This window comes from Pongo abelii, chromosome 1, assembly GCF_028885655.2.
Source record: "Pongo abelii isolate AG06213 chromosome 1, NHGRI_mPonAbe1-v2.0_pri, whole genome shotgun sequence".
Taxonomy (NCBI): domain Eukaryota; kingdom Metazoa; phylum Chordata; class Mammalia; order Primates; family Hominidae; genus Pongo; species Pongo abelii.
The window spans coordinates 195935900-196076157 of NC_071985.2; the positions used below are offsets into that span (position 1 = coordinate 195935900).

At 46.3% G+C, this 140258-nt stretch overlaps 7 protein-coding genes and 1 pseudogene across 13 annotated transcripts in view; 4 read left to right on the forward strand and 4 right to left on the reverse strand.

The window, feature by feature from the left end:
* Nucleotides 1-209: 209 nt before the first annotated feature.
* Nucleotides 210-29247, forward strand: GNL2 (G protein nucleolar 2). Its single transcript, NM_001159788.4, is given in 16 exon segments — nt 210-386; nt 2282-2366; nt 3320-3414; nt 5281-5420; nt 8645-8829; nt 12246-12312; nt 13242-13400; nt 13842-13955; nt 19663-19791; nt 20519-20623; nt 21396-21554; nt 21763-21876; nt 26773-27221; nt 27710-27792; nt 28301-28392; nt 29057-29247. Coding segments are annotated over 16 exon segments (2193 nt in total). The 5' UTR covers nt 210-322; the 3' UTR covers nt 29210-29247.
* Nucleotides 29248-30909: 1662 nt separating this feature from the next.
* DNALI1 (dynein axonemal light intermediate chain 1) lies at nt 30910-39615 on the reverse strand. Its single transcript, XM_002811031.5, has 6 exons — nt 39069-39615; nt 38387-38532; nt 36635-36804; nt 34368-34546; nt 33856-34020; nt 30910-31044 (listed from the first exon to the last, which is right to left on the reverse strand). The coding sequence occupies exons 1-6, from the start codon at nt 39213-39215 to the stop codon at nt 31009-31011; spliced, it is 843 nt and encodes a 280-aa protein (XP_002811077.1). The 5' UTR covers nt 39216-39615; the 3' UTR covers nt 30910-31008.
* On the reverse strand, nt 39588-39934 carry LOC112128754 (small ribosomal subunit protein eS27-like). The gene has a single exon (XM_024231582.3). The coding sequence runs from the start codon at nt 39892-39894 to the stop codon at nt 39640-39642; it is 255 nt and encodes an 84-aa protein (XP_024087350.1). The 5' UTR covers nt 39895-39934; the 3' UTR covers nt 39588-39639.
* A 1870-nt stretch (nt 39935-41804) lies between these two features.
* On the forward strand, nt 41805-61655 carry SNIP1 (Smad nuclear interacting protein 1). The gene is made up of 4 exons (XM_002811033.4): nt 41805-42119; nt 43350-43452; nt 55269-55867; nt 58013-61655. The coding sequence occupies exons 1-4, from the start codon at nt 41896-41898 to the stop codon at nt 58275-58277; spliced, it is 1191 nt and encodes a 396-aa protein (XP_002811079.1). The 5' UTR covers nt 41805-41895; the 3' UTR covers nt 58278-61655.
* LOC112128746 (ferritin heavy chain-like) lies at nt 50717-53763 on the reverse strand (annotated as a pseudogene).
* A 21883-nt stretch (nt 61656-83538) lies between the features above and the next one.
* MEAF6 (MYST/Esa1 associated factor 6) lies at nt 83539-106370 on the forward strand. Of its 5 annotated transcripts, XR_008525029.2 has the most exons (9): nt 83539-84431; nt 85555-85670; nt 89535-89622; nt 89749-89794; nt 97055-97247; nt 102300-102329; nt 102435-102492; nt 103121-103154; nt 104844-106370. XR_008525029.2 is itself a non-coding variant. In XM_054555167.2 (8 exons), the coding sequence occupies exons 1-8, from the start codon at nt 84342-84344 to the stop codon at nt 104850-104852; spliced, it is 606 nt and encodes a 201-aa protein (XP_054411142.1). In that variant the 5' UTR covers nt 83539-84341; the 3' UTR covers nt 104853-106370. The 5 variants fall into 5 exon arrangements, 3 of the variants coding, with proteins under 3 accessions (XP_054411142.1, XP_002811082.1, XP_054411148.1); XR_657131.4 differs by lacking the exon at nt 102300-102329; XM_054555167.2 differs by lacking the exon at nt 102435-102492.
* Nucleotides 106371-114537: 8167 nt separating this feature from the next.
* Nucleotides 114538-124399, reverse strand: ZC3H12A (zinc finger CCCH-type containing 12A). Of its 3 annotated transcripts, none has more exons than XM_009252400.4 (6): nt 124277-124399; nt 122992-123469; nt 118469-118608; nt 117058-117292; nt 116358-116464; nt 114538-116178 (listed from the first exon to the last, which is right to left on the reverse strand). In XM_009252400.4, exons 2-6 carry the CDS (start codon nt 123432-123434, stop codon nt 115304-115306), a joined length of 1800 nt encoding a protein of 599 aa, XP_009250675.3. In that variant the 5' UTR covers nt 123435-123469; nt 124277-124399; the 3' UTR covers nt 114538-115303. The 3 variants fall into 3 exon arrangements, with proteins under 3 accessions (XP_009250675.3, XP_002811080.3, XP_054411138.1); XM_002811034.6 differs by having other exon boundaries at nt 122992-123472; XM_054555163.2 differs by lacking the exon at nt 124277-124399 and having other exon boundaries at nt 122992-124236.
* LOC129058006 (uncharacterized) overlaps nt 123818-140258 on the forward strand; it is a 24781-nt gene continuing 8340 nt past the window's right edge. Inside the window, exons 1-2 of the mRNA XM_054549402.2 lie at nt 123818-124378; nt 124445-124755. Of these exons, the coding sequence (XP_054405377.1) occupies nt 123818-124378; nt 124445-124755 (872 nt within the window). The remainder of the gene's footprint in view (nt 124379-124444; nt 124756-140258) is intronic.

A 140258-nucleotide genomic window follows, 5' to 3' on the forward strand; every position in this document is an offset into this window, starting at 1 on the left:
TGGGCCGCGCGTTCAGGGTAACTAGGCGGTTGCTATGGAAGGGCAGCTTGGCGGTTGCTAGGGCTGGAGCGGGTTGGGGCTCCACGCAGGGCGACGCCTAGGCGGCTGGGGCGGGGGCGGAGCCAGGAGGGTGATGGCGCGCGCCGCGCGTTCACAGGAAGTCGCTCTGGGGCAGAGAGGGACGCGAGCGGAAGTGACGTACATCGTGCACACGTGGTCCGGCGTGGTTCACGCGGGTCACTTCGGCCGGGCTTGGGAACATATAAGTTTGTTTCCCCACGTAAGCCGGACCTCGCACTCCGGTCCCGGTCTCGTCGCCAAGATGGTGAAGCCCAAGTACAAAGGACGGAGCACCATCAACCCGTCCAAGGCCAGCACAAACCCAGGTATGGGCGGCAGGGCTGATCGAGGGTGGAGCTTGGAGGAAGTATAGGGAAGGGCTCCGAGGATCACTGGAGGGGAAGGAGGGTTACTCGGGTGGCATTGCTTAGAATGACTACGAGCGGGGTGGCTGTTGGGGATGAAAAGGGAAAAAGGAAAGCAATATTTGTGGTGGTTTCTTCTCAGGGGGGGAACTGAGGAGGGCTCAGTGCACGCCTGGCAGGCCAAAGTGTAGTCAACTGGTCTGAAGTCAAGGAAAGTGAACACTCAGGCTGACAGCCTTGGGTCCTCTCCAGTTGAGAGATGCAGAGAAAGTCAGATTAAAAATGGTGTAGGTTGACCCATCGGGCCTTTTACACGTGATCATACTTGCCTGCCACCTTAGCTTTGACCTTTAAAATGAGAAAGGGATTGTAGTTTTGGCCCTTGGAATTATTCTATCTGGTAAAGTGCTTAGAGAACCCTACAAAGAAGTCAGTATGATCATTGCAGTAAGGCTGTTTAGGAGATGTGTGTAAGTTTTGGTGAGGTTCCACCTGTAAGATTAACAAGACATCCTATGGGAGAGTTCCTTCCATTCAGGTTTAATTAATAAAACTTTGTTTTAAAATATGGTTTAGAATTTTTGGCAGTTTTGATGCATGTAGAATGTTTATTCCGGATTGATAATAAATTATTTACTTTGCACAAACTGGAATCTCAGAATGTTAGACCCCAAAAGGCCCTTAGAGATTATGATTTTACAGGTGAAGAGACTGAATCAAAATACAGGAAGTGGCTTGTCATAATTGCAACAGTTGGTGAGTAGTAGTAGAGCCGCCAGTTTCTGCTGTTAGGAGAGCCAATGGGCTGTGGTTTCAGCCTGTCTTCTACTGCATCACTTCAGGACCAGACAGGTGATTTAAGGGGCTCCTGGCCAGGCGTGGTGGCTCACGCCTGTAATCCCAGCACTTTGGGAGGCCGAGGCGGGCGGATCACCTGAGGTCAGGAGTTCAAGACCAGCCTGACCAACATGGTGAAACCCCCTCTCTACGAAAATACAAAAATTAGCCGGGCATGATGGCGGATGCCCGTAATCCCAGCTACTCGGGAGGCTGAGGCGGAAGAATTGCATGAACCGGGGAGGTGGAGGTTGTAGTGGGCTGAGATCGCCACACTGCACTCCAGCCTGGGTGACAGAGCAAGACTCCGTCTCAAAAAAAAGATAATAATAAATAAATAAATAAATAAATAAAGGGCTCCCAAAATGAGAAGCTAGGCTAGTATTACCCTGTTCGTTTGTCCTTCTCTTTCTCTTTGAGATGTAAGGCAAGAATTGCTGTGTTGATTAAACAAAAATCAAACATTAAGAAAGTAAGAACACATATATCAAAATTATAGTCTCCATAGTGCCTTGCGTGGAGCAGGCCTCAATATTTGTTAAACTGAGACACAGAGGTAGGTGTCTTCGTGATTAAGACCATAGATGGTGATCAAATGCTCGTGTTCAAATTCTGGCTCTGCCATTTAGTAACGGTTTGACCTTGGGCAAGGTGTCTGACCACTGTGCCTCAGTTTCTAACTCCGCAGCATGGGGATAATATATCTATAGGATTATTGTATGGATTAAATGGGATGATGCCTATAATTTGGATAACACAGTGCCATCATAAGTGCTCAAAAATATTAGCTGTTCTTCTCAAATACAATCCTATCGAACATCAAAGATTGGGTCAGCTTTGTCATACCATGTAGCTTCAAGTAATAATTATTGGAGCAACATATGGAGAAAGTAGAGATTTTTGTGGTTGGTGGCTTCTTACCTAATTTGGGTGAACTACTTGTTGCATTTTAAGCAATGACTTGTTGGTTATACTGGTTGGTTATCAAATAGTGCACTGTGTACTTCTGCCTTTTGTAGATCGAGTGCAGGGAGCAGGAGGACAAAACATGAGGGACCGGGCCACCATCCGGCGCCTGAATATGTATAGGCAAAAGGAGCGCAGGTGAGCACTGGGTGCTGTCATCCTTTCTCTTTTCCTTCATGCCCTTGACGGCTAGCTGAGACTGATGAAGCCTTTGCTGTTCTCACCCCCACTTCCTCCAAATAGGAGTTATATATTCTCAAATATAATTGTATGTGAGTGTTGTTAGGATAATGTGTTAATTTTTGGTTAAGGGCATGGGTAGCTGGCGGTGAAACAGTGATGGTTTCACAATACTCAAAAGTAGAGGTCTTGTTTCTCACAGCCCTGACCTCCACAAATGGCGCATTAAATCTCAGAGTTAAATATGGCCAGATATAACAAAACCTACAGGACTGTAGTTAGGAAAGCCACCAGAAGATGTGTTTTTTAATGCCAAAATGTAGATCACGACATTGTGGCACTTGGACATTCATCAAAACTCCGAGTTCTGCTGAGGTGGCCTCTACCACAGGGATTTGCTGAGTGTGGCATTCCGCTAACTGGTCTTAATTTGTTTGGTAATTAGATTCTCCATCTCCGTCTGTCCTAAAAGATGTGACTAAAATACAAATGTCAAAGAACTTAATATGCGTAGTCATCTACTTTGCAGTTTGTTTTAGAATTTGGAATTCCAGCGTAAATCACCCTCTACTTGAAAAATTCATTTAAACCAGCCTTTGAATAATTACCCAAAAAACTCAAGTATGTGTTTTTTTTTTTTAAAGTAAACAGTAACCAGATTTTTTAGAACGTCACCATTAGTTGTTATTCATCTAGCAGAAATCATTACGTGCTCTGTTGCAAGAGGTTAAATGGCTTTTGGGCAATCTGTTTCAAATGTAGAAGTACTTTGTGTTTACTGGAATTGGTATTTCATGATCATTTAAAACCAAAGTAAGAAGTCCTTTTGATGGAAAATATATTCTGTAAATCAAACTTCGCTGTTGCCATTCTTCTGTTGTCAACCAATATCTGTTCTTTCCTCAATTTAGGAACAGTCGTGGTAAAATAATTAAACCCCTGCAATATCAATCAACGGTGGCTTCTGGCACAGTGGCAAGAGTAGAGCCAAATATTAAATGGTTTGGTGAGTATTATCCCCTGTTACTTTGCTCTACAAAATGTATGCTGAGTGGAAACGGCTAGGATGTTTAAATGTCTAAACAGCAGGAGTTTTTGGTGAGTGAAACTGGCAAGGATTATCTGAGAAAGGGATAAGAAAAATTACTGGGAAAAGTAGTGGTGGTCGATTTAATAAATAACTTCTTTTTGAAGAGCGCTCACCATTAGTAATTGTAATTGAACCCTCTTAAGCAGATAAGACCATCCTTAATGACTAGCATTCACAGACCTTAGAATGCTCATCTTAATCTTTTCTGCTTTCCTGGAGAGATACTGTTTGAGAGGTGGCCTTGTAGGTGTTTGTGCATATATCCTTCAGGGTAAGTGCGTTAGCCCGAAGTTCTTGTGAAACACTTCTTAATGGGGTTTTTATTTGAACTTGGGTGACAAAGGGTCTCACTGTTGAACCTTCCAACAGTGAATAGAGTATCTTCAGTCTCAGGGTGATCACAGCTTCTTCCTTGGGAAACTCCCTGTGCCATTTCAGTCTGGGCTTTTAACTTTGCCCTTAGCCACTGGTAAATGTATGGGCAGTTTAGATGATCAGACCCCAGTGTTTGCTTGGTGTTTGACCTCTGTCCTTGGGGTCAGATGGCAGCTAGCTTTGAGTCTCTTATACTTTCGGTGGGATACTTCCTAAGAACTGCAACACAGAAAGGTGTCAAAGAAAACTCTGCAGAGAAGCATTTAGCATGGCTGCCGGGTACTGTGACTCCGGATTAGACTGCCTGGGTTTGAATTCTAGTTCTGTCATTTATGTGCCAGTGGGCAAGTTATTAAGTCTGTCTGTTCATCAGTTTTCTCATCCCTAACATGAGAATAAGATGAAACCTATCTCATAAGACTGTCATGGTAATCAAATGAGTAAATACAGGCAGGGCGCAGTGGCTCACGCCTGTAATCCCAGCACTTTGGGAGGCCAAGGCTGGTGGATCACTTGAGGTCAGGCGTTTGAGACCAGCATGGCCAACACAGTGAAACCCCCATCTCTACTAAATATACAAAAATTAGCCAGGCATTGTGGTGGGCACCTGTAATCCCAGCTACTTGGGAGGCTGGGGCAGGAGAATCCCTTGAGCCCGGGAGGCAGGAGGTTGCAGTAAGCTGAGATTGTGCCACTGCACTCCAGCCTGGGTGACAGAGTGAGACTCCGTCTCAAAAAAAAAAAAAAAAAAAAGAGTAAATACATATAAAGTGCTTAGAATAGTGCCTAGCAAATAGTGAATATAATATAAGCATTACTTGCTACTGTCATTACCACCTTGCTGTTTTGCATTTATGCTGCAGCATGCTGTTTAATTGAATACTTTTCAGGGTCTCCCTCACAAGATGTTTTCCAGGTGGTGGTGCAGGGCTCTATCTTGTTCCCTTGCATGGACTCATTGGTTAATAGTCCCTTTGAATCCTCATAACCCTAAAAGTGGTAACTATGACTCAAATTTCAGTGTTTCAAGATTCTCTGTCTATACTGACTGATCAGCTGTGATTGGCTCCAAGTTTCTCTGCCAGATCTAGCAGGTAGTAGGACATTTGACAGATCTCTGTTCCATTCCACGCTATTTATTTCTCAGTTTCATTTAGTCAGGAAACTGGGCTTGGAAAACTATTGAAACCCTTTGTGGGTCTGGGTTTGTGGAATAATTCATAGTGTGCAAGTGCAGGAGAGGCAGTTTTTTGGTTTTTTCCTCTTTTAAGTTTGAAAACAGCTCCAAGGGATGGATGGATCAGGTGCTTGGGTAAGTGAGGGTAATTTAAAATCTTGCCTTTCACCTTGTCAGTGGAAGATGGATGTGCAAATATTAAGTGGCAACATTCTTTATTTGTAAAACAGGAAACACACGTGTGATTAAGCAGTCATCATTACAAAAATTTCAAGAGGAAATGGATACAGTTATGAAGGATCCATACAAAGTTGTCATGAAGCAAAGCAAGTTACCAATGTCTCTTCTCCATGATCGAATCCGGCCTCATGTAAGAAGTAGGATATCCCTGGTGATGGAATTTCCTGGGCAAACTCCATGCAGATCCCTCTCTAACATATTTGTCTTTTGTTTTTCCTTAGAAAATAATGACTTTAATGTAGCAATGATGAACTTTCTAAGACCTCTCTTTTCACCTTTTCATGTTTAGTATGAGGTGCAGTAGTGTAGTGAATCAAAGCACAGGTTTTGGAGTTGAGACCTGAATTTTAATCCTTGCTCTGTCCCTTCCTGTGCCCTTAGTTGGGTTTCTCCATGAACTTTAACTTCTTTGCCTTGAAAGTATAGATAGGTCAGACGCAGTGGCTCACGCCTGTAATCCCAGCACTTGGGAGGCCCAGGCGGGCGGATCACCTGAGGTCAGGAGTTTGAGACCAGCCTGACCAACAAGAAGAAACCCTGTCTCTACTAAAAATACAAAATTAGCCAGGCGTGGTGGTGCATACCTGTAATCTCAGCTACTCAGGAGAGGCTGAGGCAGGAGAATCGCTTGAACCTGGGAGGCAGAGATTGCGATGAGCCAAGATCGTGCCATTGCACTCCAGCCTGGGCAACAGGAGCGAAACTCCGTCTAAAAAAAAAATAAAGTATAGATAACCCACCTCCTTGGGTTATTGGCTACAGATGAAGCATCTGTAAAGCACTTGGCCTATAGTGAGCACATAGCACACCACCTAATAAGAGCTAAATTGATAACAGCTATTAGTAATATTATTTATTTTGGTAGGCAAACTTGTTTTAAGTGGTAATTCCATCAAACTTTGGGACAGCGTAGAATTAGGATTGAGTTGGTAGAACTTTGGTGTTGCGTACGTTCAACTTTTGTGAGATCCTTGAGATTTTTTTCTCAGCTGAAGGAGGGGGTGCTGGTCACATTGGTTGTCAATTGCTAAAATTTGAAGTACAGTAAAGATTCAATCTGGGTTGAGTGGAATGAGTTTCACACAGAACAAAGAAAGAATCTGATGTTTGTCTGCTTATTTTTACTTGCCTTGAATAATAAATTCCCAGAAATGCAGCCAGTACGTAAGCTTCAGTTCCAATATGAGGAGGAGAGAAAAACATTGACATGCATACGTGGGTTAAATAGTTCAGGCCAGGCGCGGTGGCTCACGCCTGAATCCCAGCACTTTGGGAAGCCAAGGCGGGCGGATCACAAGGTCAGGAGATCGAGACCATCCTGGCTAACATGTGAAACCCCATCTCTACTAAAAATACAAAAAAAAAATTAGCCGGGCGTGGTGGTGGGCACCTGTAGTCCCAGCTACTCAGGAGGCTGAGGCAGGAGAATGGTATGAACCCGGGAGGCGGAGCTTGCAGTGAGCCAAGATTGCACCACTGCACGCCAGCCCGGGTGACAGAGCAAGACTCTGTCTCAAAAAAAAATAAAAAAAATAAATAAATAATAAAAATAAAATAGTTCAAAGAAAAGTGTTTACTTGCAGAACAAAATAAAAACCAAGGCCTGGTTATTGCCTCAGGTTTTGTCAGTTATGTTTTGTTTCATGATGCACTAGAAGAATGGCACCTATTAGTGGAATGACTGTTTTCTTTCAGGGGAACACATGAGTGTAATTCATGAACCACAGACAAGTTGCTCATTTCCCTTGTTCTCTTTGTCTGTTCTCCCTAAAGCTATCTTTTAAGCAGCTATTGAATCCTGTTTATGAGAAGAACAGAGAGGTTCTATGATGGATTTATTGCTTCGTTGCCTGTTCTTGTTGTTAGTGCTTCTAAAATTCAGTGTTTAAATATCTGGTATGTAGAATGAAGGGTCTGCAGTTGCACCAGTCAGCTTCTTTGTTGATGCAGAAAGCTGCTCAGAGTAATTGATGAGTTTTCTGCTTTGGCCTTGAAAAACGTTAACTATTTTATTTTAGTGTGATATCTATTAGTTATAAAATCTAATTCTGAGATTATTTTGCACAGTGGAGTTAGATCAGATACGCATATTCATCTATATGTGTTTTAGAACTACAGTATTTCTGTAGCAATACAGTAAGAGTACTATAACTTTGCATATGTGCTTTATATACTGTATATTACTGTGTTATACTTACTAATGTGTAGGTTTGTAGACATAAAGCCTTGTGTACTGTAACTTATAGGTTAAGAGATTTTGAAGGATAATTTTGGTCATACTTGATTTTACCCAGTGACATTAGACCCTATTTCCCATGTAAAATGAGCTGCTTCTGTTTGGGGATGCTCCCGAGTGGAACGTAGTGACTAAAACTAAACTGAGTTGTGGGTTAGGGCATCTGAGAAAATGATAATAGTTTAAGGATCTTTAGGAGTTGGAAGAGGGGATCTGTTAAAGTTCAGAAACCATGGGGGCTGCTGCATCATCCTCACAGCTTTTGGTAGTGGTGGTTACAGAGGAGCTTGTACTAGGGGGAAAAGGGTGATTTTTTTTTTTTTTTAATTGTCTGCAGGCTGTTAACATTCTGTTATGTGATAGATCCCAACTCAAACTTTGACTTTTATCTTGCTTCAGAAATTCCTATGCCTGTAACTCCTTTACAGGCACATGAAGTTCTAGTTAGTATCAGGTTCCTTTTATCACATCTAAACTATTATTTTGGACTTTTGTTAGATGTTTTTCATCTGAAGACTTGCCATGTGCATTTAATAAAAACGTTACCTAAATTAGGGAAAATGTTATCTGAAACTAAAATGCATCTTACGAAACAAGCAATTCCTTTTAGCCATGAAAGAAATTAACTTCCAAGAAAAAGTTGGCATTTACATTTGGTTTAAAAAAAACCCACAGATTTGAGTATGATTGTCCTTGACAAAATCTATGAATTTGGCGAATTTTATGCACTTGTTTGAAAGCTATAAAAAATGGTGGAAAAGATTAATTTTCACCACTGTAGCCTTAATTACATTTGACTGAAGTTTATGATAAGTTAAATAAAGCAAAGTTTTTGGCAAGTTTTTGTACAACTATTCATATTTACTTTGATTATTTGTATTACTTTTGTATTTCTCCAAGGAAGCTTACAGAACTTCAGAATAAGGGAACCAGTGTTTGTGCCATTTCAACAAGTATTTCTGATTTGAAACCAGACTGAAACCATGTTCTTACAGATTTGGGTATGGGTTGAACCTTGGAAAAATAAAATCAGAAAGTCTTTCCTAGGTGGGTGTTTAGCTTTTTGCTTTTCCTCAGTGCTTTTCTTAGTTTTACCTGTTATTCTCCTTTCTCTTCAGAACTTGAAGGTGCACATTCTTGATACTGAAAGTTTTGAAACTACATTTGGCCCTAAGTCACAGAGGAAACGACCAAACTTATTTGCAAGTGATATGCAGTCTCTTATCGAAAATGCTGAAATGTCCACTGAGAGCTATGACCAGGGCAAGGATCGTGATTTGGTAACTGAAGACACTGGTGTGAGGTACAGTTTTTTTTTTGTTTCTTTGTTTTTTTTTTTTTTTTAAGATGGAGTCTCGCTTTGTCGCCCAGGCTGGAATGCAGTGGTGCGATCTTGGCCCACTGCAACCTCCGCTTCCCAGGTTCAAGCAATTCTCCTGCCTCAGCCTTTTGAGTAACTGGGACTACAGGTGGATGCCTCCATGCCCGGCTAATTTTTTGTATTTTAGTAGAGACAAGGTTTCACTGTGTTGCCCAGGCTAGTCTTGAACTCGTGAGCGCAGGCAATGCACACTCCTTGGCCTCCCAAAGTGCTAGGATTACAGGTGTGAGCCACCGCACCCGGCCGAGATACAGTTTTGAAGTTCATGTAAATCTCATCATTTGCTCTTCTGCAACAAAACATTTTCTTTCAACTTATTTTGCCTGTGTGAAGCTCAGTGCTTTAACTCATATATGAAGTTATCTTCTTCCCTCAGACTGGAGACATTGGTGAAATTGGGGCTAGACTGAAGATGTCTAAGGTGGCTTGATTGACAAAGGTCTCTCCTCATCCCCAAAATAAATGACATTTTTTCATTTATAATAGTAATACACCAGTCATAGACAAATTAGGAAATATAGTTAAGTTGGAAAATGCAACAAAAAGAACATAACTCATGATCCCATTGCAGATATTAAGCGTTGTTAATGCCTCTGTGAATATCGGGGCTTCCTTAACTGGAGGTCTCTGAGTTCATGGATGGCCTGTAAGGTTTCTTTGACTCTTTGAAGAAAATGTGGAAAATTTGTGAGCGTACATAAAGGCAGTAGAGTTTTGTGTTTTTTGTTTTTGTTTTGGGGAGGAGAAGGAGAGGAAGTATCTATAACTTTAATCATATTCTCGTAGGGATCCATACTCAAAAGGAGAATCAGTCACTGGCTGGCTGCAGTGGCTCACCTGTAATACTAGTTTTTTGGGAGGCCGAGGCAGGAAGATCGCTTGAGCACGGGAGTTTGAGACCAGCCTGGGCAACATAGCGAGACCTTGTCTCTACAAAAAATAAAAAATTGACTGGGCATAGTGATGTTCACCTGTAGTCCCAGCTACTCAGAAGGCTGAGGTGGGAGGATCACTGGAGCCCAGGAATTTGAGGCTGCAGTAAGCTGTGATTATTAGGAATATATTTCTATGTTAGTACATAATCAACAATAATATAATATTTATTGTCAGAGTAGTATTTTGTTTGTTATGGCCAGTCTCATTTTTGGACATTTATACTGTGTATAGTTTTTCCTTATGGTGAACAACACAAGGATGAAGCATCAGTGTGATCGCATCTTTTTCATCCTTAATTATTCCCCAAAGATAAATTCTTACGGAGCAAAGCATGATATCAAAAGGTATGCATGCTTTTTGATAGGCAGCTGCCACATTGCTCTTGAGAAAAGGTTTAATTTCATTTCCCTTGGGCAGTGCTAGAAAGCTCTCATTCTCCGTCCATCTCATGTCTCTTAAATGAAGTGGAGGTTTTGCTGTCTTAGTGAAGAGGCATTGTCCTTTGACTGCGTCAGTGTTATTACCTCATTGCTATTGTCAGCCCATCTTCAAGCATTGGGCCACCTAGAGATAAAATGTCAAGCCATTTAAGGCCAAGGAAAAAGAGGCAGTGAGTTCATTTATTTATTCTTAGAATTATTTGAACTTTCGTTGGCTTTGTATTCTGCCGATTTGAATTTTTCCTCCCGCAACAGTTATAGTAGGTAATGCAGTAAAGACAAAACTATTTTTGTTTACCTTGGGTAAATGTCCTAGAGACTAGTAAGTAAACAGATTCTAAACCTTATCAGAAAAATACTGCTTTATATGGGAGCTATGGAGTATAGGTTGTGATTCAGGTCCTGCCAATTCCATTTTTTTTTTTTTTTGCCAGTTCCATTTTATAATTCTCTGTGACATACTGCCTAATTCAGTCATGCTTTTTTTTAGTTTAATGTTTTATTGTGGTAAAACATATGTAACAAAAAATGTGGCCAGATGCAGTGGCTCACACCTGTAATGCTAGCACTTCGGGAGGCTGAGGCGGGTGGATCACCTGAGGTCAGTAGTTTGAGACCAGCCTGACCAACATGGTGAAACCCAGTCCCTACTAAAAATACAAAAATTAGCTGGAAGCAGGGGTGCACACCTGCAGTACCAGCTACTCGGGAGGCTGAGACTGGGGAATTGCTTGAACCTGGGAGGTGGAGGTTGCAGTGACCCGAGATTGCACCACTGCATTCCAGCCTGGGCGACAGAGCGAGACTCCGTCTCAAAAAAAAAAAAAAAAAAAAAGTACTCTTCTAACCTTTTGATGTGATCTCGGCTCACTGCAATCTCTGCCTCCTGGGTTCAAGCGATTCTCCAGCCTCAGCCTCCCGAGTAGCTGGGATTACAGGCGCCCGCCACCGCGTCTGGCTAATTTTTTTGTATTTTTAGTAGAGACAGGGTTTCACCATGTTGGTCAGGCTGGTCTCGAACTCCTGGCTTTATGATCCACTGCCTCAGCCTCCCAAAGTGCTGGGATTACAAGTGTGAGCCACTGCGCCCAGCTTTTCTAACCATTTTCAAGTGTACAGTTTAGTGATACTAAGTTCATTTGCATTGTTGTACAATCATTGCAGCTATCCATCTCCAGAACTTTTTCATCATCCCAAACTGAAACCCTGTACCCATTTAACACTAACGGTCCGTTTCCCCTCTCCCCCCAGCCCCTGGTAACAACATTCTACTTTCTCTCTCATGAATTTGACTGGTTTAGGTGCCTAATATAAGTGGAATCATACAGTATTTGTCCTTTTGTGTCTGGCTTATTTCACTTAGCATAATGTCTTCAAGGTTCGTTCATGTTGTAGCATGTGTCAGAATTTTCTTCTTCTTTTTTTTTTTTTTTTTTAATTAATTATTTTTTGAGACAGGGTCTTGCTCTGTCACCCAGGCTGGAGCAGTAGCCTGCTCACGGCTCACTGCAGCCTCAACCTCCTGGGCTCAAGGAGTTCTCCCACCCGTCTCCCCAGTAGCTGGGACTACAGGCGTGTACCACTATGCCCAGCTAATTTTTGTATTTTTTGTGGAGATGGGGTTTTGCCATGTTGCCCAGGCTGGTCTCGAACTCCTGGGCTCAAGCAGTCTGCCCTCCTTGGCCTCCCAAAGTGCTTGAATTACAGGTGTGAGCCACTGAGCCAGCTGGAATTTCCTTCTTTTTTAAAGTTGAATGCTATCTTGTGTATATATGTGCCACATTGTGTTTGTCCATTTATTTGTTGACAGACATTTGGGCACACTTTTTAAATTCAGTTTGTTTCTGGTCCATCTCCAACTGGGTTTGATACTGTTTCTTTTGGTACATTGACTTTACCCTAAAGCATCCTTTAAGTCTTGATGGTGCTTCAGTTGCTCATTTGGGGTGCTTTCTTATTTAGAAATGAAGCTCAAGAAGAGATCTATAAAAAGGGACAGTCCAAAAGAATATGGGGTGAGCTCTACAAGGTAGGACTCCTAAATTCTCTCCCATTGAGTGGTTCCTTGGGTTTTCATGATTTTGTAGAAGAAAACTAATTTTGATATATTGAAGCTCTGTTGCCCAGAGTACAGGCACCACTGCCTGTTCCGTCCTCTTCCTCCTACAAAGAAACTCGGAAGACGTACTACCATTGATCTAGGTAACTGCATTTTTTAAAGTACTCGTATAAGAGTAACAGCTATCTTTTATTATATACTCATATATTTATTACCTGTCAGTATTTTTTAAGATTTCCTGCCAAATTTATCATGCCTAGTTAAAGTCACGTGCAACATTTTAAGTTATTTAGTCCACCCCCTCCTTTTATCGATGAGGACTCGTGTCTAGAAACGTTTAATGCTGTGCCTAGCTCGACTAGCTTGTTAGTGAAGGAGGCTTTGTATATCTTGATTTCTGATCCAGTGATCTTTAACTGTCAGAGGTTTATGTCCATGCACTAATAATAACCTTCAGAAGAAAAATTTTCAAGTATAATCACGTAATTAAATAGTAACGTGATAGGAAACTAGTACCGTGAAGGCAAGCTAAACTTTGTAGTTTTTTGTGAAATACACAAAACCTATAATATTACAAACTTGAAGATAATATTACAAACTTAAAGGAGTCTAAGAAGTAAATGATTTAGTTCAATAATCCATAGTAGTTAGGAAATAAGTTGAGTTTCATCTAAGCTAGTTTTCCTGTTTTAAATTCAAGAGGTTTCAAAAGCCACAGGATGAAAAACCTTTTGAATTCTGATCACTGGGCCTTGAGATTAGCTACAACCAACTCTGCTCAGAGACTGTTTTGAAGTTTTCTCTAAATATTATTATTTTATTTTTCCCAGACTCCCTTAAATGTCATCCCTCTTTTATTTGTACTGTAGCAAACCATTTTTGCCTCTCTGAATTTTCAGGTGATAGATTCATCAGATGTTGTAGTTCAAGTTCTTGATGCTAGAGATCCAATGGGTACTCGTTCCCTTCACATTGAAACTTACCTGAAGAAGGAAAAACCTTGGAAACACCTCATTTTTGTACTTAACAAATGTGACCTTGTTCCAACCTGGGCAACAGTAAGTACAACTACTAAACCAGAATAGACTATTAAGACATGTGTTAATAAGTCAGTTGTAGGGCTTTTAGGCTAAAGTGTTGTCCTGCTGAGATTGTAGTAATGGGAGTGCTCTTGTTGGGAACACGAAAGTGTGCTCATTGATGGTGGGTGGAGGCACCAGGAGACGGCTGCTGAGGCCACTGCCTGCTTCACATTATGCTCCGTTAATTGCATTTAGTAACAGTGAAGACATTTTTTGGAATATTGTTTTGTATTTATAAGACAGAAGAACAAAGCATTAACCATTATACTTGGAAAAAACATTTCAAAGAATTCTAGCTAACATTTTCCTTAGACAACAGTATATTTGAAACAGTTCTGTAATTCAAGCTCTGATTCTTCCACATAATGTAAATAAATGAACTGCAGTTTACCAAAATGTTTTCATCTCTCCTTCTAGAAACGGTGGGTTGCTGTCCTCTCCCAGGATTATCCAACACTTGCTTTCCATGCAAGCCTTACTAACCCATTTGGCAAGGGAGCATTCATTCAGCTTCTGCGGCAGTTTGGAAAGGTATTGAGCCCTGATCTGTTTCTCCTGGAGTTGTGTAGCTGTGAGTTGGTGTAAGAATCTGTCTTGCCATGGCATAGCAGAAAGTTACCAACTTCTTAGCCGGATGTGGTTGCGCAGGTCTGTAGTCCTAGCTACTCAGGACGCTGAGGCAGGAGGATTGCTGGAGCCCAGGAGATCAAGGCTACAGTGAGCTATGATGGCACCACTGCACTCCAGCCTGGGTAACAGAGCAAAACCCTGCCTCTAAAAAAAAGGAAGATGTGGCCGGGCACAGTGGCTCACGCCTATAATCCCAGCACTTTGGGAGGCCGAGGCAGGCACATCACAAGGTCTGTGATCGTGAGACCAGCCTGGCCAATATAGTGAAACCCCGTCTCTACTAAAAATACAAAAATTGGCCAGGCATGGTGGCACGCGCCTGTAGTCCCAGCTACTCGGGAGGCTGAGGCAGGAGAATCGCTTGAACCTGGGAGGCGGAGCTTGCAGTGAGCCGAGATTGCGCCACTGCACCCCAGCCTGGGCGACAGAGCGAGACTTCTCAAAAAAAGAAGAAAAAGAAGATGTAAAAACTCACAGAGCATCAGGATTATAAGAGATTCTGAAGTGTTTTCTTGCTCAGCCTTTGCCCCCATCCGTGACCAGTGTTGCTTCCATTTCTGCCACAGCCCTGGCACCTGGCGTTCCATGCTCTGCTGGGCTTTCCATGCTCTGCTGGGCTTTCCAGGCCTGCTGTGCCTCCTCTGCCCATGAAGCCCATGCAGCTTCTATCCCCTCTGGTTGGAGAGGGCCCTGCCAAAATTCAAGCTTCAGATCCCTGGTCAGACGTCAGCTCCTGAGGGAAGCCCTAGAACCAGACTACCCTATCAAATATTCTTAAAGCTTCATGCTCTGTACCTGTCATTTTGAATTTGTATATTTAGTTAATTCTACATGGCTTCTAACAAAAGACACATGTCTGCTGTCCCACCCTTCCCCGCTTTACAGAAGCAAATGCTTCCAATAGCCATTAGTTCTGTTACTTTCCTCCATATTTTTAGTACATGCTTATGATTTTATTTTCTTGGTCTGTGCCCACCCCTCACCCCCAGTTTAAGATGCTTGTTAATTTCTTACTATGGAAAATGAGAATTTGCTATCTTATAGCCATCCTCTCTCCGTATGTAATTCCCCCTGTATTGTTAGATGCCAATGTTGGTTGGGTTACAGTATTATTCATTCAGTGTTGGTTGGTTGGTGTTGTTTTAATTTGGAAAGGAGAGCTTTATTTCTCATAAAGGGTTGCAGCCTGCAGGGTGGCCACTCTCACAGGCTGGGAAGAGTAGCCTTGGCCATTCAGTCTTTACATTGTCATGACTGTAAAATATTAGTCACAGCTGATCCACATGGTGTGTGCTATGAGTATAATTCCTTTCTGATCGAAGCTTTTATTTTCGCTAGTGTTACTTTGCTGTGTTCTATTTGTATCTGTCACTATCATACTACCAAATTCTCTGATACAGTGGGAACTGTCAGAGCTTCCAGGCAGCACAGGTAGTTTCCTTCGGTGGCCAGCACTCCGTCCTCCGCAGGGCTGGCCACTCTCCAGGCTGCTGCAGCGTCGTCTTTCTGGGATTTCCTTTCACTGTCATCCAGAGAATTCCCATGGCTGTTTTCCTGTATGGGACCTCTTATTTATAGGACCTCTTTTCTTCTTTTCTGGTTTACTCCTTTCTTTTATGGGACATATTTTCCAAAAGTTTCCTGAGAAGGAATACTTGGAAAAAACATTTTTTTGAGATACGCCTTGCATTCTGAAAATGTCTTTATTAACATCTTTATTCTACCCTTTATGCCATTTTTCCTCAGAATACTGAAGTTACCACTGCACTGTCTTCTGACTTCTGAGGAATCTGAGGCCATTCTGACCCCTCATACTTTGTGTGGCTGTGATTTCTTATTTTGAGACAGGGTCTTGCTTTGTCACCCAGGCTGGAGTGCGGTGACGCAACCATAGCTCACTGTAACCTCAAACTCCTAGGCCCGAGCGATCCTCCTGCCTCGTTTTGGCCTCCTGAAGTGCTGGGATTACAGGTGTGTGCCACCACACCCAGCCGATCTTTTCTTATTCTAAAATTTAAAATTTCTCTTGTTCTAAAATTTCACAGTGATGTGTCTGGAAGTGGGCCTTTTATTGCTCAGTGAGCTTGGCGTTTGATGAGACTTTAGTCTGATATTGTCTTACATTATTTCTTTGAAATTTTCTTTCCTCCCTCAGTTGTCTGTATTCTTGTTCAGAAATTTGCTTTTACCTCTTGGTTTAATTCTTGATTTATATTTTCTTTCTTTTTTTTTTTTTTTTTTTTGAGACAGTGTCTCACTCTGTTGCCAGGCTGGAGTGCAGTGGTGTGATCTCGGCTCACTGCAACCTCCGCCTCCCGGGTTTAAGCGATTCTCCTGCCTCAGCCTCCTGAGTAGCTGGGACTACAGGCACACACCACGACGCCCAGCTAATTTTTGTATTTTTAGTAGAGACAGGCTTTCACCATGTTAGCCAGGATGGTCTTGATCTCTTGACCTCGTGATCCGCCCGCCTCAGCCTCCCAAAGTGTTGGGATTACAGGCATGAGCCACCGCACCTGGCCTATATTTTTTTAATTTTGGTACATATATGACATTTTCCTCTATTTTCTGGGTACTTTTTTTTTTTTGAGACAGAGTTTCGCTCTTGTTGCCCAGGCTAGAGTGCAATAGCGCGATCTCAGCTCACTGCAACCTCCTCCTCCCAGGTTCAAGCAATTCTCCTGCCTCAACCTCCCGAGTAGCTGGGATTACAGGCATGTGCCACCACACTTGGCTAATTTTGTATCTTTAGTAGAGACGGGGCTTCTCTGTGTTGGTCAAGCCGGTCTTAAACTCCGGACCTCAGGTGATCCGCCCACCTCGACCTCCCAAAGTGCTGGGATTACAGACGTGAGCCACCGCTCCCGGCCACTTTCCTTGTTTTGATCATCCAGCTGCCCAGTCACAAAATTTATTTTGCCAATTGCTTTTAATTTTTAATTTCTGAGAGCTCTTGTTGAATTCTGATTTGCTCTGCCTCCTTTTACATCTTATTTCAGTCACAGTATCTTCTCCCTCTCTAAGAACATTAATGACGTTTTGAAATTTTCCTGTCTACATTGATTCTGTTACCTCCAAATTTTTGTGTTTTTTTTTGTCTTTTCTGCTAGAGTCACGCTTAAAAACTTTTTCTTTTACTTTAAAAATATTTTTGAGACAGGGTCTTGTTCTGTCAACCCAGGCTGAAGTGCAGTGGTGCGATCATGGCTCACTGCAGCCTCGACCCCCAAGTAGAGTCAACTTAAATGTTTATTCTTGGTTCTCTATTTATATTTAAGAGTAAGGCATTAGGTCAGGTAGAGTGGCTCATGCCTGTAATCCCACCGCTTTGGGAGGATGAGACAGGCAGATCGCTTGAGCTCAGGAGTTCTAGACCAGCCTGGGCAATATGGCAAAACTCCATCTCTACAAAAAATAGAAAAAAATTAGCAAGGCATAGTGGTGCACACTTATGGTTCCAGCTACCCAGGGGGCTGAGGCAGGAGGATTGCTTGAGCCCAGGAGACAGAGGCCACAGAGAGCTGTGATTGTGTCACTGTACTTCAGCCTGGTTGACAAGGGAAGACCCTGTTTCAAAAAAAAAAAAAAAGTAAGGCATTAAAAAGCTGATAGGTTCTTTTTTTTCTCCGTGGAGTGGCCTTGTTGACTGATAGACTTCATTGTAGGTTGATTAAATAGGGACTCTAATTTAATTTAATTTTTTTTTTTTTTTTTTTTTTTTTTTTGAGACGGAGTCTTGATCTATTGCCCAGGTTGGAGTGGAGTGGCCTGATTTCGGCTCACTGCAATCTCCGCCTCCTGGATTCAAGCAATTCTCCTGCTTCAGCCTCCCAAGTAGCTGGGACTACAGGCAAGCACCACCAGACCTGGTTAATTTTTGTATTTTGAGTAGACTCGGGGTTTCGCCATGTTGGCCAGGCTGGTCTCAAACTCCTGACCTCAAGTGATCTGCCCACCTCAGCCTCCCAAAGTTCTGGGATTACAGGCATGAGCCACTGTGCCTGACTGGGACCCAAATTTTTTGTTGGGAGGACATCCTGTAGATACCAGTGTCTGTAGGTCTTTTTTCTTGGGCTTGTGAGTTTCCCCAGAAGAGAATCTTTCAATCTCTAGCTCTAGGGGTATAGAATCCTGGCTGCTAGAGTTCTGGGAACTCAGTGGGAATAGTAGACTGGGCATCTCACTATTTAATACTTAGATTTTCAATTAATCATTCTGGGAATACTGTTATTATCTCTAAATCCAGGATCCCTTTCAAGTCTGAAGATTACAGATACTTTCAAACATGTGACATTTCAAAAAATCCAAAAGCCACTTTCATAGGCCCTGGATTTCTTTGAGAGTAGAGAAGTTGTGTGCCCACCCTGAATGAGGGAGGGGATGGAGAAGTGTGGCTGCTTTGGCTATCTGCCGGTCCTTGTTTTCAGCCCTATCTTAAGAGGGATCTACCACCAATTCCCAGTGAATCTCTGTGATTCATTGTCATTATTATTGCTGGATCTTTAGTTTTTCTATCTTTACAACCACTTAGCTTTTATATTTTGTAATGGGCCAAGTTTGATACTACTTTTAAGCATCTAGTATTTTGTTTAACATCACTTTAGTTTTTGTTGTCTCATCTCCATCTTATTCTCTGGTTCAGTATGTTTGGTTCTGTTGGTTTAAAAGTGTTAATGTCCACTGCTGTCATTCTAGTGGAGTTGGTGAGGGAACGGGGTTAGCATGTATGTTCAGTCCACCATCTTTAATCAGAAGCCTCCATTCATTTGTAGGCCCTCTTCTTGATAGCAAGCTCTGCCTTCTTGAGACTCTCACTCGGTAGTCGTAACTTTCAAGGTTGCTTTTTTTTCTTTTGTTATTTATTTTTGGCAGTGGAAATGCAGATATATTATGCAAAGAAAAGGAGGGGTGAGTTGTGGGATTGTCCAGTTGATAAATCTGTTCATATTCTTTTTCCCGAAGATATTTTATCAGTAGATGGCATTGTTCTAAATCAGTGACTAACAAGCTGTTTTTCTTCTGTTTCTTTCTTTTTTTTTTTTTTTTTTTTTTTTTTTTTGAGACTGGAGTCTCTGTCACCCAGGCTATAGTGCAGTGCATGATCTTGGCTCCCTGCAACTTCAGCCTCCCAGGTTCAAGCGATTCTCCTGCCTCAGCCTCCCAAGTAGCTGGGATTACAGGCATGTGCCACCATGCCTGGCTAATTTTTGTATTTTTAGTAGAGACAGGGTTTCATCATGTTAGCCAGGCTGGTCGAACCCCTGACCTCAGGTGATCCGCCCTCCTTGGCCTCCCAAAGTGCTGGGATTACAGGCGTGAGCCACTGTGCCGAGCCTTCTTTTGTTTCTTGACCTATATACTTTTAACCTTAACACATACAAGGATAATTTCACTTGCATGACTGAGGAAATGACTCACCTCTGATTTATTAATAAGCATACGTATCCAGCTCACTCAGATTATGTAGGTGGTGTGTATCTAGGCTTCAGATCAGGTTGTATCAACAGTTTCGCACTGTATTCTTGATATTAACAAAGTAATACAACCTACTTGTCCAAAGGGATATATATGACTGCATGTATGTGCTGTGTATTCTCTCTTTGAACAGTTGCACACTGACAAGAAACAGATCAGTGTTGGGTTCATTGGCTATCCAAATGTTGGCAAGAGCTCTGTGATAAATACATTGCGTTCTAAGAAAGTTTGCAACGTGGCTCCCATTGCTGGTGAAACAAAGGTACGTTGGGCGCAGGGTGACCTTACTTCTGCATATTTTCTTTTCATAGAGGGTGATTGTTTAGGATTTGTTGATTTCTCTCTGCTTCTCTTGAATTCAGACCACCATTAGGAGTTTAGCTCACCATATAATAGTTTGGAGCGTATCAGAGTTGTTTCTGCCCACTTTGATAAGACTGAGAGTACTTTATATGCCACCGTGTGGCTTTGGCGTGTGTTAGTTAATGTGATTCATATTTAGATCTGTTTTAAATTGTCACTCCAGCCTTTTATTTTGATAAACAAAACTAACCCAAGAATATTTGATGCCTGGGTTAAGAAGCCTCAACCTTAAGGTAGGTTCTGAAAGTTGGGGGTCATATCCTAGAACACATAGTGGGGAACAGCATGGTTTTGCTTAAAGGCAATGAGGTCAAGCAGTACTAAGCTCTCAGGAGTACTTCTAAAACTCAGGAAAGGTTCATTGGGTATAATTGCACAATACTAGATGGAACTCCTGGCTCTGTGTTGTTTTTAGACTCTTAGCTGATAGAAACTATAGTTTACACTTAGTGGAAGTATCTTGTGCACGGCACAGATGAGAGAGTTAGTAGCTTAATTACTTAGCGTGTTGCTTTCCTTTGACTCACCCTTCCTCCTTTCCAGCTTCATACATGAGCATCAGGGGTTTGTGAAATTAGACTCTTAGTGTTTGATACAGGACATCTCTGACTTTTTTCTGACTTCAGGTCTGGCAGTATATTACTTTGATGCGTCGGATATTCCTGATTGACTGTCCAGGTGTGGTTTACCCCTCTGAGGACTCCGAGACAGACATTGTGCTAAAAGGAGTTGTGAGTATTTGGTCCTGATAGGCTGTTTGTGTTTGCGGGGGAGTGTTCTGTAGGGAACCCTGGATACCTTTCCTTTTTACTTATTAAGAAGGCAGTTTGGGGTCAGCCTGTCTGACCAAACTTTAGGAACATGATGCTGAACAGGCAGCCTCTCAGCATAAGCTGTTTGAGGAATTAGTGGAACCATCGGCATATCTGGTCAATATCATCCCACAAAAGAGTTTGTAGTTTACACACAGGATCCAAAGGGAAGCAGGGCCTGTTTATGCTTAGCTATAATTCGTCTTCGTGGGTTTATGGGTTGAGTCATTTTGGAACCCAGTCATTTCCTCACTTGTTTTTGAATACGACTGAAAAACTGTAAATGGTTCCACTTAACCTTGACCATGCTTCTGGCTATACATCCTGTGCACATTCCTCCTCTCCTTTCTTAAACTATTCCATTATTTTTGTGTCCTGGGATGGGCAAGCTTTTAACTATTTCTGCAAGTGAGTAACATGAAGCATTCCAAGTTTAAACTGTGGCAGCCACACAGTTAGTTTGTGGTGAGTGGGGATTAAAGCTGAGTTCTGGGCTCCATGGCTATGGTCAGCTTTCAGCAGTGCTCCTTGCAGCCGACCATGTCTAGCCACCTCAGAGACAGGCTCTTGCCAATCTCTACTAGCTTTGTGATGTTGAAGTCTATTTTCAAATAGTGCTGCAAAGGACACTGGGAACTTCACTGCTTCCACAAGAAAGTTTGTAAGTGGGAGATTTCCTATTAACATTTAGGTTCAAGTAGAAAAAATTAAGAGTCCTGAAGACCACATTGGTGCTGTACTTGAACGAGCAAAGCCAGAATATATCAGCAAAACATACAAGATTGATTCTTGGGAGAATGCTGAGGACTTTCTTGAGAAGCTTGCTTTCCGGACTGGGAAGTTACTGAAGGTGAGCCGGCGTTTGTGAGAATTTAGACTGATACTTGTCGCAGGCATGTATGTATATGATGTGGGCCTTTTTTTGGTATGCATGTATGAGCAGTGTGAAACTTGTCACTTAAGTGATGATGAACCCCTGGGACAACTGAAATACCCCCAAAGTGGTAGGTGGTTTTGATCCTTTGAATTTAATTGGGAATCTCTTCGTGACCTTTCAGGGTGGAGAGCCCGACTTGCAGACTGTGGGTAAGATGGTCCTCAATGACTGGCAGAGGGGCCGGATTCCTTTCTTTGTCAAGCCACCCAATGCAGAGCCACTTGTGGCCCCCCAGGTAAGAGCAGGGTGGGCCCATCTCTGGGGAGCATGGGTCCTGACCTAGATTTGGTGTAGCTTGTGATTGCCTCTCTTCATAGAGCATGTTTTCATTCAGCTGCAGTGTCTCTCATTTTATTATTTTTTTAAACATATAAAAATATTTTTGGGGCCGGGCATGAGTGGCTCACACCTGTAATCCCAGCACTTTGGGAGGCCGAGGTAGGTGGATCACAAGGTCAGGAGTTCAAGACCAGCCTGACCAATATGGTGAAACCCCGTCTCTACTAAAAATACAAAAATTAACCTAGCATGATGGTGCGCTCCTGTAGTCCCAGTTACTCAGGAGGCTGAGGCAGAAGAATTGCTTGAACCCAGGAGACAGAAGTTGCAGTGAGCCGAGATCGTGCCATTGCACTCTAGCCTGGGCAACAGAGGGAGACTCCATCTCAAAAAAATAAATTTTTTTTGAGGGTGAAGCACTGTTGGGAGCCACTGCTGGCCCCTGGATATAAGTGATCTTCTGGTACCTGTATCTTTTCTTATGCTTAAGAAACAGAATCATTGCTAAGATAACATTTGTTTAACAAACATTTATTAGCATCGACTATGTGCCAGGCACAGGGAATATAGGAACGAAAAACAGGCCTGGCCCTCAAAAAACCTGTGATCCAGTGGGAAAGGAGAGTGGTACTACTGATAGTCGGAGAAAGAAGACTGAAGGCTGGGGCCAGAAGCTCTTCTACTATCCCCATTTCCCTCACCCTGGCAGTGGACCGCCACAAGGCTCAACATTAACATTTTGCCTTTCTGGTTCTAGGACCTTTTTCAGAACCCAGCCAAGTCTCTTGAAATGGTGGCTTCAAATTTTGCATCTATGCTTGCTAGTGTCGTTGGGTCCGTACAGTTCTGGTTTCCTCTCACCTGACCCCATTCCAAGTTGCAGTTGCAGCTAGGTATTTTCAGTTGAATGTATTCTGCAGCATTTGAAAGTTAGCCTGAAACTGATGTTAATTGACATTCTCCCTTCTCCCTGCCCAAACCATCAAACAATCAAACAAAAATTTCTCTCCCTCTTCATGTGTATTGCATCATTCATTCATTAATTCACTGATACATCCACTCAGCAATCCCATATTGAGTGTCCCCTATTGGCCACAGACTCTTCTGGGTACTGGTGGTGCTGTGGTGAGAAATTGACAAGCTGCTGCTCTCCTGCACATATATTCCAGCAGGGGAGTATGTGGTTTCTTCTGACACCAAATACATATTTTTTTTCCATATCAGTTCTGCAGTTCTCAGATACCAGCTGAGTGTCCCAACAATTTAATTCAGTTGTGACACTAACTCCCGGAGTTAGCACAGACCCCACAAGTTAAGGACTAGGTCTCCTGCTTCAGATGGCAGCTGCAGGCTGTCCACACTTATGCCCGGCTAACTACAAATTCAGGGGTTCTGGGGTTTGGTAATTTGCCAGGACTCCCAGAACCCAGGAAAGTGCTGTGTTTACAATTAACGGTTTATGATAAAGGATGAAACTCAGTCACAGCCAATGGAAGAGGTGCACAGGGTAAGGCATGGGGAAGAGGCACAGAGCTTCCATGCCCTCCCCGCACATTGATGTGTTCAGCAACCCAAAGCTTTCCAAACCCCATCATGTAGGGGTTTTTATGGAGGTTTCATTACATAGACATGACTGATTAAACCTGTGGCAGTTGGTGATAGGCTCAATTTCCGGTCTCCTTTCTCTCCTCTGAGTGGCTGAAAGCACCAATCATGTGGTCAAGTGCTTTGTCTTTCTGGTGACCAGCGCATCCCCCATCCTGAAGCTATCTAGGGGTCTACCATGAGTCACCACATTAGCATAAACTCAGGTGTGGTGGAAAGGGGCTTGTAACCAATAACAAAAGATACCCATCGCTTGGGAAATTTCAAGGGTCTTAGGAGCTCTGTGCCAGGAAGTGTGATATTTATATCACAGGGAGACAGTAAGCAGATAAATATATACTGTCAGGAAGTCTGGCATGCTGTGAGGAAAACTAAACCAGGCTAAGGGGTTTGGGGGAGACGAGGAGTACTTTGTGTGGGGTGGTCAGGGAAGGCCTCTGAGGCAGTGGCACTTCAGCAGAGCCCTTAATATGAGACAGGAGCCATGCTAGTATCTAGGGAGAATATTCCAGGCAAGGGGAACAGCACATTCAGAGCAGCTGGGGCAGGAGTGTGCTCTGTGTGTCCTGATGCTGAAAGGAGGTCACTGTGGCTGGAATGTCGTGGGCCAGGAGAGGGTGTCATGGTGGGAAGCCACTGGAGGGTTTTGAGTTAGCAGCTGGATTCTAGGGTCATTCTGGATGTCCGTATCACTGCTCTCTTGGGACCCTGTGTGGAAACACTGGCATTGTCTTCAGCCCTTCCTCTGTATGTAGTCAGTAAGTGTAAATAAGTAGTTCAGATAATTCTTAACTATTGTAACCGTAATAGATTTGTTGCCCAATGCACACAGCAAGTCAATATGCTGAGACACCACCAGGTTGCAGCAGAGAAAGAGGTTTAATTGTAGGGTCACCAAAGGAGGAGATGGGAGGAATCCTGAAATCATCTCCACGGGAAGTTTGGGGTTAGGGTTTTAAGGGTTTTGGAGTGGGCTGGAGTGAGGGTCATTGGTTGGGTGAAGAGTGCAGGGTGAAGTCATGGGACAGGGAGATGAAGAAGCTGTGTTCTCATGCAGATCCCGTTTCTCTGGGGATCTTCAAACAGGTTGCTGGAATTAGGTATCTGAAAAAACATTTTAAGCAATCCTTAAACAAAAACCTTATGATTCTAATGTGAGAGATCTTGCCTATAGGGACAATGGGGGTGCACATCAATTCTTACATAGTCTTATGACCCAAATGTCAGAAATCCTATCTGTAGGGACAGTGGGGATGCAAATGGTCAGTACCTAGTGCTCAGGGACTTTTAGCAACAAGGATATGGGCCAAAGTGCCCCCTAATTAGTGCTTAATTATAATTGTATTTCTGTCCAGAACTTGGCAGGTACTTCTTGTCAACCCTTTGGAGGCAGTTTCACTATCATATGCCTTACTCTGTGATTCTGTTTTTCTTTTTTGGTTGAGGGCAGAAACCCCTTCAGAAACTGAAAGCTAAAAATTGCCCTTCCTAGAAAAATGTATGTATAAATTTTGTGTGTGGTTTCCTGAATTTTATAGTTCTATACTTATTTAGTGATTTGCCTGGCCACTCTTGACTTTAGAACATCACTTTTAAGTTCTCTGAGTTTTTGTTGCAAGGATAAAATGATATTATACATGTGAAACACCAGTAGAAAGCTTGGCACATACTTATCTTTGCAGTTACCTAAAACAGGCCAGTCATTTCAGGGTCCCCAGACTTAGTGCTCTAATGAACTCTCTTCACTCACAGAATTCCCCCTCCTTACCTTATACTCTTGCTTCAAGATGCCTCCTATCTTAGTCTGTTTTGTGATGCTGTAACAGAATACTACAGACTGGGTAATTATAATGAACAGAAATTGTTTTGGCTCATGGTTCTGGAGGCTGGGAAGTCCAGTATCAAGGCACCAGCACCTGACAAGGGTCATCCCATGGTGGAAAGTGGGAGGACAAGAGCAAGCAAGAGAGGGTCAAACTTGCTTTTATAACAAACTCACTCTTTTTTTTTTTTTTTTTTTTTTTGAGACGGAGTCTTGCGCTGTTGCCCAGGCTGGAGTGCAGTGGCACGATCTCGGCTCACTGCAATCTCTGCCTCCTGGGTTCAAGTGATTCTCAGCCTCCTAAGTAGCTGGGACTACAGGCATATGCCACCATGCCCAGCTAATTTTTGTATTTTTAGTAGAGATGGGGTTTCACCATATTGGCCAAACTGGTCTTGAACTCCTGACCTTGTGATCCGCCCACCTTGGCCTCCCAAAGTGCTGGCATTACAGGCGTGAGCCACCACATCCGGCCAACAGACTCACTCTTAAAATAACGAACCCATCCCCGAGATCACATTAGTCCATTCATGGGGATGGAGCCCTCATGATCTAATTACCTCTTATTAGGCCTCACCTCCCAACACTTGCTGCATTGGGGATTAAGTTTCTGTATCAGTCCATTTTCATACTGCTATGAAGAAATACATGAGACTGGTTAGTTTATGAAGAAAAAGAGGTTTAATGGACTCACAGTTCCACATGGCTGGGGAGGTTTCACAATCATGGCGGAAGGTGAAGGAGGAACAAAGGCATGTCTTACATGGCATCAGGCAAGAGTGTGTGTGCAGGGAAACTGCCCTTTATAAAACCATCAGCTCTCGTGGGACTTAATTCATCACAGAAGCGGCATGGGAAAGACCCGCCCCCATAATTCAGTTACCTCCCACCCAGTCCTTCCCACAACACATGCGGATTATGGGAGCTACAAATCAAGATGAGATTTGGACACAGCCAAACCATACCAGTTTCCAACATATGAATTTTGGGGGACACATTTAAATCAGAGGACCTCCTCAAATACCTCTCTCAGTACTGTTCTAATCTGTAACATCCAGCCTGGCCTTCATTTTTATGTAGTTGTGTGTGCTGATTTTGCATGTGCTTATAACAGCAGCCCCCTACAGAAGGTCTAGGGAGCGTTGCTTGTCTATGATAAATCATTGGTTGGTTTTAATGGTTTAAATAGTCTTAGTTGGTTCATCCTATGGAACTACACATGTATTCCTTTGATCCTAGTACTGGTCTCTGGGCTTAATGTACATTGGCTTAAAAATAGATTAATGAAATGACTCAAATTTGGGCGTTTTCAATACCTTCCCTTAGTCCTGAGAAGAGGACTGTTTAAGAGCAAGGTATGAGTTCAGAAATTCCATTTTTCATTTTCTGATTCTATTTATCTCCCCCATTTCCACCCCTTAATAGCTTCCACCCTCCTCATCTTTGGAAGTTGTCCCAGAAGCAGCCCAGAACAATCCAGGGGAGGAAGTCACAGAAACTGCAGGTGAAGGGTCAGAATCCGTCATTAAGGAAGAAACAGAAGAGAACAGGCACTGTGATGCTAACACAGAGATGCAGCAGATTCTCACACGGGTTCGGCAGAACTTTGGTAAAATCAACGTGGTGCCTCAGTTTTCTGGGGATGACCTGGTTCCTGTGGAGGTGTCAGATCTTGAGGAAGAGCTTGAGAGCTTTTCTGATGAAGAGGAGGAACAGGAGCAACAAAGAGATGATGCGGAAGAGTCTTCCTCGGAGCCTGAGGAGGAACATGTGGGAAACAACACCAAAGCCGTTATTAAAGCACTGGATGAGAAGATTGCCAAATATCAGAAGTTTCTAGACAAAGCCAAAGCCAAAAAGTTTTCAGCAGTCAGGTAATATTTTCATCTTCTCACAAATTGCAGATTGTTCATTCCTTTCCCAAAAATTTGCCATGAGTACTGGAGCCATATTTTTACATGGGGTTATTGCCATTTGTTTGTTCGGTTGGGTTTTTTGTTTGTTTTTTGAGACGGGGTCTCGCTATGTTGCCTAGACTGGCCTCACTCTCCTGGGTTCAAGCAGTGCTCTCATCTCAGCCTCTTAAGTAGCTGTGACTACAGGTGTGCACCACCACACTTGGCTGTTATTGCCATTTTAAAAAAGTGAACTGTAAATTTTGTAAAATTCAGCTGCCTGCAGTATGAGAAGCTTTAGAAACACCCAGGGAGGTACAAACATGTTGGATGTTGACTTCTTCCACTGGTGATAACTACTTGGATAGGAGTGGGGTTTCTTTAGTCTGAGTTTGTCGCAGGTCTCCAGTTCAGCATGTGATTCGGGCGAGTGAGAGGAGGAATGTTACTTTGCTTTTCTGTTTCAGAATATCCAAGGGACTGAGTGAAAAGATATTTGCAAAACCTGAAGAACAAAGAAAAACACTGGAAGAAGATGTAGATGACAGAGGTGAAGTTAAATTATTTCAATCATTTAGATGTAATTTGCATATTTAGAGTTTTGAGAAACCTAAGTTCAGTCTCCAAATTATCTCAGTCATCCACATAAATGTTTGTCATATCTGGCAGATTACTTTAAATGTACATACTGTTACGCAAATTGAATTATCTGCTTTTCATTCTGCATATTTTTTAGGATTAAATTGGCAATTCCGGAAACTTCCTAGAAAGGGTTCATTATTAACCTAGAATCCAAGGGTGGGTCCACAGACAAAGAGGGGGATGTGTTTCCTGCATTTATCCATTCCTCCATTTGACCATCAGCTTTCACATTGAGAGCATGGCTCGGGGCATCCTTACCTGGCAGCCTCCTCTTGGCCTGCTTTACTCACCACTCTGCTCACTCGCTCTGTCCACATTGGGTGTCCTCCTCCTGATACATCAAGCTTGTTCCCACCGTTGGGTTTATAGACAAATTTTCAATAGAAAATTCCTGTTTGTTTATTGTTTTTATCCAGCACCTTCCAAAAAGGGAAAGAAGCGGAAGGCACAAAGGGAAGAGGAAGAGGAACATTCAAATAAAGCTCCCAGGGTGCTTACATCAAAAGAAGTAAGTGTCATAGGTCTTAAGTATGGCCCAGGTAGAGTAACTAGAACTCCAGTTGTCAAGACCCACTGAAACAAATGGTCCAGAGCTGAATCCCAAGAACCCCAGTCCTCGTTGACCTAGTTGAGGTCAGATAAATAGAGTCGGGGCTGGCCCACTAGATGCAGGTCCTTGAGTCCATGTCATATGTTTTAGGAGTTTCTAATCAACATCTCCACATGAGTGGACTATCCTCTAGAGGAGTCAGTTTCTAGTCCCAAGGGAAATGACCCAATGAGCAGATCTGCTTTGGGCAGATCACTGACCTCTGTGAAGGACAGCTTTGGAGCTGAGCTGTTCAGAGCTAGAGTGGGCCCTCTGGGGAGGGGAGTGGTTAGCAGCACTCAGCCTTGCTGCAGGGGACTTGTCAGGAGTGATGTAGAACAGATTCTTGCACTGGGTAAGGGTTGGATTACATGTGAATTTGTAACTTGGAGTTTCATAAGTCACAATGGAAGAGTAACCTTAGGTCTACGGGGGAGCCCTCCCTCATTAGCACTGCTTCCAGTAGCTGTGGAAGCAGCATGGGAAGTAGAACACAGAGATGAGAAGCAGAGACTCCTGTTTTGTGAATGACTTTCAGGGTTTTGTTGTTTTTTTCTTCATCTTTTCTTGCCATTTTTTACAGCGGAGGCGAGCAGTACGACAGCAACGGCCGAAAAAAGTTGGTGTGCGCTACTATGAAACACACAACGTGAAAAATAGGAACAGGAACAAAAAGAAGACCAATGACGCAGAGGGACAGAAACACAAACGCAAAAAATTCCGACAAAAGCAGTAATGTTTAAAAGGTTTTTATTAAATTATACAAAAACATGCAGTTAGAAATTGTGTTTTCTTCCTGCCCCGTTGGCATTTCTAAGGCCATAATGCATTTGTTCTGAAGTTTGACAGTTGAAGCCCTTCACCAGTGCTAGGGAAATAAAGCCTCCTCAACCTTAAGGATTTCAGTGATAAAGAGTCTGAAAGTCTAGCACTTCAGGTAGACTGTGGATGAACTAAGAGGTTCCGCAGTCACCCTGTCATATAAATCTCTGACAGAAATAGGGGATGAGGTCTATAAAATGGAAAGGGTGGTATTTCTTTTTTATTGGTAATGAATGATTTGAAATAGAAGCATACAGAACTGCAAATTTCAAGGACGTTAGTGTACATGGCCTGGGCTTTGAAATACAAGGAGAAGGTTGGGCACGGAAGAAATAGGAGAAAACTACAGTAATTTCTGCCTCATTGAGTCTGTGAAGTGGACCCACTTATGGCACATACATTCCTGTTTTAGAGGCCTGGAACTAGCAGATCTCGTGGAAAGAGTTCTTTCCCATGGAAATGACAACACAGGCAGGTCATTTGAGTGGAGCCTTAAAATTCCTCAGGATACTGGATCAGGGTAAAAGCTGCTCCTTAGATTCCAGATGAGAATGTGTATGGTGTGTTCAGCATGGGAAACACAGCATGGAGAACATGCGGAAATGACAGTGCTTCCATTGTGAGCCTTGAAGCTCACTGAACCCAAGACGGATGGCAGGTGGAAGCTCTGCTAAGGAGAGTCCCTTCTCACACCTCTTTCTGGGGAATGTGAGCATGTTAGTGCCTTTCAGGTAATGTTACTTGTGCAGCCTGACTGGAGGATGAAGTCCTCCAGCTTACCACCCTAGCCCACCCTGGCTTGCCCTGAACTAAAGATTTATGTCACTTATTCAAACTTCTGGGTCTACAAAACCAGGAGAGTGGAAGAGAAATACTAAAATGCAGTTGTCTAGCAGCCGTACTCCAATCATTAGCCATTAGACCTGCATGTGAGATTTGGTTACCTCTTCAGTTGTTAATTAACATCACTACTTAGGGGAGTGCAGAGTCAGGGCTTGATTTTCTGCAGGATAAGGGGAACAGATCTGTGCTCGGGGAAGAGCTGAGTTGCAGACAACTCACAAAGGCCACTGTGACTAGTATTCCTTTCTGGCAAACATTTACTTTCCAAAGCCATGGGTTTGACTCTGCCATTGTTTCCTAACGTAGGCAGTCTGAAACCGAGGAGGAAGGGGTCCAGTTGACTGGCAAGTGGGGATAATACATTAGAAAACCAAAGCTCCAAAGTGAGTTAGAAATGCATTAGAGTAGGGAAAAGAAGACATTAAGTAAGGAAGGCCAGAGGCCCAAGAAGCCCAAGTTAAGGTAGAAGATGAATTGTAGACTAAAAGTTTGAGGGGCAGAAAGGCAGATTCATTTGGCCAGAAATAAGTATTGGTATAGAGTGATGATGAGAAAGCAGTGGCTTTCTTAGAATTTGAGTTGGCAGTTCCCAAGGCTGGCTAGTAAGCCACACACTGAGACTAACAGGGCCACACCATCTTCCATTGCCCAGCCAGGAGCCTGGCTGGCAGACCTTAGGTGTTTGATGACACTGGAGTAATAGTGTGACTTCTGACAAATACCTAGGTGGTGTTTAGGGGAGGTTATGGCTTGTTCGCTCAGGAAACTAGCTTTTTATTACAAAGGGCTTATGATGATTTTATTGGCTACCAGAGGAACACAGTAAATAACTCCCAAGTGTCTTGTTGGAAATTAATCATGTGGAAATTATCACTTCTTTGGTGCAATAATGCCTTCCAGTTGGGCCTGAAAAACAAAAACAAACTCCATTAATACTTGAAACTTGCAGCCTGATACAAATAGCTGAGAGGTGATCAAAGTCTCTGGGAAGAAGAATCCAAATGCTGTCACTCCAAGGGTTCTTTTTCCCCTTGATCCCCAAATCCATATTTTCTAGATTAGCTAGCTTCTGGCTTGGCGTACAGTCTTAGTATATGAGGAGAAGCCAGAGCTGTCCTGGTTTCCACACAATAATGGCTCCGGGTATGATATAAAGCATTGAAAAGGATATTGAATGCATTGTTGTAAGGGCTTTTCATGGCTCAGATTTCAGGCCAGAATATGTCTGCTAAGTTAAACATTTGGCTCTCTGGCTGGGCGCAGTGGCTCATGCCTGTAATCCCAGCACTTTGGGAGGCTGAGGTGGGCGGATCACGAGGTCAGGAGACTGAGACCATCCTGGATAACACGGTGAAACCCCATCTCTACTAAAAATATAAAAATTAGTCGGGCGTGGTGGCAGGTGTTTAGTCCCAGCTACTCCAGAGGCTGAGGCAGGAGAATAGCATGAACCTGGGAAGCGGGGCTTGCAGTGAGCCAAGATCGTGCCACTGCACTCCAGCCTGGGTGACAGAGGGAGACTCTGTCTCAAAAAAAAAAAAAAAAAAAAAAAAAAAAAAAAAAAAAAAATTGGCTCTCTGGTTTAGGATCCTGGGAGTTCTGCTGGGACCAGAGGTTTGGGAAACAGCAAATTTTCAGCCACTAAGACAACTTGGCACACAATTAGAGAAATGCTGCCAGTGAATACAGAGCTGTCCCTCTTTGTTGGGGGGTGGGGGTGGAGAACGGAGTTTTGCTCTTGTCACCCAGGCTGGAGTGTGATGGTGTGATATCGGTTCACTGCAACCTCTGCCTCCAGGGTTCAAGTGATTCTACTGCCTCAGCCTCCTGAGTAGCTTGGATTACAGGTGCACATCACCACGCCCAGCTACTTTTTCTATTTTTAGTAGAAATGGGTTTCACCATGTTGGCCAGGCTGGTCTCAAACTCCTGACCTCAGGTGATCCACCTGCCTCGGCCTCCCAAAGTGCTGGGATTACAGGTGTGAGCTACCACACCCAGCCGAGAGCTGTCCCTCTTTATGTAAAGCTTAAGACACTTGGGAGTTATTTACTGTGTTCCTCTGGTAGCCAATAAAATAATACTGGACAGATCTTTAGGTAGGTCTGTCCTGGGGACAGCAAAGCTGCATTATTTGCAATGCAGTTTTGAGCCAATAAAAATAGCTCACTTCCTGTATTACAAGCCTGTAATTCCAGCACTTTGGAAGGCCAAGGTGGGCAGATCATGTGAGGTCAGGAGTTCATGACCAGCCTGGCCAACATGGTGAAACCCCATCTCTATTCAAAATACAGAAATTTGCCGGGCGTGCTGGCACATGCCTGTAATCCCAGCTACTTAGGAGGCTGAGGCAGGAGAATCGCTTCAACCCGGAAGGTAGAGGTTGCAGTGAGTCGAGATGGTGCCATTGCACTCCAGCCTGGGCAACAAGAGCAAAACTCCGTCTCAAAAGAAAAAAAAATTTAAAAATGCCAACTTCTAAAGAATCTTTCACCCTGGAGATTACAAGATTGCTTTTAAATGTTAGAAACATGCTAAGGTATTTGGTTTGCTCTTGTTGCTAATCCAGGAAGAACTGAGGAACTCAGGCTTATGAAAAAGGAATATGGCAGTTAAGGAAAGCAGCCTCAGAGGCTGCTAAGGAAACAGATTCATTTTTGGCTGTGAAAGTTTCTTGCTTTTCTTTGTGCAACAAGAAAAGTTCCAGTAGTGGTTAACAGAAAGCCTTCTTTATCGCAAATGGCCAGTCCTGCTGGTGTGTAGACCTAACAAGCCTGCAATGTCAAGACTGTAAGGTTTCTATCTGAGCCTAGGGAGGACAGGGAGATCCATCCAGGGTCCTTTGGCCAGGGCCATGGGAGAAAGCCACTAAATGTCGGTAGGCCATCTTTCCAGAACAGTGATGCTCAAACTTCTGCAAACATTAGAATCACCTGAGACCTTGTTAAAGCACATTGCTGGACCCCAACCCCGAATTTTCTGATTTGGTAGATCTGGGGTGGGCCCAATAATTTGTCTTGCTTTGCCAGGTGAGGATGATGTTGGTCTGGGGGCTACCTTTTGAGAACCTTTGGACCAAACAGCTGGGAGTTGCAGTGCCTGTAGCATGGCCTCCTGCCCAGCTTTGTCCACCAGCCCCCTCCCTCCTATCACCTCAGCTGAATAAAAGACCACTGCTGGCATCGGACTTCGAGGAAGAGCACCTGTGCCTGGGTTCCCCGACCACATTCGTGGGGAAGGTTTCTGATTTGAAATGGTTCTTCCTCTCAAAGGGCCCTGCTGCCCACTGGTTCTGACTTCTTCCCCGGTTATGCCCTGAAACAGTGCCTCAGAGGAGACAGCCATGGGATAGCACTACCACGCAAGCCACCTGGAGCCCAGCCCCCTCCAGGAAGGCTCCAACATACCAGCTTCCAGGGGAATGGAGTTCCACTTTTTGCCATATCCACCTCTTCCTTGAGGATGGGCAACTTTTTTCCAGGGAGAAGAATCCTTCACTGGAGAGCCAGGCTGAGGCGCCTCAGAGATTTGGAGTTGAGAGTAGAGACCCCCTCTGGAGCCCTCCCCTTCTCCCACCACCGAAGTCAGCTTCCTTTATCCTTTGGCAGTGCATGTGGACAAACATTTAAAAGCCATGGAAAAGGAACCGAATGCCTGGCCTGTGGGGCTGGGTCTCGGGGCAGGGGGCACCTCCACCACAGCCTGCGCGTTGATTACCTTCAGCTGCTGATTTGTTCGCTTTAGGAACTGAATCTCCTCATTGTGCTTCTTCTCCTCCACCTGCCGCCTCTCGCTCTCCCGCTTCTCAGTGGCTTCACATTTTGCCTTCTGCTCGTTCACTTGCCTCTCCAGGTCTCTCTTTTCCGTCTCCAATTCTGCAATCTGAGGAGAGAATGCCCAGTCATTCTGGGATGTCGCCAGGTGAATGGAATGGTGTGAGCCTGGGTGGAAGGGACATGGGACATGACATTGCCAGGGTATATACTGCCACCCAGTGGGAGGTCAGTGCCTGGCATGGAGCGTCCACAGCGGAGACAACTCTGCCAAGACCACCAGGCTGGCCGACATACTCAACCAGGGGTCCCTCACTGGGATGATGCAGGTCCAGGTGTCGTGACTGTCAGGAGAGCACCTTAGGAGGTCAGAATGTAGTGCTGGAATGACAAGCACGTGGCCCTGAGGTTTACAGAAGAGACAGGGGGCCAAGGGTCACGGTAAACCCCACTCACTTTCCTCTCCATGTCTGACTTCCCCTGCTCAGCCTGCAGTGCCTTCCTCATGCCAAACGCCACACTGCTCTCGTACAGGGTCTGGTAGGCAGCGATGGTCATGCGGATCTCGTCCCGGACTCGCAGCAGCAGCAGCCCCCTCTCCGCACAGTTGATGGTGACCTCCCGGATCAACTCATCTTCCAATGCACACACACCATGAGATCAGACAAGGCGTGGGGAGGGGGCTTGCAGTATGTCTACTGCAAACACCCTTCCTCTTGGGAAGGACATTAGGGTGTTCTCGCTTGGAGACAAAGTACAAGGCCTCAGAGAAGGGCCTCAGGGAGGGTGCCTTCAGTGGCCCAAAGAGCCTTGCCATGCAGTCAGTCCTCTGAACTTGGCACTTGTGAGCAGCACAGAGTCAGCAAGCCTGGGTCGGCCAGAGCAAAGGAGACAAGAGGCTCTGGTTTGTTTACAGCACTGGGTCCCCTCCCTTCCGGCATTAGGTAAAAACTGGTTACTACTCGAAAAAACCTGACTTTTTCTGTTTAAAGATGGCAGCTGTTTTAAAGCAGCTGGGACATCCTGTGTGCCCCCTTGGCTGCACTGGTTTGACGGAAACAGCAGGGTCTAGAGTTTGCCCATCTATCTCCCCATAAATGCTGACCTGGAGGGCAAACCATAATAACACACGGATAGGGAAGCCTGCTAGACCCTGCAGCTGCCTGAGGGTTTGCAGGTGGTTTGCAGATCGGCGTCCATAAGAGCCAATGAGACTGGGCTGGGTGACAGCCATTTGACACCAGCACTCAAGGAGGTGCATCTTAAATCTCTCATGTCTGTGGGTTAACAACAAATCACAATATTTTTCTGCACCAAGGGCCAAATATTGATAGATGGATGGATGGATGTAAATACTGAACACTAATCTTTCTGACTAAAAAATTAGCACATGCTTATTATAGAAAATCTTTGAAAAAACAGATGGAAGTTCTCATTTTACTCCAAACATCTGCTAAGGGGTGAGGAACTCAAGTTGCCAAGAATACAGTGGCTGGCAGCTGGAGGACTTGTAGAAGAGGCGGGGCTGGTGTAGGGAAAAGAAAGAGAGATCAGACTGTTACTGTGTCTATGTTGAAAAGAAAGACACAAGAAACTCCATTTTGACCTGTACCCTGAACAATTGCTTTGCCCTAAGATGCTGTTAATCTGTAACTTTGCCCCAACCTTGAGCTCACAGAAACATGTGATGTATGGAATCAAGGTTTAAGGGATCTAGGGTTGTGCAGGATGTGCCTTGTTAACAAAATGTTTACAGGCAGTATGCTTGGTAAAAGTCATCGCCATTCTCCATTCTCAATAAACCAGGGGCACAATGCACTGCGGAAAGCTGCAGGGATCTCTGCCCTGGAAAGTCAGGTATTGTCCAAGGTTTCTCCCCACGTGATAGCCTGAAATATGGCCTCGTGTGATGGGAAAGACCTGACCGTCCCTCAGCCCGACACCCGTGAAGGGTCTGTGCTGAGGAGGATTAGTAAAAGAGAAAGGCCCCTTGCCGTTGAGATAAGAGAAAGGCCTCTGTCTCCTGCCTGCCCCTGGGAATTGAATGTCTCAGTATAAAGCCCGATTGTACATTTGTTCTATTCTGAGAGGAGAAAAAACGCCCTGTGGCGGGAAGTGAAACATGTTGGCAGCAATGCTGCTCTGTTACTCGTTACTCCACTGAGATGTTTGGGTGGAGAGAAGCATAAATCTGGACTAGGTGCACATCCAGGCATAGTACCTTCCCTTGAACTTATTTGTGACACAGATTCCTTTGCTCACGTTTTCTTGCTGACCTTCTCCCCACTATCACCCTGCTCTCCTGCCGCATTCCTCTTGCTGAGATAGTGAAAATAGTAATCTGTATTACTATTTAGATAGAAAATAATAAATACTGGGGAAACTCAAGAGACCGGTGCCAGTGCGGGTCCTCCGTATGCTGAGCGCCGGTCCCCTGGGCCCACTTTTCTTTCTCTATACTTCGTCTGTGTCTTATTTCTTTTCTTAGTTTCTCGTCCTGCCTGAGGAGAAATACCCACAGGTGTGGAGGGGCTGGCCCCCTTCAGCTGGGAAGGGGAACGGGGCAGTTAGCTGTTGCTGGGTTGGTCAGGCAGGGGGAGAAGAGGGGATTCCAGCATGAGATGGGCTCCGGCTCCAAGGTGCTCAGGCTTGGATCCGTGCTGAAGGTGAAGGGAAGGGAGTAGCAGGGTGTGTAGTGCCCACCCCTCACCTGGCTCACTCACCAAAACACTGTGAGTAGAGTTCCCTGCGGACAGGGCAGATGCCTGTTTCCCTGGCCTGCCGCTGCTGCAGCTTTAAGTCTAACTGCTCCTGGAGGTGCACCACGTCCATCCTGGTGCTAGGGGTGCTGGACACCTGCTGGATCCATAGCTGCTTGTCTTCCACCCACTCCCTGTGGCAGACACAGCGGGGCTGAGCAAAACCCATTGACTTGAAGGTCCCTAGCACATGAGCAGAGAGGGCCCTTTGAGCCCTCTGCCTGAGTAGTGGTGAGAGGCAGCTTTGCCACCAACCCACCAGAATCCTCCATCCCTTGGGGTGTGAGGCTCCAAAGCCACACCCACTATACTGCCTCCACAGGGATCTTGGGAATGGGTGGGTGGTGGACAATTTCCACCGCAGCAACGGGCCTCTGTGAAATCATTCCCCACTGTTCCAGATCATACCCTCCTAACATGTTGAAGACCGATTTATGGTTGTTGCTTGATGTGAACAGCAGGAACTACCCACCAACTTATGCGGTGGGAAACACGGGACATCATGAACCTTGTGCGAGCCAGAAAGAGGCAGATGTGTGTATCGGGGTGGAGAGGTTCATGAAGGTGTGTGCCTGCGTAGGCCCCCATTTCCCTTTTCCTCATAGCCTTACAAACTGTGCTGTCAACTTATTACATAAAAATAGATGAAAAGGCATGTCCATTATCAATGTGGCTGCAGAAGAAAAAAGCAAGAAAAGGAGATCATGTTGGGCAGAGGTGCTCTGCTATAGCGAATTCTCAAGGAAGGCCTGGAAGAAATGAAAGGAACCAGGAGAATAGCAAGGGAAGAACATCTTTGGCAGTGAAAACACCAGCTGTCAGGGCCCTGTGGTAGGAGAGTGAATGAGGCATTTCAGAAATAGCAAGTGAGGCCCCTGTGGATTCAGCACAGTGAACAAGAAACAGAATAACAGGAGATAAGGTCAGGGATACATCATCATAGGCCAGATCATGCCACACCTTCCAGGCCATTGTAAGGACTTTTGATTTTAGTCTGAGATGGGAAGCCACGAAAGAGTTTCTGGCAGAGACTGGCATGATCTGACTTATGACTTAGGGGCTGTATGGAGGATAGATTCTAGGAGCAGAGTGGAAGCAGTGTTTTCAGATAGGAGGCCACTGCAGCAGTGCGAGTGGCCACCAGTGACTAGGAGCAAGATGGTGGAAGCAGAAGTGGTGAAAAGTGGTTGGATTTGGGAAAGAATTTGAAGGTGGAGCCAAAAGAATGTGACGAAGGATAGGACACATGCTGTGAGAGTGATCAAAAGGAATGAAAGGTGGTTTGAGTCCCCAGTAAAAAGGAGAATACGGGGGATGAACAGATTGGGGAAGGAAGAAATTGCAACTTAGTTTGGACATATTGAGTTTGAGATGTCTGTTAGATATCTTCATGAAGATGATGAGGAAGTAGAAGACTATATGGTCCTGGAGTTTAGTGGAGAAGACAGGGCTGGAAATACACATTTGGGAACCATCAGCACATAGGTGGTATCTAAAGCCATGAGATTGGGTGACAGCATGCAGGAAATGAGGGTAGATTGAGAAGAGGTCTCCCACCACCCTGCGAGGATCCAGCCATATGTAAGTTCTAGGAGCTCTGTGATACTGGGAGGAATCCCCAGCCAGGAACAGAGGCAGAGTGCCTCCTCCCACACTCCCAAAATCCACGATGCAAAAGTTTAGGCCTTCTCCCAGCCACTGCTCCTACTTTCTTACCTTGGGGGTAGTATGGCATTCAAGATTTCTTCTGCCTGCTTTGTAGGATCTGGGACACAGGGAGTTGAGGGGAGCTTGGTCTTGGGTAGCTGTGGGGCTGAACCTGAAGGTCCAGGCTGCTGGGGGCTGACTTTCAGTAGCCGAGCCTGAGATGAAGGCACAGGTGAGGGCAGGAAATGGTTCAGGAGCTCAGCTCCACACATCCCCAACCTGTAGATTGCTCCAGGTCTTCTGCACAGCCCTCCCCTCTTCCTAGCCTACTTTGGGTCGGTCTTCTCAGCAGAAATTATGTCACAGAGCTGAAGGAGGCCATGAAGTCTGGCGCCAACTCAATGCTTGAACAGGTGTTTCTGGCACACGTGCTCAGGCATGTGCTTTCACACCTCTGGTGATGGGGAAATCACTACCTCATCTATTCTTGGACCCGCGTACTATGAAGAAGAGTGAGCCCCATCCATCTCCCTGGGACCTCCTTCCCCACCCTAAATCTGCCCTCTGGGGTCACACCCAACATCTGGGCTTCCTATACAATCCTCTCACCCTCCTTCTCCGACTTCCCAATTCCCTTTACTCCCAGTCGCTGCAATCCCTGTCCCCTGAGATTCCTGACCCTCAATGCGGGAATGTGTCTTTCCCTATCGGAGTTTCGAGGCTCCTTTGTCCCCCGAGCCCCCGTCCTTACCTTAGGGCTCCGTTTCTCCGTGTTCCGGCTCACCAGCACCGGGGTGTCGTACTTGAGCAAAGAGTCTGCGGGGGGAATCATGGCGGCGGCGAGAGTAGCAGCCCAGCAGCTGCCCTGTCCAGTGTGGGCCTTGTTTGCCGTCACCATGGAAACCGCTCCCTCACTCCCGCCCCCGCGCTTCTTGGCCTGCGCGGAGCTTCGAAGTGGGGCGGGGCCAACAGCCGGCGAGTTTCATTCTGCGCTCCCTGGGCAGAAATCTCTCGTGCCTGGCTTCTTAGGCCTTCTGCTCACCGGTTCGCCCCTGTACTCTTGAAGGCGAGGAAAACGGCGGTTCGAGTCCCTATACTCCCTAGCTCGCGATTTGAAGTGGGCAGATCACCTTTGCCGTGCTCCAATTTTGCCACCTGAAAAACAGGAGTCATCTCCTAACTCCTCATGAGGGGTTAAGGGACAATTCCCAAAGGAAGTCATCTGGAGTTCCTCGGTTTTTTGAAGTTTTTTTTGTTGTTCTAGTTGTTCCCAAAATGTGTTTATTGAGATTGTTTCCCACTCATCTTGATTCAGAGTGCTTTTAGTGCTGCTTCCTCCTGAAGGAACATCCTTCTGTAAGCCTTACTTTTCCTCCTGTAGGCTGGCAGAGGACAGTGGAGCAGCCAACACACAAAACTGCCGTTTGTGCATGGCTAAAGACTGTGGTTATTTTATAGCATCCTGGGCATTTATCATCCATGAAGTAGGAATTGGGGCTCTGCACCAGGCCTTTCTTCTTGTGTTTCCTCTTCTCCTCTTCTGGGGAGGGATGAAGGAGATCCTTTGCGAGAGGCATGTTCTCGTGGGTAGGTCGTCACCGCAAGAAAGGGCTTGTTTTGTTTTTTAAATTGAGACGGAGTCTCGCTCTGTTGCCCAGGCTGAAGTGCAGTGGCGTGATCTCGGCTCACGGCAACCTCCGCCTCCCGGATTAAAATGAGTCTCCTGCTTCAGACTTCCGAGTAGCTGGGACTACAGGCGCGTACCCCCATGACCGGCTAAATTTTGTATTTTTAGTAGAGACGGGGTTTCGCCACGTTGGCCAGGCTGGTCTCGAACTCCTGACCTCGTGGTCCGCCTACCTCGGCCTCCCAAAGTGCTGGGATTACAGCCTTGAGCCACCGCGCCCGGCCTGAAGTATTTTTCTAATTAAATGGCGAAATGACAAAGTAGGAGCCAATGGGAAACCTCCCCTTTGCCCCCTGAAGTTTCGCTCAAAAATCAATTCACAAAAGGCAGATTAATTGGAGAAAAGGCATACAAATGTATTTAAAATGTATACACAGGGAGAATCACAGCATGATTACCCACTCCGAAAATGGTTCCGAAGCTTATATACCCTCCTGGTAAAACAGGTTTATGAGGGTGGGAGAAGAAGGAATTCTGTTCAGCAATTACTAGGCAGAATGAATAAATAAGGGAACAGAGATAAATTTGTAAATAGTTTTTTGTTGTTTTTTTTTGTTTTGGTTTGGTTTTTTTGAAGACAGGGTCTCACTCTGTAGCCCTGGCCGGAGTGCAGTGGTGCCATCACGGCTCACTGCAGCCTCCAACTCCTGGGCTCAAGCGATCCTCCTGTCTCTGCTGGGACCACAGGCACGAGCCACCAGCCCCTGCCAAATTTAATTTTTTGTACAGACAGAGTCTTGCTATGTTGGGCAGTTTGGTCTCGAACTCCTGGCTTCAGGCAATTTTCCTGCTTTGGCCTCCCAAAGCACCGGAATTACAGGCTGCAGCCACTGTGCTCGGCTGTAAATAGCTACTTTTGACAGTATAAGGGTCTCTGGTCAGGTGTGATTACATTCTTGGGAGGAGAAGAAAGAAACAATTATTCCTTTTGGTAGTCTGGATCTTAGGCCGATAAAGCCCTGTGCTTTGGGAGAGATGGTGGGCACCGGAAAGGAACATTGAGGCTTCTTCAGTTCAGCTTGTCAGTGCGCCATATTTTGGGGTTTCGGTTTCTGAGCCCCAACAGCATTGCAGAAAGTTCAGGAAATAGAAGAGGAAAAGCTAATGATTTGCCCATGGGTTATCATCTCTGCGTTTCCATTTCTTCCTCCCTTCTATTTCCAAATGTAAATGTAATTATAGTTTGCGCACAATTTTGTATCCTGCTTTATCGTTAACAAGTCAGGGTTTTTAAAGTTTGTAAATGGTTTACTAATGGCCACATAACACCCATTAATTTGGCTAACTTCCCTACTGCTTGTATTTACATTGTTTCCACGTTTTGTAATTACTAATAATGAGGCAACAAACAGCCTTGAGAGGTTTGCTTTTTCCCAGTTTTTGTTGTTGTTGTTTGTTTTTGAGACACCTCGCTCTGTCGCCCAGGCTGGAATGCAGTGGTGCGATTCCTGCTCACTGCAACCTGCGCCTCCAGGTTCAAGTGATTCATTTGCCTCAGCCTCCCGAGTAGCTGGGATTACAGGTGCGCGCCACCACACCCGGCTAATTTTTGTATTTTTAGTAGAGACGGGGTTTTGCCATGTTGGCCAGGCTGTTCTCTAACTCCTGACCTCAGTGATCCGCCAGCCTCGGCCTCCGAAAGTTCTGGGATTACAGGCGTGAGCCACCACGCCCAGCCAGAAGTTTGTTTTTGAAACTTGAAACTCCCGCCACTCAAGCCTGTCGCTGTGGCCACGCTCACTAGGGAGTAGTCACGTGTTTAATCTCTGCCGCGACGATTTCTGGGAGCCTGGTCACCCCGGAAGCGGAAGTCCAGGAGTCAAACTCGTCATTTCCTTCAGCTAGAGGAGCTCAACGGATCTGTTTTCTTTCGCTCAGCCAAAATCACAGAATGAAGGCGGTGAAGAGCGAACGGGAGCGAGGGAGCCGGCGAAGACACCGGGACGGGGACGTGGTGCTGCCGGCGGGGGTGGTGGTGAAGCAGGAGCGTCTCAGCCCAGAAATCGCACCTCCCGCCCACCGCCGTCCGGACCACTCTGGCGGTAGCCCGTCTCCGCCGACCAGCGAGCCGGCCCGCCCGGGCCACCGCGGGAACCGAGCCCGAGGAGTTAGCCGGTAAGTGGGGGAGCAGCCCAGGATGGACGTTGGGTTGGGCTCATTCAGAAAGGCGGGCAGGGCTAGCGTCCGAAACAGGTTTTGAATGGTGGGCGCAGCAGCCCGGACTTAATCCTGAGGGGCTGTTGAGAGTGATCCAGTCGTGCTTGTGTTATGCTTGCTCTGTCACTTGCATTATAGCTCGGTGTTCAACGCCTAATGACTAACCGGCAGGATCCCACTCCTTTATTCTTGTGTCCCTAGCACTTCGAAGAGTGTGGCCCAACAGATAGCACTGATAGATAATCTGTTAAATTGGATTGAGATTTTCCCCATCCCGCCCACAAATGGAGTGTGGGCGTTGTCTTTCCGGTTACCTGCCAGAAAGATTTTCACATCGAGGTCTAGGCGAGCTACCTGACAGAAACTGGAAAAAAAAAAAAAAAGTTACTTCTTGCTAGACTCATTTATTTATGCATTCATTCACCATAGTTTTACTGAGTGCCTATGCAGTGTTAAAGACTGCCCTAGGTATTGGGGCTGCAAGGGTGATTCAGTTAGATAATCTTCACCGGTGCCAAATTGGCTATGCTCTAATCCTGAGACATGATAAAAAAATAAACAAAATAGTTTCAGTTAGTAACAAGTATTATTGATAGATTAAAACAGTAATGTGATAGTGAGAGATTGGAGAGAAGAGGGAGGAGGCCTCTCTAAAGAGGTGCCATTTGAGCCCAGACCTGACTGTTAAGAATGATCCAACCTCTTAAAGATCCAGGCAGAGGAAACAACATCTGCAAAGAACCTGAAGTAGAATGAATTATGATTGAAATGGGAAAAAGCCAGTGTCAGTGGATTATGGTGGTCAAGAAGGTGGGTGGTAGGAAGTAGAACCACAGGGTGGAGGGATTGTTATTGATGGTAGGGGTGTTGGTAGTGAAGGAGAAAGAGTCAAGGGTGACTTCTGGATGGTGATGCCAATTAGTGAGATGGCAAGGAGTAGGAGAGGAAAGGTTTTTGAAGGGTTGGGAATTTTAAGTGAGAAGGTACAGTAGACAGTTGTCTATGTGAGTATGGAATGCAAGGGAGATGTTAGGGCTAGGAAAGTGAACCTCGTGACTCCTTTAATGTAACCGGCAGAGACCTTCACAAATGTGGTGTTTGTGTTACTAGGTAAGTCTCATACTGGAAGCTAATTTTTATGGGGGAAGGGAAATTGCGAAAAAATCCTGTGTACCATGCTCTGTATAGGTCCCCACCCAAAAAGAAAAACAAGTCCTCAGGGAGAAGAAGCAAGTCTCCTCGCAGTAAGAGAAACCGAAGTCCTCACCACTCAACAGTCAAAGTGAAGCAGGTAAGTGGATTGGGGTGTTTTGATGGGTCCAAATTGACAGCCTTTTCCTATCACAGCTAAAGAGGGCTGTGTGTGTGTGTTGTGTGTGTGTGCACGTGTGCACGCACGCTCGCCTACATCTCTACCTGTACCTTCAATGGGCTTTTCTGAAAACTGGCTGTATTTATTTTTTCTGCTTGTTTGCTTAAATTAAACTTTTTATTTTGAGATTATTATTGGTTCACATGCAGTTGTCAGAAATAATTCAGGGAGATATACTCTCCCTGGTTTCTCCCAGTGGTAACATCTATTCATAACAGAACTGTGGTACAATATCATCATCAGAATATTGACATCGATATAGTCAAGATAACATTTCCTTCACCGCAAGGAATACCTCGTGTTGTCCTTTTGTAGCCAAACCCACTTATCTCCCACTTTTATCCTTCCTTAACTTCTGTCAGCTTCTAATCTGTTCTTCATTTCTATAATTTTGTCATTTCAAGAATGTTATGTAAATGGAATCATACAGTATGTAACCTTTAGGATTGTCTTTTCTCACTCAGCAGAATCCTTTGGAGATTGATTCAGGTTGCATCTCTCAGTAGTTTGTTCCATTTCATTGCTGAGTGGTATCCAAATGGCATGGATTTAGCCACTTACTCATGAAAGAACATCTGGGTTGTTTCCAGTTTTTGGCTGTTACACATAAAGCTGCTATATAGACGTTTGTGTACACGTTTTTATGTGAACATAAGAGTTCATTTCTCTGGGATAAATGCTCAGGAGTACAATTGCTGGATTGTACGGTAGTTGCAGGTTTAATTCTTTTAAGAAATTGCCAGACTGTTTTCCAGAGTGGCCGTATTAGTTTACCTAGGGCCACCATAATGAAATACCATAGAGTAGGTGGCTTAAACAACAGAAATTCATTTTCTTGTAGTTCTGGGGCTAAAAGTCAAAAATTAGGGTGTTAGCAGGTTTGGAATCTCCTGAAAAAAATCCTCTGTCCTTGGATTGCAGATGGCTACCTCTTTGCTATATCCTCAAATGATCTTTCTTCTGTCCTGGTATCTTTTCTCAGCCATATTGGATTAGGGCCCTACCCTCATTTTAACTTAATCAGCTCTTTAAAGACCTCATCTCCAAAATGTTATTAATAAATTCTGAGGTACTTGGGTTTGGTTCTTTAACATGTTAATTTTGGAGGGTACAATTTAGTCCGTAACAGTGGCTGTACCATTTTATATTCCCACCAGCAATGTATGAATGATCCGGTTTCCCTGTATCTTTATCAGCATTTCAAGTTATTACTTTATTTTAGCCATTCTGATAGGTGTGTAGTGGTATTTCATTGTGATTTTGATTTGCGTTTTCCTTTTTTTTTTTGAGACAGAGTCTGGCTCAGTCGCCCAGGCCGGAGTGCAGTGGCACGATCTCAGCTCACTGCAACCTCCGCCTTCTGAGTTCAAACGATTCTCCTGCCTCAGCTTCCCGTAATTTGCATTTTCCTAATGGCTTATGATATTGGACATCTTTTCTTTGTGTGTGTGTGTGTGTGTGTCACCCGGGCTGGAGTGCAATGGCGTGATCTTGGCTTACTGCAATCTCCCCTTCCCAGGTTCAAGTGATTCTCCTGCCTCAGTCTCCTGAGTAGCTGGGATTACAGATGCCCACCACCATGCCCAGCTAATTTTTTGTATTTTTAGTACAGATAGGGTTTCACTATGTTGGCCAGGCTGGTCTCGAACTTCTGACCTTGTGATCTGCCTGCCTCGGCCTCCCGAAGTGCTGGGATTACAAGCGTCAGCCACTGCACCTGGCCTTGGACGTCTTTTCATGTGTTTATTTGCCATCTGTATGTATCTTCTCAGGTGCAATGTCTCATGTCTTTTGCCTGTTTTCTTTTTTCTTTTTTATTTTTTGAGATGGAGTTTCACTCTTGTTGCCTAGGCTGGAGTGTAATGGCGCGATCTCAGCTCATTGCAACCTCAGCCTCCCAGGTTCAAGGGATTCTCCTGCCTCAGCCTCCCAAGTAGCTGAGATTACAGGCTCGTGCCACCATGCCGGGCTAATTTTTGTATTTTTAGCAGAGATGGGGTTTTGTCATGTTGACCAGGCTGGTCTTGAACTCCTGACCTCAGGTGATCCACCTGCCTCAGCCTCCCAAAGTGCTGGGATTACAGCAAAGTGAGCCACCGCTCCCGGCTGTCTTTTGCCTGTTTTCTAATACTATTATTTGCTTTTTTACTGTTTAGTTTTTTGGAATTCTTTTTATATTGTGGATACTAGTCCTTTGGGGATATATGGTTTACAAATATTTTTTCCCAGTCTGTAGCTGTCTTCATTTTCTTAACAGGGTTTATCTCAGAGCAAAAGTTTTTAATTTCAATGAAGTCCAGCTTATCTGTTTTTCCTTTTATGGATTGTGCTTTTTATGTCATGGCTAAGAACTTTTTGCCTAGCCCTAGATCTGTGAAATTTTCTCCTAAATTTTTTTTCTTAAAAGTCCATGATCTGCTTTCAGTTTCTTTTCAGGGTTTCAGGGTTGGGTTGTTTTTTTTTTTTTGTTTTTTTTTTTGCCTATGAATGTCCACTTGCATCAACACCATTTGTTGAAAAGACCATCTTTCCTCCAATGAATTACTTTTGCTCTTTTGTCAAAAATCAGTTGGGCATATTTGTGTGGGTCTGTTTCTGGGATCTCTGTTCTGTTCCATTTGTCAGTGTCTGTCATTCTGCCAATACCACACAGTCTTGATTACTATAGCTATGTAAGTCTTGAAATGGTATGGATGATTTCTCCTATTGTATTCTTCTTTATAAAAATTGCTTTAGCTATTCGACTTCTTTTCTCTTCCATGTAGGTTTTAGAACAATCTTGTCGCTATTTTTAAAAAGTCTGGGCCGGTCACAGTGACTCATGCCTGTAATCCCAACACTTTGGGAGGCTCAGGTGGGCAGATCACTTGAGCTCAGGAGCTCCAGACCAGCCTGGGCAACATGGTGAAACCCACCTGTACAAAAAATATAAAAATTAGTTGGGTGTGGTGGCATGCCTGTAGTCCCAGCTACTCAGGAGGCTGAGGTGGGAGGTTTACTTGAGCCTAGGAAGTTGAGGCTGCAGTGAACAGTGATCACACCACTGCACTCCAGCGTGGACGACAGAGCGAGATCCGAAAGAAAAGTCTTGCTAGGATTTTGATAGGATTTGTGTTAAACTGGTGTTTGGGGGCAATAATTGACTTTTTACTATGTTAAATCTTCTAATCCATGAACATTGTGTATCTCCCCTTTTATTTAGATCATCTTTGATATCTTTTATCAGTGGTTGTAGTTTTCAGCATATAAATCTTATACATATTTCTTTGTGGAATGATTATAAAGGGTATTTTAAATGGGTGTCCACATGTTCATTGTTACTATATAGAAATATAATTCATTTTTGTGTGTTTATCTTCATCCTATATCCTTGCTGAACTAATGTATTCTAGTTTGTGGGTTTTTTTTTTAGATTACTTGGGATTTTCTACATAGACAATCATATCTACAAATAGGGACAGTTTTATTTCTTCCTTTACAATCTGAATGCATTTTATTTCCTTTTGTTGTTTGCATTAGTCCGTTTTCATGCTGTTGATAAAGACATACCCGAGACCCAGCGATTTACAAAAGAAAGAGGTTTAATGGACTTACAGTTCCACATGGCTGGAGAGGCCTCACAATCATGGCGGGAAGCAAGGAGGAGCAAATCACACAGGGATGGCGTCAGGCAAAGAGATAAAAGAGTAATGAGAGCAGACACTCTTGCCTTATTCTCAATTTTGAGGGATGAGAATTCAGTCGTCTTTTTTTTTTTGAGATGGAGTCTCGTTCTGTTGCCCAGGCTGGAGTGGTGCATTCTCTGCTCACTGCAGCCTCCGCCTCCTGGGTTCAAGGGATTCTCCTGCCTCAGCCTCCCAAGTAACTGGGATTAGAGTCTGGGCCAATCACAGTGGCTCATGCCTGTAATCCCAGCACTTTGGGAGGCTGAGGCGGGTGGATCACCTGAGGTCAGGAGACCAGCCTGGCCAACATGGTGAAACCTCGTCTCTACTAAAAATACTAAAATTAGCTGGGTGTGGTGGTGGGCGCGTGTAATCCCAGCTACTTGGGAGGCTGAGGCAGGAGAATCACTTGAACCTGGGAGGCGGGGATTACAGTGAGCCAAGATTGTACCACTGCACTCCAGCCTGGGTGACAGAGCAAGACTCTGTTTAAAAAAAAAACCAAATTTTAAAAGACAAATAAAAAACAGTATAACAACTATTTATATAGCATTTACATTGTATTAGGTATTATAAATAACCTAGTGATGATTTAAGTATACAGGAGGATATTCACAGATTTTTATATAAGGAACTTGAGCATCCTGAGATATCTTTTTTTTTTTTTTTTTGATATGGAGTCTTGCTGTGTCGCCCAGGCTGGAGTGCAGTGGTGCGATCTCGGCTCACTGCAAGCTCTGCCTCCCGGGGTTCACGCCATTCTCCTGCCTCAGCTTCCTGAGTAGCTGGGACTACAGGCGCCCGCCACCATGCCCGGCTAATTTTTTTGTTTTTTTTTTTTAGTAGAGACAGGGTTTCACTATGTTAGCCAGGATGGTCTCCATCTCCTGACCTTGTAATCCACCTGCCTCGGCCTCCCAAAGTGCTGGGATTACAGGCATGAGTCACTGCACCTGGCCCTGAGATAATCTTTTTTATCCACTGGGGATCCTGGAACCAGTCTCCTGAGGATACCAAATGATTACTTTATTCTTTTCTCAACCTCTGAACCATCATTTTATGTTTTTTGTTGTTGTTGTTGATTTTTGTTTGTTTGGTGAAGTGTTGCTCTGTTGCCCAGGCTGGAGTGCAGTAGTGTGATCTTGGCTCACTGCAGTCTCTGCCTCCTGGGTTCAAGCGATTCTTGTGCCTCAACCTCCCCAGTAGCTAGGATTACAGGCACGTGCCACCATGCCCGGCTAATTTTTGTATTTTTAGTAGAGACAGGGTTTCACCATGTTGGCCAGGCTGGTCTCAAACTCCTGACCTCAAGTGATCCACCTGCCTCAGCCTCCCAAAGTGCTGGGATTACAGATATGAACCACCGTGCCCAACTGAACCACCATTTTCGAAACAAATGTATTGATTACATGCTCATTGTAATAATACAGAGGTATGTAAAATATAAAATGAGAGTATGGTTTACTTCTCTCATCCCCAAAATTGCACCACCTCCTCAACTAAAAAACCTCTACCTCACTTGCCAGAGGTAATCACTATGATATAGACTCTCTGTCCATCATCACATGGCCTTCTCCCATGAATCTCTCTATCTCTTCTCTTCCAAGGTCATCAGTCACGTGGGATTAATGACCTACATTACTCCAGTATGACCTTAATTTATTACATCTGCAGTGACCCTCTTTCTAAATGAGGGGGAGATAAACATTTGAGAGTAATCTGCATATAGGTGTATGTAAAGTATTAGGATTAGATGAAATTACTAAGGAAGTGACTGTAGATAGAAGAACAACCAACAAAGGTCTGAATCCAGGGGTGATCCAGTGTGAAGAAATTGCAGTGACATCAGCAAAGAAGACTGGAAAGAAAGAGAAGCAAGAGAATTTGGTAACTTGAAGCCATTAGAAGGAAGTATGTTGAGGATAGAGTGATTAACTCTGTTAGATGCTGCTGATAGTTAAGTGAAATGAAGACTGAGAATTAGCCACTGGATTTAGCAACGTGGAGGTCATTGGTGATCTTGACCAGCAATTTTAGTGGAGTAATAAGGGTGAGACCTGATTGGAGGGGTTCAAGGGAAGACAGAGGAGAGGAATTGGGAACTGAATTTTTAAAAACAATACTTTTTCTTTCTTTCTGTTTTTTTTTTTTGAGACAGAGTCTCACTCTGTCACCCAGGCTGGAGTGCAGTGGTGCAGTCTCGGCTCACTGCAACCTCCACCTCTGAGGTTCAAGTGATTCTTCTGCTCCAGCCTCCCGAGTAGCTGGGACTATAGGCACGTGTCACCACATCCAGCTAATTTTTGTATTTTTAGTAGAGATGGGATTTCACCATGTTGGCCAGGCTGGTCTTGAACCCCTGACCTCAAGTGATCCACCCACCTCAGCCTCCCAAAGTGCTAGAATTACAGACATAAGCCACCACACCCGGCCGTTATGTCTTATTATAATGACTCTTAATAAGGGATAAAGGACATGATGAGGTTAGTCCTGGTGAACTCAAGGCAGATAGCGGTGGCAAGCTTGTAAATGTTTTGGAGTAGGAAGGGTGGTTGTCTGAGGCTCTTTCTTGATGCATGTCTGTGCTAGGCTAGGAAGTCTAGAAAAACTGAGTCCCACTCTAAGCAAGCAGGCCCTCACTTGAGCCCTGCGTATGGCAGGGAGCCGGGGAGGGGGTCTTAGTCCCAGTGCTTCCACTTTTGGGGTATTGTGAATAATGCTGCAATGAACATGGGTGCTCAAGTATCTAATTGAGACCCTGCTTTCATTTGTTTGGGATATCCAGAAATGGGATTGCTGGATCATATGGCGATTCTATTTTTTAATTTTTTATGGAACCACTGTACTGTTTTCCACACTAACTATACCATTTTACATTCCCACCAGCAGTGTACAAGGGTTCTGATTTTTCCACATCTTTGCCAATACTTGTTATTTTCAGTTTTTTGATAGTAGCCATCCTAATGGGTGTGAAGTCACCTAAATTTTTGTTTTTTAATTTTATTTTTATTATTATTTTTAGAGAGGGCGGGGGGGGTCTCACTAGGTTACCCAGGCTGGTCTCGAACTCGTGGACTCAAGTGATCCACCCACCTTGGCCTTCCAAAGCACTGGGATTACAGGTGGGAGCCACCACGTCCTGCGTGCCTGATCATTTTTATTATTATTATGTATTTTTTAAAATAGGGGCCATGCTAATTTTTGTATCATTCTAATTTTCTGCCTAATCATTTTGAAAGTCTCTTACTACTCTCTGTTTTAAAATTTTTAACCTTAATTATCTGTAAACATTTTTGTACCTTACCTAGTCCATAACAAGAAGTTTTTTTCTTTGTTTTTTTTTTTTTTTTTTTGCGGGGGCGGGGGGGTACCACATTTCTTTATTTGAAGGAATGGTACAAATCAACTTAAGTGGATGTTTTGGTACAACTTATGGAAAAGGTAAAGGAGACCCCAACATGCATGCACTGCCTTGGTGACCAGGGAAGTCACCCCATGGCTATGGGGAAATTAATTAGCCTAAGGCTTAGCTTTCATTATCACTGTCTCCCGGGGTGTGCTTGTCAGAGAGAAATTCTGCCAAGCCAGATTCGGGTGCCCTCATCTTGCGCAAGTTGGTCACATGGTCACCCAATTCTTTGATGGATTTCACCTGCTCATTCAGGTAATGTGTTTCAATGAAGTCACACAAATGGGGGTAATTTTGTCGGTGGCCAGTTTGTGCAGTTCCAGTAGTGACTGATTCCTAAGTTTTTCCAAATGTAATGCACGCTCCATCGCATTCGGCTTGCTCTCCCAGTCATCATGGTCTGGTTTCTTGACATCCCGAAGGAAGATTCAGCCACCTCATTGGTTCTGCAGCTTCATCAGTTTCTTGGCATGTTCCCTCTCCTCATGAGATTGGTGAAGAAAGTATTTGGCAAAGTTCTTCAAAGCCACATCATCGCGGTCAAAGTAGTAAGACGTGGACAGGTAGATGTAGGAGGCGTAGAGCTCCACGTTGATCTGGCGTTTGATGGCGGTTGATGGTGGTAGTTCTGGCGCACCTGCGAGGGGGACACGTGGTCGTCATGGTGGTGGCCGCGGTGGCTGCATGGCGGTGGCTGCACGGCGCTGGAGTGGCGGCGGGGGCCTTGGGACAGTCAGAGGGCCCAGTGAAGAGGTAACAGAGGGCTAGCTATGGGCGGCCAGCCAGGGTGGAGTACGAGTGCCCGGTTCCGTCCAAGCACTGTTGAATCAGGAAACTCTGGGGACTTTCCGCAAAGAATGTCTCATTTTTTTCTTTTTGAAACAAAAATACACAACAACATTTTTGTACATGAATGAAGTCCTTGGGGATCTACATCTATAAGACTTCTTTCTTTCTTTCTTTTTTTTTTTTTTTTTTTTTTTTGAGACGGAGTCTCATTCTGTCACCCAGGCTGGAGTGCAGTGGCGTGATCTCGGCTCATTGCAACCTCCGCCTTCCGAGTTCAAGTGATTCTCCTGCCTCAGCCTCCCAAGTAGCTGGGATTACAGGCGCCTGCCACCGCGCCCGGCTAATTTTTTGTATTTTTAGTAGAGACAGGGTTTCAGCATCTTGGCCAGGCTGGTCTTGAACTCCGGACCTCGTGATCCACCCACCTCGGCCTCCCAAAGTGCTGGGATTACAGGCGTGAGCCACTTCACCTGGCCTCTTGTTTCTTTTTTTTTTGGGACGGAGTCTCTCTTTGTCATTCAGGCTACAATGCAGTGGCGCCATCTCTGTTCACTGCAACTTCCACTTCTGGGTTCAAGCGATTCTCCTGCCTCAGCCTCCCGAGTAGCTGGGATTACAGGCATGTGCTACCACACCTGGCTAATTTTTGTATTTTTAGTAGAGACAGTTTCACCATGTTGACCAGGCTGGTCTTGAACTCCTGACCGACCTCAAGTGACCCACCCCCCCTTGCCCTCCCAAAGTGCTGAGATTACAGGCGTGAGCCACCATGCCCAGCCTGTAAGACTTGTTTCTGCTGCCTCTCATGCTCAGTGGCTTGTTTCCGTTTCCTTGTGCGTGTCTAGTATTCTTTAGTATTTGAGCTCATGCTTAGGGCTCAAATATTTTTTTTTTTTACCCCCCTTTGGAGATTTTTTTCTCATTGGAGATTTTGCCTTGCTTATTGTGAGCCCAACAATGCATTAAAAATTTAATAAGTATCTAGTTAAATTATAGTGGGAACATCTCTCAAGTAGCTCATCTGCCAAGTCTATATATAGAAATATCTGGTCTTATTGTGAAACTTGCCCCTTCTCTTTTTTTCCCTCCCATTTAACAATATATTAGATATCTTTCTATGTCGTTATCTCATTCTTTTTCATGGCTGTGAAGTGTTCCTTTGTATGAATAGATAATAATTTAACCATTCTACCATTGCAGGACATTAGGTTGTTTCCAGTTTTTTTTTTAATTACGAAATTACAGTAAACACATTCATATGTATGTCTTTGTGCGTTTCTGCTAGTGTTTCTGTAGGATTGATTTCTATAAGTGGCATTAGTGGTTGATGAGATTTTGATTAAATACTGTCAAATTGACCTAAATAGGCTATGCTAGTTTATACCTGTACCAGCAGTGGCTGAAAATACCCATTTTCCTGTACCTTCTTTTTTGACTCTAGATATTATTGATATTTTTAATTTTACTAATCAAGGAGAGAAAATTCATATTTCTTTTAGAATTTGATGCTTTGGTTATTAGGGTAAGCATATCTTCATGTATTTATTGGATATATAATTCTTTTTTTTTTTTTTTCAAGACAGGGTCTCTGTTGCCCAGGCTGGACTGCAGTGGTATGATCATAGCTCACTTCAGCCTCGACCTCCTGGGCTCAAGTGATCATCCCACCTCAAATTCCGAAATAGCTGAGATTACAGGTGCACGCTGTCATGCCTGGCTAATTTTTGTATTTTTTGTAGAAATGGGGTTTTGCCATGTTGCCCTGAGCTTAAGCAGTTCTCCTGCCTTGGCTTCCCAAAGTGCTGGGATTACAGGTGTGACCCACTGTGCCCGGCCCTTGGACATTTATTTCTTCTGAAAATTGTTCATTTTTCTTTTCTTTTTGTATTTTTGAGACAGAGTCTTGCTCTGTCATCCAGGCTGGAGTGCAGTGGTGGAATCTTGGCTCACTGCAATCTCTGCCTCCCAGGCTCAAGCGATCCTCCCACCTCAGCTTTCCGAGTAGCTGGGACTACAGGCATGCACCACTGTGCCCAGCTAATTTTTGTATTTTTAGTAGAGACAGGGTTTTGCCATGTTGCCCAGGCTGGTCTCAAATTCCTGGGCTCAAGCGATCCATCGCCTTGGCCTCCCAAAGTGCTGGGATTACAAGTGTGAGCCACTGGCACCTGGCCATTTATCAGTTTCTCTGTTGAATTGTTTCTTATTGATATATTAATATGCAGTTATCTCCCCTTATCTGTGGTTTCACTTTCTGCATCTGAAAATATTAAATATAAAACTCCAGAAAAAAACAACTCATAAAATTTAAATTGGTCACTATCCTGAGTCACTTGGTGTAAACTTCTGCTGTCCCACCAGGAACATGAATCCTTCCTTTGTCTGGTGTATCTGTGCTGTATGCGCTACCTGCCTGTCCATCACTTAGTAGCCATCCTGATTTTCAGAGAACTGTTGCAGTTTGCAGTGCTTGGATTCAAGTAACCTTTATTTTATTTAGTTGTGGCCCCAAAGTGCAATAGTAGTGATTTTGGCAATTAGGAATGCTAAAGAGAAGCTGTAAAGTGCTTCCTTTAAACGAAAAGTTGAAAGTTCTCAACTTAAAGAAATTAAAAAAAAACTTTTCAAATCATATATTGAAGTTGCTAAGATCGATAGTAAGAATGAATCTTCTATTGTGAAATTGTGGAGAAGGAAAAAGAAATTCATGCTAGTTTTGCTGTTGTACCTCATACTGTAAAAGTTATAGCCACAGTTCACAAGTGCTTAGTTAAGATGGAAAAGGCATTACATTTATGGGTGGAAGATGTGAACAGAAATGTGTTGCGTTTGATGGCAGTCAGGTTCGGTACTATCCGTGGTTTCAGCCATCCACCATACTTAAGATGTATCCCCCTGGGACTACTGTATGGTTTGTGCTGCAAACATTTTCTACCAGGCTGATTTTTTTTTTTTTTTTCTGAGAAGGAGTTTCACTCTTGTTGCCCAGGCTGGAGTGTAATGGTGCAATCTCGGCTCACTGCAACCTCTGCCTCCCAGGTTCAAGCGATTCTCCTGCCTCATCCTCCTGAGTAGCTAGGATTACAGGCATGTGCCACCACACCTGGCTAATTTTGTATTTTTAGTAGAGACAGGGTTTCACCATGTTGGTCAGGCTGGTCTGGAACTCCTGACCTCAGGTGATCCACCCGCCTCGGCCTCCCAAAGTGCTGGGATTACAGGCTTGAGCCACCATGCCTGACCTAGGCTGATTTTCAATGCTGTCTTTTTCAAGAAATCATGGTATGTTTCTCCATTTCTTCAGATCTTTAAAAAACATCTATTTTAATGAATTTTTACAGTTTTCTTCTTATACGTCTTTCATGTTTCTTAAGTTTATTCCTAGGTATTTAATTTTTTTTTTTTAACTGTGGAAGTAGGATTTAAAAACTTACTATTATATTTTCACTTTTGGCATGAGAGAAAGCTAGTTTCTTTCTTTACATATCTTGTACCTGACTACTTAACTCTTAGTTCTATTTTCTGTATATTCTTCCCTGTAAGTTTGCCCATAGTTACCTTTGTTCTGAAAAGGAGGGAATTATTTTTCCTTCTCCTTTCTGGACTAAATAGTCTCTTGTTTTTAGGGCTCTGGACCTGGACTTGTGCTATTAGGGCTATAGTTGAATAGCAGCAAGGGATATCATCTTTGTGGCCTTGCAAGGGAACATAACCAGCAGACATAATCTTATTTCTGTGGGAAATGTTGTTCTAAATGCCAAAGTCCAAATTACAAAAGACTTTTTGAATGCACTTCGTTCAAAAAGAACAACATTTGGGCTGCTTTTAGATTGTGCACTGCGTTTAAATTACGGAATCTGTTTGAATTTCAGGAGCGTGAGGATCATCCCCGGAGAGGACGGGAGGATCGGCAGCACAGGGAACCATTGGAACAGGAACACAGGAGAGCTAGGAACAGTGACCGGGACAGACACCGGGGCCATTCCCACCAAAGGAGAACGTCTAACGAGAGGCCTGGGAGTGGGCAGGGTCAGGGACGGGATCGAGACACTCAGAACCTGCAGGCTCAGGAAGAAGAGCGGGAGTTTTATAATGCCAGGCGACGGGAGCATCGCCAGAGGAATGACGTTGGTGGTGGTGGCAGTGAGTCTCAGGAGTTGGTTCCTCGGCCTGGTGGCAACAACAAAGAAAAAGAGGTGCCCACTAAAGAAAAACCAAGCTTTGAACTTTCTGGGGCACTTCTTGAGGACACCAACACTTTCCGGGGTGTAGTCATTAAATATAGTGAGCCCCCAGAAGCACGTATCCCCAAAAAACGGTGGCGTCTCTATCCATTTAAAAATGATGAGGTGCTTCCAGTCATGTACATACATCGACAGAGTGCGTACCTACTGGGTCGACACCGCCGCATTGCAGACATTCCAATCGATCACCCATCTTGTTCAAAGCAGCATGCAGTATTTCAATATCGGTAAGTAACATTTAGGAAGAAACTGTAATGTGAGCAGAAACAATTGCTCAGTTAGTTAGGATTACTAAGATTTTTGTTCATGTTTATGCAGAAGAATCCCATACCCCTCATATCTTATCTAAAGAGTATTGTTAATCTAACTGCCCTTTAAATAACTGCTTACATATTTATAAGAACATTAAACTTTTAATCTATTTTTTATTTTTTTGTGACAAGGTCTCACTCTGTCACCCAGTCTAGAGTGCAGTGGAGCAAACACAGCTCACTCCAGCGGCAACCTCCTGGGCTCAAATGATTGTCTCCTTCCTCGGCCTCCTGAGTAACTGGGACCACAGGCATGTGCCTCTGTGTCCAGCTGATTTTGAAACTGGATCTTGATAGCTTGTATGGGACGTCTGTGATGATTCTCACAACAATCCTGTGAGAAGGATAGGACAGATTTTTTGTTTTTTGAAACGGAGTCTCGTTCTGTGCCCAGGCTGGAGTGCAGTGGCGCGATCTCAACTCACTGCAACCTCTGCATCCCGGGTTCAAGTGATTCCCCTGCCTCAGCCTCCTAAGCAGCTGAGAGTACAGGTGCACACCAGCACACCCAGCTAATTTTTGTATTTTTAGTAGAGACGGGGTTTCATTGTATTGGCCAGGCTGGTCTCGAACTCCTGCCCTCATGATCCGCCTGCCTTGGCCTTCCAAAGTGCTGAGATTACAGGTGTGAGCCACTGCGGCTGACCCGTTTTTTTTTGTTTGTTTGTTTTTTAACATAGTCTCCTGACTTTGAATGGACAAGTATTTATATCCCCATTTGACAGATGAGAAGACTGAAGCCCATCAAAACCAAGTGACTTGCCTAACAAATGATCACTATAGTACAGTGGTCCCCAACCTTTTTGGCACCAAGGACCGGTTTCATGGAAGACAGTTTTTCCATGGAACCAGGGGAATTCGGGATGATTCAAGTGCATTACATTTATTGTGCACTTTATTTTCTCATACTATCACGTAATATATAATGTAATAATTATACAACTCACCATAATCTAGAATCAGTGGAAGCCCTGAGCTTGTTTTCCTGCAACTCGATGGTCCCATCTAGGGGTGATGGGAGACAGTGACAGATCAGGCATTAGATTCTCGTAAGGAGTGCGCAACCTAGATCCCACCTGTGCACAGTTCACAATAGGGTTCATGCTCCTACGAGACTCGAATACCACCACTGATCTGACAGGAGGCGGAGCTCAGGCAATAATAATTCGAGTGATGGAGCAGCTGAAAATACAGATGAAGTTTGGCTTGCTTGCCTGCCTGCTCGCTGCTCACCTTTTGCTGTGCGGCCCAGTTCCTAACAGGCCACGGACTGGTACCAGTCCATGGCCCAGGAGCTGGGGACCCCTGCCATAGTAGAACTCTGGCTCAAATATAGCTCCCTTGACTCTGAAGTCCAAGTCCACTGTTTTTTCCCATTTGGACAGAAACTAAAATATATTGAAATATAAGTTAAAGAAACATTATATTGATTATAAACAACAGAAAAAAATGTATTTTCTTAACCACAGCAAGAGACATTGGATTCTTCATTTCCACCTTTTGATTTACCATGGATTCTCCCCACCCTCCAGCAACTCATTCTCACCTTTTTTTTTTTTTTTTAAATGGAGTCTCGCTCTGTCACCCAGGCTGGAGTGCAGTGGCGTGATCTCGGCTCACTGCAACCTCCGCCTCCTGGGTTCACGCCATTCTCCTGCCTCAACCTTCCGAGTAGCTGGGTCCACAGGTGCCCGCCACCATACTTGGCTAATTTTTTTGTATTTTTAGTAGAGACAGGGTTTCACCATGTTAGCCAGGATGGTCTCCATCTCCTGACCTTGTGATCCGCCCGCCTTGGCCTCCCAAAGTGCTGGGATTACAGGCGTGAGCCACCGTGCCCAGTCCATTCTTACCTTTTCTACTAAGTATATTTAAACTTCCAATTTTCCTTCCCAGGGCCATGTTTTCCCCTTTATTTCTTTGATTCCCTAGAATTTTAACTTGAATTGTGCTCAAGCCAGGTTATTTACATCATCTAGGCTATCTTAGCAAAGAGCTTTAGAGAAGCTGGATGATCTGAGGCAGAAGTTTGCTCACAGGTTTCTCCTTTTTCTCTGCTAGGCTTGTGGAATATACCCGTGCTGATGGCACGGTTGGCCGAAGAGTGAAGCCCTACATCATTGACCTTGGCTCAGGCAATGGAACCTTCTTAAACAACAAACGTATTGAGCCACAGAGATACTATGAACTAAAAGAAAAGGATGTACTCAAATTTGGATTCAGTAGCAGAGAATACGTCTTGCTCCATGAGTCGTCGGACACTTCTGAAATAGACAGGAAAGACGACGAGGATGAGGAGGAGGAGGAAGAAGTGTCTGACAGCTAGCAAACTAAGAACCCAAACTATTGAGACACGTTTTCCTTCTTGGAAGGCTTTGATTGACTCAGAGAGCACTATGGTGGTGGGTCCGGCACTATGGTGCTCTCTGTAATGCCTCTTATTGCCTTAAGTCTTTCCTCTGTTGCTGACCAGATTGTGTTACCATTTGAATACACTGACTAATGTTTGTTAAACTTTTTCTGTGGCACCTTGGTCACATGCCTGCAGGCATTTGTTTTCAGAACAGTCTCACCAATTACATCACACCGTGTTTTAGTAGAAGTGTTGTGGTTTTAGTTGGTGCTTTCAGAACTGCTGCCTAGGAAACTATAAACCCTTGGTTAAGGGGAAATCATGGCTTGTTCTCTTTGTATAGTTCCTTTATTTATATAGGTGTTAAGCTTTGTGGACCAGGTGTTTTTCTTTTGGGGCAAACCCCTGAGCAGAGAATCTTACTAGGCTTTGGTTATCACCAAAACAACCTCCAGTATATACCAAAGCTTTGACCTGGTTGAGCTCTTGAGCTTAGAAGTTGATTTTGCACTTATTTTTTGGGGGGCTGCAGTCAGTAAACATTGACTGTTTAACTTAAACAGATGCTTTATGGCACCTGCTCAAGCCCGTGACTGTACAGAAGGATCCTGGTTGCTACCAGTGGGTGCTGATTCAGCATCACAAGTGACTGAAATTGGCCGTGGATCTGTTCTTTGCGAAAGAATTCCTGATTTCTCCATGGAGCATGTACACAACAATTTTGATCATATTAACTGCACTTCAGTTTTGCATTTTAATTCAAATGTTATCTCTTTTTTTCTTTGAGAAATAAACTGTCACTGATGTGACAGCATTCTTACTTTATTCTAATAACATGTATATGTCTAAAGCAGGTTGTGTTGTTTACATGTTTCTACACATTTCATCCTTTAAAAAATTGTTGAGAGAGGTTGTATTTACCTTCCCAAGGTTGGAAAGCAGGGGAATTTCCCAGTGTCCTAGTTTTCCACCAGAGGAATATGTGTAAGTAGCAAAGTATTTGCTGCTTACATATAGTGTATATGTATGTATATATGTAAATTGTGTGTTAAAGAGCTGATACTGAATTTCATATGACAATGTTAGGCAAAGGCCTCCCTGCATTTGAAGAGCAGGTTTTCATTTATATGTATTTTTGGGATAAAAAAATAAAATTTGTAAATATAGCCCCATTTCAAAGAGTAATGCTTTCCTAGCGTAGAGGACCTTGTGTTCATAGGTGTATTTGCTGCTAATGGAGCCTTCTGTCAGTACTTTTGACATAAAAGTAGGTAGCTGTTTTAGAGTGTTGTGGGGCAGGTTATATCGTTGGCCTCCAAGTCAGTGGAATAGCAGATGGTGACATGGAGGTGGATTGTGGGGAAAGGTGGTGAAGCAGCTCAATCAGTGTTACTACTAATTGTTCCTCTTGGGTTGAGACTTAGGATACTATTAAATTTGATTGTTTTCCATTGTTTTTATACCCATGTGTGCTCAGGGCTAAAGTTGGCTAGTGGGAGGAGCAGCTGACTAATGTTCATTCAGAAGAAGTTAAAAGATTCTTTGAAAAGTGAACACTTAATAAGGTCATTAGATGAAACGTAAGTTGGGCCAGGCATGGGCACAGTGGCTCATGCCTGTAATCCCAACACTTTCGGAGGCTGAGGTGGGCAGATAATCTGAGGTCAGAGGAGTTCAAGACCAGCCTGGCCAACATGGTGAAACCCCATCTCTATTAAAAATACAAAAATTAGCTGGGTGTGGTGGCGCATGCCTGTTTTAATCCCAGCTACTCGGGAGGCTGAGGCAGGAGAATCGCTTGAACCCAGGAGGTGGAGGTTGCAGCGAGCTGAGATCGTGCCACTGCACTCCAGCCTGGGCGACAGCGAGACTCTGTCTCAGAAAAAAAAAAAAAAAAAAAGGTAAGTTGAAGAATGTGTTCTACATTGGCCACTGTAACTGCTATTTTCTTCATTTTGGTATGTGCCATAGATCATATAAGATCATATATATGTGCTTGTCTGAAAAATAGGTTTGTTTAGATGAACTTTTCTCTTGATCCAGACTGACGGTTTTCTCTTGAGGGTTTAAGCACTAATCTGGTATCTTACTCTAGGACCTCCTTGTTCAGTTTGTGCTGCAGTAGCACTGCTTTGTGGTAGCCTTGAGTTTTGCTACAAACTTCATCCTGGTGGGCACTGTGGTAGATGACCACTTTGCCTACATTTTTCAGTAAGAAGTCCTAATTGTTTAGTCAGTTTTTGTTTTAGTAGAGGAATAACGTCCTGGATTAAGAAATTCTTTATGCCACATATCTGAGAAGGTGGGTTTTTGTTTGTTTGTTTGGAGATGGCATCTCACTCTGTCGCCCAGGCTGGAGTGCAGTGGCACCATCTCGGCTCACTGCAACCTCCACCTCTCAGTTTCAAGCAATTCTCCTGCGTCAGCCTCCCAAGTAGCTGGGACTACAGGCACCTGTCACCAAGCCTGGCTAATTTATATATATATATAATTTTTATTTTTTATTTTTTTTTAGTAGAGATGGGGTTTCACCATATTGGCCAGGCTGGTCTCGAACTCCTGACCTTGTGATCTGCCCCCTCAGCCTCTCAAAGTGCTGGGGTTACAGGTGTGAGCCACCAGGCCTGGCCTGAGAAGGTGTTTTTTTTTTTTTTGGTCTTGTTTTCCCTTATCCCTTTCTTTGAAGAAAGAGTGTCAAAAGACATTACCTGCCTCTAAAGCCAGATATCACCAGCAGACTTCTTAAAGTGGACATAATCCTAAAGCTTTCATTCTGTTTAGAAGTTCATGTTCATCTTAGCTATTTGGAACTTCTTCATTCTCTGTCTTTTCTCCACGGTGGCTGGGCTTGTCTGCAAATCATTGTGTCAAAATCAAACTGTTTTCAAAACAGCGCTTTGCTTCTGAGCCCCTCCCCTAAGTTTTCTGTGGGGGTCCACAGTTCTGCAGAGGTATGGGACAGAATCTTCAGATTTTACCCCTTGAGTCTCTTCCTAGTCATATCCTGGTTCCCTCATTCTAACATTGACAAAGGATGACTCATTAAGTGCAACTGGTGATGTAACTTTCAAATGCTTTGATTGTGTATGTCAGGTTGATTATCATTTGATACAGTGCACAGATTTTTTTTTTTTTTTTTTTTTCCTAACATCCTTCCCATTGTGTTAGTTGTGGATCTGAGGAACAAAATGATGTCATGTTAATCGGAATTTAAATGTGACACAAACAATGTGCCAGCAATACCTGCTTGTGAAATAATGTTCTGAGCCCACAGTGTTTCTGGGTATGTGAGTTTATATCAAGTGAAAAGGCTGCTTAATTGACATTAAAGTTTTGGAATGTAAAGCTTCATTTGGTCTCTTGGGTAAAATTTCCAGTGTATTTATCAAATGGGAAACAATTCTAAAAACAGTTGTTCACATTTACTCTAAAGTGAATTAATCCAGTCAGCAATAGTTGCATAAGTTTATGCAGTTGGTTTACAGCTAAGTTAGAAAGGGAGCAATAGCCAGGTGTGGTGGTATGTGCCTGTAGTCCCAGCTACTTGGGAGGCTGAGGCAGAAGGATCACTTGAGCCCAGGAGTTCAAGACCAGCCTGGGTGATATAGTGACACCTCATCTTTTTTAAAAAAGGAAAAACAGAGAAATAATTTGGACATGGGCCGCACCTTGTGGAAGAGATGACAGTTGAGGTATACCTTAGAAAATAGGTTGATTTGGAGTCAGTAGTAAAGGAGGACATCATGCCGGACTGAGCAGTCCACGGACTAGCAGGACTGCAGTGGACTGTGGGTAAGACCCTATAAATTAAGTTGTTTACCTCAAGTCCCATGGCACGTCAGTGGTAAACCTGGGATGAGAAATCACCTCAGTCCTGGCTCAGTGATCTTTCTGCTGGACTGTTCTGCCTGCAGAGCTTAGCAGAGATTTAAGGAAGGAAAAGACAACTGATTCATTAGGCTGCCCAATTCATAACTAGGGGGTTCAAGGAAATCACAGGAGGTGGGACTTTCTGCAGTAGAGGGTGGCTTAGGCAAATCCTCACCTCACCAAGTCACAGCTAGAGCTACTTGGAAATCATCATCTTGGTTCATAAAAATAGAAAAATATTCAGTAATGGGATGCCAAAGAACATGTAAACTGAGACTTCAATAATAAAACAGGCTAATATTGAGCACTTTCTATGTACCAGGCACAGTCCTAAGCATTTTACATGTGTCCTACTTCATTCATGAACTCATTGAATCCTCACAACCCAACAAGGCAGGCTTCAACGGTTGTTCCATTTTGCAGATGAGAAAACAGGCACAGGGACATTATGGTCACAGTGGTAGGTAGGACTGGAATTTAGACCCAGTCACTCTGATTCCAGATGCCACATTCTTTTTTTTTTTTTTTTTTGCTTTGTCACCCAGGCTGGAGTGCAGTGGTGCAATCCCCACTCACTGCAACATCCGCCTCCTGGGTTCAAGTGATTCTTGTGCCTCAGCCTCCTGAGTGGCTGGGATTACAAGTGCACACCAACACGCCCAACTAATTTTTGTATTTTTAGTAGAGACAGGGTTTCACCATGTTGGCTAGGCTGGTCTTGAACTCCTGACCTCATGAACCGCCTGCCTCAGCCTCCCAAAGTGCTGGGATTACAAGCGTGAGCCACCACACTCAGCCGATTTATGTTTTTGAGACAGGGTCTCTCTCTGTCACCCAGGCTGGAGTGCAGTGGCACAACACCACTCACTGCAGCCTCGATCTCCTGAGCTCGTCATCTGTGCACCTCAGCCTCCCAAGTAGCTGGGACTACAGGCACACACCACTACGCCTGGCTAATTTTTTAAGTTTTTGTAGAGATGGGGTCTCCCTGTGTTGACAGGGCTGGTCTCGAACTCCTAGGCTTAAGTGATCTCCTGCCTCAGCCTCCCAAAGTGCTGGGATTACAAGTGGGTCACCACACCCCTCCTTTTTTTTTTTGTTTTTAGACAGGGTCTTGCCCTGTCACCCAGGCTGGAGTGCAGTGGTGTGATCTCAGCTCATTGCAGCCTTGACCTCTTGGGCTCAAACAATCCTCCCACCTCAGCTGCAACTGTCAGCCTGGCTTTTTTTTTTTCTGTAGAGACAAGGTCTCTCACTGTGTTGCCCAGGCTGGTCTTGAACTTCTAAGCTCAAGTGATCCTCCTGCCTCAGCCTCCCAAAGTGCTGGGATTATAGGCATGAACCACTGTGCCCAACCTTAAACAATTTTTTTTAGAGATTGGGTCTCACTGTGTTGCCCATGCTAGAGTACAGTGGCACTATTATAGTTCACTGCAGCCTCAAACTCCTGGGCTCAAGTGATCCTCCTGCCTCAGCCTCCTGTGTAGCTGCGACTACAAGCACACTACCATCCCTGGCTAATTTTTTTTTTTTTTTTTTTTTTGAGATGGAGTCTCTCTCTGTCTCCCAGGCTGGAGTGCAGTGGCGCGATCTCGGCTCACTGCAAGCTCCGCCTCCTGGGTTCACGCCATTCTCCTACCTCAGCCTCCTGAGTAGCTGGGACTACAGGTGCCCGCCACCATGCCCGGCTAATTTTTTGAATTTTTCGTAGAGATGGGGTTCCACCGTGTTAGCCAGGATGGTCTCGATCTCCTGACTGCGTTATCCGCCCGCCTCAGCCTCCCAAAGTGCTAAGATTATAGGCGTGAGCCACCGCACCTGGCCTAATTTTTAAAATTATTTGTAAAGACAAGGTTCTGCTATGTTGCCCAGGCTGGTCTCAAACTCCTAGTCTTCTTCCTACCTCAGCCTCCCAAAAGGCTGGGATTACAGGCGTGAGTCACCACACATCATAGATTTTCTTTTGCAGACAACTTTTGGCTAGGTGCAGTGGCTCATGCCTGTAATCCCAGCCCTTAGGGAGGCCAAGGCAGGCAAATCACTTGAGCCCAGGAGCTTAAGAGCAGCCTGGGCAACATGGCAAAACCCCGTCTCTGCTAAAAATACAAAAAATTAGCTGGGCATGGTGGCATGCACCTGTAGTCCCAGCTACTTAGGAAGCTAAGGTAGGAGGAGCGCCCTGAGACCAGGAAGTCCTGGCTGTGGTGAGCAGTGATAGCACAACCGTAGTCCAGCCTAGGTGACAGAGTGAGACTCTGTCTCAAAAAAAAAATCCCAAAACAAAAACATTTTCTCTCTACATTGATTACATACAAATCTCAGATTTAAGATGCTCTTGAGCCTAGGAAGCCAAACCAAGCAAATTTTAGACTTTACTTACAGTTTAAAAGTTCTTGGGCTCCCTCTCCCTCTCCCTCTCCCTCTCCCTCTCCCTCTCCCTCTCCCTCTCCCTCTCCCTCTCCCTCTCCCTCTCCCTCTCCCTCTCCCTCTCCCCCTCCCCTTTCTTCGGTCTCCCTCTCCTTCTTTTTTTGGTCTCCCACTATTATCGAAGCTGGACTGTACTGCCATGATCTCGGCTTGCTGCAACCTCCCTGCCTCGGGCTCCTGTGACTCTCCTGCCTCGGCCTGCCGAGTGCCTGGGATTGCAGGCGCGCGCCGCCACGCCTGAATGGTTTTTGTATTTTTGGTGGAGACGGGGTTTCGCCGTGTTGACCGGGCTGGTCTCCAGCTCCTGGCCTCGAGTGATCTGCCTGCCTCGGCCTCCCGAGGTGCTGGGATTGCAGACGGAGTCTCGCTAACTCAGTGCTCAATGGTGCTCAGGCTGGAGTGCAGTGGTGTGATCTCGGCTCGCTGCAACCTCCACCTACCAGCCTCCTGCCTTGGCCTCTTAAAGTGCTAAGATTACAGCCTCTGCCCCGCCGCCACCCCGTCTAGGAAGTGAGGAGCATCTCTGCCTGGCCACCCATCGTCTGGGATGTGAGGAGCCCCTCTGCCCGGCCGCCCTATCTGGGAAGTGAGGAGCGCCTCTGCCCGGCCGCCCATCATCTGGGATGTGAGGAGCGCCTCTGCCCGGCTGCCACCCCGTCTGGGAGGAAGTGAGGAGCGCCTCTGCCCGGCTGCCCCGTCTGGGAGATGAGGAGCACCTCTGCCCGGCCGCCCCGTATGGGAGGTGAGGAGCGCCTCTGCCTGGCCGCCACCCCGTCTGGGAGGAAGTGAGGAGTGCCTCTGCCCGGTTGCCCCATCTGGGAAGTGAGGAGCGCCTCTGCCTGGCCGCCACCCCGTCTGAGAAGTGAGGAGCGCCTCTGCCCGGCTGCCACCCCATATGGGAAGTGAGGAGCGCCTCTGCCCAGCCGCCCCTTCTGGGAGGTGAGGAGCGCCTCTGCCCAACTGCCCCGTCTGGGAGGTGAGGAGTGCCTCTGCCCGGCTGCCACCCCGTCTGGGAGGAAGTGAGGAGCGCCTCTGCCCGGCTGCCCCGTCTGGGAGATGAGGAGCACCTCTGCCCGGCCGCCCTGTATGGGAGGTGAGGAGTGCCTCTGCCTGGCCGCCACCCCATCTGGGAGGAAGTGAGGAGTGCCTCTGCCCGGTTGCCCCATCTGGGAAGTGAGGAGCGCCTCTGCCTGGCCGCCACCCCGTCTGAGAAGTGAGGAGCGCCTCTGCCCGGCTGCCACCCCATATGGGAAGTGAGGAGCGCCTCTGCCCAGCCGCCCCTTCTGGGAGGTGAGGAGCGCCTCTGCCCAGCTGCCCCATCTGGGAGGTGAGGAGTGCCTCTGCCCGGCCGCCCCGTCTGGGAGGTGAGGAGCGCCTCTGCCTGGCCGCCACCCCGTCTGGGAGGAAGTGAGGAGCACCTCTGCCCAGCTGCCCCATCTGGGAAGTGAGGAGCGCCTCTGCCCGGCTGCCACCCACTATGGGAAGTGAGGAGCGCCTCTGCCCAGCCGCCCACTCTGGGAAGTGAGGAGCGCCTCTGCCCGGCCGCCCACTCTGGGAGGTGAGGAGTGCCTCTGCCCGGCCGCCCCGTCTGGGAAGGGAGGAGCGCCTCTGCCCGGCCGCCCCGTCTGGGAGGTGAGGAGGGCTTCTGCCTGGCCGCTCCGTCTGGGAAGGGAGGAGCGCCTCTGCCCGGCCACCCCGTCTGGGAGGTGAGGAGCGCCTCTGCCCGGCCGTCACCCCATCTGGGAGGAAGTGAGGAGCGCCTCTGCCCGGCCGCCCCGTCTGGGAAGTGAGGAGCGCCTCTGCCTGGCCGCCACCCCGTCTGGGAGGAAGTGAGGAGCGCCTCTGCCCGGCTGCCCCATCTGGGAAGTGAGGAGCGCCTCTGCCTGGCCGCCCCGTCTGGGAGGAAGTGAGGAGCACCTCTGCCCAGCTGCCCCATCTGGGAAGTGAGGAGCGCCTCTGCCCGGCTGCCACCCACTATGGGAAGTGAGGAGCGCCTCTGCCCAGCCGCCCACTCTGGGAAGTGAGGGGCGCCTCTGCCCGGCCGCCCACTCTGGGAAGTGAGGGGCGCCTCTGCCCGGCCGCCCACTCTGGGAAGTGAGGAGCGCCTCTGCCCGGCCGCCCACTCTGGGAGGTGAGGAGGGCCTCTGCCTGGCCACTCCGTCTGGGAAGGGAGGAGCGCCTCTGCCCGGCCGCCCCGTCTGGGAGGTGAGGAGCGCCTCTGCCCGGCCGCCACCCCATCTGGGAGGAAGTGAGGAGCACCTCTGCCCGGCTGCCCCGTCTGGGAGGTGAGGAGCACCTCTGCCTGGCCGCCACCCCGTCTGGGAGGAAGTGAGGAGCGCCTCTGCCTGGCTGCCCCATCTGGGAAGTGAGGAGCGCCTCTGCCCAGCCGCCACACCGTCTGGGAAGTGAGGAGCGCCTCTGCCTGGCCACCCCGTCTAGGACGTGAGGAGCGCCTCTGCCCGGCCGCCCAGTCTGGGAAGTGAGGAGCGCCTCTGCCCGGCCGCCCTGTCTGGGAAGTGAGGAGCGCCTCTGCCCGGCCGCCCTGTCTGGGGGGTGAGGAGCGCCTCTGCCTGGCCGCCACCCTGTCTGGGAGGAAGTGAGGAGCGTCTCTGCCCGGCCGCCCCGTCTGGGAAGTGAGGAGCGCCTCTGCCCGGGCGGCCCCGTCTGGGAAGCGAGGAGCGCCTCTGCCCGGGCGGCTCCGTCGGGGAAGTGAGGAGCGCCTCTGCCCGGCCGCCCCGTCTGGGAGGAGAGGAGCGCCTCTGCCCGGCTGCCCTGTCTGGGAGGTGTACCCAACAGCTCCGAAGAGACAGCGACCATCGGGAGCGGGCCATGAGGATGATGGCGGTTTTGTTGAAGAGAAGGGGAGGAAGTGTGGGGAAAGGAAGGAGAGATCAGATTGTTGCTGTGTCTGTGTAGAAAGGGGTGGGCATAGGAGACTCCATTTTGTTCTGACTAGGAGAAGTTCTTCTGCCTTGGGATGCTGTTGATCTCCGGCCTTTCCCCCAGCCCCGTGCTCTCTGAAACATGTGCTGTGTCAACTCAGGGTTAAATGGATTAAGGGCGGTGCAAGATGTGCTTTGTTAAACAGGTGCTTGAAGGCAGCATGCTCTTTAAGAGTCATCACCACTCCCTAATCTCAAGTACCCAGGGGCACAAACACTGCAGAAGGCCGCAGGGTCCTCTGCCTAGGAAAACCAGAGACCTTTGTTCATGTGTTTATCTCCTGACCTTCTCTCCACTATCATCCTATGACCCTCCCATATCCCCCTCTCCGAGAAACACCCAAGAATCATCAATAAATACTTCATAAATTAAAAAAAAAAAAAAAAAAAAAAAAAAGACAATGGCTGTTGAACTGAGCAACCTGGAAGCGCCAGGAAATTTTCCGGGTTGGCCTCAGGGTCCTCGCTGTACAGCAGCTTTGAAACACGCTGGCGAGCCGATTTCTTCCTCGGTGAGTGCCTTTTAAAAATCTCTCCTCCCGTCTATAGCTTCTAAAATGTTACTATCATTATTTGTTTAGTTATAATGTAAAATAGGGGATGATGAAGGCTTAGTGTTACAAAGGATCAGTGAAATCACCAAGTGCTAATAAATTAAATCCTTCTTACACAGAAAAAAAAAAAAAAAAAAGTTCTTGGATCTGCCAGATCTTGATCAAAAGGGACAAATGTGAAAGATGTTCTTTTTTTGTTTTTTATTGTTGTTGTTTTGTTTTGTTTTGTTTTGTTTTGAGACAGAGTCTCGCTCTGTCCCCCAGGCTGGAGTGCAGTGGCTCAATCTCGGCTCACTGTAGCCTCTGCCTCCCTGGTTCCAGTGATTCTTCTGCTTCAGCCTCCTGAGAAGCTACGATTACAGGCACGCACCACCTCACCTGGCTACTTTTTGTATTTTTAGTAGAGACGGGATTTCACCATGTTGGCCAGGCTGGTCTCCAACTCCCGACCTCAGGTGATCTGCCTGCCTCGGCCTCCAAAGTGCTGGGATTACAGGCATGAGCCACCACACCTGGCTGAAAGATGTCAATTTTGACTCACTTAGTGTAGGGCTAGGAGGTCTTGAAGCTAGGCATTGTATGCATATTCTTAAATATAAAATTTCAGTCAAAGCCTTAGTAATATAATCAATGTTTCCAACTGTATCCTGCCTGTAAAAAGAGAGTAGGTTTTTTTATTTTTTTTTCTTCTGTCATCCAGGGAGTACAGATTTTTATTGAACTGGTGTAAATAAAAATAAGAACACTCATGACTAGTTTCCAAAATCTGGGGAAATCAAGTAGGAAGAAAAAGCAAATGCAAACTATAGATAGCTTACAGGAAAATTCCTTAAATTTGGAAAACACTTAATAAAGAACCTATAATGGTTTAAATAAAAGCCATAAAAACACTATCTTCATTCATAACTTAACTTCCTGTAATTAATTTTTTGTTTTACTTGAATCTTGATAATCAATTTCATGAACCCATCAATTTCCTTATTAGTGTTCTGGAAATTTTTGTTTAGTCCATTGTTTTTCTTTTTTTTTTTTTTTTTGAGACGGAATCTTGCTCTGTTGCTCAGGCTAGAGTGCAGTGACGCGATCTTGGCTCAATGCAACCTCCGCCTACCGGGTTCAAGTGATTCTCCGGCCTCAGCCTCCTAAGTAACTGGGATTACAGGCGTGCTCCAACATGCCCAGCTAATTTTTTTGTATTTTTAGTAGAGATGGCGTTTCACCATGTTGGTCAGGCTGGTCTCGAACTCCTAACCTTGTGATCTGCTCACTTCGGCCTCCCAAAGTGCTGGGATTACAGGCGTGAGCCACCGCGCCTGGCCTAGTCCGTTGATCTTAAAGTTATCAGAACTCTGTGTTCAAGAGTACTTGTAGGCTGGGTGTGGTGGCTCATGCCTATAATCTCACCTTTGGGATGCTAAGGTGAGAGGATCACTTGAGGCCAGGAGTTCAAAACAAGCCTGGGCAACAAAGTGAGACTCCATCTCTACAAAAAAATTTAAAAATTAGCCGGGCATGGTGGCCCTTATCTGTGGTCCCAGCTATTTGGGATGCTGAGGCAGGAGGATTGCCTGAACCCAGGAGGTCAAGGCTGCAGTGAATCATGATAATGTCATTGCACTCTGGCCTGGGTGACAAAGCAAGAGCCTGTCTCAAAAGAAAAGAAAAAAAGAGGCCAGGTGCTGTGGCTCCTATGGCACACACCTGTAATCTCAGCACTTTGGGAGGCTGAAGTGGGTAGATCACCTGAGGTTATGAGTTTGAGACCAGTCTGGCCAATGTGGTGAAACCCTGTCTCTAGTAAAAATACAAAAATTAGCTGGTCATGGTGGCGGGTGCCTGTAATCTCAGCTACTTGGGAGGCTGAGGCAGGAGAATCGCTTGAACCTGGGAGGCATAGGTTGCAGTGAGCTGAGATCATGCCACTGCACTCCAGCCTGGGCAAGAAGAGTGAAACTCCATCTCAAAACAAACAAACAAACAAACAAAGGCTAGGTGCGGTGGCTCATGCATGTAATCCCAGCAGTTTGGGAAGCCTAGGCAGGTGGATCATCTGAGGTTGGGAGTTCGAGACCAGCCTAACCAACATAGACAAACCCTGTCTCTACTAAAAATACAAAATTAGCTGGGTGTGGTGGCGCATGCCTGTAATCCCAGCCACTCGGGAGGCTGAGGCAGGAGAATCACTTGAACCCAGGAGGCAGAGGTTGCGGTGAGCCAAGAACATGCCATTGCACTCCAGCCTGGGCAACAAGAGCGAAACTCCATCTCAAAAAAAAAAAAAGAAAGACTTGTTAGAGTCTCTTCCATGAAAAGCAATCTTGGTCTTAGTCTACAGTTGATTACAAATGCTTTTGGAGAAGAATTCAAAACAATAGCTGTGAATAACAACAACTTAGAATAGTCTTGGTTAAAATCTGATGAAAGTTCCCAGTTGGCAGGAAAATGTAGTTATGTTTATTACAAGCAGTATTTAAGAGAACAGCCAGAACCATGAATGACAGCATCACATGAGGATCATCAGACTTTTATAAATGTTATATAATCTTTAGAATACTCACATTAATAACATACCCATACAAACATAACTTTAGATAAGGTTTAACATGACAAAATCATAACTGATGGCATTAGATTTATATGCATTTACATAATTTTGAAACACTAATATCAATAACATACTTATAAATTTAAAGAAGATCCAGGTTGCTTATGTAGTAGCCATTCTTTTATTCCAAAAAAAAAAAAAAAAAGATCCAGCATCACTTATTTGACAATCCCTCCCACGCAATTGAACAAATAAATCTAATCATTTATTATTTATACAAGTTGAGTGTTACATTCTTTGAGGTTCTACAGGGGTCCAAGTAGAAAAATCCCAAAGTTAATTCGACATCGAAAAAACTTAATCTAAGATTCTGATCCTGAAAAAGCCTGCCAAAGATGTCAAAAGGTTAAAAATATTTAATCAAAACAGAATCACAGGTCACTGTAAAATAATACTCATTTAACCAGAGTGAAAATCAAAATACTTCAAAAGCAATACAGAAGTTACACTGATAAAAAACCTTAACCCTTTTAAAGCTCAGTTTTCGAAAGTAATCAAAAACCTAACAAAGACAACGCAGGGGCTGGGTGCGGTGGCTCACGCCTGTAATCCCAGCACTTTTGGAGGCCAAGACGGGTGGATCACTTGAGGTCAGGAGTTTGAGACCAGCCTGGCCAACATGGCAAAAACCCATCTCTACTTAAAAAAAAATACAAAAATTATCCCGGCTACTCGGGAGGCTGCGGCAGGAGAATTGCTTGAACCCTGGAGGCGGAGGTTGCAGTGAGCCAAGATTGCACCACTGAACTCCAGTCTGGGTGACAGAGCGAGACTCCATCTCAAAAAAAGAAAAAAGGCAATGGAGGAATTATCTTGATAAAATGTAATGTCATTTTTTTTTAGGCCAGTTACCAGAAAGGTAAAGAAAAACTTCCTGTAGTGGAAATGCTTTTCCATATGTCCATATGGGAAGCCCATTTAGTACCCTGAAAGTCAAACCTGATGGAAGAGGCACTTTAATTTAATTAGACACAGGAAGACTGAGTCCAGTGTTATAAGTGTACATTATATTATTAGAGGAATGTATATGAGAGGAAGGTAAGCTAGAAAAGTAATACCACAAGCAGGAGAGTACAGGGCTCTTAGTATCAGCATGGGACATTTGCTAGTTACATGGAACAATTCAGACACATCAAGAAAAGCCAAGAGTACAGAATCCAGTTAAACCGTAAGAAAACCCTGCTTTTCTAGACCTTCAAGAGAAACATTTCAACATCAGACCATAACAGCAGACTTAGGAGAAAAAAAAAGTTACAGGAATTGACAGGTTGAAGGGGGCTGTTAGCACCTCAGCCAAGCATAAAGCTATACCTTTGCAAGTTGAGAAAAAACAGAAGGCAGTGATATATGACCTGAAAAGCATATGCAGTACGGTACAGCAAACGTTGAGCTTCTGAAATATAAATCTGAGAAGTCTCAAAAGGAACAATTTTACCTAAGACACCTGGGTGTGGTGGCTCACGCCTGTACTCCTAGCTGCTTAGGAGACTGACGTGGGAGGATTGCTTGAGCCTAGGAGTTCAAGGCTGCAGTGAGCTATGATTGTGCCACTGCATTTCGGCCTGGGCAACAGAACAAGACCAATCTCTAAATAAATAAATAAATAAAATACATATATATGTATAAAGAAATAAAATTACCAATCAGATGAAAAAGACAGCATTTTCTTTTTCTTTTTTTTTTGGTTCTTTTTATCAGTAGAGACAGGATCTTGCTATGTCACCCAGGCTGGTCATAAGCAAAGACAGCATTTTCAATCTGAAACTAAGGAAATTAATTTTTAAATTTGTTTAATTAATTATTTAAAAAAACTTTTTTTTGAGATGGAGTTTTAGTCTTGTCGCCCAGGCTGTAGTGCAGCTGTGAGATCTCAGCTCACTGCAACCTCCACCTCCCATGTTCAAGTGATTCTCCTGCCTCAGCCTCCCAAGTAGCTGGGAATCCAGGCGCCCACCACCATGCCTGGCTAATTGTTTTTGTATTTTTAGTAGAGATGGGGTTTCATCATGTTGGCCAGGCTGGTCTCCAACTCCTGACCTCAACTGATCCACCTGCCTCGGCCTCTCAAAGTGCTAGGATCACAGGCGTGAGCCACTGCCCCCAGCCTATTTATTTATTTTTTTGAGATGGAGTCTCGCCCTGTCACCCAGGCTGGAGTGCAGTGGTGTGATCTCGGCTCACTGCAATCTCTGCCTCCCAGGTTCAAGCATCTCCTGTCTCAGCCTCCCTAGTAGCTGGAAATCCAGGCACCCACCACCACACCCGCCCACTTTTTGTATTGTTAATGGAGAGAGGGTTTCACCCATATTGGTGAGGCTGGTCTCGAATTTCTGACCTCAGGTGATCCACCCGCCTCGGCCTCCCAAAGTGCTGGGATTACAGGCATGAGCCACTGTGCCCGGCCTATTTATTTTTTTGAGATAGGGTCTTGCTCTGTCACACAGGCTGGAGTGCAGTGGTGCAGCCATGGTTCATGGCAACCCCCACCTCCCAGGCTCAAGTGATCCTCCTACCTGAGCCTCCCAAGTTGTTGGTACTACAGGCGTGCACCACCACACTCAGCTAATTTCTTTATGTTTTGTAAAGACAGGTTCTCTCTATATTCCCAGGGCTAGCCTTGAACTACTGGGCTCAAGTGATCCTCTCAAAGTGCTGGGATTACAGGTGTGAGCCACCACAGCTGGCCTGGGAAATTAATTAGATGTGAGGAAGAAATAGAAACTCTGTAGTTTAGAAGATGGCTGTTGTAGAACCAGATTTCAGAGTTAAAAATCAAAAGCTCTTGCTATTTTACCAAGAGTAAATTAAATCAGTACTTTAAGAAAACCTTGTTGTTTCAACATAGGGAACCAAAATTTTTTTTTTAGTTTTGTATTAATATATTTTCATTATGAAATCTCTATCTGGGCTGGGTGCAGTGGCTCACGCCTGTAATCCCAACACTTCGGGAGGCGGAGGTGGGTGGATTACTTGAGGTCAGGAGTTTGAGACCAGCCTGGCCAACATGGTGAAACCCTGTCTCTACTAAAAATACAAAAATTAGCCAGGCATGGTGGTGGGTTCCTGGATTCCCAGCTAGTTGGGAGGCTGAGGCAGGAGAATTGCTTGAACAGGGGAGGTGGAGGTTGCAGTGAGCCGAGATAGTGCCATTGCACTCCAGCCTGGGCGACAGAGCAAGACTCCATCTCAAAAAAAAAAAAAAAAAAAAAAGAAAGCTCAATCTTTTTTTTTTTTTTTTTTTGCCTAGGCTGGTATTGGACTCGTGGCCTCAAGTGATGGTCTCACCTTAGCCTCCAAAGTAGCTGACATTACACCCTAAGACTGGTTGAATTGTATAGAAAAGAAAAAAAATAAGTACCCTTGAATTAGTAACAAATCTATCCTTTGCTGGTCTGGTTTGCTTGAGTAGTATATGTTGGGGAGGAAAGAATTTTAGCAAGATTTTCCCCCTGGCTTTTTCTTTCTTTTTGGCTACTGCATGGCAGAAAAAGCAAAATTTTTATGCTGAATAGAGGTACCTTATACTATTGCTCTGAGCTCAATATTTTGACCTGTTTGATCTGAGAGCCTAACTTTTATGAACACTTATCTAGTTATTTTTCTGCATATTATGAATTTTTTAATTAAACATTCATCACCATATGCAATTGTTACTCAGGCAAACCTAATTTTATATTTGTAAAAGGTGCGTAGGTTGTTTTTTACTATACAGCTGTTATTATTTGTAAATCCATTGATTTAAAAGCCCTTTAAGACTTAAAAAATATGGCCGGGTGCGGTGGCTCACACCTGTAATCTCAGCACTTTGGGAGGCCAAGGCGGGTGGATCACCTGAGGTTAGGAGTTTGAGACCAGCCAGGCCAACATGGTGAAACCCCGTCTCCACTAAAAATACAAAAATTAGCCAGGTGTGGTGGCGCATGCCTGTAATCCTAGCTACTCAGGAGGCTGAGGCGGGAGAATCACTTGAACCTGTGAGGCGGAAGTTGCAGTGAGCCGAGATGGTGCCACTGCACTCCAGCCTGGGCAACAGAGCAAGACCCTGTCTCAAAAAAAATTGCTGGAATGCCATAAGCAGTGAGTTTTCTCTCAACACTAGTGGAAGTCAGCAGATTAAAACTAGGCAGAAAAGGCTGGGCATGGTGGCTCACGCCTGTAATCCCAGCACTTTGGGAGGCTGAGGCAGTGGATCACCTGAGGTTGGGAGTTCGAGACCAGCCTGACCAACATGGAGAAACTCCGCCTCTACTAAAAATTCAAAGTTAGCCAGGTGTGGTGGCACATTCTTGTAATCCCAGCACTTTGGGAGGCCGAGGCAGGCGGATCACCTGAGGTTGGGAGTTCGAGATCAGCCTGACCAACATGGAGAAACCCCGCCTCTACTAAAAATTCAAACTTAGCCAGGCGTGGTGGTACATTCCTGTAATCCCAGCTACTCGGGAGGCTGAGGCATGAGAATCGCTTGAACCTGTTAGGCAGAGGTTGTGAAGAGCCGAGATCGTGCCATTGTACCTCAGCCTGGGCAACAAGAGCAAAACTCTGCTCAAAAAAAAAAAAATTAGCTGGGCATGGTGGCACGCACCTGTAGCTCCAGCTACTAGGGAGGCTGAGGCAGGAGAATCACTTGAACCCAGGAGGCAGAGGTTGCAGTGAGCCGAGATTGCACCACTGCACTCCGGCCTGGCGACAGAGCGAGACTCCATCTCAAAAAGAAAAAAAAAAGTAGGCAGAAAAAAAATAGAGAGAGCAAACTTAGAAGATTCTCTATATTATCTCTATAGTTGTAGGTTTTTCAAATAATGACCATTTGAGCTTTGAATTTTCCTTCCTGTAATTGCCCATTCATTTAAAAATGTGTGTAAGAACAGGCCATAATATATAGCCAGCTGGAGTCCCTGAAAACCTAGCTTGCTTTAATATTTTAGAATCTCATTTCATTTCTTATTAATCTCTGGAGAGCAAAGAAAATCCTGTAAATCCTGTCAGGGATTATCAGAAGTTTAGACCAGTGTTTTACATGGTGGCAACTGCCCTAGTGGCTTTTTCTTTCTTTTCTTTTCTTTTTCTTTTTCTTTTCTTTCTTTCTTTTTTTTTTTTTTAACACAAGGTCTCAGTTGCCTAGGATGGATTGCAGGGGTGTAATTATAGCTCATTGCAGCTTCTAACTTCTGGGCTCAAGCAATCCTCCTGCCTCAGCCTCCTAAGTAGCTAGGACTACAAGTGTGTGGCACCATTCCCAGCTAATTTTTTAAAAATTTTGGCCGGGTACAGAGGCTCATGCCTGTAATCCCAGCACTTTGGGAGGCCGAGGTGGGCGGATTACTTGAGGTCAGGAGTTCGAGACTAGCCTGGTCAACATGGTAAAACCCTGTCTCTACAAAATACAAAAATTAGCCGGGCTCGGTCGGGATCAGTGGCTCTCGCCTGTAATCCCGGCACTTTGGGAGGCCGAGGCAGGCGGATCACGAGGTCAGGAGATCGAGACCATACTGGCTAACACGGTGAAACCCCATCTCTACTAAAAATACAAAAAATTAGCCGGGCATGGTGGCGGGCGCCTGTAGTCCCAGCCACGTGGGAGGCTGAGGCAGGAGAGTGGCGTGAAACTGGAAGGCGGAGCCTGCAGAGAGCTGAGATTGTGCCACTGCATTCCAGCCTGGGCGACAGCGAGACTCCATCTCAAAAAAAAACCAACAAACAAAAAAAAATTAGCTGGGCGTGGTGGTGTGTGCCTGTAATCTCAGCTGCTTGGGCGACTGAGGCAGGAGAATTGCTTGAACCCAGGAGGCAGAGGTTGCAGTGAGCTGAGGTCATGCCACTGCACTCCAGCATTTGAAAAAAATAGGAGATGGGATCTTGCTATGTTGCCCAGGTTGGTCTTGAGCTTCTGGCCTCAAGATATCCTCCTGTCTTAGCCTCCGAAAATGCTGGGATTACAGGCATCAGCTGCCATGTCTGGCCCAAAGTGGGTTTTTGTTTTATTTTATTTATTTATTTATTTCAGACTGAGTTTCACTCTTATTGCCCAGGCTGGAGTACAATGGCACGATCTTGGCTCACTGCAACCTCTACCTCCCAGGTTCAAGTGATTCTCCTGCCTCAGCCTCCTGAGTAGCTGGGATTACAGGTGTGCGCCACCAGGCCCGGCTAAGTTTTGTATTTGGTAGAGACAGGGTTTTACCATAGTGGTTAGGCTGGTCTCGAACTCCTGGCCTCAAGTGATCCACCTGCCTTGGCCTCCCAAAGTGCTGGGATTACAGGAGTGAGCCACCACGCCTAGCCTATTGTTTTTTTTTTAAAAAAGTAAAAAAATAAAAGAATGGCTACTCTATAGGCAGGGCATCCCCTTTTTAATTAGCCGTCCTGTAACCACCATCCAGAATGTTTATTTTTGCCACCAGAAGATTTTCAGAAGCAAGCAAGGGAAAAGAGTCAAGCCAAATCATAAGAAACCAAGATAAGTGTATTCACAGAAATTTTAACCTAGGCTGGAAGATCAAACAAAATATCAGATTAGGTGCACAAACCAGAAAAGATATGCCTCACAGTCAGAAGGTAAATTTCTGTAGAAACCAAGATTAATCAATTCAGAAAGACACTTGTCTTTATATCAGAAAAGACTTACCAAAAAAGACAAAAAGGTCTTTTATCATCCCAGGAGGAACATATGGTCCTTTATTAAGGTGGCCCTATCCAAAACAGATCCTAAACCATGTCAAAAGTCTGTGCCACAGGAAAGAGACTCAGCCTGAGAGAAGACTCACCAGGGTAGAAAAGGTGAGCTATTGAAGCAGAGATCTCAAAGAGTTCAAATGTGTACTGCATACCAGTTCCAAAGATTACTGATTCCTTCCTGTAGTGATACTGTTCAGATCTCACTTCCGACACCATATATGTCAACTTAAATAAAAAACAGAGACATGCTTTCTAAAGGAAAAGACATTTATCTGTGAATAGAGCATTGAAATGGGAATATGCATGCTATAAGTAACCGATGTGTGTATTTAGGGACATAATGAAAGACAAATATTTTTTGAGGTTAAGAGTGAGGTTTTCATTTCTTTTTCTTTTTTTTTTTTTTTTTTTATGATGGAGTCTTGCTCTGTCTCCCAGGCTGGAGTCCAGAGGTGTGATCGGCTCACTGCAACCTCCACCTCCCGGGTTCAAGCGATTCCCCTGCCTCAGCCTCCCAAGTAGCTGGGACTACAGGCGCATGCCACTACGCTCAGCTAATTTTTGTATTTTTAGTAGAGGTGGTGTTTCATCATGTTGGCCAGGCTGGTCTCAAACTCCTGACCTCAGCTGATCCACCCAACTCAGCCTCCCAAAGTGCTGGGATTACAGGCGTAAGCCACTGCGCCTGGCCTTTTTTTTTTTTTTTTGACAGAGTCTTGCTCTGTCACCCGGGCTGGAGTGCAGTGGCGTGATCTTGGCTCACTGCAACCTCTGCCTCCCAGGTTCCAGTGATTCTCCTGCCTCAGGCTCCCGAGTAGCTGGGATTACAGGCGCACACCCCCACGCCAGGGTAAGTTTTGTTTTTTTAGTGGAGACGGGGGTCTCACCATATTGGCCAACCTTGTCTCGAACTCCTGACCTCATGATCTGCCCGCCTTGGCCTCCCAAAGTGCTGGGATTACAGGCATGAGCCACTGTGCCTGGCCAAGAGCGGAGGTTTAATAGGCGAAAGAAAGAGAAAAGCTCTCTCCTGCAGAGAGGGGTCCCAAGCAGGTCTTCCTGACAAAACTTTTTAAAGGAAAAAATAAGAATTAGATAATGGTTTTGAAACAGTTATCCTGGTTACAAATATCAGTAACAAAGGTGACACCAGTCTGAGGTTAGACAAGAAATTAGTTGCTGGGCAGATTTTTTTACAGAAATATTTTTATATGTGGAAGACTATAATGTCCATTGTGCTACACAGTAGTTTTCGTAGAGTCTTTTTTATTATCAGGCATACAAGTGTGAAAACCCTCTCTTCATAGTCATCCCTGGCTCTACTCATCAGGGTTTTCTTAACATTTGTGACTCCATTTTGATTCTGACAACTTTCACAAAATTAATACAATTACTTTCTTGAGGAAGATATATATATATATATATATATATATAAAATCCTTTCTGGCCAGGCGTGGTGGCTCACGTCTGTAATCCCAGCACTTTGGGAGGCCAAGGCGGGCGGATCACCTGAGGTCGGGAGTTCGTGACCAGCCTGACCAACATGGAGAAACCCCATCTCTACTAAAAATACAAAATTAGCTGGGTGTGGTGGCGGGTATACATGTAATCCCAGCTACTTGGGAGGCTGAGGCAGGAGGATCACTTGAACCCAGGAGGTGGAGGTTGCGGTGAGCCGAGATCAAGCCATTTCACTCCAGCCTGGGCAACAAGAACAAAACTCTGTCTCAAAAAAAAAAAAAAAATCCTTTCTAATTATTTCTACATTTTTCCTCTGAAGATAAAGTTATATTTTTTAAGCACATAAGAAAACAAGTCACCATAGGTAAGAAGCAGCAGAAATCACACAGGCTTCAGATACACACAGACTTCAGATTCTTGAATTATAAGACAGTATAAAATGTTCATGATTACTATTTTTCTAATTTTAAAAAAGTTTAGAGGTGAGGTTTTGCTATGTTGCCCAAGCTAGATTTGAACCCCTGGGTTCAAGTGATCCTCCTGCTGCAGCCTCCTGGGTAGCTAGGATTACAGGTATGCACCACCAGCACCTGGCCATGTTACTATTTTCAAAGAAATAAATGAACTTGAAAATATCCACAGGTAACAGTTATGGGAATAAGTGAAATGGGAGTTATTTAGAAGACCAAGTAGAAGTTTCAGAAATGAAAAGTATAATGACTGCAAAGCCATCAATCGGTGGCTTTAACAGCAGATTAGTGCAGCTTCAGGGAGAATTAGTGAACTAATAGAACTAATGGATGAGAATAAATTATCTATACACATTCTTTTTTTTTTTTGAGACGGAGTTTCTCTCTTGTTGTCCAGGCTGGAGTGCAATGGCACGATCTCGGCTCGCTGCACCCTCCGCCTCCGGGGTTCAAGCAATTCTCCCGCCTCAGCCTCCTGAGTAGCTGGGACTACAGGTGCCCACCACCACGCCCGGCTAATTTTTGTATTTTTAGTAGAGACGGGGTTTCTCCATGTTGGCCAGGCTGGTCTTGAACTTCCGACCTCAGGTGATCCGCCCGCCTCGGCCTCCCAAAGTGCTGGGATTACAGGTGTGAGCTACCGCCTTGGCCTCATTTTTTGTTTTTTTTTTGAAACAGAGTTTCGCTCTTTTTGCCCAGGCTGAAGTGCAATGGTGTGATCTTGGCTCACTGCATCCTCCGCCTCCCAGGTTCAAGTGATTCTCCTGCCTTATCGTCCTGTGTAGCTGGGATTACACGCACACGCCACCATGGCCGGCTAATTTTTGTATTTTTAATAGAGATGGAGTTTCACCATGTTGCCCAGGCTGGTCTTGAACTCCTGACATCAGGTGATCTGCTCACCTTGGTCTCCCAAAGTGTTGGGATTACAGGTGCTGCAGGCGCGAACCACCACACCTAGCCTCTTTTTTTTTCTCTGTCACCCAGGCTGGAGTGCAGTGGTGCAATCTCAGCTCACTGCAACCTTTACCTCCTGGGTTCAAGAGATTCTTCTGCCTCAGCCTCCCAAGTAGCTGGGATTACAGGTGCCCACCACCCTGCCCTGCTAATTTTTGTATTTTTAGTACAGACAGGGTTTCACCATGTTGACCGGTCTGATCTCAAACCCCTGACCTCAGGCAATCCACTCGCCTCAGCCTCCTAAAGTACTGGGATTACAGGTATGGACCACCGCCCCTGGCCTATGCACATTAATTTAACTTAGATGAATGGACCAATTCCTTGAAAACTATAAACTACCTTGTTATGGCTTGGATGTTTTGTCTCCTCCAAATCTCATGTTGAAAGAGATCCCTAGTGTTGGAGGTGGGGCCTGGTGGGAGGGATTTAGGTTATGGGGGTGGATTCCTCATGAGGGGCTTGGTGCTTTCCCCACAGTAATGAGTTCCTGCAAGATCTGGTTGTTAAAAAGAGCCTGGAACTTCCTCTTCTCTCTCTTGCTCCCTCTCTTGCCATGTGACACACTGGCTCCCCTTCACCATTGGCCATGGTTGTAAACTTCCTGAGGCCCTCACCTAGAAGCCTGCACAACTATGAGCCAAATACGTCTCTTTATAACACAGTCTCAGGTATTCCTTTATAGCAATGCAGAACAAACTAATACAGGAAATTGGGTTGGAGGAGTGGGGGATTGCTATAAAGATACCTGAAGATGTGGAAGCGGCTTTGGAACTGGGTAACAGAGAGAGTTTGGAAGAGTTTGAAGGGCTCAAAAAAAGACAGGAACACAAAGAAAAGTTTGGAACTTTGGATGGTGGGTACTGGTTGCAGTGAGCTGAGATTGTGCCATTGTACTCCGTGACAAGAGAGAAATTCTGTCTCAAAAAAAAGAAAACTAAATATTGTAAAGAAATGCATAGGCAGTTTGGCAATTCTTTTTTAATATAGTTAAGCATGAAGCTGGATTTAGTGTGGAGCCAAATTTCACATCCATGCTTGTATTGCTTCACACTATGCTTACTGTTTTGCATGGATAGTCCTGGCACTGGAGTACTTATTAGTCATGTGCCTAGAGTGAATTTCTTGATTTCGCAGGATGTATGGTGATATTGGTGGACTTAAGGATATTGAATTGTGTATTAGGAATAAAATATTATGTCAAGTTTTGGGGGCTCTGGGTAACACTGTAGCCTCCAGGGTAGATTGAGTAGGAAAAATTTAGAGTTGGTTTCCTGTTTATTTGTTTTTGTTTCTAATTTTCATTCGTTTGCTCTTTATTCTCCTCTGGGCCTTGCTTGTGTATGCATATATATATTGCTTCTCGGCCTTTTGGCTAAGATCAAGTGTGTATTCATATATATAAAACCATGATTTTTTTTTTTTTAGTTTCTATTGGAAGGCTTTTATTTGGTTCTGTGAATAGTTATTTTGTTTCCCATGCGTTTCTAGCAGGTCATCATTTGTTCCATTTATCTGGAATTCCCAGGCTACCTTTGTCGGGCCTCCAGGAATTAATGGAGCACACCAGCTTTTTTTTTTTAAGATGGAGTTTCACTCTTGTTGCCCAGGCTGGAGTGCAATGGCGCAATCTCGGCTCACTGCAACCTCCGCTTCCCGGGTTCAAGCTATTGTCCTGCCTCAGCCTCCTGAGTACAGGGATTACAGGTGCCTGTCACCACGCCCGTCTGATTTTTTATATTGTTAGTAGAGACGGGGTTTCACCATGTTAGTCAGGCTGGTCTCCAACTCCTGACCTCAGGTGATCCACCTGTCTTGGCCTCCCAAAATGCTGGGATTACAGGCGTGAGCCACCTTGCCCAGCCAGCTTTTTGTTTTGTTTTGTTTTTGAGACAGAGTCTCACTCTGTCACCCAGGCTGGAGTGCAGTGGCAATCTCGGCTCACTGTAACCTCTGCCTCCCGGGTTCAAGCGATTCTCCTGCCTCAGCCTCCTGAGTAGCTGGGATTACAGGCGCACGCCACCACACCTGGCTAACTTTTTGTATTTTTAGTAGAGATGGGTTCTCACCATGTTGGTCAGGCTGGTCTCGAACTCCTGACCTCGTGATCCGCCCGCCTCGGCCTCCCAAAGTGGTGGGATTTAGCCACCGCACCCAGTGGCTTAGAGGTTTTTTGCTTGTTTTTTGGTTTACACTAGGAATATAGAGGTACTTCCTCGCCTTGAAAAACAGCATCTACAAAACTCCCACAACTAACGTCATACTTCATGGTGAGAGACTGAATGCATTCGCCAACCCCCCTTTTTTTTTTTGAGACGGAGTCTCGCTCTGCGCCCAGGCTGGAGTGCAGCGGCATGATCTCGGCTCACTGCAACCACCACCTCCCGGGTTCACGCCATTCTCCTGCCTCAGCCTCCCGAGTAGCTGCGACTACAGGCACCCGCCACCACGCCCGGCTAATTTTTTTTGTATTTTTTAATAGAGACGGGGTTTCACCGTGTTAGCCAGGATGGTCTTGATCTCCTGACCTTGTGATTCGCCCGCCTCGGCCTTCCAAAGTGCTGGGATTACAGGCGTGAGCCACCGCGCCCGGCCTGCATTCCCCTTAAAACAGGGAACAAGGCAAGGATGTCTAATGTTATCACTTTTATTTAACAGACTACTGGAAATCTGCACAATAAGGAAGAAAAAGAAAAAGCAGTCAGCTTAGAAAGAAAAAAACTCCCTATTTGCAGATGAAATTATTATCTATGTAAAAAATTCCAAGGAATCTATACAACCCCCCCCTAAAATTAGTAAGTGTGTTCAGCAAGATGGCAGGTTACAAGATCCGCACACGAAACCAGTTATTCAGAATGCAGCACAGAGGGACAAAAAGTTGGAAAATATAGACAGTAGGTTAAAAATAAAGGCTTCTTATGTTCGAGTTCCAGAAGGAGAGAGAAAATGAGACAGGCCTCTGAAGAAAAATGACTGCGATTTCCCAAAACTGGTGGAAGATACCAACCCACAGATTATAGAAATCCAGACTTCCAAGCAAGAAACAAAACAAAAAGAAGAAAAAATATCCCACTTAGACTTATGATAGCGAAATTGCAGAACAGCGAAAGATGGAGAGCTGAGGACGGAGAAATCCGCAGGGGCCAAGTGAAAACAACGTTTACACCTCGGACTTAACGATAAAAGCGAACTCGTACTTGCACAGTCGTTGGCACCTGCCAAACCCCTTACACATATTAGGTGATTTACTCCTCACAGCAAATGTATTAGGTAGATTCTATTACTGCTTTTATTTTACAGATGAGGGAGTTGAGATTTGGTTATTTGCCCAGAGGGGCACACTTTATCGATGTAGCGATAGGATTTTGAACAAAGTAGTTCTCGCTCCAGTTTTGTGCCCTTAACCACACACATACTTGTTTTTCCAAAGGGCAATGGGAAAATGGCAAGCCACTGAAAGGCTTTAAACTGGGGAGTGATAACATTTGTTTCTGGAAGATCCTGGCACCACTGTGGATAGTGGATTAAATGGGGCTAAAGGTGGAAAAGAAGCTGTTGGAATAATGTAGCCCCAAACAGGTTGGGCCTGAATGAACTAGTGAGGTGGCAGAAGGCGCAGGCACAAGCAAATGGATTCGCGAGCTCTTCCGGAGTCGAGTCCATAGGGCTTGACCTGGGATCGCGTTTTACTCTGGGTGCAGAGTGAGGAAAACCGGGTTTCTGACGCAGGCAATTCGGTGGATAGTGAAAGTCATTCACTGAAGTGGACTGAGGCGGGGCGCACAGGAGACTCGGAGGCCTGAGGACGAGCTAGGCTTTGGACACGGTGGATTTGTGGCGTCTGTAAAGCCGGCGGCCAGCCGAGGGGCAGGAAACGGCGGAAACGGCAGAAAGCAGAAGCCGCGTCTCTGGAGCTCTCCGAGAAGGACCTTCGAGAGCCCCAGCCTTAGCGAAGCTCGGCGCGGCGCTGCACGCGTCTCCGGAAGCCGCGCGCGCAGGCGCAGAGCGGGGGGCGCCCCCTGGCGGCGCAGGGACCGCCCCCAACCTCGCGCCGCCGCCGCCCGCCTCAGCCCAACATGGCGATGCACAACAAGGCGGCGCCGCCGCAGATCCCGGACACCCGGCGGGAGCTGGCGGAGCTCGTGAAGCGGAAGCAGGAGCTGGCGGTGAGGGGCTAGGACAGGGGTTGCACGGCATGGGGCTCCGCGCCCGCCCCGCCTCCAGGCCCCAAGCCCGGCCGCGCCAGGCCGTTTGTTACTCCGGGGGCGAGGCGCGGCGGGCCGGGTGCTCGGCGGCCTGAGGCCGGGTGCGCATTCTGCGGCCCACCGGCGGTTCAGCTTCCCGGCTGTGCGAATCCGGAGCCGGGAGAGAGCCAGGAGCGCGGGAGGGGGAGGGGCAGCGGCAGCCGCAGGAGGGGGCGTGGAGGGAGGACGGTGCCGGGGCTCGGGGAGAGGGCGCTAGGAAGGGCGAGCGTCCGTGAGCCGCGGGGGTGGGCGAGGCGGGCTAATGCGTGATCTTTGCGGGGCGGGGGGTGGAGAAGGAGGCTAGTGTGGGAGGGGGACCCAGTCACCCCGTCTGGACTTTGGAGGCTGGTGGGGAGCGTGCGTGTTCTTTTTGGTACTAGGAGTAGATCCGTTGAATGGAGATTTTTCATAGACAGGGTTGTGATGTGTTTGGGAACATCTAGACGGTGACAGGCGAGGGAGAAGAACACATTCCGGAGAATTCGGAATTGTGACAGGCACCCAAGGCCCAATGCACTCTGGTGGCTAAGCTCTTCCTGCCCCCGCGTCTCGGCTTGGGCGCCCGGGAGGCCCCTCTCACCTGAAGCTGCCCTTCCAGTTTCCATAGCAACTGGCAGCCCGGTGCCGGCGGCCTCTGTGAGCCTGCGGGGAGGGGAGCGAGTTGACGCTGAAAGGCCTGCTTACCCTTCCCTCTCCTAGTAGCGATACCTTTTGTGCGTGGGAGTGGACATCGCCCAAGTTCTGTGTTAGCCTGGGTTCTTGACTCCTGGTTTCCGTGAATCCTCTAAAGTATATGCAGAATTTCGCGTGTGTGTGTATTTTTCTGGAGACATGCTTTATACATTCAGGGGTCCATCACCCCCAAAGGTCTAGACTGTCTTAGTTCTAAACGGCCTGCTCCTACCCATATCATCCATCTCTCCACAGGGTGGTTTAGTGTGGGCAAGCTTGCGTTTACGAGTCTAATATCAGGATTTCATTTTGGTCAGACTTAAATGTTTGCATTTAAAAGGTATTATTCATGTCCTTGTTTTTCATCTCTCAGGAAACATTGGCAAACTTGGAGCGACAGATCTATGCTTTTGAGGGAAGCTACCTGGAAGACACTCAGATGTATGGCAATATTATTCGTGGCTGGGATCGGTATCTGACCAACCAAAAGTGAGTGTCGAAAGCCTGTAGTGTTCCTATTGTGCCTTAGGAACGTTTGTTTGTGGGACTGTATGCTCTTAGTGGCAACTTTGCTGGAGGCAGTAGTAAAGCAGTGGTGTGATCTGGACTTGAACTCTTGGACTCTGGCTCAGGCACTGCCTCACCGAATAATCTTAGACAAGGCTCACATCTGTAAAACAGTGAAAGTTGGGCCTATGACACAGGGTTGTGTGAGGCTTAAATACAGCATATGACAGTATCTTTATACAATAGCACTCTATTAAATTTTTTACACATTTTAATCAGTCATGAGTTCTACCCTCACAGTATTTTTCTTTTGTTTTTTTCTTTTTCTTCCTGAGTAGCTGGGATTACAGGCACATGCCACCATGCCTGGCTGATTTTTTTATTTTTGGTAGAGACGAGGTTTCTCCATGTTGGCCTGGCTGGTCTCGAACTCCTGACCTCAGGTGATCTGCTGCCTCGGCCTCCCAAAGTGCTGGGATTACAGATGTGAGCCACCACGCCTGGCCACTTTTCTTTTTTCTAAGAGACAGGGTTTCACGCTGTTGTCGAGGCTGGAGTGCAGTAGCACGATCTTAGCTCACTGCAGCCTCAAACTCCTCAGCCTCCCAATTAGCTGGGACTACAGGCACACGATACTGCACCTGACTAATTACAAACTTTTTTTCTGTAGAAGTGGGATCTCACTTTGTTGCTCAGGCAGGCCTGGAACTCCTGGTTTCAAGCAGTCCTCCTGCCTCAGCTTCTCAAAGTGTTGGAATTAAAGGGGTGAGCCACCACACCCAACTGACCCTCACAATTTTTGCCATACCTGTGTGCCAGCTATACCACTGCTTACTTAGTAATATTATTTTTTAAAAATTTCTAAACTTTTGGAAAATCTTCAAATTATAGGAAAATGGGAAGAATAGTATATGAACACTTGATACCCTCCTACTTATATTCACAAATTGTTAATGTGTTGTGACATTTGCTTTCTCTTACTCTCTATAATATATATTAATATAAGCACACATCTGTATTTACATTTCACGTTTTTAAACTGTGAAATAATTATAGATTCATAGGGAGTTGGCAGAATGGTCTCTTGTACCCTTCATCTGGTTTTCCCCAATGGTTGTGTTTTATGTAGCTGTAATACAGTATCAAAGCCAGAAAATTGACATTGGTACAATGTATATATATGGTTCGATGTCACTTTATCTTGTGTGTAGATTCATGTAACCACAATGAAGTTACTGAACTATTCCATTACCACAAAGATCTTCCTCATGCCACTCCTTTGTAGTTATATCTCCCAGTCCCCCTACCTTTTTTCCTACTTAACGGTTTGAAAGTTAGATGCAGATAGATGACACTTTGCACCTAAATGTGTCAGTAATTACCTCCTGAGTATAGGGCCATTTCTCCTACCTAACCAGTTATTATACCTAGAAAATCAATACTACATTAATAATATCTAATACATAGTCTTTATTAAAATTTCCTCAATTGTCCCCAAAAATTCTTTGCTAATTTGTTTTGATCCAGGATTCAGTAAGCATTCATGCGTGCATTTGGCTATTATGTCTTAAGATTGAGGAGAGTCACCCTTTTGGTGGTGGTTTTGGTGGTATTCATGACATTGCCTTGTAGAATGTTGCAGTTTCCTGAGATTTTCTGAGGGCAAAACTCGTGACTGATTAAAAGGATTCTGAAAGATCCTTTAAACATTTTTGCAAAAATGTTACATAGGCAATTGGTGTATCCTTTGTTATCTATCTCTAGGTTATCAGGAGGCACATAATGTCACATTGTCCTATTATTTGTTGCTGCTAAGTTTGATCATATGATTTATCTGCTATAAAAGTTCATTTTTTCCCATTGTGATTAACAAGTAATTTTGGATGTTATGCTTTGAGACATTATGAATACACTACTCCCTCTAAATTTGTATTCAGTTGTTTAGTATACACCGTTGATTCTTATCTGAATCCGTTAGTACACTGGAAGTTGTAAAATGGTGATTCTCTAATTTTATTATTCCCTTTATATTTATTACTGGCATTCTGAAAAAGAGTCTTCCTTTTTTGACTTCTGTTTCTTTCATTCTCCCACATTTGTCCCAACTGTGGTCAGAGGGAGCCTCCTCAGGCTGGCTTGTTTGTCGTTTCAACATGACCCTATTACTTTTGGAGCACTCCATTGCTTTCTGGCCTAAGAGATGTCCCATACTTACCTTGTGCATTTTTTGTCCCAGACCTGGTATCAGCCATTCCTCTAAGGAACCCTGGTTCTTTCTTTAAATTTGAGAATTAAGTTTATTTAAGAGACACTTCATATCACTAATCTGTTCTCGACTTTTTAAATAATAAGCATTAAAATAAATATATATTGGCTGGGCATGGTGGCTCACGCCTGTAATCCCAGCACTTTGGGAGGCCGAGGCGAGTGGATCACCTGAGGTTGGGAGTTCAAGACTAGCCTGACCAACATGGAGAAACTGTCTCTACTAAAAATACAAAATTAGCCGGGCGTGGTGGTGCATGCCTGTAATCCCAACTACTTGGGAGGCTGAGACAGGAGAATCGCTTGAACTAGGGAAGCAGAGGTTGCAGTGAGCCGAGCTCGCGCCATTGCAGTCCAGCCGGGGCAACAAGAGTGAAACTCTGTCTCAAAAAAATATATAAATAAATAAATAAGGTAAAATAGATACGTATTAAAATGAAAGTGTGGCCAGGCACAGTGGCTCACATCTGTAATCCCAGCACTTTGGAAGGCCAAGGTGAGTGTATCACCTGAGGTCTGGAGTTTGAGACCAGCCTGGCCAATATGGTGAAACCCTGTCTCTACTAAAAATACAAAAATTAGCTGGGCATGGTGGGGTGCGCCTGTAGTCCCAGCTACTTCAGAGGCTGAGGCAGGAGAATCACTTGAACGCAGAAGGTGGAGATTGCAGTGACCCTGGATCGCGCCACTGCACTCCAGTCTGGGAGACAGAGTGAGACTCTCAAAAAAAAAAAATGGCTAGGTGCAGTGGCTCACGCCTGTAATCCCTGCACTTTGGTAGGCTGAGGTGGGCAGATCATGAGGTCAGGAGTTCGAGACCAGCCTGGCCAACTTGGTGAAATCCCGTCTCTACTGAAGATACAAAAAAAGAATTAGCTGGATGTGATGGCACGTGCCTGTAATCCCAGGCTACTCTGGAGGCTGAGGCAGGAGAATCGCTTGAACCTGGGAGGCAGAGGTTGCGGCAAGCCGAGATTGCCCATTGTACTGCAGCCTGGGTGACAGGGTGAGACTGTCTCAAAAAAAAAAAAAAAAAAAATGTCTGGGCGCGGTGGCTCATGCCTGTAATCCCAGCATTTAAGGAGGCCGATGTGGGTAGATCACCTGAGGTCAGGAGTTTGAGACCAGCCTGGCCAACATGGCAAAACCCCGTCTCTACTAAAAATACAAAAATTTGCCAGGCATGGTGGCGGGCACCTGTAATCCTGGCTACTTGGGAGGCTGAGGCAGGAGAATCGCTTCAACCCGGGGGGCAGAGGTTGCAATGAGCTGAGATTCTGCCATTGCACTCCAGCGTGGGTGACAGAGCAAGACTCCATCTCAATAAATAAATAAATAAGTAAATAAATAAATACATAAATTTAAAAAAATGAACATGTGAAGCAACTAAATCTCATGTCCCACAGTGGGGCATGTACCATATATTGGAAAACGTTGCTTTCTATGTTCAGCATAAAGGTCGTTTGGGCCAGTCTGAGTGATATGGAAGCTTCCTGCATGGAACATGAGTCCTGGGGCATCCCCAGCTTGAGCCATAGACATAGCTTGGTGCTCATAATGAGTTTCTTCTGTGTGTTTTAGAAACTCCAATAGCAAAAATGATCGAAGGAACCGGAAGTTTAAGGAAGCTGAGCGGCTCTTCAGTAAATCCTCAGTTACTTCAGCAGCTGTAAGTAGTGGTGGTGGGGGAATCTTTCTTTGGCCTGTTGTTGGGGAATGTGTTTTTTCTTTCCTCTGGGAGTGCTCTTCTGAGGTCTGTGGTCACTTTTCTAGTAACTGGTGGCTTTTCTTTTAGGCAGTAAGTGCATTGGCAGGAGTTCAGGACCAGCTCATTGAAAAGAGTAAGTTTATGTTTTTATGTTTCTCATCAATTTATTTTTAAGCTACCATCACCCTTATACTTAATTCATCCAATTGTGTATCTGAGGACTGCATTTCTTATGCTCTTCCCTTTTCCCTCTTCTTCCTAGCAGTTTTGAAACTTTTAAGGTATCCTTAATCATGTTTTTCTCCACTCCCCTACCCAGACAAGGTCTCACTATAGCCCAAGCTGGAGTACAGTGGCATGATCATAGTTCACTGCAGCCTCAAACTCCTAGGCTCAAACAGTCCTCGTGCCTCGGCCTCCCAAGTAGCTAGGACCACAGGCATCCGTCACCACACCTGGCTAATTTTTAAATTTTTTAAAGAGACAGAGTCTCACTATGTTGCCCAGGCTAGTCTATAATTTCTGGCATCAAATAATCCTCCCACTTCAGCCTCCCAAAGTGTTGGGAGTAGAGGTGTGAGCTACCATGTGTGAACAATCATATTTTTTCCTTTTGAGGAAGACATTAGTGTACTCTTCTTGCCTCTTCTGTCACATGAAGATTGGCTTTAGCATCTCAAAGAGACAAAGATGTATTTTCATTACTGATAAATCTTATAAATTCTTAGGGAATTAAAGTTAAAACAATAACTTTTATGGAAAATTTCAAATATATCTTATAAATCCCCATGTACCCAATTTAATAATTCTTAGAAAATGTTCGTCTTGGCCCAGTGCAGTGGCTCACACCTGTAATCCCAGCACTTTGGAATGGAGAGGTGGGAGGATCGCTTGAGCCCACAAGTTCAAGACCAGCCTAGTCAACAAAGCAAGACTCTGTCTCTACAAAAAATTAAAAAATTAGCCAGGCTTGGTGGCATATGCCTGTAGTCCCAGCTATTAGAGAGGCTGAGGTGAGAGGATCGCTTTAGCCCAGAAAGTTGAGGCTGCAGTGAGCCATGATCATGTCACTGCTCCAGCCTGGGTGACAAAGTGAGACCATGCCAAAAAAAAAAAAAAAGAAATGCTCATCCTGTAAATAGGATGTACCTGGATGTTCTTAAATATAAAATGGAAAATAGTGGTATTTACTCTGTAAACAAATTATATCTTACTTTTTTATACATAAGCCATACAGTCTAAGTTCCAGGGATGGGTTATAGATTTGTGCATTTATCTTTCTGAGTCAGACTCAGTGTAACCGTATTGGATGTTCTCTCTGTGTATTTCATCACCTTGAAATACGACCTCTTGGTATTACTATGTACTTCTTTCAGAAGGTATATCTTGTTGTATCTAGTTCTTTTGTTTGCATTGGTGCAATGATATGAGGAAAAGGGATTTTATTAGTTTGGGAATTAGAAGTATTTAATTATTATCTCTATGTACAGATTTCTAAATTTGTTTCTCTGCCCTTAACCTCTTTCCTGGCTTTACTCCTGTATTTCCTTTTTTTTTTTTTTTGAGATGGAGTCTCACTCTGTTGCCCAGGCTGGAGTGCAGTGGCACGATCTTGACTCACTGCAACCTCCGCTTCCTAGGGGCCTCCCAAAGTGCTGGGATTACAGGCATGAGCCACTGCACCCGGCCTGAATCCTGCATTTCCTTCTAGACATTTCCACTCACAATCACTCAGACATTTGATCTAAAACAGAATTGTTCTGTTTCCTTCAGAATTTGTCTTCACAGATTTTTTGTGATGGTACTTCACTTCTCCCTTATTCAGAACTCTGTAGACGTCTTCGACTCCTTTCTGCCAGCCTCATCAATTATACCAAGTCCTTTTGATTTTTCTTTTACTATGACTCTCCACTAAATCTTTTTTTTTTTAAATCTTACTTCTTTTTAATTAATGCCGCTCTAGAATGTAGAGCTAAACTGGTTAAGGAACACCCTGGACCTCACTCCTGTGAGTTGAAATGGAATGATATCTTAGTTTAGTTTTCTTTTTTTTTTTTTTGAGACAGAGTTTTGCTCTTGTCACCCAGGCTGGAGTGCAATGGCGTGATATCGGCTCACTGCCACCTCCGCCTCCCAAGTTCAAGCAATTCTCCTGCCTCAGCCTCCCAAGTAGCTGGGATTACAGGTGTGCATCGCCACGCCCAGCTAATTTTTGTATTATTGGTAGAGATGGTGTCTCACCATGTTGGCCAGGCTGATCTTGAACTCCTGACCTCAGGTGATCCATCTGCCTTTGCCTCCCAAAGTGCTGGGATTACAGGCGTGAGTCACCGGGCTTTTGCCTCCCAAAGTGCTGGGATTACAGGCGTGAGCCACCGGGCCTGGCCCTGACTTAGTTTTCACATGAGCCTGTAATCTTGCCCTGGCTTAGCTGATCATTCAGTATATGGCTGATGGCTGTTTACCTGTCTACCTGCAAGAATAAGCTACACCCAGGTACTTGTCAGGGAAAGACTCAAAAGTTACTGCTTTCAGAAGCTTGACTAAGACAAACACTTATGTATTAAAGATTTTTGGCTGAGTGCAATGTCTGGCTCATACTTTTGGGAAGCCAATAGTCCCAGCTACTCAGGAGGCTGAGATGGGAGGATTGCTTGAGCCCAGGAGTTCAAGGCTGTAGTGAGCCATGACACTCCAGCCTGAGTGACAGAGTGAGACCTTGTCAAAACAAAACAAAACAAAAACCTGAAAGGGCTGGCGAGATGGCTCACACTTACAATTCCAGCACTTTGGGAGGCCGAGGTGAGAGGATCTCTTGAGCCCAGGAGTTCAAGACCAGACTAGGGAACATAGTGGACCCTATCTCTACCAAAAACAAAACAAAACAAAATTAGCTGGATGTGGTGGCACACACCTGTAGTCCCAGTGATTCAGAAGGCTGAGGGAGAAGGATCACTTGAACCCAGGAGGTCAAGGCTGCAGTGATTGTGCCACTGCTCTGTACTCTAGCCTGGATGACAGTAAGACCCTATCTCAAAAAAATAAAAATTAAAAAAATTATAGTCCAATTTATATATTTGTTTTTGTTAGATTTGCTTTTGTGGTCATATCTGAGAAACCATTGCCTAACCCAGTGGCATCTCAGTTTTTTTTTTTGAGACGGAGTCTTGCTCTATTGCCCAGGCTGGAGTGCAGTGGTACCATCTCGGCTCACCACAACCTCCACCTCCTGGGTTCAAGCGATTCTCTTGCCTCAGCCTCTCGAATAGCTGGGACGACAGGCGCGCACCACCATGCCCAGCTAATTTTTGTATTTTTAGTAGAGAATGGGTTTCACTCTGTTAGCCAGGCTGGTCTTGAACTCCTGACCTCGTGATCCGCCCACCTCGGCCTCTCAAAGTGCTGGGATTACAGGCGTGAGCCACTGCGCGCGGCCTGGCATCTAAGATTTTTAGTTTTAGCTCTTACATTTATGTCTGTGATCCATTTTGAGTTAATTTTTGTGGATGGTGTGAGATGAGGGTACAGCTTCATTGCTTTGCATGTGAATATCTAGTTGTTCCAGCACCATTTGTTGAAAAGACTTTCTTTCTTCATTGAATTGTCTTGTCATCCTTGTTGAAATCAATTGACTGTAAATATAAGGATTCATCCTGGGACTCTGAATTCTAGTCCCTTGATTTATATGTTGATACCAGTACCACACAGTGTTGATTACTGTAGCTTTGTGTAGCATGTTATTTTTTTAGTGTGAAATCAGTTTTCTTGAACGTCAGAAGGGCAGTATTGGCCAGTATACTTTTTGTATAATAGCTTCATAGCTCTAGGCAGGGAGTCCAATCTTTTGGTTTCTCTGGGCCACATTGGAAGAATTTTCTAGGGCCACACATAAAATATACTAACACTATAGCTGATGAGCTAAGAAGAAAAAATCACAACAAAATCTCACAGTGTTTTAAGAAAGTTTACAAATTTGTGTTGGGCCACATTCAAAGCCATCCTGGGCTGCATGCGGCCCATGGGCCTTGGGTGGGACATGCTTGCTCTAGAGTTTCCTTTTCTGTTGCTTTCCTAAAATGTGTTCAAAAATAGGGTTTCATGTTTTCTGAGATTTGGCTATTTCTCTCTTCTGCTTTTTTGGAACTGTCTCTTTCCTTTACTTGTTGTACCCATATGCTACTCAATTTAAATTCTCTTCCTAGCAGATTATAATATAAAGACCATAGAAAGAAGAAAACTGGGCCAGATGCGGTGGCTTACGCCTATAATCTCAGAACTTGGGGAGCCCAAGGTGGGCGGATCACCTGAGGTCAGGAGTTTGAGACTAGCCTGGCCAAAGTGGCAAAACCCCGTCTTTACTAAAAATACAAAAATGAGCTGGGCATGGTGGTGGGTACCTGTAATCCCAGCTACTCGGGAGGCTGAGGCAGGGGAACCGTTTGAACCGGGGAAGTGGATATGGCAGTGAGCCGAGATCGTGCCACTGCACTCTAGCCTGGGCACGACACAGTGAGACTCTGTCTCAACAAAAAAGAAAACTGGTCCCTTGGTTCTGCTACCACATGACCTTTTTTGACAAGTTTTAGAAATAGATAATGTGTGTGTGTATATATGTGTGTGTGTGTGTATATATATTTTTTATTTATTTATTTTTTTGAGACGGAGTCTTGCTCTTGTTGCCCAGGCTGGAGTGCAGTGGCGCCATCTTAGCTCACTGCAACCTCCACCTCCCGAGTTCAAGTGATTCTTCTGTCTCAGCCTCCCGAGTAGCTGGGATTACAGGTGCTCACCACCATGCCCGGCTAATTTTTTGTATTTTTAGTAGAGGCGGGGTTTCACCATGTTGGCCAGGCTGGTCTCCAACTCCTGATCTCAGATGATCCACCTGCGTCGGCTTTCCAGCGTGCTGGGATTACAGACATGAGCCACTGTGCTCGGCCAGATAATGTATATATTTAGGATCCTTCAACAGTTAAGTGAAAGTCTTCCCTCACTCATCCTTACCTATTAAGAGTTTAAAGAAATTCCTTTCAGGAAAAATAAGTATATATATAAAGGAAATACAAATATAACTGTATTAATCTGTTTTCACACTGCTATAAAGAAATATCTGAGACTGGGTAATTTATAAAGGAAAGATGTTTAATTGACTCACAGTTCTACATGGCTGGGGAGGCCTCAGGAAACTTACAGTCATGGAGGAAGGTGAAGGGGAAGCAAGCACCTTCTTCACGAGGCAGTAGGAGAGAGAACACGCGTGAAGGAAGAACTTCTAAATACTTTTAAAACCGTCAGTTCTTGTGAGAACTCCCTCACTATCACAGGAATAGCATGGGGAAAACCACCCCCATGATACAGTCACCTCCCACCAGCTATCTCCCTCAACATGTGGGGATTACAATTCAAGTTGAGATTTAGGTAGGGACACAGAGCCAAACCATACCAATAACTATATTCTTTTTTTTTTTTTGAGATGGAGTCTCGCTCTGTCACCTAGAGCGACATTGCAGTGGCACAATCTCGGCTCATGCAATCTCCACTTCCGGGTTCAAGCAATTCTCCCTGCCTCAGCCTCCCGAATAGCTGGGATTACAGGCGCCTGCCGCCACACCTGGTTAATTTTTGTGTTAGTAGAGATGAGGTTTTGCCATGCTGACCAGGCTGGTCTTGAACTCCTGACCTCAGGTGATCCACCCACCTCAGCCTCCCAAAGTGCTGGGATTACAGGCATGAGCCACTGTGTGCAGCCTTTTTTTTTTTTTTTTGAGAGTCTTGCTCTGTTGCTGAGGCTAGAGTGCATTGCAGTGGTAAGATCATAGCTCACTGCAGCCTCAAACTCATGGGCTGAAGTGATCCTCCCACCTCAGCCTCCTGAACAGCTGAGACTACAGGCATGTGCCACCATGTCTGGCTAATTTTTGTTTTTATAGAGATGAGGGTCTGGCTGTGTTATCCAAGCTGGTCTTGAACATTTGGCCTCAAGCCATCCTCCTGCCTCAGCCTCCCAGAGCACTGGGATTACAGGCATGAGATACTGTGCCTGATCTATAGTCTTAAAAATATATATGTTTATACAAGTTGTTATTGAGCTTGCTTTTATTTATTTAAGGTAATCTACAATGATGTTTTAAAATTGAGAATATGTGTCAGCTGAAGATTATTACTGCATTTTAAAAGTATTCTTAGCAGAATGCGTGGCTCATGCCTATAATCTCAGCAGTTTGGGAGGTTGAAGCAGGAGGACTGCTTGAGCCCAGGAGTTTGAGACCAGCCTGGACAACATAGTAAGACCTCATCTTTAAAAAAAAAATATCCAAGTGTGGTGGCATGTGCCGGTAGTTCCAGCTACTGGGGAGGCTGAGATGAGAGGATAATTTGAACCCAGGAGTTTGAGGCTGCCATGAGCTGTGATCACACCAGTTCACACCAGTGCACTCTAGCCTGGGTGACAGAGTGAGATCTTGTCTCAAAATAAAATGAAATAAAATAAAACTTACCAGGCTGGGTGCGGTGGCTCATGCCTGTAATCTCAGCACTTTGGAAGGCTGAGGCAGGTGGATCTCTTGAGCCTAGGAGTTCAAGACCAGCCTGGGCAACATGGCAAAACCACATCTCTACAAAAAATAGAAAAATTAGCAGGGCTTATGCTTATGGGCACCTGCAGTCCCAGCTACTTGGGAGGCTGAGGTGTAAGGATCATCTGAGCCCAGGAACTCAAGGCTGTTGTGAACAGAGATTCTGCCACTGCACTCCAGCCTAGGTGACAGAGTGAAACCTTGTCCAAAAAAACAAAAAAAAGACTTATCAGGTTCAAGTTCAACAGAGCTTAAAGGTTAAACAAACAAAAAAACAAGAAAAAACAAAATGGAAAACTTATCAGAGTAATTCAGGAATGGGCTGTCTTCTCCCTCTTTGGCCCCCCCGTTTTTTTTTGTACAGTCACTGTAGATTTTTTTTGTACATCACTGTAGATTACATTAAATAAAAGCAAGCTCAATAACAACTTGTATAAACATATATATTTTTAAGACTATAGATCAGGCACAGTATCTCATGCCTGTGATCCCATTGCTCTGGGAGGCTGAGGCAGGAGGATGGCTTGAGGCCAAGTGTTCAAGACCAGCTTGGACAACACAGCCAAACCCTCATCTCTATAAAAACAAAAACTGCCCTTAGAGCTGTTGTCTCTGGTTACATTGTTTCACATTACATGCTTTTTCAGGACCTCTGGTCACTTTGATCCTTTGTGTGTATCTTCTCTGTCAACATGTATCTTCTCTGTCAATTAGAGGATAGGGAATGGTTTTTTTCTACATGTTAGTGTTCATGTTGATGGACAGATTGCCTGAGGAGTAGATGATGCATTTGGAAACTTGTGTTTTATTTCCTTCAGGGGAGCCAGGAAGTGGGACGGAAAGTGACACTTCTCCAGACTTCCACAATCAGGAAAATGAGCCCAGCCAGGAGGACCCTGAGGATCTGGATGGATCTGTGCAGGGAGTGAAACCTCAGAAAGCTGCTTCCTCTACTTCCTCAGGGAGTCACCACAGCAGCCATAAAAAGCGAAAGAATAAAAACCGGCACAGGTCAGTGGCGGGGATCCCACCCCCCGCAGCTCCCATGACCATTGCTGTGAAGGGAATTGCGTAGAATAAAAACTCTTTAGGATTGCTGCAGACTCTTTCTGTTGCTGATGGCAAGAAAGTCCTTAGGTCCAAGTGGACGGGCTAATTTGCTCAAAGGGAGGAATTGGTGGGCATTAGAGTAACCCTCAAGGAAGACTCCAGGACATTCTTCTCACTGTTTCTAGTGTAGAATAGTTTTATTCCATAAAAACCTTGTTTCATATGGTGAATATGGAATACTTTCAGAAGAGGAAAAGGAGAAATAGAAATGGAATCTGTGTAATAGTATTTGAAAAATGCCACTAGTACTTATTGGGGAGCTGTAAAGTGGGATAAAGTCTTCTGCTGGTAATTCTGATCTTTGCCTACTCTTATTTCTTTGTGGATGGAGAGAACTGATTTGACATGCCTTTTTTTCTCTTTAAATACAAGTTTTTTTTATTGCTTGTGATTTTTCTGTTTCTGTATTTCTCAGCAATATGCTGACTTCAGATACTGGAGGACCAGTATAAAGCCTGTAAAATATGAGAGTGTCTTCATAGGTAACGTGTAACTTTGGTGCACCATGTTTTTTGCAGTACGTAATGAGATAGGAATGACGTCAGTGGACAGAGAGGCCAGGTGTCACCCAGAGAGGGTTTCAGCATTCACTCTGCCTGGGGTTTGTATGATCATGCTGGGGCTTGTTAACTCAGATAATTGGAAATTATGCAGCTTGACCTAAAGAGTATAATGTCCGGTTTCTAGAGTAAGGAGTTTTGCTGGCCTCAAGCCTTCCAGGAGAAATGGAGACCCTATACATACCTGTTTCCATGCCTCCTAGAAGTTCCGAAGCCAGGGTAAGATTCCTTGTTCTAGAAACTGTTCATTCATTCTACTTCTCCTGGAAGACTGCGTGCTGACCAGGTGAAAGGGGGCAATGCAAGGGGTGGGTGGCATTCCCTGTTCTCCAGTTTGCTTTTGGATTTGGTTTACACGTCTGTAGGGTATTCCTTCATGCACCCAAGGTGTTAAACTTGTTAGCTTCATGGATGTGACAGTGCCTGGGGATAATGTAGAATTAACTCTACCTGATTTGAACCTCCTTGATTGGCGTCAGCTGGTTCTTCCATTATTTTAAGAGTTTTTCTTGTTGATGGTAATGGTGTTTTCTAGACTGCAGAAATAGTATTTCCTTCAAATAATGACTGAGGACTGCTGCTTAACATTTTTCTGCAAACCAGAAGTCACCATCCTAATCGCATAACTGTAGTAAGAAATAGCAAAAATTGCGTGTCTATCTCTTTATATGTTTTTGAAAGGCTATAGGTTTATTTGACCAACTGTAGTAAGACTGGTGCTAGCTTATCACGAATAACAGAGAAATATATTCTTAAAAATTTTTTTAATTGTCAAGATAATTAAATGTCATGCTCTATATTGCTTTTATTAAATTTGCTCCATTGTCTTTTTTCTTTATTTTTTATTTTTTTGAGATGGAGTCTTGCTCTGTCACCCAGGCTGGAGTGCAGTGGCACGATCTCGGCCCCTGCAGCCTCTGCTTCCTGGGTTCAAACGATTCTCCTGCCTCAGCCTCCTGAGTAGCTGGGATTACAGGCGTGCACCACTGTGCCCAGCTAATTTTTGTATTTTTAGTAGAGACACGTTTCACTGTGTTGGTGTGAACTCCTGGCCTCAGATGATCCACCTGCCTCGGCCTCCCAAAGTGCTGGGATTACTGGCATGAGCCACTGTGCCTGGCCTAGTGTCATTTGAAAGTAGTGATTATTTTCTTATTTCATAGTGTCTAGAGTAGGGAGGAAACTCTTTGAAAGTTCCTGGGACTTTTTCCCATTACTGATTAATACTCTCTAGATAGCTGTTTATCTTCATTTCCACTAATGATGGAAATGAAGTTCTTCATTTCCACTAATGATGTTATTAGCTGATGACTGATAAAAAGGAGTTAAAGAGGAGCTAAATTTCATTTTCTTTTTGCAGGTTTCTAGCACATTCCCATAGGAACAATACTTCTTCCTATCCTAGGAGCTATCTCCTTCCAGAAAAATAGTAGTAGTTGTAAAGATCTTCGATATTAGTTACTGCTTCACAAATAGTGTTTTCTGTTTGGAAAGCAGAATCCTGCTTTTTATTGCTGTCCTTTTGTCTTCCCTCTGATTTAATATCTGGCTGATCTCCCTTGGCCTTAGGCACTCATCTGCCCCAAGAAAGGAGAGTGAAGCTGATTTGCTTCCTTTCTAGGGAAGCAAAATTCAGTGTGCCTGAATGGCACATGAGTGGTCAGTTAAGGCTCTTGGACTCCTGCCATCTTTAGTCATGAATTGTGTCTGCTCCAAGTCCCTTACCACTGCTGACTGATATCTCGGTAGGGCTGGCAGATTGGGGTGGGGACAGAGCATGGTGTCTATGTACATTGTTAAGTTTGTACCCAGTATAGTACATGTTTATCCTCCAGTGTGCCATACCCCATATAGTGAGATGAGTCAGTAATAAATTATTTCAGCAAATGTTTGAGTACTTACTGTGTGCCAGACACTGTTTAGTGGTGAGCAAAGCAAAGTGGAAATAAATATGGCACTTAAGCAAAAGGAAATAACTTTTGAATTTGCCCTCTTCAGGAATATGAAATTTTTTTTTTTCCTTGAAACAAGGCCTTGCTGGATTGCCCAGGCTGGAGTGCAGTGGTGAGATCATGGGTCACTGCAGCTTTGACCTCCCGGGCTCAAGCAATCCTCCCACCTCAGCCTCCTAAGTAGCTCGGAGTACGGGCATGTGTCACCATGCCTAGCTAGTTTCTGTATTGTTTTGTAGAGATGGGGTTTTGCCATGTTGCACAGGCTGGTCTTGAACTCCTAGGCTTGATCCTCCTGCCTCGGCCTCCCAAAGTGCTGGGATTACAGGCATGAACCACATCACACCCCACCAGAATATAAAAATTTATCCAATAATTTTTAGCATCCATAAGTGATCACATTGTTCTGAATTCTTATATTTTACATGATACCTGAACAGTATGTCATTCCTGGTATCTTTAAAGAAAAAGTTGAAATAATACCATATAGTGGCCAGGTGCTGTGGCTCATACCTGTAATTCCAGCACTTTGGGAGGCTGAGGTGGAGGGATCACTTGAGGCTAGGAGTTCGAGACCAGCCTGGGGCAACGTGGCGAGACTCCTGTCTCTACAAAAAACACAGTAATTAACTGGGCGTGATGGCATGCCTGTAGTCTCAGCTACTTGGAAGGGTGAGGCTGGAGGATTGCTTGAGCCCAGGAGGTTGAAGCTTCAGTGAGCCACTGCACTTCATCCTGGGTGACAGAGGAAGACCCTGTCTCAATAATAATAATAATAATAATAATAATAAGTAACATATAGCTACTCTTATAAGTTTCTGTTACTATAAAAAATTATTTTAGATAGTCTGTAAAGTTTTGATTAACTAGATACAGTCTATTTTGATTTGTGAACAAAGTCAAGTCAGGCTGAAAGTGAAATATTTGATAATTCCTAGTTTCATACACCTACTGTATACTCTCCCAAATGTCTAAAGTGACACTATTTTGTGAGAGATATTGACATTAAGCTTTCTTCCAGCTTTACTCTTGCAAACATTGTCTAGGAGGAAATGTAGCCATTTGCATATTGTTTTAGCACCTAAATATAGCCATTTGCTTATTGTTTTAGTCTGGAAGGTGTTGGAGCCAGTGAAGGAGCAGGTGTCATGCTCCAGGTTAATGTTTGCTTTGGAGGCCTGCCCAGACCATGGCCTGCTAGCAGTGATGGCACAAAACGGTCTCCTCCTCTGTACTGCTCCCTCCAGATCCCTGAGACTCAGGTGCTTGTGGATGGCAGCTTACCCTTGTTTTAATAAGGGTGCTGCAGACTGGGTGCAGTGGCTCATGCCTGTAATCCCAGCACTTTGGGAGGCCGAGGCAGATGGATCACCTGAGGTCAGGAGTTCGAGACCAGCTTGGCCAATATGGCGAAACCCTGTCTCTACTAAAAATACAAAAATTAGCTGGATGTGGTGGCAGGCGCCTGTAATCCCAGCTGCTAGGGAGGCTGAGACAGGAGAGTCGTTTGAACCCAGGAGGCAGAGGTTACAGTGAGCCGAGATTGCGCCATTGCACTCCAGCCTGAGTGACAAGAGCAAAACTCTGTCTCAAAAAAAAAAAAAAAAAAAATACGGGTGGTGCAGACTTTTGTGTTTCTTAATTATAGCCCTGATGTAGACAGTTAATTGCCATCACCTACTTAGGTGGCAGAGCAATACTGTTCTTCATTTTCTAGAACAAGTTTCCACCACTGAAGTTTATTCATTCAACTTTGGGCTTTTAGGATGAATGCTGTAGAAAAGGAGCATGGTGTTCCCTGGACATGTTTAGAACATATAACTTGAGGGAGGCTGAGGCAGGAGAATGGCGTGAACCCGGGAGGCAGAGCTTGCAGTGAGCTCGCCACCACTGCACTCCAGCCTGGGTGACAGAGCGAGACTCCGTCTCAAACAAACAAACAAACAAAACCGTATAACTTCAGTAAAAATTTATAAAATGTTTTCCTTTTTTAAAGTTTAGACTGTGTTGTAGTTTTTTATTTTAGTGAAAGTATATTATGCTGAGTTGTTAGCACTGTCTTCAAAGTGCCTTTCATTATATAACTAAACCTTTCTTTCTCTGTTTCTTCTAATGCCCTAATTATATTTTTCAATACAGTTAAATATTTTAAAAGTTCTAACTCTGAATTTGGCAGCTAATAAAAGGGCTCCAGGTGTCTGTAGTTTTCTAATGAAATAACTTTTTCTTTCATAGTCTAGTCTTCTGATATGAAATCCATTGAAGGAAGGGAATCTTCTGACCACAAAATCTTTGGTGCTTTGATGTTTGATACTTTGTTGCTTAAGATTCTTAAAGCTGATTTTGTTTCTACAATTCTTGCTAGGGTGGCTAATCGACTAATTTATTCAATTAGTATATTAATTTCTATTGCTTTCTTCCTTTCAAATGCTGCCCCTCAGCCCGTCTGGCATGTTTGATTATGACTTTGAGTAAGTTTGATTTGAATTAGTATTTGTGCTGTGTTGTTTAGTGTGTAGACACCAGTATGCCTTTTTGAGACCTTTCTAACCCATAGTTTATCTGTTTAATTGTAGGTATGTATATTAGGTTAGGCTGGGAAGTTTTTTTTAAAAACAGAAAAACGTGATGGAGGTAACATTTTATTTAATAACTTAAGCAAAATTAAGTAAACTTCACTTTTATGCATTTTAATTTCTTTTAAAATAGATAACCTTTACTTTAACTCATATTTAAATTGATTTTCTGGCTTTGCTTCATAAGGAGAATAATAGCTTAAGATCTTGATATTTTGCTTTGGAAAGATTTAAAAATTGAAATTCATTTAATTTATTTTGTGTTTCATGTTCAGAAATACAAACTCCTAGTCTCTTTCCTGTTGTTAATCACCATGTGTCTCAGTAATTTTCGGTGATACAGTTACAGAACTAACACATTAACATAGAGCATGCCCTCTTAATTCAATCTCTTTAACATGTAGTTTTGGAATCGTTTTAAAATTATATGGCTTTTGTAGCTGCTGTATACATTTCTTTTTAGAGTCAGCTAAGTTTGCCTTAGGGCAAAAATGTGTGCTCATAATTTTTAATACTTGCTTGATAATATCTGGGTAAACAACTAAATATGACATAGTCTAATGAAGAATGTGGATTTTTCTTAACCAAATAGTCTTTGTTATAGCTTATGCCCTATGCAGTAGCTGATTGTGGGACCCATTTTCTGTAAATTAAAATGGAAATATCTTTTATCTTTTCTGTCACAGGATTGATCTGAAGTTAAACAAAAAACCACGAGCTGTAAGTATCAGCCAGACCACTTCAGAGAGGCTGGCAATTTTGTACATTATTAGAAAAATGTATTCGTCTTCAGAGCTTGAGTGTTCCTAACCTGGAGTCATAACTCTTGATTTAAAGTCTGGGGTGTCCATCTGGATATACTTCAACTTTTAGGTGTTTTTTTTCTTTTTTGAGAGACAGTTTTTTGCTCTTTTGCCTAGGCTAGAGTGCAGTATCATCACAGTCACAGTTCACTGTGGCCTTGACCTCTTGTGCTTGGCCTCCCGAGTAGCTGGGAATACAGGTACATGCCACCTTGCCTGGCTAATTTTTGTATTTTTTGTAGATATGGGGTTTCACCATGATGTCCAGTCTGGAACTCCTGGACTTAAGCAATCCTCCTACCCCAGCCTCCCAAAGTGTTGGGATTACAGGTGTGAGCCAAAGTGCCTGGCCTATGGTTTTTGTATTTTAAGGAGAGAAATAGGTCACATACTTTATTTATTTATTTATTTATTTATTTTTTTGAGACGGAGTCTTGGTCTGTTGCCCAGGCTGAAGTGCAGTGGTGCAATCTTGGCTCACTGCAACCTCCGCCTCCCAGGTTCAAGTGATTCTCCTGCTTCAGCCTCCTGAGTAGCTGGGATTACAGTGCATGCCACCATGCCCAGCTAGTTTTTGTATTTTAGTAGAGACGGGGTTTCACCATGTTGGTCATGCTGGTCTCAAACTCCTGACCTCATGATCCACCTGCCTCGGCCTCCCAAAGTGCTGGGATTACAGGCGTGAGCCACCGCACATGGCCGGTCACATACATTTTTAATGATGAAAAATTCCCTTTAATTAAATAATAAATTGTTAATACTAGCTCTTTTTTTTTTTTGGACTGGTGAGTTCGGGCGCTCTAATAAGACCAAAATTGATGTTTCAATCCCTTTTTGGACTCAGAAGGCAGACCATTTTCAGATGTGAAATATTGTACATTATATTTGGAGTAGAATCTTTTTTAAAATTTTTTTTGTGTGTGTGTGACAGGGTCTGGCTCTGTCGCCCAGGCTAGTGTCACCCAGCCCACACCACCTCAGACTCCTGGGTAGCTGGGACCACAGGCATGAGCCACCACACCTGGCTAATTTTTGTATTTTTTGTAGAGTCATGGTCTTAATTTGTTACCCAGGCTGGTCTCGAGCTCCTGACCTCAAGTGATCTGCCCTCCTGGGCCTCCCTGAGTGCTGAGTGCTGGGATTACAGGCCTGAGCCACCACGCCTGGCCTGAAATACAATCTTTTTTTTTTTTTTTTTTTGAGACAGAGTTTCACTCTTGTCACCCAGGCTGGAGTGCAATGGCACGATCTTGGCTCACTGCAACCTCCGCCTTCCAGGTTCAAGCAATTCTCCCACCTCAGCCTCCTGAGTAGCTGGAATTACAGGTGCCCACCACCACGCCTGGCCAATATTTTGTATTTTTAGTAGAGACGGGGTTTCACTATGCTGGCCAGGCTGGTCTCGAATTCCTGACCTCGTGATCCGCCTGCCTCGGCTTCCCAAAGTGCTGGGATTACAGGCGTGAGCCACTGTGCCTGGCCTGAAATATAATCTTTAGCTATAGAGCAATCCCCTAGCAGTGTTTATGAGATTTTTTTTTTTCCCTTAGGGCCAAACAGCTGTTCTGCCGTGAGTAAGTTGGGACTTTTGTTTTTCTCTCTTTAGGACTATTAGAAGACACGTTAGTGCAGAAGCTTCCAGGCTGTAGAGCCCTGCTTCCCTTCTCTGACCTCACAAAGATAAACATCCTTCACCTGAGTTCGTGGCCATCCACCTCTGCTCTCCCAGACCCAGTGCCTGTGACTTTGAGTAGTTTGTTCTAAATGTGGTGACAAACAAGTCATTTCTGTAAGACATTGGGTCTTACTTTATGTCATTTTTAGTAACAGAACTGCGGGAAGACCAAGACAATGTTGTAATCCCTGCAAGTTGCTAACTGTGCGTTTCTCCCTTCTTAGAATGAATGTCTCCCCCAAAACTGGCTGGCACCAGCTTCATCTGTGATACCCATCAAGAAATGTTCTCTGGTTTTGTTTTATGCTGAAAGTAGAACACAAGTCACATTTCAGATGGAGGCTGTAAATATCTGGCATTTTCTTATATTGTTTTATGTTTTCTTGTTTTTCTCTTGTTGTTTTTATCTTATTTTCTTTGGGGTTTTTTTGTAATGCCTTTGTACAGCTCATACTTTCCTGCTGACATATCTGATCATCTCTTTCATGCAGTTGCCAATAACCATAACTGAAAATAATCTGGTTTATCATAAGTAAAATGGGAAACTTGCCTCTGTTTTTTGCAAGGGGAGGTAAAGAGTGTTTAGTAATTACCTATCTTAAATCTTTCCGAGTTGGTAGTAGATTCATGTTCAAGGAACATGAAAAATGGAAAAACATAAGTTTAAATCAATTCTTTTTAAATAACTATTTTTATTCTTTTGTATAAATAAAATTTCACAGGCTTCAAATTCTCATGCTTTACTTTTAAACCCGAGATTGTTTTTTCACTTATTTATTCATATCATGCCTTATGGAAATTTCTTTTTCTGTATTTTCTCTCTTTGCTGGTATTCACCTGATTAAATATTGCTCTAAAAATCACCATGGCATATGGAAAGTCTCAAAATTGTACCAAAAGTGATAACTTATGTCATTCTTAAGTGGAGTGAAAGGATAGCATCAGTGAGAGCCGGTGTTGCCCACCAGGTCTCCCTTTCTTGGAGGGCTTGATGGGGCTGAGGAATTTGTTAGTAATTGTTACCTGCCTCTAGTGCTGTGGTGAATTTGCGACAGGGTCTGGCTGCACATTGGAATCACCTGAGAAGCTTTAAAATACTCATGCCTGGATCCCACCCCTAGGGGTACAGCCTAGTTATTGGGAATTTCTTTAAAAGAGTTCCTGGGATTCTGATAAGAAGCCAGGTTGAGAACCACTACATTAGAAGACTGAATGGTTTAATTTAAATCCTATGTTATGAATTGGTCTAAGGGATATGATTTGGGGTCTGACCTTTCCTTTGACTCTAGTTAGTCATAGTCCTTGACTTATGCCTATATCTTTGTAAGAAATAGTATGTTTCATTTGTGATAGTATTGGTAGGGCTGAATATGGATGGCATCTACTGTAAAACAAGTCTACCTTGTCAGATGTGCAAAAGCTTTCACTCTTGTTCTCAAATAAACTTTTGTGGGTTTTTTTTTTTTTTTTTTTTTGACTCTGGCTATTTAGATGTCTTTGGCTGTGTCTTCGGTAGCAGAACTGCAATGTCAGGATTTTTAAGGAAATAGTTTCTTATATTTAGATTATTACTTAAAAAAAAATCCTAGAAGCATGCTATATTTTTTGTCTGTTGGTCTCCTTTGCTGGGAGGGAGGAGTGGGATGCCTGCGGTTTCCTTCCTGTTGAGGAAAGCACACAGCAGACCTTAAAATATTTTTGACTCTTGGGCCGGGCGCGGTGGCTCACACCTGTAATCCCAGCACTTTGGGAGGCCGAGGTGGGCGGATCACGAGGTCAGGAGATCGAGACCATCCTGGTGAACACGGTGAAACGCCATCTCTACTAAAAATGCAAAAAATTAGCCAAGCATGGTGGTGGGCACCTGTAGTCCCAGCTACTTGGGAGGCTGAGGCAGGAGAATGGCGTGAACCCGGGAGGCGGAGCTTGCAGTGAGCCGAGATAATGCCACTGCACTCCAGCCTGGGCGACAGAGCGAGACTCCATCTCAAAAAAAAAAAAAAAATGTTTTTGACTCTTACAGTTTGAGATCGCTAGAGATGGAATAGTACTGCTCTATTGCGCCATTGCACTCCAGCAGCCTGGGCGACAGAGCGAGACTCCGTCAAAAAAAAAAAAAAAGAATTGTACTGCTCTTAAAAAGATTATTTACGTATTTATGAAACTGCAATGGGATGTCTAGTTTCCTTCCCTCTGAGGAAAGCACACAGCAGACTTTAAAATATTTTTGACTCTCATAGTTTGACATTGCTGGAGATAGAATAGTACTGCTTTTAAAAATATTATTTATGTATTTATGTATTTTATTTATTCATATATTTATTTATTGACAGGATCTCGCTCTGTCACCCAGGCTGGAGTGCAGTGGCCTGATAAAGCTCAGTGCAGCTTCGAACTTCTGGGGTCAAGCCATCTTCCTGCTTCAGCCTTCCTAGTACCTGGGACTATAGGTGCATGCCACCATTCCCAGCTAATTTAAAACATTTTTATTTTGTAATGATGGGTTCTTGCTATGTTGCCCAGGCTGGTCTCAGACTCCTGGCCTCAAGCAGTCCTCCTGCCTTGGCCTCCCAGAGTGCTGGGATTATAGGTATCAAGCGATTCTCTTGCCTCAGCCTCCCCAGTAGCTGAGACTACAGGCATGCGCCACCATGCACATCTAAGTTTTGTATTTTTAGTGGAGATGGGGTTTTGCCATGATGGGTAGGCTGGTCTCGAACTCCTGACTTCAGGTAATCCACCCACCTCAGCCTCCCAAAGTGCTGGGATTACAGGCGTGAGCACTGGCACCTGGCAATATAGAGTATTCTTGACATCTTGACCTGTGCAGTAAATAAGATAATTAAAATGAGCGATAAATAGTCTAAGCTTGAAAGTTAAAGAGCCTAAGCTTGAAACACTCTGTGACTTAGTTTTTGCATTTATTCTGTCTTCTGTGCACCCCCAGCCTTACTCCAAATTAATGAGGCATTATTTTATTTATTTATTTTTTTAAGACAGAGTCTTGCTCTGTCGTCCAGGCTGGAGTGCAGTGGCACAGTCTTGGCTCACTGCTACTCCGCCTCCAGGGTTCAAGCAATTATTCCGCCTCAGCCTCTCGAGTAGCTGGGACTACAGGCGGGCGCTTCCACGCCCAGCTAATTTTTTTTATTTTTAATAGAGACGGGGTTTCACCATATTGGCCAGGCTGGTCTCGAACTCCTGACTTCGTAATCCACCTGCCTCAGCCTCCCAGAGTGCTGGGATTACAGGCATGAGCCACTGCACCCGGCCTAATGAGGCATTATTGCTTAAAAATTCACATCAAGCTGGGTATGGTGATATGCACCTTTAGTCCCAGCTGCTTCGGAGGCTTAGAGGCAGCAGGATCGCTTGAAGCCAGAAGTTCAAGGCTATAGTATGCTATGATCATTTCTGTGAATGGCCACTGCACTTTAGCCTGAGTAACGTAGCAAGACGTTGTCTCCAACAGAAAATTGACATCTGAAGCCCTGACTACAGGGGCACTATACTGGTTTATGTCAAGTGTGGGGAGAGAGCAGGATTGTGCTTCTTTGTACACATTTGCTTCTCCCAGGATAGTGTCATAGTGCCTAGGAAGGTGATGTGTGTGTCAGATACAATGATAGTGAAAAGAAGGGATTGGAATTTTCATACCTGTGTCAGTCTAAATGAGCATTACCTTGTCTGAATTGTCTAAGTGGTAAGCTTCATGATTTGAAACAGTTTTCACTTTGAAAAACTGCTTCTGTGGATTAAAAGTTGTCACCACTAAAGTGGGCTGTGGTGGAGTCGATGCTGATCCTCACTTAGGGCAGTAGCCTCCAAGGGGAAGAGGGCACACAGGATGGCTGGGTGGGGGTGGGAAGAAAAGATTAGGCTTTTGGTTTATATTCACTTTGAGGCTCAACCTTATTTAGTTTCTCACTTTGAATGTATTTTATATATATACATCAAATATACATCAATATTAGTTCATTAGTACATGTAGGTCATTAATTTATAAATAAAAGGTTGAACTACAAGAAACTGCTGATAATTGTTTTTGATCTGTAAAAATGGCAGTTATTATAGTTTAACAGCATACACATGTTGGAGGTGTATATGCTTCAAGTTTTTACCATTTGTGTACAGAAAATAAACTTTGGAGACCCCTAGCCCCCTCCTCAGCTCCCAACCCCGACCCTGATAACTTATTTCTGTATCCTGGGTGTGGGGATGGGAGGACTTTAAAATATTTAATTAGTTTGAATACATGTGTCTTAGTCTGTTTGAGCTGCTGTAACAAAAATATTAACTAAATGGCTTATAAACAACAAACATTTCTTACAGTTCTGGAGACTAGGAAGTCCAAGATCAAGCCACCAGCAACATCCAGTATCTGGTGAAGGCGTGCTTTCTGGTTCACAGATGGTGCCTTCTAGCTGTGTCCTCACATGGTGGAAGGAGAACAAGCTCCCTTAGGCCTCTTTTTAAAAAATTTTTTGAGACGTGATCTCACTTTGTTGCCCAGACTAGGGTGCAGTGGTGCAGTCACAGGTCACTGCAGCCTCAACTTCCCGGGCTCAAGTGACCCTCTCACCTCAGCCTCCCAATTAGCTGGGACGACACGTATGTGCCCCCACACCTGGCTAGTTTTTTTTAATGTTTTGTAGGCAGGGTCTCGGTATGTTGCCAAGTCTGGTTTTGAACTCGGCTCAAGTAACCCTCCTTGCCTCGGCCTCCCAAAGTGCTGGGATTCTGGATGTGAGCCACCATGCCAGGCCTCAGGGCTCTTTTATTTATTTTTATTTTTTTAGAGACAGGGTCTCACTTTGTTGCCCAGTCTGGTCTCAAACTCCTGGGCTCAAGCCATCCTTCTGCCTCAGCCTCCCAAAGTGCTGGGATTGCAGGCGTGAGCCACCACACCTGACTCCTCAGGCCTCTTTTATAAGGACACTAATCCCATTTATGAGCATTCTGTCCTCATAATTTAAGCACCCCAAAGCCACTTCTCTTAATTCCATCACTTTGGGGGCTAGTATTTCAACCTATGAATTTTGGGGGGACATAAACATTCAGACTAGAAACAAGCAAATAGCATGTGCCCAAATGGCACCGAAGTATATTCAGGGTAAAGGAAGTGCTCCTGTCCCTCAACTATCAGTTCCCCTTCCAAGAGGCAACCCCAGAGTTCCATTATGTCCTTCCTGAGGACCTTTGTACGTGTATAAGCAGTATGCACACATGCATGTGTCTATTCACAGAAATGGTAGCGTACTGTGTACACTGTTCTCTCCTTTTTCATCTAGCAGTCTAGCACAGAAAACATTCCATGTGTACAACTGCCTTGTTATTTTTATTGGCTACTTTATATTCCATTGCCTGTGTATACCAAAGTACTTAATCAGTCCTCTGTTGATTGCATTAATATTGTTTCCCATCTTTTGCTGTTTCAGACAGTGTCAGATTAAATAGTCCTAGATGCATCATTTTGCAAGTAAGAGTACTTGTAGGGTAAATTCTCAGCAGTGAGGCCAGGCGTGCTGGCTCATGCCTGTAATCCCAGCACTTTGGGAGGCCAAGGCAGGAGGATGGCGGGAGGCCATGATGGGAGGATCGCTTGAGCCCAGGAGTTCAAGACTAGCCTGGGCAACAAAGTAAGACCCTGTTTTTACAAAAAATAAATTAGCCAGGTGTTGTGGTGTGGGAGAATCGCTTAAGCCCTGGCAGTCGAGGCAGCAGTCAGCTGTGATCATGCCATTGCACTCCAGTCTGGGTGACAGAGTGACTTTGTCTCCAAAAAAAGATTCCTTGAAAAAAACAACAAACATAAAAAAATAGCTGGGCATGTTGGCTCATGACTGTAAAATCCCAGCACCTTGGGAGGCTGTGGCGATTGGATTTGCTTTGAACCCAGGAGTTCAAGACCAGCCTGAGTAACTTGGTGAAACCCGATCTCTACAAAAATACCAAAAAACTACCCAGGAATAGTGGCACATGCCTGTAGTGCCAGCTACTCGGGAGGCTGAGGTGGGGGAATCACCTGAGCTTGGGAAGTCGAGGCTGCAGTGAGCTGTGATTGTGCCACTGCACTCCAGCCCCGAAGATGGAGTAAGGCCCTGTCTCGAAAAAAAAAGAATGTTTATATTTTTTTCTCCTTTCCTTTTTATTCCTTCAGTTCCTGAGAGTTTTTCTTGGGATATTTGTTACCTGGAACAGTTGAAACTTTCTAGAGCTTTAGACTTTGTAGAAGGCATGACAGTGACCTCTGGTGTTTCTTTCCAGGGCGGAGCTGCAAATGCCATTAAGAATTCCCTGTTTTTGCCTTAGCACTTTACTTCCCATGTTATTCTCCTTAAGTTACTGTTTTCAGATCCTGCTGGAAGATCTTTGTCTCTAGGCCCTTCATTTCCAGGCCAGAGCTGGTGGGCAGGCCCCTGCTCCATGGGTAGCAGTACCAGGAAGCGCCGGCAGGTGGCAGGCACGGCCCCACAAGCAGCCCGGGAGCAGCCAGAATTAGAGCCTTTGCACCATTCCCAGTGACTTGACCTCCCAGCAATGTGCCCAACTTAGTGTGGGGTGGGGCACCTGATCCTTTCCTCCCACCTCGTTTTGCTGACATTTCTTAAATGGATGAGCAGTTTAAGATCACCAGCAGCTGCCTTGAGAGGAGCTTAACAAGGCCACACCTCAGGATGACAGCCTGGGGCCTCTTCCCCTTCAGGAACTAGTGGGAAGGATTTACATGCCATGGCCTCGGATGGCTTGGGTTTCCTTAGTTGTAGGGCCCTACTTCCTGCCTCTTTCAGCCAAATCTCCCACACCCTTCCCATGAACTGGGAGGTCCCCAGAACAGGCCCTTGCCACCCTCTACTCCACCCACTCTGCTATGGTCCAAGAAAAAAAAGCCAGAAGTTTGAGAAGCCCTGGGACAAAAGTGCTAGGGTCCTTGGGCTGCCTTCTTTTGGGGCAGCATCTCTAGGGACCAGCTGAGGCTGATTGCACCACTTCCTTCCCTGCAGCTCCTAGATATGTGCCCCCCAAGTCCCGCTTTGTCTGCTGCTCACTCACTCTTGTCTTGGTAGAGTCCTGCCTAGCACCTTCCTCAGGGCTAGGGTCTTTCCCTTCTGTGTACAGAAGACAAATGCTGGCTTTTCCAGGAGGCATGGGGAAGGGAGGGCTGAGAACTTTGCTGGGGGAAGAGGAGGGAAGTGGCAGCTGCAGTGAGGAGTACTGGCCCCTTCCCAGACACCACCTGTCCCCCACTGCAGGAGACTACAACGAGGGGGGTGTGAGCAGCACTGGCGGGGAGGGGGGGATTGGAGAGCTGTTCCCCTGGACCTCTAAAGTTCTGCTCCTAGTTTAGGTCCCCAGGTCTTTAGGGACTCCTGAGTTTCCCCACTCTATAGAGAAGTGGGATGGGGACTGGGCTGGGACATCCAGAGGAGGGATCTTTCGTCCCATTGTGGGCTCGTTTGCTCTCAGCTAGGGAGGCTGGAGGTTTTCTGAGGACAGATTGGCCATAGTCACCCTGGCTTCGCTCCAAGAGGGGTTAACCCATGTGTGCGAGACAGAACTCGCAATAAAACTCAGGGTTCGCCCCCCACTGGTGATAGCCCAAGGGCAAGGTGGGGGGCCTGCGGGGGTGTGGGGGAAGGCAGGTGGGAGGCTGTCCTCTGTGAGCTCCCCAGGATCATTTCCCAGTAGTGCCAGAATTTGCATACTTACTGGTTTCCCCATCAGCTTCTGGCTCCTGGAACCAGGAAAACAAGAGGAGGAAAGAGCAACTGGGGCAACTCCCCAGAGTTTGATCTCTTCCAGCATGCAGGAGTCACATTCCATCCCTGTCCCCCTCTCGGAGGGAAGCTGCCTCTGAAGAGGCAGGAAGCTGAGGCTCTGAGAGGGAAGTGGTTTGCCCAGGGCTGCATCGCTAGTGATGGGGGCTTGAATCCAGGGCCCCTCCCTCTCCTTCTTTCACAGGAACTGAGTTATTCTCTCAAATCTAGAAAGAGGCAAGGACCATTGTGTCCCTTTTACAGGTGGGGAGACTGAGGTCCTGTGAGCAAATACCACCTACCTAAGCTGCTTGAATGGGCAGTGGAGCAGGAGGTGATGGGGAGAACTTTGGAGTTAAAGCCCAGTTCGTGGGAAAGAAACAGAAACAGCTGGGGCACTGGGCCTGGTAGCCTTGGAGTCACTCTGCCTGGCAGACTGAGAAAGAGGCCTGGAGGGACATCTAAGCCTGCCTGGAAAGCACCGGATGCAAGCTCAGGCCAGCGGGGCATGGAACTGACCAGTCCTCCCTAGATCCCAGCCCCTCAGGCACCTGCCACATGGGCTCTGCCGCCCTTGCCAGTGCCTATCAGTGAACCAGCAGGGCCAGACTCGGCCTCCAGACACAGCACAGCCAGGCAGGATCTGCTGCCCACTGCCCATCCCTCCCCACACACAGCAGAAGCAGCAAATGGCTTAGGGTTCAGCTCTGGTCAAGAAGCAAGTAAGCAAGTAAGCAAGTATGAACTCCCAAGGCTATGGCCAGCTGGCAGCTGGGATGGGAAGAGGGGTGAGAACACTCCCTATTTCTTCCAGGCAGCCTCAAGGCTCCACTGTGGTGTGCAGAGACAGGGGGGGCTTGGCAGGTGGGGTTGCTGGGCATCTGCTGCTGACCAGGTGGGTAGGGTGGTCCTTTCAGCTGCCATGCTGGAGGGATTCCTTTTTTTTTTTTTTTTTGAGACAGGGTCTCACTTTGTCACCCAGGCTGGAGCACAATGGTGCAATCATGACTTACTGCAGTCTCTACCTCCTGAGGTTCAGGTGATCCTCCCACCGTAGCCCAAGTAGCTGGGACTACAGGTGTATGCCATCACACCCAGCCAATTTTGTATTTTTTGTAGAGAGAGGCTTTCCCTATGTTGGCCAGGCTGGTCTCGAACTCCTGGGCTCAAGCAATCCGCCCACCTTGGCCTTCCAAGTGTTAGGATTACAGGCATGAGCCAGCATGCCTGGCCTGGAAGGATTCCTATGTGGATGTTGAAACCTAGGAGAGTTGTGAGGTGTGGGGCTGAGGGTACCTTCACCTCCCCCATCCCTGCAGGGCCCTGAGTTGCTGCAAACTAGTGTCCAGGCCCACCCCTCCTGTCCCCCCTGGTTTGGGGACCAGAACCAGGACTCAAGGCCCTGCCCCAGTCTGTCCTTCCTCTGTGGGACCTTGGGCAAGTCATTCAGCATTGCCAAGTGGCTGATAATGAACTGGACAGTCTGGTATTTTAGCTTCCTGTCCCACAAAAACAAACAGAAGCCCAAGTATATTGTAAATAAGATTTCTTTTTGCAGATAAAACTGAACTCCAAAGCCTTTTACACTTTTGCTGCCTAAGTGCCCCCTCCAGCCCCCTGCCTGCTCGTGCGTCCATGGGCACCTCTGAACAAGGCCCAGACCAAGGCCTCGGGAAAGATGCCCCATCCCCAAGGGGCTATGCATTCCTGGTGAATGTTAGAAATCTTCCTTCCAGAGAAGGGTCAGGGAGCTGGTGTGGAGGGGCTTCCTCCTGGGGTGAAGGAGGTCGGGGTACATACCTGCTGGCCTTTCCTCACCCAGAGGCCAGCCCAATGCCCTGAGCATAACAAAGACAGACAATCACCTCTTGAAAGGGCTCACAATGATTGTACTTTATTGATGTGTTACAGGAGGTAAGGACTTTCTGCTTAAAATATTTAAAATTTACATGTGCACACAAACATACACAGGTTCCCCCACCCGTGGGGAAGAGCGAGATGACTCTGAATAAAGGATGGAGGAGAAGAAGAGGGTGTAGACAGAGGGCTCTTGACCCCTACAGGGGCAGCAGGATAAGGAACAGAGTGGGGCAGAAGGTGGGTTATTAAGAAGCATCTTGCTTACTGACATGAAGCCACGTGCCCAGCGAGAGCACAGATGAGGCCTCATTGGCGTAGAGGAGGCCCTTGGAGGGCAGGCACACGGTGCCCAACTAGCCAGCCAAGGCCAACGTCCCAGGGGTAGGGCGGAAGTGGGGTGGCGTGCACAGGGCACCCAGCCCAGGCCTCTGCTGCCCCCACCTCCCTCCCCACCCTCTGAGAGAAAAGACGGTTTGGGCCTCAGCCACCGACTGACGCCGTTACCGGCAGCGTCTCCTTAAACTACAGAGATACAATGTGTATCAACAGGGTGATCGCTTCTGACCCACTGAGGCAGACAGCTAGAGGTGCTGCATGGGCCAGAACCAATCCTACAGTATCTTTGGTTTGTGGGTTTCCTTCCCGACTTGAATCCTCCCTCTGTCCAGCCTCCGGGGTGGGCCTCAGGGCTGGGAATGGGCTGCTCGATGGCCCAAGGCCCAGCCTGATGGCCCTTGGAGGCTGGGGGTGCTGCCCTTGCCAGCCGCAGGCAGCTTACTCACTGGGGTGCTGGGACTTGTAGGAGAGGATCTCGGCAGCCAGCTGCTGGGGGTCCAGGAGCTGCGGGAAGCGCCCCATCACAGCCTCCACCAGGTGCGGGGGAAACACACCACACAGCTTGGTATACACGCTGGCCTGCTCCTTGGCCAGGCTGCCTGCCCTGCCCCACGGGCTCCTGCCAGCCCCTGGGCTCTGCACTGGGGGCTCCTGAAGGACTGGTGTGGGTGGGGGCAGTGGGTACGGTTCAGACCAGTACTCTCGAGGTGGAAAGGCAGGGGGCGGGGGTGGGTAGTCGGCAGGGACACTGAAGTGGCCAGCACCCATGGCCCGGCCAAAGGCAGAGAAGGCCGCAGTGGCTGGGAGCTCAGATCCATAGGGACTGTAGCCCGTGTACGGGGCTCGGGGTGGGCCCGGCTCACCAGGGCCTCCTCCTCGAACCCCCCAAAGTTCTGACATCTGGCTCTCCAGGGAGCCAATGCCCGAGTCCAGGCAATCCTGGGAGATGTACGGGAGTGAGTCCAGGGTCTGCGGGAGCCAGTCTGTGGGCCCGAAGCTGCTGCCACTGCCCCCGCTAGGTGCGAGGCTCCTTCCTGATGGGGCATAGGTCTGTGTTAGACCCTCTTGGCGGGACCCTGGGGATGCCTGGGCCCCCAGCTTCTTCCCATCCAGGCTGCACTGCTCACTCTCTGTTAGCAGAGAGCTGGACTGGGATGAAGGTGAAGGCCGCCGGCCACTTTTGTCCTTGCTTGGGGCCCTGGGGGGTGAGAGGAGAGCATTGGCACGGAGCTCATCTGCCACAGAGCGCTGGGGGCAGCTTGGCCGCTCTGGGTGGAAGAATCGGCACTTGATCCCATAGGTGCATTTCCTCCCTGGAAGAGGAATCAAGAGGGACTCTAAGCAGGGGCACTTCAGAACCAGGGGTGGCACAGGAAACGGGGTTGGGTGGTCCAATGGTGGAGGTCCCCAAGAGGAAAACAGGGCACAGGCAGACAGGTGAGAGGAAGGGCAGGAGTGAGGAGGGCCGGGGAGGGCAGGCTGGGTTCCATACCATAGGGACACGGCTGCTTCCTGTGCTCCAAAGTGAGTGGCTTCTTACGCAGGAAGTTGTCCAGGCTGGGCCCGTGCCGGCCCAGTGGGTCATCAGGGGGCATAAACCTGCAGAGGGTGCAAAGAACTCTCTGGATGTGGGAGCCATGCAGGGACTTCTAATTGTTGAGAAGGGGCCAATGGCAAGCCTTGCTGGGAAGAACAGGAGAGTGACATCTAAAACTGGGGCCTGTCCAGGACCCCCCAAAACTGTTCTATGGGTGGGATCATACCAAGGGAGCAGAAAGGGATCCCCGGTCTAGAGGGCCACAGCCCATGGGCACCTTTAGGGGAACTCCCTCTCTGAGGTCGTCGGGGGATGGCAGCCCGCACCCACTGGCCCATGGCCTCTGCTCAAGAGATGCCATGTTGGTTTGTAGAGAGGCCACCTGGAACCATCAACCACATCCCCTCATAAGTGCTACGGCTCTATCTCCCAAATTAGCCACTCTCTCCACCCCACAGCCTGCCTGGTGCCGATCTGATTTCTCCTATGTGGTGAGCTATCTGTCTCACTCTCAAAGCTGCCTGGAGCCAAGACCGCAACCTCTCATGGCCACAGGGCCCCGCAGAGCCCAGCCCCCAGCTCCACCCTTGCCAAGGGCATCTCTGGCTTCCCCTGTGGACCCCAAGTCTGTCAGGGCCTCTGGGAGGGAACATACTTGTCATTGACGAAGGAGTACATGAGCAGCCGCTCCTCGATGAAGCGCTTCCACTCCTGCCGCTCGCCTTGGAGGTCGCGGTACGTGTCGTTGGAAACCACTATCCCGTCAGACTCGTAGGCCAGCTTCACAATGAATCTGTCGTCATAGCACACCACCCGCTTGCCACCCACGCGTCGTGACGGTGTGAACACCAGGATCTTCTTCTTCTCCAGTTCCCGCAGGATGTGCTGGTCTGGGAGGTGACAGGGGTGCACACAGGTCAGGGCCCAGCGGGACCTACAGCCAGGCCTACAGGGCTCCCTAACCTGCTGGCAGCCACGTGCAGGAGTGGTTAACGCCAAGGTCATGGGGGCAAGAACTAACTCTGCTGAGGCCTCTTCCACGCCGCAGCCCCTCCCTTGGCCTGGCACAGTTTGCTGCCTGAAGACCAAGAACATCTGAGCACAGGTGGCAGGGCCTGCATGGCAGAGGCTCCAAGCACAGAGCTGGCCTTGTTCCTTTTCTCCCTCTGGACATTAGGCCTGTTCAAGCCAGATGTGGTCTTGGCTTTGGCTTTCATCCAGCCTGTTCTGAGGGGTCCGTGAATGAGCCGCAGCTTGCTCTGGGGTGGGAGAAGTATCTTGGCTCTGTCCCTTGCATTGCCAGGACAAGGTCGCTAAATCCCATGGTGGGGAAAGGTCAGGCCACTCACCATGCCCCACCTGGGGAACTGCTGGGACCACAGGGACACAGATGTGTGGTGCAAGTGGAAAGGGCCCCTCTTCCTGGAGCCTACAGTCCCAGACAGGCTGCCCCCAGATCTCAAGACTTCTAGAGAAACTGATTCAGTTTTTACCTCCAAAGGCTGGGGGCTCTTGCAAGAACAGTGGTAACAGCTAACATACACTGAGCATCTACCATGTGCCAGGTACTCTTCTCAGCACTTACCATGTGTTAACTTATATGACCTCATGAGGAAGGCAATGCTGTCAACACCCCCCACCGACACCGACCCCATGTTTCAGATGAGGAGCATGTGGCTCAGAGGAGGGCTAACAGAGGTCCCTGTCCAGGCCAGGGCACCAAGACGGGGCAGAGCCGGGATTCCAACTCTGGCTGTCTCGACTCAGAGCCCACAGGCTTAACCACTATGTGGCACTGCCCTTCTGCCACTGAGGATGTTGAAAGAGCGACCCGCCCACCAGTAGGATGAGGGAGGGGCTCCAGATCTGAGTCAGAAGACTGGACAAGATGACCTCCAATGACCACCATTCAGAGCAGGTTGCTAAGGACAGAAAAAACTGAGAAAAGAAATGCTGGTCCCTGCTTGAGTTCTAGAAGTTGTATGTCACTCCCAGAGGGTCTCTCTTGGGGAGAACCAGGGCTGCTGGGGCAGTAAGACCATCCCACCTCCAGAGGCACCACTCACCTGTGATGGGCACATCGGGCCGAGGCTGCTCCTTCCTCCAGGATGGCACAAACACTGTGATGTCTGTGTGGCCCCGCTCCAGAAACCAGTTCACCGCCAGCAGGATGCCCCGGCAGGAGAAGACCTCCTTGTTCCCATGGCTGGGAGGGAGAGAAGGACAGGGTTAGCCCACACTGATGGCCAGCCTGCCACCCCCTAGGCCTGAGCAGGAGGAGGGAGGTGGTCACGCCCCACCCCTGCCCTGGCTTTGGTGGTGGTGGTGAGCAGTCCCTTCCCCTTTGGAGTCACCAGCCCCTTCCCCTTTCCCCAGGGCTCAGGCCCTGGCCCTCTGCAGGTGGGGCCCAAGGCCAAGGCCTCCATTCCCAGTGCCAGTTCCCACAGCTCCAGGATGGCCAGGCCCCGCTGGGACTTTCCCTGAGGCCCCATCTCCTGAAAGTGAGGAAGCGCCCAGGAAGCTGGCAGCACTGCTCCCCACGGTGGGGGAGGGCCAGGCCACTTGCAACACACCTGGGGGTGGGGGAAAGGTGCCGCGAGACTTCTGGTTCCTGCCCCACCCGGCGAGCTGCCGGGACCACAGGGACAGATGTACACATGCACACTGAGTCACCACCCCTCCCTCGCCTCTTGCAGCGTGGGTGGGGGCGGGGAAGCACCGGCTGGGCTGACCGAGGAGAAACCAGATTGTTCCGGATTAAAGTTCAGTCCTCACACACACCTCAGGGGCTGGGGCCTGAGAAGGGCAAAGGGGAAGGGGCTGGCGACTCCAGCCTTCAGCATGGGACAGAAAGCGCCGGAGTGGAGCAGGCTCCCCAGGAGCCTTTCAGTCTGAAAGTGAAAGGATACTGCTTTTCCTCCCAAGATGGCAATTCTCCCAAATGCCTCTTCACCCCAAGGCAGAAAGACCGTCAGGAAGATGCTAGGGGACTCTTAGCAAGGACAGCTGAGTAAGGCATGGGCCCTGCCTTGGTCTCAGACGAGGCCGCGCCCCACCCACAGGTGGCTGCACCCAGAAGGAAGCCTGGCAGGGCTCCTGGGCTGCCGCAGCTCTCCGTTCCTCTATCGGAAAATGGGCCCAGCAGTCTGCAGCTTCCTTAAGAGGGGTCAGTCAGTGGGACAGCTTTCCTGGTGGCTTCAGGCCAAAGATGGCCTGCAAAGTAGGGGTTCCAACTGGATTTCCTGAGGGATGTGGGACTGGGGCTTGGGGCTCCCAGGTAACACTAGGTGTCATGGAAGAGCTCCTAGGACCAGCAGCCCCACCTCTCACTGCCCCCTCAGTGAACAGCTTAGACTCTCATATTTGGCAAATAAAACAGAATAAATGTTACGCAAAAGAGGCAAGTCCAGGGCCAACCACATCCTGTGGGTGTCTTTAATGGGAGTGGGGGAGGTAAGGGGTGATAGCTGGAGCCCTAAGAGAAGCTAGGGAGGGAGGTGGGGCAGCTGGGGGCCATAGAGGCTGTTTGGGGGCAAGGCTGGGGCACCAGGGTCTGAAGGTCTCTAAATTGTAGGGGAGACAAAGTCCAGCCCAGGGCAGCACTCATCCTCCCTTGGTTCCCGTGCCACATCTGCCAGCCTGCTTATAATAAAAGTTCCCATTTGCTGAGAGCTGTGAACCAGGCCCTGTTCTAAGTGTCTAACACTGAATCATCAGCAAGCTTGTGAGGAGGGCACTATACCATCATCAACCCCTTCCCTGTTTTTCAGATGAAAACTGTGGTCCAGAGAAGGCAGCTTAGTCACCAGGGTCACACAGCAGTTAACGGTGGAACAGCGATGCAGGCCCAGGGCCTATGCTTATCACCACCCTGTATACGTCAATGCTCAGGCAGGTATGAAGGCAGGCACAGACCCTGATCACAGGGAATGAGCAGGGATTCGCAGGCACCGAGCTCCCACTGGCGGCCAGATATATGGCTTCATTCTTACAGGGCTTGCTACCGTGAAGGAAAGGAAGGTTACCTGGCTAGTGGTAAGAGACAGTCAGAACTCGAACCCAGGTCTGGGCCACTCGGTTGCCTTCCTGTCTCTAACAGAAGATCCAGAATTTACTCGGGAGAACAAAGCTCCCAAAATTGAGTTTGAACAAAGTGTGTAAGTGAGAGACAGGTGGCGAACAGGAGAAACAATGCCACTGGCAAACTCCTGCTCTTCCTTCAGAACCCTTGTGAGATGTCACTGCCTCTGAGAAGCCTTCCCTGACCTGCCACGATGGGTCAGGTCCCTGGTCTGTGTCTTCACAATGCCCAGTGCTTCCCCGATCACATCACCCACCTTCCCTGGGCCTTCTGCCCTGCCTCTCAAAACCATGGCAGCTGGGTCACCCCAGGCCCGGCTCCTTGTCTCAGGTATGCAGTGTGCGCATGTATCCGCCCACCTGCCTCCCTCCGGGCACATGATCCTAGGCTAGTATCTTGGAGCATTGGGAACTAATGGGATGCCAGGGCTCTCAGGGCAGTGCACTGCCTGTAGGCACTGAAAATCTTGGCTGGGGACAAGTCGGTTCTCAGCAGCCCTAGCACCTGAATATTCCCTCAGCAGATGGAAAACTGATCAGTGGGCGCTATCAGAGCCCTCCTCCTGGTAGAGCACATGAGGCCTGGAGTGCCCCCCTACAGCTAGCTTTAGTCTCTTTCACTGCACTGGAGGAAGCGCTGCTGGCACAGGAAAACCAGACATCCCTGCCCCCACTCCAGTTCTCTTTGCCTGTAAGGTCAGGGTCCCCCAACCTGGCTAAGCAGACACTGATAGGATGTGTGTGTAGAAGACTCCAGCTAGGCTGCTCCTGCCCCAGGACAGAAGGCAGGGCTGGGCCAGCCTCCCCAGGTGAAAAGATATGCCTGGGCTGGGCCTGGCGAGTGGAAAAAAATTCCCTTAGAAGGAAACAGAGGTGAATTTCCCCATGATTTGCATATGATGGGGGCTAGCCCGCCTGCCCCTGGGGAGGGGGGGGTGGCCAGGCAGGAACCGAGTAGCAGCTGAGACAGGAAGTTTGAGGCTGGAATTCCCCTCCTGCCACTACCCCAGCTCAGAAACCCCCGAGGTGGGTGCATGGCTCTGCTTCTCAGGAGCAGGCTCCTCTAAGCACCCCTCATCACAGCCCCTCCTCCCATGTCCCTCCTCCTTCTGGATACAAACACATGCTGCACACGGCTGCTCCCAGGGCTCGGCCGCTCCTGGCCCATACCTCCAGAGGAAGGAGTCACACAGATCCAGCCTAGCTCCTAGCCCAGCCACATGAGGCTGGACACTGAGAGAGACCCCCTCTAATCTCGAAGCACGGGCTGTGACCTGCTGCCTCTTGGCATGGAAACTGGATTTTCTCAGCCTCCCACCCAGGCTCAGCCCAAGTCAGAGAGAGAGGAAGACTGGCCTGAAGGTGACAGAAGGAGGGAAAAGGGCTCAGCTGCATGCCTGCTGAGCTGGGCTAGGGCCAGCTGGACAGTGAACTTGTCCCACAGGGGCCACAAATCAGGGAGGGCAGAGGCTGATGTCATGCCAGCCTCGGGCAGCCCACCTAGGAGCTCCCTCAGGGCAGCCAGAAAATCATCCCTTCCCAACCCCGTGTCTGGGGTCTCCCCGTCCATGACAACAGGAACTTTTCCCTGTGAGCCATCCACCCAGCACTGACTCATCAGCCTGCCTTGGAGGGAACTGGGAAAAAAGTGGGGCCAGACGGTGGAGCCTGGATTGATGGGAGAAGTCTGGGTTTCCCAAGGTCAGCAGCAGCCCTGGCTTCCCTCTCTGCCCCTACCCCCCCAGCCCATTCCTGTGCTGGGGGATGGGGGTGGGAGTCACTGGGGGCTGAGTCCTGGCTCTGGCCGCGGGGAACCTCCAGAGACCGGTCCAGCCCAGGCTGCTTCAGCTGAGTCAGTAGGGATCCAAGTTGCAGCTTGCCTGAGGCCAGAGCATCATGTCACCTGCCCACAACCCATGTAAACCTGGACCCAGCCTTGAGGTCGCTCTTGGACAGTCGCTGGACCTGTTTTCGTGGGAGCCCAGGTCTGAGACAAGAAGGCCTCAGAAGCCCAGCCCCTGAAATAATAACAACAACAACTGCTACTACCACTACCTACTACCACTACCTACTACCACTACCTACTAGCACTAGTATGGTTCCTGAACGCTTGCTCCTCTCCAGGATCCGCACACTCCCTCCTCACAACACCCACCTGAGATCAGGTTCCGAGGACTGAGTGAGCAGCTGCCCACGGGCTGGTCCCCTTTACAGCCCTGCCTCACATTACAGGAGAGGAGTGGAGACACAGTGCTGGCCTCAGGGAGGGACCCACAGCGTAAGGTGAGCTCTGTGGACAGAGGGACCTGGGCTGGAACCCTGCCTCTGTCACTTACCAGTAGCGTGACCCTAGCCTCATAAAAGGCTTTCCCTCCCTCTAGAGCAATCCCTAAGAAGGAAGTCACTCCTTCCAGCCCACCAGAGCTGCACAGACAGTCATCCTTCCATGTGTCCTGGCCACAGGAGAGATGCGAACCTCATGTGTCCCGGCCACAGAAGTGACACTTACCTCATGGCCACGTTGCTCCCATCGATGACCACTGGTCTCAGGTCGCTGCCCTCCTTGTCCTCTTCTGAGAGTGGAGGCTCCAGGTTGGGAGCCTTAGGGGTGCCACCACCCCGCGGGACTAGAGGGAGCTGAGGGCAGGGGTCTGGTGAGGCCTGGCGCTCCCGCTCGGTGGCTGTCCCGTGTTTCACCAGCTCGCCCAGCACCGTGTTGGTGTCTGCCTGGATGCCCAGCTTCTGCAGGACGCTGTGGATCTCCGTGGATGAATAGCCCAGCTTCCGGAAAAAGTCCACCTTCATCTGCAATTCCACGGCCGAGGCCTCCTCAGCGGCTGGCTCTTGAGCCGGCTTGGGGGTGCCCTGACGGCTGTGGCTGTCCTCAAATTCCCACAGACTCATGGTGGGGCTGGCTTCCAGGACAGGTTTCTCTCCACAGGGGCCACTCATAGCTCAGACTCCTGGAAGGCACCGCGCCACAGCTCCTACTGAACAACCAACAGGGTTAGGGACGGTGAATAGCGCTCTCTCCCACCTTCCCTCCCATCACCACACCCAGCAGGATGAGGGATTGGTGGCACTACACACTACATCGTGTTATTAGTTCAGGTTGTCCTCTCAAAAGCTCTCCCAGCTAGGCATTCCCATTCCCATTCTATAAAGGGAGAAACTGAGGCACAGACATTAAAAACTTGCTCAAGGTCATCCAGCTGTTAGCTGGTGGCTCGAAGATCGGAACTTAGTCTGAACTAAGACTGGAACTGCCCCAGCTGGAAAGCCTCGAACCCCTACGCCAACCCAGGGGACCCAGAAGGCAGGGACGGGGCTCTCAGATGGAATCCTGGGGCTGGAAGTGCGTTGCGGGGCCCAAGGCTTCCCCACTGGGGCCATCACTTTCGCCCACCCGTCCGGCACTCAGAGCTCAGGCCCAGGCAGCGCAAGGCCCGTGGCCGGACTCCCGGAGCCGGGGAGGGCAAGTTTCCGGGGTGACCCGTGGGGAGAAAAGTTGCTGGAAAACTCTGGTTGGCTGCCGGGAGCTGGTAACGCCGAGGCTGTCCCGGCCCGAGACCCGCGCTCGCTCGGTCCCCGATCCCGATCCGGACCCTGGTGCTCTTCCCCGGCTCTCCCAACTTGGGCTAAGTTGGAGGGGTCCTGAGGCCCGGCGGGCCGGGGAACAGGACCCCGACCCTCCCCTCCCCTCCCCTCCCCTCGGCTCGGCTCGGCTCGGACCCCGCCGGAGCGCTCCCTGCCGCCTCCCCGCCGAGGCCCGCGCCCTCCCCGCCGCGCCTCACCGCGCCGTGCGCCAGCAGCTGCTGGCGGCGTCTCCATGGGGCCGAATCCCGGGGGCAAGGAAGGCGGCGCCTTTATATGGGGCGGCGCGCGGGCAGGTGGTGGTGAGGCGCTGACGCGGAAGCGGGCAAGGGGCGGGGCCGTCGCGGGAGACCGCCCCGGGGGCGGAGCTTCCGCGCCCCTTCCTGCTCCGCCCCTCGCGTCGCGGCCCCGCCCCCGCGGCCGCCGCGCGCCGGACTGGGCCCACGGGGGTTCAGAGGCCTGGGGATGCCGTCTCAAGGCTGCGGCGGCGACGAGCTCCGAGCGGGACACTGAACGGCCCGTATGCGCAAGATAAGCACGGACTGAACCAGGTACACGCACCTGCCGGGGACGCACTGACCGAGGTGCGGACGGCGGTACCAGGACAGGTAAAGCCGCGAACACTCGGACCTAAGAACTTGACAGGTACACCCTGCCTGATGAAGCTACCTACGGCCAGGTGCGCATCGAGTGAATCAGGTACACGGAGGTTGGTCCACGCACCTTGGAGGGCAGGTCCATGGTTATAGACAGGTACATCCAGACAGGCACTTTTCAGATGGAGTCAGGCCCCCTCAAGACACACTGTGCTTGAAGCCGTCACACAAAGGTGGGCCACCCCCAGGGCCAGGTACACTTTTCCTGAAATCTGTACCTTACTAGGACCGAAAGGCAGGTTCAGTCAGCAGATGCACAATGACCGAGGCAGAAAACCAGGCAAAAGAGGGCCATTTACCCCAATCAACACATGAGTGTCCACACAAGAATACTGTCACCCACACCGCAGAACTCACTGAGCGCCCCCACTGGAGGAGCACCCTTGCTCCATGAAGATGCTTTTAGTTTCCCAAGTCAGACCTGATCCCTCGCATGAGCACAGCACTTTACAGTATCTACTCACGGGCTTACAGACAGAGGTCGTTATGCTGATGTTACCCTTGAGAAATTCTGCAAAGGCTAAACTGCCCCAGCTGGAAAGACTCAAACCAGGATGGAGAGCTCCTATTCCAGTGCTCCTAATATTTGCTATTTTGTGAACCACGGGTAACTGAGGGCAGAGGGGAGCCTGGCTTCCTATGTGTGTGTGTGAGAGAGAGAGAGAGAGAGAAAAAACACAGAGCCCACACGCTGGAGGACAGAGCCGCATGCCACCAGTGCTTACTATGTGCCAGTCCTTTGTTACATTCTCTCTACCTCATCATAGGCATGTAGCCTATAAGTGCTAGTGTTATAATAAATACTTGTTTATTGTGAAAGACACAACTGTACATGTACAGCTTAAAGAATAATTGTAATAATAAAAAAGCCATGTATCCATCACCTAACTTAAAAAATAGACCAGTGCCAGTACCTTGAGGCCCTCTGGGTGCTCCCATCACAGCCTCCTGCCCACATCCTGAAGAACTAGTTTCCTGAACTTTAATTGTGCTAGTCATTCTCTTGCTTTTTCTTGTAGTTTTGCCACCTCTGTATGCATCCCTAAGTGGGATATTGTATAGTTTTGCTATTTTTTACTTTGTGTAAACGGAATCATTCCATAATTATGTGACTTCCTTTTTCATACAGCATTATATTTTTAAAAATCCATTTTGATTGCCTGCATACCTGTAATTTATTTTACTACTGAATAGTGTCCCGTTTTATGAATATACCACTGGTTACTTATTCATTCACCTGTTGTTGGACGTTGTTTCTAGGATTTTTTTTCTATTACAAAGGCTGCTTTGGATATTCTTGTATGTATCTTAATGGAATTGTACAGTGGAGGAAATGGATGTTCAGAGATTCAGAAAGGTGAAGTCACTTGCTCAGGCTCTGGGGGCTGGTGAAGCTGGAACTCACATAGCTCTCTCCAAGGCAGTCCATCTCCCCATCCACACCTGCTTGTTTGGGAGGCCACCAAAGACCCCAGGGAGGCAGATGTGTGCATCTCTATCTGGACCCTGAGGCTGTTCCTCTGGGCTTGCTTGCTCCCACCTAGCGGTGTTCCTGCTTTGGGGTCATCTTTGAAGACCCCAAAGTGTCCCCTTCTCTGTGCCCCCCAGACACAGCAGCTCCAGGGGCTTGGCAACCCAAGGAGAGAGGAAACACAAGGCCCCCTGCTGCATGCCAGCTCACATCCCATGCTGGGCACCTCACATGCTTGCTGTCACTTCAGCTGAGTGCAGTGTCGGCCGCACCCCTAACCTCACAACAGCCCCTTTTACGATGAGAAGAGCTCAGTTATGTTAAGCATTTATTTGCTATAGCAACTACCTTTAAAATAGTAAAAACATTAAGTGATGTGTCCAGGTTAATCATGATAATGACAATACTAATCAATCACAGAGATAATGCCTCCCATTTATAGAGTGCTCACTGGGTGGCAGGCACCAGCCAGCGCCTTGCAGACACTTTCAGGCCTCTGCTCTGCTTCTTCCTTGGTTTGGAGTGCCCACCCAGCTGCTTCCTAGCCAGTTCCATTCATCTTTTGGATGATGTCACCTCCTCTGTGAGGCCGGCCAAGACTCCTTTGATGCTGGTTGTACCCTCCTAAGTGTCCCCACAACACCCTGCCTATGTCCCAACGTGTTAGATTGTCTTTGCCAGCCTGAGACCACCTCTGGAGCTGCAACAAGACCAGATTCTGCTTCTGCTCCCAGACCCTCTGCTGCCCAGCCCTGTGCCAGTAGGAGCCAGCAGGACTAGGCGATGAGTCATGCTGCTCCCTGCCCTCCCAGAGAGAGCCACAGTCTCGCTGTCTTCCGGCTCTTGCTACTTCCCAAGAAGCTGACTCTCTTCTACAGAACCCAGGGCTTCTTCGGGGAACCCCTGCTCCATTTACAGCTGGATTTTGCAAACTTTGGCCCTAATCCCCAGGAGTTCTCTGATGCCGAGCCCACACAAACCCCTCTGCCTCTCGTATGCCTGTCTTGGCAGCTGGGCTGGCTAATTTCCTTCCTGGAGCCTGCCTGGCCTCCCGCCATCTATCTGCCTGTGCCCAGCCAGCCTAGGTGGGTTCTGCAAAGCTTGTGGACTGGTCACTGCCTGAGGGTGGTGGGGGGTTGGGAGATGAGGTTGGAGAGGGAAAGGTCCCAGGAATGACTTTGGCTTTCAGTTGTTTCACTGGGCAGCTCAGCCTGGAGAGGACCTGGGAACTGGGCTACCTCTGTAGAAAGGCTGGGCAGGCTGCCCTCAAGCCTTAACGGAGTGGCTGCTGAGGTGATGTTTAAATTCAACAAGGCCTCCTAGAAGTGAAGAAAGGACCAGATCCCTCCCATGTTTGAGACTCCTGGTATATTTCTTTTTATTTTTTATTTTTGAGACGGAGTCTGGCTCTGTCGCCCAGGCTGGAGTGCAGTGGCGTGATCTCGGCTCACTGCAAGCTCCGCCTCCCGGATTCACGCCATTCTCCTGCCTCAGCCTCCCAAGTAGCTGGGACTACCAGTAGCTGGGACTACAGGCGCCTGCCAACACGCCTGGATAATTTTTTTTGTATTTTTAGTAGAGACGGGGTTTCACTGTGTTAGCCAGGATGGTCTCGATCTCTTGACCTCGTGATCCGCCCGCCTCTGCCTCCCAAAGTGCTGGGATTACAGGCCAGAGCCACCGCTCCCGGCCAGACTCCTGGTATATTTCAAAAAGACATGTCACAGCAGGGCTACAAAAATCAATGTATATTTTAAACGGTAACTGAACAAATTAACTCTTTTTTTTTTAAATCATGCACTCAAATGCGGTGCAATATATTTGGACTATTGACAAGATAATTGGAGAACTTGTATTAAAAATACATTATTTCCTTGGAGAGATGGCTGATTTTAGGGCTGGGACAGGGAAAAGATGAGCCGGGAGTGTGTTGTGGTGCCGGGGAGTTAGGAAGTGTTCAAAACACGAAAGGATGGGAGTGCATCAAAGGGATCCAGGAGCCAGAAGAGCTCCCTATGGCCAAAGCTGGAGCAACTGAGCAAGGGAATAAATAATAGGATAATATTGAATTATAACCCAAAGTATAAAATAAATATTTATACTGATATAAATAATTTTTTTGTTTTCAGAGCCAGGGTCTTGCTCTGTCACCCAGGCTTGAGTGCAGTGCCGTGATCATAGCTCACTGTAACCTTGAACTTCTGGGCTTAAACGATCCTCCTGCTTCAGCCTCCTGAGTAGCTAGGACTACAGTTGTGCACCACCACGCGTGGCAACTTTTAAAAATTTTTTTGTAGAGATGGGGATCTCGCTATGTTGCCCAAGCTGGTCTTGAACTCCTGGCCTGAAACAGTCCTCCACTTTGGTCCTGCAAAGTGCTGGGATTACAGGCATGAGCCACCATACCCAGCCCTGATGTAAATAAATTGTTCAATCAATAACCTACTGGGGGAGAAGAGGCAAGTCTTCCTTACAGAAGAATTTCCAATAATGAATGCAGATTCTTTCTCCTCTAGGAGGTGGAGCTTAATTATTCCTTTCCCTTCCCTTTCCTGTACACTGGACTCAGGACTTGCTTCTAAATAATAGAGTAGGGAAAGAGAAGAATAGTAACTGTACAATGGAGAAACCTGCAGACACCACTTTAACCCAGGGCTCAAGGTTAACATCACCAGTGATAAGTCTAGTGGCTATCATGTAGCTAACCCTGCCCCCTCCACACCATGCCTTATGACCAGAAGGATACTTCACCTCTGTGATATTCTTTCTAAAACTCCATAACCCTGGAGAAAAAGATCAGACAAACCCAAATTAAAGGACATTCTCCAAAATACCTGACTAGGACTCCTCAAAACTGTCAAGGTTGTAAGAAGCACAGAAATAATTAAAGCATTGTGAAAAAGAAAAAAATCAAAATCAAAAGCACAGAAAGACAGCAACAGCCATGGACCAGAGGACACTGGACATGCTGCCTAGATGCAGGATGCCACTCTAGGTCATGTCGTGGAGCAGAGAGAGCAGGAACAGAGAGGCTGGTGAAATCCAAATAAGGTCTGCAGTTATGTTACTAATGATGGACCAATGTGGGATTTTTGAGTTTTGAGAAATGTACCAGGGTGGTGTAAGATAACATTAGGGGAAACTGAAACTGGAGGTTGGGTATTCGGGAACTCTCTGTGCTATCTTCGCAACTCTTCTGTAAACCTAAAGTTAATTCCAAAATTCAGAAGTTAGGCTGAGACAGTCACATCACCTGAGGTCAGGAGACCAGCCTGACCAACATGGTGAAACCCCGTCTCTACTAAAAATACACAAATTAGCCGGGCATGGTGGTGGACACCTGTAATCCCAACTACTTGGGAGGCTGAGGCAGGAGAATCACTTGAACTGGGGAGGCAGGGATTGTAGTGAGCTGAGATCGCACCACTGCACTCCAGCCTCGGCAACAGAGCGAGATTCCGTCTTAAGCAAAAAACAAACAAACAAAAAAACCCAAAAAACCCCAAATTCAGAAGTTTATTTGGTAACTGTATATGTATATATATATAGTTACCAAGAGAAATGTACCAGGGTGATGTAAGATAACGTTAGGGGAAACTGAAACTGGAGGTCAGGTATTCGGGAACTCTCTGTACTATCTTCGCAACTCTTCTGCAAACCTAAAGTTAATTCCAAAATTCAGAAGATATATATATATATATTTACCATATATATATATAATTTTATGGGCCTTACAGATGGGGTGTTTTGGTGATAGGCCAACCATCTCTGTTCAGTTCTATTGGTCTGCATCCTGTGACTGAGTACAATCCTATTTGGAGATAGCATCTGAAGTCTAAACTTGCAGCCTTTTTGGCTATGGAGCCCTGGCCAGCTCCTGTCTCTCTTCTCTCTCAACCAACCCCCATGCTGCTACCCCTCCTCCCTGTTTCTGAACCCTCAAATCGGACTGCTAGAGCTAGGAGGTCTCATAGAGATTGATTAGCCTAAATCCTTTGTTTCTTTCTTCTTTTTTTTTTTGAAATGGAGTCTCTGTTGCCCAAGCTGGAATGCAGTGGCACGATCTCAGCTCACTGCAAGCTCCGCCTCCCGGGTTCAAGCAATTCTCATGCCTCAGCTCCCCACGTAGCTGGGACTACAGGTGTGTGCCACCACACCTGGCTAATTTTTGTATTTTTTTAGTAGAGACGGGGTTTCACTATGTTGGCCAGGCTGGTCTCAAACTCCTGACCTCAAGTGATCCGCTGGCCTCCACCTCCCAAAGTGCTGGGATTATAAACATGAGCCACCACACCTGGCCTTGAATTTTGTTTCATAGATGAGGAGACTGGGAGAGAAAGAGGAAAGGGACTTGCCCCTGGCCATGTGCCAAGTTAATTTGGACAGAGCCAAGAATAGGACTAGCCAGGCTTTCTCTATCCCAGGATCTCGGGCCCCATTTGCCACAGAGATGTGGGTCAGACCCACACAGCTCTGAAGTACTGGTGATTCACTTGGGGACCTGATTAGGGTAATGCTAAATTCAAAGGAAAGGCTGAATCCCAAGTATTAGTTGGAAAGAATAGTTTGGAGTGGAAATTTCTGCTTTGATCTCACTGTGCGCACCCTTAACAGGTGAATCTCACCGGTTTTGAAGGTCCAGGAAGAGGCACGCCTGAAAGTGGATAAAAGGTTGAGTCTGTCTCTGCCCCCTACTTCTACCCCCAGAGCTGTTGGAGTAAAGGGGCCAGAGAAGATTCTGCAAAGCCCTGAGCATGTGAAGAGGGGTTGGGTCCCCACTTTTGGGGTTGAACACTCCATAATGTGTACTGGAGACACCACTCTGGTGATAAATTCAAAGCTGCTGGAGAACCCCCATAGCCTTTCCTGAAGCCTAGAGAGTAGGGGATGGGGCTGAGGTGGTCCTGCTGCTGAGGCTGCTATGTGGACATTCATGCCTTCTGGCCTAGGAGGGGGAAGTGCCTCCCTCGCTGTGTTTCCATAATGAACTGGGGTGGTCTGTGCCACCATTGTCTCCTCACCTGACTGTGGCTGCTTGAGGACGGCCCCGAGTCTCACTGTCCTCTGCATTCCCAGCACAGGACCTGGGACGGATGTTGGTAAATGTTTGCTGAGTCAATGCACGCATGAGCTCAAGTGGTTCCAGTTATGTTTTGCTGCGTACATGTCTGTTGTACCCTCTTTGCCATGTCCAGCTCGTGGACCTCCCCTTGCATCTGAAAAAAGCAGTCACGGGGAAGTCGGCTGGAAGGGAGCTTAAGGCTCACCTGGAGTCTCCGGCTGAGCCATCTGTGAAGGTTCAGCTGGGAGTGGGGAACTAGAAGCTGAACACAGATGAACTTGCGACCAGGGCAGATCTAACCAGAGCCAGAAGCTTGCAGAGGCTGGGCTGACGTCAGCTCATGTGGTCAGTGTGGCCACCCACAGATGGGGTGGTCATAGTGAGCACCTCACAAGATATGGGGATCATTAATGCGCAGTTCACGTGGTGGTCATCTGTTCTGATGGCAGTTAGAGATACCACTGGCCAATAAACATGCCGTAGGAGACTTGCTGGTGCTGGTTGTCTCTCCTGCCCCCTTTGCTGGATTCCCCATTCCTAACGGTATCGGAAACTTCTCAGCCATGTAATCTGGTCAGAAAGGACCCTGTTCCAGTGGTGGGACCTAACTGCCTTAAGCAAATCAGAATATTTCTTTCTTTTTCTTTTCTTTTTTTTTTTGAGTTGGAGTCTCACTCTGTTGCCCAGGCTGGAGTGCAATGGCTCTATCTCGGCTTACTGCAACCTCCGCCTCCCGGGTTCAAGCAATTTTCCTGCCTCAGCCTCCTGAGTAGCTGGGATTGTAGGCACCTGCCACCAGGCCCAGCTAATTTTTGTATTTTTAGTACAGATGGGGTTTCACCATATTGGCCAGGCTGGTCTCCTGGCCAGATTGGTCTCGAATTCCTGATCTCGTGATCCCACCTGCCTGAGCCTCCCAAAGTGCTGGGATTACAGGCGTGAGCCACTGTGCCTGGCCCGCAAATCAGAATATTTCTTAGTTTTTTTTTTTTTTTTTTTTTTTTTTTTTTGAGATGGGATCTCACTCTGTCACCCAGGCTGGAGTGCAGTAGCATGATCTCGGCTCACTGCAGCCTCTGCCTCCCAGGCTCAAGTGATCCTCCCACCTCAGCCTCCTGAGTAGCTGGGATCACAGGTGCATGCCACCACAGCTGGACATTTTTTGTATTTTTAGTAGAGATGGGGTTTCCCCATATTGCCCAGGCTGGTCTTGAACTCCTGAGGTCAGACAATCCACCTGTCTCGGCCTCTCAAAGTGCCTGGGATTACAGGCATAAGCCGCTGCACCCAGCCCAATCAGAATATTTCATCCTTCAGGCTACAGTAATTGGTCAGAAAAAGGTATAGGTCCCAAATCAGGCCAACCAGAGTGAATGAGTCTCAATTCTGAGTCTTTTCTTTGAGCTAACTGGGAAACCAACTATTTCTTGCTAATTACAAAGGAGAAAAGCAAGTATTGCCAGGAACTTCTGGCAGCCACCTTGTGACACATCATAGGAGATAGAGCCAAGAGACTGAAAGAAAATAGGTTCTTGGTAACAGCTGCTGGATCAAGCCTTACCTAAAGCTACCCCTGGTTCTAGGCTTGTTGGTTATCTAAGCCCACAAGTTCTGTCACAACCAAAGATATCCCTTTTAATGGTAATAATAATTACTTAATTACTAAGTATATAATAATTACCTAAATACAGCTTAGGAGATAAGATCTTAGAAAATATGAGATCTGTTTGGCAATAATAAAACACTCATAGTGAAAAGGTCAGCAGAATGCTGAATCAGCTCAAGCTCAGCTACCTCACACATGACAAATATAAGACCTAGAGAGGTCATGAGACTTGTTCAAGGTTTTACAGCTGCTTAGCAGGGCCTCCTGACCCACAGTCTACTAATTCTTAATTGTTTTTCTTTTCTTTTTTTGAGACAGGGTCTCACTCTGTCACCCAGGCTGTAGTGCAGTGGCATGATCTTGGCTCACTGCAACCTCTGCCTCCCAGGTTCAAGCGATTCTCTTGCCTCAGCCTCCCGTGTAGCTGGGATTACAAGCGTGTGCCACCATGCCCAGCTAAATTTTATATTTTTTTGTAGAGATGGAGTTTCACCATGTTGTCCAGGCTGGTCTTGAACTCCTGGACTCAAGTGAGCCACCCGCCTCGGCCTCCCAAAGTGCTGGGATTACAGGCGTGAGCCACCATGCCTGGCCTCATTCTTAATGTTTAATGGTAATTAGAATGCTTGAATTTCTATGCATTCCCAGTGAAATCATCACTACATGTTTTCTCTCTTGTCTTGCCTATCTTTCCAAGAGGCAGAGAAGGAATGTTAATATTTGTCTTTATTTTGTAAACAGGGAGGTAGAAACGCAGAGAGGCTTAAGGATTTGCCAAAGATTACAGCAGGGTAGTGGTGAAGCTGGTCCTAGGAGCCACATGTGCTGAATGCCATTTAGGGTTCAGCCCCTCCACCCCACCCCTTATGCCAGCCACCTCTGCTTCCATGAGAGCAGGAGTAAAGATTAGGGGTAGGTTGGGGACCTTTCCTGGCCTTGCTTCTTAGTGGCCAAGTGATTAAAGTGGACATTGCCTTGTACAGGCCAAAGAAGTGATTATGGGCCTTGAGAGATAGGTCCTTCCCCCCAACCTTAGGAAAACCAAGGTTATGAGGCTCAGAGAAAATAGGATATTTCTATTGCCAGAGCCTCCAAAAGGGAGGCCAACCTAGAGAGATGGGAGGCTGTATGCATGGGATTCTGGCCTCACAATCCCTGCGACCCCAGCTCTGATACCTACTCTCTCCTGCCCCCAAAGCCTTCTATGGCTCCCTAACCTTTTCAGCAGCCACAGGGCTGATGTGTTTGGCTGCACAGGTGTTGCACTGAACAATTTTGGATTCTGATCTGTATGGCGCCTCTGGAGTTGTGCAGTTCACAGCTTGCACAACTGTACACGGCAGGCCTAGGTTGCCTTTCTCAATGTTTGGACATTCAGATCATTTTCACAGTAATCAATGACCTTATAAACCCTTTTTAAAAATAAATTCATTTCATCATTTTTACAAGATATAGAAGATATGTTGAGAAAATTTATTTTATTTTAGATGAGTCTGATCCCAAGGATTGTATTAGAAAGTGTATATGTAAAAAGATGCATTATTTTTAAAGGCTACTTTTGACGATTTTCTACTTAATAAAGTGATGCCTACTGTTTAATAGAATTTATATCTGTCAGGGGAGTTTTAGGGAAAAAAGAATTAAATTTTACCAGGAAAAGCAAGGTTTACAGACAAATTAATTAAAAATAAGTTGTCAGGCTTGATTTGGGAGCTGAATGTTTACTGAAATTATTATTGTAGATTGAAATTTAACTACATGCTATGAATTACAAAAATAAATATACTTTCAGGCCGGGTGTGGTGGCTCACGCCTGTAATCCCAGCACTTTGGGAGCCTGAGGCAGGTGGATCACTTGAGGTCAGGAGTTTGAGACCAGCCTGGCCAACATGGTGAAACCCCATCTCTACTAAAAATACAAAAACTAGCTGGGCATGGTGGCACACGCCTGTAATCCCAGCTACTCGGGAGGCTGAGGAGAATCACTTGAACCCAGGAGGTGGAGGTTGCAGTGAGCTGAGATCGTGCCACTGCACTCTAACCTGGGTAACAGACAAGACTCTGTCTCAAAAAACAAACAAACAAAAACAAAAATAAATATACTTTCAATACATGGTGGTTTAGAATGTTTGCATCTTATACTTCATTCTTGTGATTTAGTTATTTTAAAAACAAACTTTGTGCTTGGTTTCTAAATGAAGAGATAAGAGAGAAGATATCACCTCCTCAAACAACCCATTTCAGCTATGAATAGCTGTTATTTCCAAAAGATGAAAAGCTAAAATGACTACATTTTCTCTTAAAATGTTCATTTTTGAAATTCTAGATTTTTTTTTTTTTGGTTGGGTGCAGTGGCTCATGCCTGTAATCCCAGCACTTTGGGAGGCTGAAGTGTGCAGATCACCTGAGGTCGGGAGTTCAAGACCAGCCTGACCAACATAAAGAAACCCCGTCTCTACTAAAAATACAGAATTAGCCAGGTGTGGTGGCACATGCCTGTAATCCCAGCTACTTGGGAGGCTGAGGCAGGAGAATAGCTTGAACCTGGGAGGTGGAGGTTGCAGTGAGCTGAGATCGTGCCACTGCACTCCAGCCTGGGCAACAAGAGTGAAACTCCATCTCAAAAAAAAAAAAAAAAAAAAAGAAGGTGTTTTTAAATTTTTTTTGAACAGGTGATCCATTAACAATGTAGAGGTTCAAAAGGTGCAGGGATATTTATGGTAGAAACAAGATCCCTTTTCCCTGGTCCTGGTCCTTAAAGTGGCTCTGCTATCTAGGAACAAGCAAAGTTAGCAGTTTCTTATGTCTCTTCTCAGATGGAATCTGTGCGTCCAGGAGCAAATGTTTGCACATATATATTCGGCTTTGTTTCTTTCTTTTTGTTATTTCTGAGGATATCTTGCTCCAGATTTTTTTCTCTCTTTTCCTTTTTTGTTCTTATTTCTGAGGTGTTGCTCTTTATTTTTATATAAACGAAGCTCTTTCTATAACCAGCTGCACCTTGCTTTTCTCACTTAAAAATAAACCTTTGAGATAATTCCAATCAGTACATGTTAAGCTGCCTCGTTACTGTTAACAGCTGACAAACATTCCATTGGAAGAATGTACCATAATTTATTTAGGCAGGTTTTGACTGATTAAACATTTTGTTTTATTCCACTCTTTTTTTTTTTTGAGATAGGGTCTTCTGTCGCCCAGGCTGGAGTGCAGTGGTGTGATCTTGGCTCACTGCAGCCTAACCTCCCAGGCTCAAGCCATTCTCCCACCTCAGCCTCACGAGTAGCTGGGACTACAGGCATGCACCACCATGCCCAGCTAATAATTTTTTTTTTTTTTAGATAGAGTCGTGCTCAGTTGCCCAGGCCAGAGTGCCATGGCACGATCTCGGCTCACTGCAACCTCCGCCTCCCTAGTTCAAGTGATTCTCCTGTCTCAGCCTCCTGAGTAGCTGGGATTACAGGTGCCCACCACCACACCCTGCTAATTTTTGTATTTTTAGTAAAGACAGGATTTCACCATATTGGCCAGGCTGGTCTTGAACTCCTGATCCCAAGTGATCCACCTGCCTCAGCCTTCCAAAGTGTTAGGATTACAGGCATGAGCCACCGCTCCCAGCCCCGGCTAATTTTTGTATTTTTTGTTGAGACAGGGTTTCGCCGTGTTGCCCAGGCTGGTCTCCAACTTTTGGGCTCAAGTGATCCTCCTGCCTTGGCCTCCCAAACTGCTAGGATTATAGGCATGAGCCACCACACCCAGCCTCTCGTTACTGTTAACAGCTGAAAAATATTCCACTGGAAGGATGTACTATAGTTTATTTAGGCAGTTTTTGGCTGATAAACATTTAGGTTTTTTCCAGTCTTTACTATCACAAACAATACTGCAACGTATGCCTCCGTCTGTGTATCACTTTGCAACTGTGTAAATACATAGCAGGGTAAATTCCTCTTGCTGAGTTAGAGTTTGTTGATTTGGTAGGGCTGCCATCACAAAGTACAAACTGGGTGGCTTAAGCAACAAATCTATTGTCTCAGTTCTGGAGGCTGGGAACCCAAGGTCAAGATGTCGGCAAAATTGGTTCCTTCCGAGGGCTGTAAGGAAGAACCTGTTCCGTGCTTCTCCCACGGCTTCTGGTGGTTTGCTGGCATTTGTTGGCGTTCTTTGGCTTGGAGAATCATCACCCCAATGTTTACCTTGATGTTCACATGGTGTTTTTCCTGTGTATATGTCTATGTCCAAATTTCCTGTTCTCACAAGGACTCGTCATATTGTATGACCTCATCTGAATGAATTACATCTGCAATGACCCTATTTCTAAATAAGGTCACATTCTGAGGTACTGGGGCTTAGGACCTGAACATATGAATTTTTGGGGATGCAATTCAGCCTATAACAAAGGATATATAACCATTTACTTTTAGAAAAATATTGCTAAATACCCTCTTCATAGAAATTGTACCATCAGCTGGGTGCAGTGGCTTACACCTGCAATCCTAGCACTTCAGGTGGCTAAGGTGTGCAGATTGCTTGAGCCCATGAGTTCAAAACCAGCCTGGGCAACATGGTGAAACCCTGTCTCTACGAAAAAAGAAAAAAAAAAAAAAGCTAGGTGTGGTGATGTACATCTGTAGTCCCAGCTACTTGGGAGGCCTAGGTGGAAGGATCGATTGAGCCCGGGAGGCGGAGGCTGTAGTGAACCATGATCACACCACTGCACTGCAGGCTGAATGACAGAGTGAGACCAAGAAGAAAGAAATTGTACTGTTACCTTCCCAACAGCCTTGCCAACACAGTGGGCCATCACACATTTTGATTTTTGCCAGGCTGGTAGGTGGAAAATGGTGTCTCATTGTATTCCAACGTGCATTCCATTTATAAGTGTGGATGAGAGTTCTCTTATATATTTAAGACCAATTTGCCTTGTTTTTGCATCCAGTTGTTTACATCATTTGCTTCTTTTTCTTTCTTTCTTTCTTTTTTCTTTTTCGAGACGGAGTCTCGCTCTGTTGCCTGGTCTGGAGTGCAATGGTGTGATCTTGGCTCACTGCAACCTCCACCTCCTGGGTTCAAGCAATTCTCCTGCCTCAGCCTCCTGAGTAGCTGGGATTACAGGTGCCCACCAACATTCCCAGCTAATTTTTTGTATTTTTAGTAGAGATGGGGTTTCCCTATGTTGGCCAGGCTGGTCTCGAACTCCTGACCTCGTGATCTGCCTCCCTCGGCCTCCCAAAGTGCTGGAATTACAGGCGTGAGCCACTGTGTTCGGCCTCATTTGCTTATTTTTCCATTAAATTATTGGTCTTTTATCCTTATTGATTTGTAGAAGCTCTTTAAATGTAAAAGAAATTAGCTGTCTGTGATATGTTTCAGATGTTTCTTTTCCTGTTAGTCAATTGTTATTTGACTTTGTAAAAGAATTTCTTTTTTCTTTTTCCTTTTTTTTTTCCTTTGGAGACAGGGTCTTGCTCTGTTGCCCAGGCTGGAGTGCAGTGGTGTGGTTCCAGCTCACTGCAGCCTCAATCTCCTGGGCTCAAGCGATCCTCCCACCTCAGCCTCCCAAGTAGCTGGGACTATAGGCACACACCACTAGGCTCAGCTAATTTTTGTATTTTTTGTAGAGATGGGGTTTCATCATGTTGTCCAGGCTGGTCTCAAACTCCTGGGCTCAAGCAGTCTGCCCACCTCGGCCTCCCAAAGTGCTGGGATTACAGGTGTAAACCACCATTCTCACCTTTTGTTTTTGTTTTAACCGGGAGAAAATGTTCAATTTTTTTGTATACAAACATCATTTTCTTTTATGGTTTTGGGCTTTTCTGTGATATTTAAGAAGGTCTTTTCTTGCCGGGCATGGTGGCTCACACCTGTAATCTCAACACTTTGGGAGGCCAAGGCGAGTGGATCACCTGAGGTTGGGAGTTCAAGACCAGCCTGACCAACATGGAGAAACCCCGTCTCTACTAAAAATACAAAATTAGCTTGGTGTGGTGGCACATGCCTGTAATCCCTGCTACTCAGGAGGCTGAGGCAGGAGAATCACTTGAACCCAGGAGGTGGAGGTTGTGGTGAGCCGAGATCACACCATTGCACTTTAGCCTGGGCAACAAACGCGAATCTCCATCTCAAAACAAACAAACAAACGAACAAAACAGAAGGTTTTCTCTATGATTATGATACACATTCTCTTATTTTGTTAAATGCACTTACAGTTTCATTTTTATGTGTAATTTTGACCCATTGAAATGTATTTTGGCCTAAAGTAAAAGGTAGGAACCCGGCTGGGCGCGGGGGCTCACGCCTGTAATCCCAGCACTTTGGGAGGCCGAGGCGGGTGGATCATGAGGTCAGGAGATTGAGACCATTCTGGCTAACATGGTGAAACCTCGTCTCTACTAAAAATACAAAAATTAGCCAGGCATGGTGGTGGGCACCTGTAGTCCCAGCTACTTGGGAGGTTGTGGCATGAGAATTGCTTGTGCCTGGGAGGCAGAGGTTGCAGTGAGCCGAGATCTGACCACTGCACCCCAGCCTGGGTGACTAGTGAGACTCTGTCTTAAAAAAAAAAAAGGCTGGGCACGGTGGCTCTCACCTGCTGTAATCCCAGCACTTTGGGAAGCCGAGGCGGGTGGATCATGAGGTCAGGAGATCAAGACCATCCTGGCTAACATGGTGAAACGCCGTCTCTACTGAAAATACAGAAAAATTAGCCGGGCATGGTGGTGGGTGCCTGTAGTCCCAGCTACTTGGGAGGCTGAGGCAGGAGAATGGCGTGAACCCAGGAGGCAGAGGCAGAGCTTGCAGTGAGCCGAGATCGTGCCACTGCACTCCAGCCTGGGCGACAGAGCAAGACTCTATCTCAAAAAAAAAAAAAAAAAAAAAAAGACATGTATTCCATGGGAAAACTCTTTGAAAACTTTGGGCTTCATCTAAGGCAAGCTTGTCCAACAAACTTGGCCCAGGACAGCTTTGAATGCAGCCCAACACAAATTTGTAAATTTTCTTAAAACATTATGAGATTTGTGTGTGTGTGTGTGTGTGTGTGTGTGTGCCTGTGTTTAGCTCATCAGCTATCATTAGTGTTAGTGTATTTTATGTGTGGCCCAAGACAATCCAGTTCTCCCAGTGTGGCCCAGGGAAGCCAAAGGGTTGGACACCCCTGATCTAAGGGGTTGAGAGTCCTAACCACGCTACCTCCCAGCGCTGCCACCTTGAGTAACTTGCTTCACCTGTGTCACATTTCCCTTCAGTTATAAAATGGGGGCAATAACAGGGGAAGCTTTTGTAAGGCCTCAAGCTTCTGTAGTTTGGAGGGCTCTCTTACAAATTCCAAAAGGGAAACACTTCCCCTGCAGGGTCTGGGAAGGGCCCCTGCAAGTGAGAGGACATGAAGGTT

Coding starts and splice junctions, on each gene's coding strand:
- SNIP1 (XM_002811033.4), top strand. CDS start 41,896: ATGAAGGCGGTGAAGAGCGAACGGGAGCGAGGGAGCCGGCGAAGACAC. Junction 42,120..43,349: donor CGAGCCCGAGGAGTTAGCCG/GTAAGTGGGGGA, acceptor TGCTCTGTATAG/GTCCCCACCCAAAAAGAAAA. Junction 43,453..55,268: donor CAACAGTCAAAGTGAAGCAG/GTAAGTGGATTG, acceptor TTTGAATTTCAG/GAGCGTGAGGATCATCCCCG.
- ZC3H12A (XM_009252400.4), bottom strand. CDS start 123,434: ATGAGTGGCCCCTGTGGAGAGAAACCTGTCCTGGAAGCCAGCCCCACC. Junction 117,293..118,468: donor GCCCGATGTGCCCATCACAG/GTGAGTGGTGCC, acceptor GTCACCTCCCAG/ACCAGCACATCCTGCGGGAA. Junction 116,179..116,357: donor GAAGCAGCCGTGTCCCTATG/GTATGGAACCCA, acceptor TTCCTCTTCCAG/GGAGGAAATGCACCTATGGG.
- MEAF6 (XM_054555167.2), top strand. CDS start 84,342: ATGGCGATGCACAACAAGGCGGCGCCGCCGCAGATCCCGGACACCCGG. Junction 85,671..89,534: donor CGGTATCTGACCAACCAAAA/GTGAGTGTCGAA, acceptor TGTGTGTTTTAG/AAACTCCAATAGCAAAAATG. Junction 89,795..97,054: donor GGACCAGCTCATTGAAAAGA/GTAAGTTTATGT, acceptor TATTTCCTTCAG/GGGAGCCAGGAAGTGGGACG.
- DNALI1 (XM_002811031.5), bottom strand. CDS start 39,215: ATGGTGACGGCAAACAAGGCCCACACTGGACAGGGCAGCTGCTGGGCT. Junction 36,805..38,386: donor AATGCCATACTACCCCCAAG/GTAAGAAAGTAG, acceptor TGTCTGCCACAG/GGAGTGGGTGGAAGACAAGC. Junction 34,547..36,634: donor ACTCTACTCACAGTGTTTTG/GTGAGTGAGCCA, acceptor GTGCATTGGAAG/ATGAGTTGATCCGGGAGGTC.
- LOC112128754 (XM_024231582.3), bottom strand. CDS start 39,894: ATGCCTCTCGCAAAGGATCTCCTTCATCCCTCCCCAGAAGAGGAGAAG.